Below are 144,179 nucleotides of genomic sequence, written 5' to 3' on the forward strand. Positions count from 1 at the left end.
TACAGTCAACATAAAAGTGTTTCTTAATCGCAAATTGGTTTGAGGATGACGAGATGTAACTCAGAAGGTAAATAAAGCTGATGTAGTCTATCGTGTTGTTATTTCTTAATGTAAAATGTTAATGTGACATGACATAGCAGTCTTTCTGATATATTGATTAATCTTTGAAATTAAAACATTAACCACTGTATTTTCTTTTACATTTTGTTGACTGCTTTATTGAAAGGAACAATTGACATCTTACTACAATTTATTCACACACAAAATACTACATTTATTAGTCAAATGCAACTGTAATAAACACAGACCTTCTTATTCTAGTAATGAATGACACTCAAATGTATAGTGGAAAATAACCATAATGGGTCCAGACAAGCTTGCAGTGTTAAATCCACTGGATATACACCAAGAACATTTCATATTATTTCTCTAACATGATTTTAAGTGAAGGTGTGATTATGGGAACCAGTTAATAAGCATTATGAGGGTACCACTGTAAAGGAAGTATTAGTTAGACCCTCTCTCTACTGACCCACCCTCAGTGGTGCCCCCCTCTTCACTTCCCACCCAACCAAACGTCTTTGGTGCAATTCCTCAACACAAATACAAAAAGACAACTCGTTTTGGCAGTCGCTGAGTCTGGACACCAGAGGCCCTCAGGCAGAGACACACACGTTGCGCAAAGGATTTATTACCTAGCACAACTTGGAGCAGGCACTCAAATATCAGAGTAGCCACAGTGTTGCTTGAAAGGAGCACAGCTGAGAGCGCTGAGGACTGTGAGCAGGTAGGTCGTTCTTCCCTCTCTCTGGCAGAATGCGGGGGTCGGACGAGATGGACCAGCATGGAGGAAAAAAACAAACCGGGCTTGTACCTTTTTAAAATTGTGCCAGTAATGTTATTCTATTATGTGACTTGAGGAAAGGTCAACATTCCATAATGTACAGAAAGTAGTATTAATAGTGTTTAGGTGTTCTGGGAAATATAGTGATAATGCTATTCTGCAAATTAGTATGTAAGCAGGTGCTTGTATGACCACATGGATTTTCAGTTGATATTGAAAGATTAGGGTGTAAAATAACTTCAGCAGGGCTGAATACCTTTAAAAAGGTACATAAAAGACAAAGGTGGAAGGGTACTAAATGTCGCAACTGTTTACTTTGTGGTCTTTAAGTTTTTAATGCCCTCTAATTTCAGTTACTCAAGTTACTGAATACCTCATTAAGTTTGTTATGGACTTGCACTTACTTATGTGTCTGACATACTCTACTGTACATTTGAATGGGATTCCATATGAAGAGGCACATCTGACTTGGTGGTGGTGCATAATATCTTTTTAGTTGGGCATGTGTGTTCTGCAGTTTGAATTTCACAGTTGTGGAATTTGTGGAGCTGGATCATAGCCGTGAGGTCATAGCCGTGAGGTCATAGCCGTTAGGTCATAGCCGTGAGGTTGCCGGGTGACGGCTAACTATAGGCGGAGGTGTCAAATAAAAATGCAGTCCAATATATATATATATATATATATATATATATATATATATATATATATATGAGACGCCATAGCTAGAGTGGGCTGGTTTTAAAGTCAAACGGCAAAAGGTATTCTGAAATCAGTGCAATTTAGACAATACATATACTGTATATATATATTTATATATATATATATATATATATATATATATATATATATATATATATATATATATATATATATATAGGCTATATAGGCTATAGCCTATTTATTGCCTTATTGCCTTACCTCCATAACTTGCTACATTTGCATACACTGTATATAAATTTTCTGTTGTATTTTTTGACTTTATGTTTTGTTTTACCCCATATGTAACTCTGTGTTGTTGTTTTTATCGCACTGCTTTGCTTTATCTTGGCCAGGTCGCAGTTGTAAATGAGAACTTGTTCTCAACTGGCTTACCTGGTTAAATAAAGGTGAAATAAAAAAAATAAAAAACTATTAAAAAACTATAATGTATATATATATATATATATATATATATATATATATATATATATATATATATATACACACACACACACACTGAGTATACGAAACATTAGGAACACCTTCCTAATATTGATTTGCACCCCCTTTTGCCCTCAGAACAGCCTCAATTCGCCGGGGCATGGACTCTACAAGGTGTCGAAAGTGTTCCACAGGGATGCTGGCCCATGTTGACTCCAGTGCTTCCCACAGTTGTGTCAAGTTGGCTGGATGTCCTTTGGGTGGTGGACCACTCTTGTTATAAACGGGAAACTGTTGAGCGTGAAAAACCCAGCAGCGTTGCAGTTCTTAACACACTCAAACCGGTATGCCTGGCACCTACTACCATACCCTGTTCAAAGGCACTTAAATATTTTGGCTTGCCCGTTCACCCTCTGAATGGCACACATACACAATCCATATCTCAATTGTCTCAGGGCTTAAAAAATCCTTCTTTAACCTGTCTCTTCCCCTTCATCTACACTGATTGAAGTGGATTTAACAAGTGACATCAATAAGGCATCACAGCTTTCACCTGGATTCACCTGGTCAGTCTATGTCATGGAAAGAGCAGGTGTTCCTAATGTTTTATACACTCAGTGTGTACCTTGTGTGTGTGTGCAGACATTTAGACTAACGGTTAAGAAAATACGAATGACTTGTATCTACATTAACTTTTGTTGTGTCATTTAACAGAAACAGAAAGAAATTAGAAGATACATGATTGTATTTGGAAACAATGCAGTTGAACAAAAGGAACATAACATTAGCTAAATGCCCTGTGCGTTACAATGGTGAAGCATGTGCCAAACATACCTTGCAGTCTCTATTGTGTCATTTATGCATGAACTTGGCAGCTCCCTTAATTGAAAATAATTGAGAAAACCATTTGCCAATTCAAAAAAATGCTACTCTTCAGATACAGCACTCGTTTGTCGCCAAAACCCCCTTGTCATCAAGGAACAGTTTTGTGTGAGTTATACAGCTGAAGTCAGAATCTGGGTTAGACACTCTCAGCTGTGGTCAGGGTATGTGTGAAAAATCGCCGGGAGAGACACTTGAGAACCTCTCAGATGCCAGTTCAAGTGCGCGGTCAACAGTGCAGTCAATGGTGGAAGACAGAGTTACTCAGACTTGTCTCGCACCATTTTAGTAATAGGTACGCGGGTCATTCCACGAAATGGGTGCCTTTTGCGTCCCATTGTTTTTTAAAGTACAAATGTTCCACCAATATTGAATTTTAAAAGTCCATCTTAATATAGACCACATGGATAATTCAATAAATCAGTTTTTTTTAAATCTGAATAAAGGCTTGTTACTGTGTCAAAATTCAGCATTCCCTCCGTCAACACTCTGTCACTTCTAGGAAGATTTCAACCCACTTAATCCAAACATTTCTCCAATTTTCACCATCATTGTAAAGGCCTAGTTATTTAGCAGCTTTAACAAAGTCAGTTCTGAAGATTATTATTTATATGCATGTGATTAGTGATGCATTTACATCTGTCTCTAATTTTAAAGTTAAACCCTGTTATGCAAACAATTTGCCCCTTTAAAATAATGTACCATTCCACCAAGTTAAATGATTCACAGCCGTTGACATCCTTTGGGTCTTCTGAACAGCATGGTAGAAAGGGAAATGTCTTCTATCTCTTTTCGTGGTTCGTAGATTTACATATTGACCGTTCATTGGTCCTTTTATTTCGTTAGTTGTAAGAATAGGCGGGGATTAAAAGCTGAAGTTGCCCCTGGGTGTTGATCTAAGGTCAGTTTGGAATTTTCGTGAAGATTTGGGGATGGTAACCTCAACAAGATTCTTAATTCTAGATCAGTTTCTACTTACATATTCGCAGAGCCAGAGAGTATACATTTACATTTTAGTCATTTAGCAGATGCTCTTATCCAGAGTGACTTACAGTTAGTGAGTGCATACATTTTTTCATACTGGCCCCCCGTGGGAAACGAACCCACGCGTTGCAAGCGCCATGCTCTACCAACTGAGCTACACGGGGCTGTGTGTATAGGCACAGAGGGTTACTTAAAAGTATCTTTGGTATAGGCAGTGGGGAAAAAAGTACCCAATTGTCATACTTGAGTAAAAGTAAAGATATCTATATAGAACATGACTCAAGTAAAAGTGAAAGTCAACCAGTAAAATACTACTTGAGTAAAAGTCTAAAAGTATTTGTTTTTAAATATACTTAAGTACCAAAAGTAAATGTAATTGCTAAAATATACTTAAGTATCAAAAGTGTTCTTTATATTAAGCACAATTTTATTGTTTTTAATTTATTTACGGATAGCCAGGGGCACACTCCAACACTCACACATAATTTACAAACTAAGCATTTGTGTTTAGTGAGTCAACCAGATCACAGGCAGTAGGGATGGCCAGGGATGTTCTCTTTATAAGTGCTTGAATTTGACAATTTTCCTGTCCTGCTAAGCATTAAAAATGTAACGAGTACTTTTGGGTGTCAGGGAAAATGTATGGAGTAAAAACTACATATTTTCTTTAGGAATGCAGTGAAGTAAAAGTAAAAGTTGTCAAAAATAACAAAGTACTGAACCCCCCCCCCCCCCTCAAAAAATAAATAAATAACGATTTAAGTAGTACTTTAAAGTATTTTTACTTCAGTACTTTACACCACTGTTGTTGGTCTATTTATAATTGTTTAATCATGAGATGGTCTAGCTCAACACATCAACCCTGTTAGCTCAGTTAATCTTAAGGAAACTTGAATTTGATTAAACTTTCATAATCTGTGGAACATACTGTATGTATAATTTCAAATTTCATGAACACCATGTGGTACCATGCTCTTCACCACATGAGGAGTATGGCTGATCGTCACCTAAAACCTCAACCCTGTTAGAGGCCCAACGGTAACTTTATCAGTTTGATATTATATGAGAACATGTTGGATTTATCTCCAACATGCTTTTAAATAATAGTTAGGAAGTTACATAAGTGTCTTTAACAGGGTTGACACATAGTGTGTTAAAAGCGCTGATAAAATGCTCTTTTTTTTATCTTTAGGATGTTAATGCTTGAGATGGGAAAAGTGTTTTTCCATAGGCTAAACATATCCTCTATGCAATTGAACATTGAAAGAAGAGATATTTTAAAGTTCATTTCTTAAAAGTTTGCATGTCCAAAAGGCACCCATTTCGTGGAATGACCAACATGTGTTTGTTTGCTGTTCAGCCCCTGATGAGATCATTCTCACGGCTCACTGTAGGTTCAGCACACTGTCAAGCTGGTTGATTCATAATGTAGCTATATCCTGCCCCTAAATTAATGGCCTTGGTGCTGTAGTGTTACATAGCAAGAACCCACAGGTCTTTGTCAATCTTCCCTCAGAGGTGAAATTGACACAGGTTTACATGCACACTATTACAATACTTTCTTGTGTTAGGACAGTGTGTGAATGTTTGCTACCAAGTGGATAAAGTTAAACATTAAATCACAAAAAAACAAGGTGTAGTTTATATTAACACATTTACCAGTGAACAGGACATGTTAAATGGAGTCACGAAGGTCATGAGGTTGAAGGTGCTCCATCAAACCTGGACACTTTATTTAGAGTGTTGCGAGTGGCGCAGTGGTCTAAGGCACTGCATCGCAGTGCTAGCTGTGCCACTAGAGATCCTGGTTCGAATCCAGGCTCTGCTGTAGCCGGCCGCAACCGGGAGACCAATGGGGCGGCGCACAATTGGCCCAGCGTCGTCCAGGGTAGGGGAGGGAATGGCCGGCAGGAAGGTAGCTCAGTTGGTAGAGCATGGCGTTTGCAACGCCAGGGTTGTGGGTTCGTTTCCCACGGGGGGCCAGTATGAAAAAAAAAAAAAAGAATAATGTAAGTCGCTCTGGATAAGAGCGTCTGCTAAATGACGTAAATGTAATGTAAATGTAATGTAAATGTAATGTAAATGTTTATTAATTCAGTTTCATGACTGCACGTTGGAAGTCACGGCAGGGCTGCATCTGTGTTGTCTATCACTCTGTAATACAACACCTTTATGAGTTCATGTGAAACACCATGTGGAATATTTGCAAGATGAAGGAGCTACAAGACAAAACTGCATCACTGATCCAATATCAACACTTTTTCATATAATTTAGTTATGAAGTAGTCTAAGTAAGCACTTGTGTGATAATTACATAACAAAGTACAAAACTAGTAACAAACATATGCCACAACATGAATAATACGTCACGTAAACATATACATACAAATAGACATACATTATCAATAAAGAGGACTCTTCTTTCCATCAACAGTAGCAGCACATTTCAAGACAGCCTACCTCCAGTGTGGTGAATTACTTATGCTGCCAGTCGTGGCATATGGCCCACATACTCATGGCATGTAATTATGTTATAAAGCATGGCTCCTATTTCTCACTGCACAGCCACTTATCAGAGAAACAGGTGAAGATCAGCGTGATAGCACACGGGCACGGCGTAGCCTGGATCTATTGACAGTTAATTTACTCTGCAGGAGGTTGCATATACTGTCTAATACAGATAGAAATGGTAGAAAACATCAAACTGAATGTGATGTAACACTTGATGAAGCGGCCTAATAACTTAGCCATCTAAAGTGTATTAGGAGGATGAGAAGGGTAGCAGGTTTCCTGTAACCTGAAGGACCTTTTGCTCCTGCCCAGATATCTCCTAGGGCAGGTTGCTTTGCTCTTTGGTGTTCATTTTCAAGCCCCCGGCAAGAGTCAAGACCACTGCTGGAGTCCAGCTCTGCTTTGGACAGACACTTGGGAGTGTGTAATGAACTAAAAATAAAGCTCTCAATTTGAGTAATGGCACAGCTCGTGTGTTTATTAAGATAGCCTGAGGTTCAGGGATGGAATTTAATCTAGCCCGCTAGCCTGAAGTGATACTTTTCAGACCGGCCTAATAGAAAATGTGCCCAAGTATCCCACCGGCAAGAGAAACTTTGTATTTTCAAATATCACATGACACAGATTTTGGTCTACTAGCCTGGCTGTCCAGTGGCGAAAATCCTTAAATTCCATCCCTGTGGAGGCTGCTCGAAGACTTAAGGACAGATTCTATCAAACCTGTTCAGCGCTTTTATTATTCAGATAGAATGCTTGAGATAACAAAATCTGCTCTAGCTTATTTTTTACAACTAGAATCAACCTGGTTATTTACTATTAGGTGGTAAGTAACTAGTAGCTTGTAACAATGGATACCAACTGGAACTTAATTAGTTAATAATTTGTACCAAATGGTACACATCGTTGCATGCATCAATGGAATTCCAAAACAATCAAATGTATATATTAAGTAATTATTAGGTAACCAGAACGCTAAGACCAGTTAAAGATAACACGAGTTAAATACAAACAGTAAAATAAGTAGTTAATACTAGGTAAATACAAACAGTAAAATAAGTAATAATATATAATAATATAATATGCCATTTAGCAGACGCTTTTATCCAAAGCGACTTACAGTCATGTGTGCATACATTTTTACATATGGGTGGTCCCGGGGATCGAACCCACTACCCTGGCGTTACAAGCGCCGTGCTCTACCAGCTGAGCTACAGCTGGTAGAGCAAGTAGGTAATACCAGGTAAATACAAACAGTAAAATAAGTAGTTAACACCAGGTAAATACAAACAGTAAAATAAGTAGTTAACACCAGGTAAATACAAACAGTAAAATAAGTAGTTAACACCAGGTAAACACAAACAGTAAAATAAGTAGTTAACACCAGGTAAACACAAACAGTAAAATAAGTAGTTAACACCAGGTAAACACAAACAGTAAAATAAGTAGTTAACACCAGGTAAATACAAACAGTAAAATAAGTAGTTAATACCAGGTAAATACAAACAGTAAAATAAGTAGTGAACACCAGGTAAACACAAACAGTAAAATAAGTAGTGAACACCAGGTAAACACAAACAGTAAAATAAGTAGTTAACACCAGGTAAACACAAACAGTAAAATAAGTAGTTAACACCAGGTAAACACAAACAGTAAAATAAGTAGTTAATACCAGGTAAATACAAACAGTAAAATAAGTAGTTAATACCAGGTAAACACAAACAGTAAAATAAGTAGTTAATACCAGGTAAATACAAACAGTAAAATAAGTAGTTAATACCAGGTAAACACAAACAGTAAAATAAGGTATAAACTCTCATGTGATATTCACTCGTTATCAGTGGATGTCGAGTCAGGCAGGTTTGGTGGCATTGAGTTCTCAAGCATCCCCAATGTTAGTAAATACCACTTTAGCCTACTTGTATATCACATAATGAGAGAGATTTCTCATGATGCATGTTTGTAGCTTATTGTACACTACAATATCTGTTTTCACAATTAATTAATTATACCCATCTGGTCCTTATAGGGTACTATATATGTGAAGACACATACTGTGTGTTGCTATGTCGCTAATATGTTGCTGTGACGCTAATAAGTTGCTACGTCGCTAATAAGTTGCTACGACGCTAATATGTTGTTGATGCATTTAAAACATCCAACAGATGGGTGGGGTTATGGCACCATGCAAATCATGTGAACACATAATGTTCACGGTTTCAAATGCAAAGCTGAGTCATCTGCACCACGTGCTAAATCAAAGTACAGGCAAGTGCTGGTAAGATGCTAATCCAAAGTACAGGCAAGTGCTGGTAAGATGCTAATCCAAAGTACAGATATAATAGTAGAATATAAGGTAAAACAATGCATGCAACCATACAGTCCTAGTTTAGAAACAAAATGTAGTTATTACATGATTTCAAGGTAATTCAGCTTTAATGCTGTATACCTAAGTTCTTATCATAAATAACTTATCTTCTCATACGTTAACTCAAGTTATCCTTAAGTATCACTTCAATGATACGGAAATACGAAACCTAAATATTAATAATTAGATAAGACCTGAAGCGGTAGAACTCACCTTACTGTTTTCTTCCTTAACTGTATTTTCTAAGAATCTATGGCGAGATGTAAAAATATGAGTTAACTTACCCTTCATAACTCCCCCCTCTTCAACCCCTAACCAATGAGCATTTTAAGGCTTGATGAGCAGAACATCCATTAGGTCAAATTTTACTACTACAACAAAAAAAGGAACGATAGAGACCTATCACGTGTAGACCAATGATACTGATACGTCTCCAAAAGTGCTGTCAGTCTGTATCTTGAGATCCCTAGCATTTCAGGTCTTTACAATCTGTGTCTGAGGACACCTGATGTACATTATAAATCAAAATCCTAATTTATCTTGGACATGTGAAAAGCCAAACAACATATGCTATAAGACCAGGCAGGCAAGGATAGTATTGCTTTAAGAAAAATTGTGTGATTCAGGTATTGTGTGACCACAATTCAATATTAAATCGTCAACATAAAACTGTTAGAAGGAATTCTCTAAATGTAGGATCAACTCTTAATCCTGTAGATTCATATTGACAAGTCATCTGTAATCAGCAGAGAGCAGAGATCTTCGTTAGCTATGTTCCCCATTTACCATCTACAAATACCTTGATATGTATAGTGCCCTCAGTGCCTCTGTTGCTACCCCACTGCCTCGGAATATCCTCCCATTGGTTTGGTTTAGTAGAGATCTCAACAAGTGCAGGGCTCAATCAAAACATGTCAGCATCACATTCCTAGGATAGACATACATCCAGTGGTTGGACACAAGGCCAATAGACAGACATGTTGCATGCTGCCTCTTACTGATTGGGTAGAATAACGACACCATTTAATCAAGATTTATCCTCCTGTTTCTAGCAGCTGCTTCTTACTGTATCATCTGGGAGGAGTTGGAATGTACAACTACCCTGATGAAGCAATTTTAGGGTTTCTTAGATACGCAACCCTTTAATGAGATTAGAAATGGTGCAAACTAACACTAAACCCAAGTTCCAAGTGGCACCTGCTGGTAATTAGCTGAAGAGGAGAGAATGTCACTCATGTAAATGATCTCTTCTGAAACCCCTTTTTTTTCTCCTTGTGTCTTTTTATTTTGTCTCGTACCTAGTGGGCATCTCAACGACTGTAAATCAGTGGTAGTGACGTTCCATTCAACTTAACAGTTTTAACTTACATTCCTTTTCTCTGTGTGAGTGTCTGTTACAGAGACTTCTGAGTTAAGAGAGCTCCAAAAGATACCAAGATGAAGTTAATGAAGGCGAAAGTGACAGATCAATCTGCCGAAGGGCAGAAGGGTAAGTGCAATATGATGGATTTCTCCTCAGATCAGTCGAATCAAGACAGACAACCACCCAATGCAGTCACACACATGCAAGGGGTAAATAACACAAATGGCAGGAATCATAGCCCATTATTGATTGCCAAGATACAGTTGCAGGCACTAAAATGTTAGGTTGTGCTGTATTGGCAGAACAATTGTTAAACATGGTGCAACATGGTCCTCCAGCGTCTTCTACCGATGGTTTGCCAGTAAATCGATGTATGTAAAGTGTTTCAATTAGACCTTCCAATAAACAACAGAGTGAAGAGAAGATAGAAGAAGATATATATTTTCAAGTACAGATGACATTTAGGTAAATGCCAAGCTTCGTCAAGAACATCACCTAACAATGTCTTCTGCTCTTGTGCCATCGAGAGGATGTTGAAGAGATCCTTCACTCCAAATATTTGTGCACAATCATCTGAGCTTCTAGAATCATGCAGGAGCACTCTGATTAAATATGAACAACACCTACTACAGTGTCAATTATACTTGGAATGAAGATATTGCAGAAAAGGACCATTCTCCAGACCAGCACACAAAGAAATACAAGCTGCTTCAGTCAATTTACAAGGTGAGGTAGCAGTCAAATCACCATGTCAACACTTCTAGTGAACCAATCATGTCAAACACTTCTCTGTCAACGCCATCATAAGGCAATGTCACCAGCCAGTCAGTGGGTGATATTGGAAAGGGAATGGGCATGAAGATATTGCTATGATTCAGCAGAAGAAAGAAAAATAAGAAGTTTACTTTGATTATGAAGAGTGAAGAATGAAAGGTGCTGTGAATTGTTTTATTTACGTGTAGTTTACAAAAAAATCATCACAAACCTGTAAGACAACACACTTATGCTGGAAAAACTCAACTGAAGAACTGATTTGACATCAAGAGAAATCGGTCAAACCTGTGCTGACTACTGGACAACATATCTACTCAGTCATCAAATCTAAACAGAAGATTACGTTTGAGATCATATTTGACCAGTAAACTGAAGCGTTTTAAGAGTTTTCACTGTGGGGAAGATTGAAATGGGAAGACTGGACTCAAAAGATGGATGTCTGACAAGAAACTGTTTGGTAGCAGATATAATCTGATATCTCATCTTCCTCAGCTGTTTTCCAAATCAATTTACAGCCAACTATTAATATGCACTGTAACTGGCACAGAAAAGGATTCCCAACAGCCCAACCCTATGGACAACCACAACACATTCAATGGGACCTTATTGGATGCCAATGAGGACTGGCATATCTGAAATCTGATACACCAAAGTTGGTCAGCAGATTTAGTATAATTTAACACCATTAGTTCTTAGTTAGTATTAATAGGCCGTCGTCATAGAGAAAACATAACCTTGTATGCTAAAAACAGGATATTTTTTAAGAATAAAAAAATATATAACTAAGACTAAGACAAGCAGCATGAGGACTTAGGAAACAATATAATTGCTGTTAAAGCCATGATTTGATATACTCAGAAATGTGTAATGGTTACTCATTTATATATACAATTAATCTTCCATACTCTTTCTTTCAAACATTTGTTCCAACAAATAATCTTCTGAAACCTTAGGAGGTTTGTTCTCTCCAAGTTGTGTTTGTTGGATATTTCCCCTGTCCTTGTGTTTAATGTTAATTGTATGTATCTATGTACTGTATGTGTGGATTCATAATCCTGTCAAAGTTCCCAAGCCTCTCTCTGGTGCTTTTGTCAGGATTAATGTTTCCTGTCCTATTTCCTTTCTCTTGCTGTCATGTTGCTTGTAAAGTGGAAGGCGCTGAGGGTGCTGCGGAAAAGCCCCACCACAAAAAAGGTATGCAAGAGAAAAAGGAAACTTCAACAACTTGAGTTACCATTAATGTGTCTTTCTCTTTGTACAATCTTAGAAAAAGGTTTCCACTGTGGAAAGGGTTCTACATTGAACCCAAAAGGGTTCTACATTGAACCCAAAAGGGCTCTACATGGAAACAAAAAGCTTATTCTAATGGTTCTCCTATGGGGAAAGCTGAAGGACGCTTTAAGGTTTTAGATAGCACCTTTTTTTCTAAGAGAGTATACCTTATATATTTTTTTCTGGGTGTTTTACTGTACCAAAGCATGGTGGATGAAAGTAATGACTGTGTTGCATGTAGGCTACTCTATACATCATCATATGAAAGGTGTAATTCGTATACATGTGTGACTCAAACGTTCAGCGTCACAACAGATGCACTTAGTTTTCTAAACAAATGACAATCCATTAATACTGACACACTGTCCCTGAAGGGCATTGTGGTTGATTGCTATGAGGTCCTTATATTGTCTTGCAACCTAACTGTAGCTTGAGCAAGAGAATACAAGTCGAGTATGTGGGAGAACAGATTGGGCCCTTCATGACCTAGGTTTTATGTTATGGGCTTCCAGAAAATGTTCTTACAGACAATTAACATCTGCATCAAACTATTTTTTGCTCATGATTACTCATCAGTGTTGTGGAATTATATTTATGTTCAGTTACAGTAGTCAAGTAAAACATAGAAATATGGATGGAAATAGTATGGATGACCAAACATAATTTTAAAAAGTTGGGGTCAGATTGACTAAGAGTCTACAGCAGTGCTAAGTTTGCAGCTGTTATAATAAAGAAGAGATAACACATTAAAGCTGAAATCCATAAAAGGGGAAACAGCGCCAATGTTCGCCCCAGCACCTTTGTTATTGTTTTGTTGATGAAACGGACGGGAGGAGCGTCCAGCATTGTGCCATTGTCTGAAGTAACTTATTTGTTGTTGCAATATCTCAAACAGGACATGGTAGTTTCACCAACTACAGATTTCAGCTTTAAAGGAAGAACTTACAGTACCATCAATATTTACAGAACAATGAGGCATTGATCTAAAGTGAAAATAATGATAATATCATGTTTTTTGCTTAGTTGGCTTCATTTTGGTATGAAAATAACACATGCAAACTTTGCATATAGGTGCATTCTCTTGGTAGATGTGGCATGTGGTCCTCTGTAGCTCAGCTGGTAGAGCACGGCGCTTGTAAGCCAAGATAGTGGGTTCGATCCCCGGGACCACCCATACACAAAAATTTATGCACGCATGACTGTAAGTCGCTTTGGATAAAAGTGTCTGCTAAATGGCATATTATTATTATTATTATTATTATTATTATTATGTGATTTAGGGCAGTATTCCGACCTGATACTACTACTTGGTTCCATGTTTTGGTGTATCAGCCATTGCTTTAAAAAGACTGTCTTGGGATTATTAGTTGTACTACAACTACTTCTACAGTAATATTGAGTCCGAATATGGCCCTCAATCACTTGCATAGAAAAAGTCAAATATTACATGATATTGATGCGTGTAATAATACAGTGATTATAATTGCATTAGATATAATGTATGTTACATTTGGTCATCCATTAAAATGTAAATCTCAAGTGTTTTAAGCAGTAAGTGCTAACAATGTTATCATAATTTTGCCATTTTCTAATGATGTATTTTTTGTATGTGATCAGGCAAGAAATTCAGATCGAAAGTCCCTGGAGTTATGATCACGCAGTATGTGGAGGAAATACCAGAGGGAAAAAGCCACCCTGACTTCACCCGCAAGCCCATCGCATTGACTATCCAGGAGGGTAAGGAACAGCTAATCATCTAATATTCTGCATTAACAAACATTCCTATTATACTAGAATGAATGTTGTGTGTTCTGCTATTGCCTTTTAAACAATATATATATATATATATATATATATATATATATATATATATATATATATATATATATATATATATATATATATATATATATTTATTCCAAGCTGCAGCACATAGGAATTGGGTCAACCAAAATGGGAACAGTGACCAACTGCAGCAGGGGTACTGATGGGATTAACACGTGGTCCTCCGTAGCTCAGTTAGTAGAGCATGGCACTTGCATTGCCAGGAGAGTGGGTTTGATTCCCAGGACCACCCATAAGTCAAACATATATAAAATGCACATATGACTGTGAGGCGCTTTGGATAAAAAGTGTCTTCTAAATGGCATATAGGAATTGGGTCAACCAAAACAGACCTTACAGTGAAATGCTTACTTAAAACTGCATTGTTGGTTAAGGGATTGTAAGTAAGCATTTCACTGTAAGGTCTACACCTGTTGTATTCAGCGCATTTGACAAATAACATTAGATTGTATATATTATATTATGTCCTGACTAAGACAAGAAGCATAAGGACATGTACGGACAGGGACAGGCCAGATTGCCTTATTTTACATCAAGTTGAGTGATTTATATCATTTGGAGCATGTTCCACAGGCTTCAGAGCATGACATGTGACAGTGGTCATAAGGCATGTGATGTATGGTGGAGCCCACAAAATGCTATCCTTACAGATGGCTCGTATCAACTTCATTTGACACAGAAATGAAATGTAGACTCTACGTTATTTATGATTATGATGACCTTCTACGCCCTACCCACTCACATACCAAATCCTTATTTAACCTGAGGAAGAAAAAAAAAACGTACACACTTAGATTGGTGACACACCCTTTACTAGAGGCAGTCTGTTAAGCTCCTTATTAAAACATATGCCATAATCAATGCCTAGCTCTTTCATCACTGGGGGAAGTTGTATAACAAATGTTACACATCATATTTGGTGAAAATGCAATGTATTCAGTAACATATCAAACAAATACAGTCCTACCTATCGCACTAATCGTTGCTTATGTAAAATTGTATCACCAAAAGGATGGACTAATTAGACACCCAAATATGGACATATACTGAACATCAGAAGAAAAAAACAATGGTACAAAATGCTACTATTTATGTGTTCTATGACTCTAAACCCAAATCAGGCAAGTTCGGGGTGTTCAAAGCCATTGTGATTGGTGAACCTACACCCAAAGTGACATGGAACCGAGCAAATGGAAACATAGACGACCCGGAGAAGTTCCAGAGCAAGTATGACGAGGCGACTGGTGAACACACCCTAGAGGTAAGGATATTTATCACCATTCAGCACCAACTGGTGAACACACCCTAGAGGTAAGGATATTTATCACCATTCAGCACCAACTGGTGAACACACCCTAGAGGTAAGGATATTTATCACCATTCAGCACCAACTGGTGAACACACCCTAGAGGTAAGGATATTTATCACCATTCAGCACCAACTGGTGAACACACCCTAGAGGTAAGGATATTTATCACCATTCAGCACCAACTGGTGAACACACCCTAGAGGTAAGGATATTTATCACCATTCAGCACCAACTGGTGAACACACCCTAGAGGTAAGGATATTTATCACCATTCAGCACCAACTGGTGAACACACCCTAGAGGTAAGGATATTTATCACCATTCAGCACCAACTGGTGAACACACCCTAGAGGTAAGGATATTTATCACCATTCAGCACCAACTGGTGAACACACCCTAGAGGTAAGGATATTTATCACCATTCAGCACCAACTGGTGAATACACCCTAGAGGTAAGGATATTTATCACCATTCAGCACCAACTGGTGAACACACCCTAGAGGTAAGGATATTTATCACCATTCAGCACCAACTGGTAAACACACCCTAGAGGTAAGGATATTTATCACCATTCAGCACCAACTGGTGCTTATACTCAACAATAAAGGGGACATATTGTCAATTTCAGTTCCATCAAAGGCTGCTCAATCTCTTGACATCTACACGTCCCCTCCTTTTTACTCCAACCTTTATATTTCAACCCTTTAACATTAGGAAAAAATGTATTATAATAATGATTGGTTAAATTCCTGAAATAAAAAAATATATGTAAACAAAAAATTTACAATTACCCTTGAAGTATATTCCAATTGATTTGTTTTATTGATCTTAATAGCAGTTGATGGGAAGTACACAGTAAATACATGATCAATGTGCTTACAGATCCCCAAAGTATGTACAGAAGATGCTGACACCTACAAATGCTTTGCAACAAATGAGTTTGGAAAGGCTGTTTGCACTATCCAGCTGAATGTCATTGAAGGTATGACACATAAAAAATAGACTTCTAACACATCTAATCCAAATCTCTCTTAAGCAATATTTATCTTGTCAAACGAGCAAGTGCATTCTAATGATTTAAAAAGAATGATCAACACTTCAAGACATAAACATTAGGAAACTTTTCTTTCCAGTTGGATTCAAAAAGACGAAGGAAATAGCCAAGTCAAAAGAAGAACTAGAAGCATCCAAACCTGCGTCTTTTAGAACAATGTTGAAGAAGCGGTAAGATAATGTATTACATACTACTCTATATACAGGTTGCGTAAATAGGTCTTGAATTGGTATTTTTTGTGGCTAAAATTCAGGTTTCCTATCTCTTAAACCTTTCAAACAGACAACCTAAACCTCTAAAAATAAGGTAACAATCAGTTAAAGCTCTCTGTTTGAAAGGGGTTCGGGTCTGGAAAACAGGCCCTAATTGACCAAGGGAAACACTGCTGAAAAGACTTCTATAATAGGGGACAATGAATTAATAAAGCAGACTAAATACAAGCAGCAGCTCTGCAATAGCAATTCAAATGAATGCATGCATGGTAAATGATCATCTTGTGTGATCTGCAGTGGAGAAATCCGTGAGCAAAAGCCACTCGAATCTGAAGAGAAAGTTTGGGAGATCCTGATGAGTGCCAACAAGAAAGATTATGAGCGCATCTGCGCTGAGTATGGCATCACTAATTTCCGTGGGATGCTGACAAAACTGGCTGAAATGAAAAGGGAGAGAGAGGAGGAGCAAGCACAGGTATAGTACTACGGAATATATTTTTGCTGGTGTTATTTTTAAGAAAATATCAATAAAATAAAAGGTAAAATGTGTCCGTTACCTGTTTGATTTTTAAAAGATCTTCTGGTTCCTCAGTCATTGTACTATACCTTTATATTTGTCTGTTTCAGTTTATTAAACAAATCAGTTCGCTCAAACACATCGAAGTCAATGCTGATGAAAATGCAACATTTGAAATTGACATGGATCTTAAGGATCCCAGCAGCAGGATTTTCCTCTACAAGGTATGAAAGCTCATACAAAACTGTTCAATACCTCTCCTGTTTATTTAAGTTTCTCCTCCAGGTGCCAACTATCAGGTGATTGGCCACAAAGGTGCATTGTTAAAACAAGTGTTATCTTTAACACTTTGATCTTAGTTGAAGCATGATTCCACACTACGAATGTTGCTTGTTTAAAGGAATAGTTTGGGATGTTTACATTCAGAAAGTATTCAGACCCCTTGACATTTTCCAAATTTTGTTACGTTACAGCCTTATTCTAAAATGGATTCAATAGTTTATTCCTCCCTCATCAATCTACACACAATACCCCATAATGACAAAGCAAAAACAGGTTTTTAGAAATTATTGCACATTTATTAAAAATAAAAAACTGAAATATCACATTTACATAAGTATTCAGACCCTTTACTCAGTACTTTCTTGAAGCTCCTTTGGCAGCAATTACAGCCTCAAGTTTTCTTGGGTATGACACTACAAGCTTGGTACACCTGTATTTGGGGAGTTTCTCCCATTCTTCTCTGCAGATCCTCTCAAGCTCTGTCAGGTTGGATGGGGAGCGTAGCTGCACAGCTATTTTCAGGTCTCTCCAGAGATCGGGTTCAAGTCCGGCCTCTGGCTGGGTCACTCAAGGACATTCAGAGACTTGTCCCGAAGCCACTCCTGCATTGTCTTGGCTGTTTGCCTAGGGCCGTTGTCCTGTTGGAAGGTGAACCTTTCGCCCCAGTAAGGGGTCCTGAGCTCTCTGGAGCAGCTCTGTTCATCTTTCACTCGATCCTGACTAGTCTCCCAGTCCCTGCCGCTGAAAAACATCCCCACAGCAAGATGCTGCCACCACCATGTTTCACCGTAGGGATGATGCCAGGTTTCCTCCAGACGTGACGCTTGGCATTCAGGCCAAAGAGTTCAATCTTGGTTTGAGAGTCCTTTAGGTGCCTTTTGGCAAACAAAGCAGGCTGTCATGTGTCTTTTACTGAGGAGTGGCTTCCGTCTGGCCACTCTACCATAAAGGCCTGATTGGTGGAGTGCTGCAGAGATGGTTGTCCTTTTGGAAGGTTCTCCCATCTCCACAGAGGAACTCTGGAGCTCTGTCAGAGTGACCATCGGGTTCTTGGTCACCTCCCTGACCAAGGCCCTTCTCCCCCGATTGCTCAGTATGGCCGGGCAGCCAGCTCAAGGAAGAGTCTTCTTGGTGGTTCCAAACTTCTTCCATTCAAGAATGATGGAGGCCACCGTGTTCTTGGGGACCTTCAATGCTGCAGATCTGTGCCTCGACACAATCCTATCTCAGAGCTCTACGGACAATTCCTTTGACCTCATGGCTTGGTTTTTGCTCTGACATGCACTGTCAAATTTGGGACCTTATATAGACAGGTGTGTGCCATTCCAAATCATGTCCAATCAATTGAATTTACCACAGGTGGACTCCAATCAAGTTGTTAAAACATCTCAAGGATGATCAGTGGAAACAGGATGCACCGAGACTCAATTTGGAGTCTCATAGCAAAGGGTCTGATTATTTTTTATTTATACATTTGCAAAAATGTCTAAAAACCAGTTTTTGCTTTGGCGTTATGGGGTATTGTGTGTAGATTGATGAGAAGAAAAAATCTATTTAATCCATTTTAGAATATGGCTGTAACGTAACAAAATGTGGAAAAAGTCAAGGGGTCTGAATACTTTCCGAATGCACTATATCTACATCCCCAAAGTCAGATGAACTTGTGGATACTATTTTTATGTGTCTCTTTGCAGTTTAAAGGAAGTTGCCAACAAAAGTCTGCGCAAATGCTAAGTAGAGTTAGCGCAATGACAGGAAGTCTATGGGAACAGCTGTAGACTTCCTGTCATTGTGCTAATGCTAGTTAGCATTGGCTCACAAAACTACCTCCAACTTCCTTCATACTGGACGCAGAGACATAAAACCGGTATCTACGAGTTCATCTGACTCTCGGGAAGTAGATCAAAACGATTTAAATGTTTACAAAAACAATACTCTGCAGGATGGTGTTATGGTTCCTTACACTGTTGAGATGGAAGAAGAAATGAAGCACCAACTGAAACGAGTTGGCAAAAAGTTTGTTTTCACGATCAAAAATCTAGACCCGGCAGATGCTGGTCTCTACTCAGTGGATGTAGAGGGAGTTAATGTCTTCTCCACTGATTTCAAAAGTGAGTATAAATATAAAAATGGCAGTCTAAATAGAGACTAGAAAGAATGCTATAATAATATGATTATTACAAAATAGTTGATAATACTATGTGGAATTAAAGTAAAACAAGAGCAAATACATCATAATATTAATTTTTGGGGAATTACAGCATTCAAGGACTATAACTGCAGTATTTGTAAAAAGTGTGTGTTTGAGAACCATGACAATTTTATCGTGTGAACTGGATGGGCTTGTTATGCATTATCCCCTATTATTCTCTATCCATCCACCAGTTCCACCTGTGAATTTCGCCGTCAAAATTCAGGAGGTGAAGGCAGAAGAACGAGAAGATGCCCTCTTCCAGTGTGTCTTAACGGCTCCTATGGCTGAGATTAACTGGATGGGCAAGAGTGCCCCGATAGAAAATAATGAAAAATTTGAAATCACAGTGTCTGAAGACAAGCTCATCCACAAGTTGTTAGTGAAGGATTGTCAGCCTTTGGACGCTGGTATCTACGCAGCTGTGGCAGGTATCCATTCCTGTAATGCCTGGCTTGTGGTGGAAGGTGAGGTTATTCCATTTTCTCATGGAATGTTTTTGAACAATATTTCAGCCTATCAATTGTATTCATAAACCATATAAATGAACGGTGAATCACACACACACCCATCACTGGCTACCATTGTCTTACCACTATATTAAATAGCTCTCAAATTCTCTGATTTAGTTGACAAGAACCCTGCGAATAAAGGCAAGAAGATAGCTCGCAAAACAACCCAGGCTGGAGGAAGTGATTTGGATCTGGAGAAAATAGCAAAGGAGCAGGCGGAAAAACACAAGAAAGACATGGAAGAGAGGATGGCGGAAGCAAAGATAAAGGCTGCTGAGAGAGGTGTCACTGACGAAGACGCCCGGGTTGCGAAAGAGGCCGCTGATGCAGCCGCCAAAGCCGCCAGAGAGGCTGCTAGGGCTGCGGAAGCTAAGGCTAAGGCTAAGGCAGAGAAAAAAGCTGCTAAATTGAAAGCTGCTAAGGAGAAGGCAAAGGCAAACAGGAAAGCCTCAGGGAAAGCCTCAGGTGATGGGGCTGCAGGTGATGGGGCTGCAGGTGGTGGGGCTGCAGCTGGTGGGGCTGCAGCTGGTGGGGCTGCAGCTGGTGGCGCTGCAGCTGGTGGGGCTGAGGGAGACGCTGCAGACGGATCGGCAGATGAAGACATAGTAGTAAGCACAGATGAGTCTGATGAGGAAGATGAGGCCACAAAAACAAAGCGTGTGAGAAGCAATCAACTTGTTCCAGACACGGTCATAGGTAAGAAACTATTTCTTCCATTGATAAGATTTAGAAATAGTTTAAATGGAAGACATCGGGGCCGGTTTCCCGGACACAGATTAAGACTAAAAAGCACTTTCAATGGAGATTCTCCATTGAGCATGATTTTTAGTTCTGGGAAACTGGCCCATAGAGTATATCCACTATACTAAGTATAGTTCACCTAAATGTCATATTTCTATGACTGGGATGACTGTCTGAAGGTCATTAACACCTGATTGTAATTGAAGTCACACTAGAGGATGAATTTTGGTAAGGTATCTTTTAAAAACACTACTTAAAGGAATACTTTGGGATGTTGGCTATTATGCCCTTCATCTACTTTACCAGAGTCAGATGAATTGTGGATACCATTTCATGTCTCTGTGCCCAGTATGAAGGAAGTTAGAGGTAGTTTTGCGAGCCTGTGCTAACTAGCGTTAGCACAATGACTTCCAGTCATTATGCTAATGCTAGTTATCAATTGCGCTAGCACTAGTTAGCAACTTCCTTCAAACTGCATGCAGAGACATAAAAATGGTATCTAAGAGTTCATCTAACTCTGGGGAAGTAGATATTGCCAAAATCCCAAAGTATCCCTTTAAGAAGTACTTACATTAACATACACAAATAAGTACAGGACACACACCCCTGACAAGTCAACTAACGTACAAATCAACTGAGATACTTGTTTTTGTGTGTGTCCATTATATCATTATGTTTTTTCGTTATCGCTTTGGCACCCCAGCTTTATTTTCAGATTTTCGTCCCATACTGTTATTGTTAATGTAATTGTTCATTGTTACTTTCATAATCATGCTATTGCTATTTTTGTTACCATAATTGTGGTTGCAATTGTATTTGTTATTATACTGCTTATAAAACATTATAAAACCTTATCAGCCAAGACAATAGCATCCAATTACAGTAAGAAACTACATCCATGTATGTAACAACTGACATATATTATTGTCAAAGGAGATGCTAAATCTAATTAGGTGATTAGCTTGCACATTTTGGCATATTGTAGTTGAAATTATTATTAATCAACATCAGTTCATGGAAAATGGTCTGATTGTATCATATTAATGTATTAGCCAACCAACTTCATTAAAAATGATTTTGCCTTTAAAGCAAATACAAAAATTCACAAGGTCAATACATACAATTGAAATTGTTTGACTTCATCTTGAAATTGATGATCACCAATAGATGATGATGAGGAAGCTTCAAGTGAGCAACCGGGGAAACGTGGTAAACGCACAAGGCAAGGCCCACTGCTCAAGGAAGAGATTGTTGGTAAGATTTTGTGAAGGTTGCATTTGATGAACATGCATGGAAACAGGTTGGTTCAATATCAGTCATTTGTCGGAAATGACTTTGGCACGCCGGCCTGATAAATAAAGGACATCTTTGTTTACGCAAAGAAAGCAAAGAAAGCTTAATACTTACACTGAAATTCAGGATTAATATTAACCATCAAATGTATGATGTGTTTGTTATTGAAGTTGATATACAGTACATACAGTGAGGAAAAAAAATATTTGATCCCCTGCTGATTTTGTACGTTTGCCCACTGACAAAGACATGATCAGTCTATAATTTTAATGGTAGGTTTATTTGAACAGTGAGAGACAGAATAACAACGAAAAAATCCAGAAAAACGCATGTCAAAAATGTTATAAATTGATTTGCATTTTAATGAGGGAAATAAGTATTTGACCCCTCTGCAAAACAGGACTTAGTACTTGGTGGCAAAACCCTCTGACAGAGGTCAGACGTTTCTTGTAGTTGGCTACCAGGGTTGCACACATCTCAGGAGGGATTTTGTCCCACTCCTCTTTGCAGATCTTCTCCAAGTCATTAAGGTTTCAAGGCTGACGTTTGCCAACTCGAACCTTCAGCTCCCTCCACAGATTTTCTATGGGATTAAGGTCTGGAGACTGGCTAGGCCACTCCAGGACCTTAATGTGCTTCTTCTTGAGCCACTCCTTTGTTGCCTTGGCCGTGTGTTTTGGGTCATTGTCATGCTGGAATACCCATCCATGACCCATTTTCAATGCCCTGGCTGAGGGAAGGAGGTTCTCACCCAAGATTTGACGGTACATGGCCCCGTCCATCGTCCCTTTGATGCGGTGAAGTCCCCTTAGCAGAAAAATACCCCCAAAGCATAATGTTTCCACCTCCATGTTTGACGATGGGGATGGTGTTCTTGGGGTCATAGGCAGCATTCCTCCTCCTCCAAACACGGCGAGTTGAGTTGATGCCAAAGAGCTCGATTTGACCATAACACTTTCACCCAGTTCTCCTCTGAATCATTCCAATGTTCATTGCCAAACTTCAGACGGGCCTGTATATGTGCTTTCTTGAACAGGGGGACCTTGCGGGCGCTGCAGGATTTCAGTCCTTCACGGCGTAGTGTGTTACCAATTGTTTTCTTGGTGACTATGGTCCCAGCTGCCTTGAGATCATTGACAAGATCCTCCCGTGTAGTTCTGGGCTGATTCCGAGGGAGATTGATAGTTCTTTTGTGTTTCTTCAATTTGCGAATAATCGCATCAAACTGTTGTCACCTTCTCACCAAGCTGCTTGGCGATGGTCTTGTAGCCCATTCCAGCCTTGTGTAGGTCTACAATCTTGTCCCTGACATCCTTGGAGTGCTCTTTGGTCTTGGCCATGGTGGAGAGTTTGGAATCTGATTGATTGATTGATTGCTTCTGTGGACAGGTGTCTTTTATACAGGTAACAAGCTGAGATTAGGAGCACTCCCTTTAAGAGTGTGCTCCTAATCTCAGCTCGTTACCTGTATAAAAGACACCTGGGAGCCAGAAATCTTTCTGATTGAGAGGGGGTCAAATACGTATTTCCCTCATTAAAATGCAAATTAATTTATAACATTTTTAACATGCGTTTTTCTGGTTTTTTTGTTGTTATTCTGTCTCTCACTGTTCAAATAAACCTACCATTAAAATTATAGACTAATCATTTATTTGTCAGTGGGCAAACGTACAAAATCAGCAGGGGATCAAATACTTTTTTCCCTCACTGTACATTATATATAAAATGTCATTCAAAATAGGTCCCATATGATTTCATATGTAGTCAGAAATAATTGACCAAAACTGTGGCACTGTAGTTAAACATAACATCTGCCACATTATGATGTACTAATAGTCATAATTTGAAATACATAAATTCATAGGCCTATTTGTTTGGACAGTTCTACACAATATAGCGATAAACTTGATGAAGCAGTTTGTAAAATGCATACACATTGCAGGTCACCACCATGTCTAAATAATGTCCAAACAAACAATTAGTGTCCCTAGCAGAAGCACCCTTCACTTCGTGTCTGAACCGCAGATAAATACTTAATGAGGAAAGATTGAATTCCGAACCAAGTTGAGCTCAAGCAGTACCTTTCTCTGAAAGTCCTTAACTGGTGGTGTTATATTTTTTTCTTTTGAGTATTAACATCCTTCTAAATTTAACAAATAATAACATGCACAGTTTAACATACCTCTTATTAATCTTTATATAAAATGCTAAATGTACATAGCATGTACATAATTACTGTTCACTCTTTGAAAGACAAATATGACATAATATTTGTGTTTTATATGCCACGTGTGTGTGCTTCCATGTTTCATCTGTATGTTATTTGTGCCTTGTGTTGACCCATTTGTGAATGTTTGCTTTTGAAAAAGGGGCTCTCTTGTCATTACAGAGATTGGTGAAGGAATTTGCCAGGTTACTTATTCAAGTACAACAAAAACAAGTTTTACGTAAAAGGATATTGTCTTCATATTTCATCAATGTTTTTTCTTTTGAGGAAAATGTTAATTACATCCAGCTACTAACCAGAGTAGTTATGGATACAAAAGGCTTGTCAGTTTCTTGAACTCCTTCATATCACATCACAATGTATTGGGTAAGTAATTGGAACCAAATTCTTCACCACCCCTTCCTTGTTAAAGTTATTGTTGTTGTGCAATTGTTATTGTTATTATTGTTGCTTTTGTTATCGTGGATGTTGTTGTTGTTATTACTGTTACCATTGCTGTTCTCTACAACGCCTTACCCAACGATAATCGACAAATAATCAGAGTGATTGACAGTGACTATGATAATCATCAATAGGAAAGACAAATAGTAAAGGCACAGCCACAGATGCAAAAGGCAAAAAAAGAAAGTCAAAGAGCGGAGGTGGTGCTGGTGGCGCCGGGCTAGCAAGCAGCGGTGCATCTGCCGACAATGGTGAGGCTGCAAGTGGCGATGAGGCTTCAAGTGGCGATGAGGCCGACGAGCCAGCAGAAGCTGCTAAGTGTGGCAAGCGCACAGGCCGCACAAGGCCAAGCCCAATACTTCAGGAGACGGTCATTGGTAAGATCATGGAAACTGCATTGACTACTGCATGGGAGGCACCGTTGAAGGATCAAAGTCATTTGATAAAACAAATGACTTTTCCTGTTTGAGGCTGGGCTTACAGAACACACGTGTGATCATTCAGAATAATGCTGGGTTTTAATCCTTAGTTATTAGTTCCCTGACCCTTTGGGATGATGGTGTTCTTGAATAAGGGTGGCTTTAACAATGGTTAACAATCCATACTTCACATAGACTATCATACAGCACATTTACATGTATTCTAGATGTTTTATAATTGATAGGTTTGGGAGGAACTTTTTAATTTTATTAAACCATGTAGTTTACAAGTCATTTCTAGCAGGGCATATCAATAATGGATGACAAAATTGCATCCATGTCGCCGCCTTAGTGTTTGCAAATTGTGTTTTGTGTGTGCTACAGTGTGTTTAAAAAGCATCGGTGTTCGTAGTTTGTTTGTCTTAACAAACATTCTTGCCTGTGTAACCTAGTACTAAATGAACTGTTGCGAAGTCCAAAATGTGGGTTCATTACTAAAACATAACCACGTCAGAAGAACACAGAAGACTCAAACCATATTTCAGGAAGAAGAAAAAACATGAAATGTCAGCAACTCATGAAACCATACGAAGATTGAAGTGTGATACATAAGAATGGATGTGATGGTTTGGAAGGTGATGTGAAAATATAAGAAGAAAATATGTCAATCATTATTTGAATATGTTGGTAACCCGTTGTATTAAAGCGATAATGCCCTCGACTTCATCTCAGGCCTAAAAACACCCGCGCCAATATATCCTCCAAACACCGGCTTCACGGGCATTATCATTTAAATAAGAAGAGCTCAAGCTTTAGAAAGAGAAATAAGGATATATGAAGACTTCTTGCCTGGAAGATAAAACCTCATGTTTTAGAAAGTGACATAAAAAAACTGCACCTCTTACATCTTACACACAACCATTGGCATAGCCAAGAATGAATGGCTACATTTATTCACACAGTACTCTGAAGATATGAATATCTCTTGTCAATGATCACCTTGACCGAAGAGCTATGGCAAACCAGAATGAAGGCGAAGAGTGAAGAATAACACCATGAACTCATGCCATACCCAGGCTAACAGAAAGAGAATATAACAGAAAAAAAAAAAAAAACATATCAACAAATTCCTGAAATAACATGGAAAAATGAAATCTTCAATAATTTGCTTAAACAATCAAAATTGAAGAAATGACATTTCGCGATCTTCATCCACACTGGAGTTCAACGCCATCTGTTTTTAATCCATCACACCTCTTAAATAATTTAGGATTCTGAGGACTCGGAGCTTAGGTAAGTCAGTACACTAAGATGACATTATATTGTATGCCATGCATACATAAATGCATGAACTGTATAACAAAGAAAGATTGCAATTATTTTACTTAATACGAATTCCAACACTCACCCTAACAGGTACATTGGCTTGCGAAAGTATTCACCCCCCTTGGCATATTTCCTATTTTGTTGCCTTACAACCTGGAATTAAAATTGATTTTTGGGGGGTTTGTATCATTTGATTTACACAACCACTTTGAAGATGCAAAATATTTTGAATATATAAGAAATAAGACAAAAAAACTGAAAACTTGAGCGTGCATAACTATTCACCCCCCCAAAGTCAATAGTTTGCAGAGCCACCTTTTGCAGCAATTACAGCTGCAAGTCTCTTAGAGTATGTCTCTATAAGCTTGGCACATCTAGCCACTGGGATTTTTGCCCATTCTTCAAGGCAAAACAGCTCCAGCTCCTTCAAGTTGGATGGGTTCCGCTGGTGTACAGCAATCTTTAAGTCATACCACAGATTCTCAATTGGATTGAGGTCTGGGCTTTGACTAGGCCATTCCAAGACTTTTAAATGTTTCCCCTTAAACCACTCAAGTGTTGTTTTAGCAGTATGCTTAGGGTCATTGTCCTGCTGGAAGGTGAACCTCTGTCCCGGTCTCAAATCTCTGGAATACTGAAACAGGTTTCCCTCAAGAATTTACATGTAGTTAGCGCCATCCATCATTCCTTCAATTCTGACCAATTTCCCAGTCCCTGCCGATGAAAAACATCCCCACAGCATGATGCTGCCACCACTATGCTTCACTGTGGGGATGGTGTTCTCGGGGTGATGAGAGGTGTTGGGTTTGCGCCAGACATAGCATTTTCCTTGTTGGCCAAAAAGCTCCATTTTAGTCTCATCTGACCAGAGCACCTTCTTCCATATGTTTGGGCAGTCTCGCACATGCCTTTTGGCGAACACCAAACATGTTTGCTTATTTATTTCTTTAAGCAATGGCTTTTTTTCTGGCCACTCTTCCGTAAAGCCCAGCTCTGTGGAGTGTACGGCTTAAAGTGGTCCTATGGACAGATACTCCAATCTCTGCTGTGGAGATTTGCAGCTCATTCAGGGTTATCTGAAGGCGCTGCTCTTGGCTGGTTTGTTGGGGTGCCAAATTCTTTCAATTTTTTTATAATGGATTTAATGATGCTCCGTGGGATGTTCAAAGTTTCTGATATTTTTTTATAACCCAACCCTGATCTGTACTTCTCCACAACTTTGTCCCTGACCTGTTTGGAGAGCTCCTTGGTCTTCATGGTGCCGCTTGCTTAGTGGTGTTGCAGACTCTGGGGCCTTTCAGAACAGGTGTATATATACTGAGATCATGTGACACTTAGATTGCACACAGGTGGACTTTATTTAACTAATTATGTGACTTCTGAAGGTAATTGGTTGCACCAGATCTTATTTAGGGACTTTGTAGCAAAGTGGGTGAATACATATGCACGCACCACTTTTCTGTTATTTATTTTTTAGAATTTTTTGTAACCCATTTCACTTCACCAATTTGGACTATTTTGTGTATGTCCATTATATGAAATCCAAATAAAAATCCATTTAAATTACAGGTTATAATGCCACAAAATAAGAAAAACGCCAAAGGGGATGAATACTTTTGCAAGGCACTGTAATTACATAAGGGTGAGCTGCAATTGAAGCACTGACACTAACTGTAAATCTGGTAAATCCTCCAGACCCTGGCGTTCACTTCACCCTTGGGCTTTCCGACGTCACCGCCATTGTGGGAGACCAAGCTGAACTTTTCTGTAAGCTGAGCAAAGAAAATGTTGATGGGGTATGGTACCTGGATGGAGAGCAGGTGAGCATCTACATTGCAGTATAATTTAGCCAATCAACACTTCAATACATATTATTATGATGGCCATAGAAAAACACGAATATGTTATTATTATTAGTATTATTATTATTATTATTATAGTTTAGTCCTTATTTTGCGTTTAGTGTTGATGTGTTTTGAGCTAAAATGTAGTTGTTTTAATGGCTATTGAAGATGCAGACAAGACTGAAGAGATATATCAGCCTAAACATTGTGTTTTCCTGTTCAGATTGAACCCGATGATGTTCTTACCATGTCTAAAGATGGATTCTTCCAATTCCTGAAAATCAGCAAAATCTCAGAGGACTATGCTGGAAAATACAAATTTGAGGCAGATGGGCGTAAAACAGAGGCCATGATTGTTGTTGAAGGTCTAAATCTATTTAACATTTTTATCTTGCATCTAATCTCAGCACCACATTAATTATATTTTATAGCATTCTTAAATTCACTCATTATATTATTGTACCTTTCTTTGTAGATCCACCTAGATTCGACCCAGAGGAATTGAAAAAGTTTGCTGTTCCAATCGTTATTAAAAAAGGTCAAAGAGTCAGTTTCAAGATACCATTTGTGGGTCGGGATCCAATGAAGATCCAATGGTACCATGAGGGGGAGGAGCTCTCAGATGACACAAACATCAAGATAGAGCATGCAGAGGGTTCTAGTCAACTGACTCTTAACAAGTTACAACGCAAAGACACCGGGGAAATCAAGTTCAAACTCAAAAATGAGTTTGGAACTGTTGAGGCCTTTGCGAAGATCATTGTAACTGGTATGTTTATTCTCTCTGGGTCCAAACAATAACTCATTTTGTATTTGGTGTGAATACCTGGATGTTACAAGTCACTTGGGCTAATTCTATTTATCAAGCTATGTATTTAGAATACAGTGCAATATATTATATAATACAATCGAATAAGAAATAAAATAATTACACTATTTAAGTGATTAATGAAAGGGATAGTGTGAGATTAAGCCCTTTATCTACTTCCCCAGACTTAGAAGAGCTCATGTATACTATTTGTATTTCTCTTCGACCAGTAGGAAGGAAGTTGGCGGTACCATGTTAGCTGTTCCCGTAGACTTCCAGTCATTGCGTTAAAGCTAGTTAGCATTGGCTCGCAAAATCTAACTCTAACTTCATACTGCATGCAGAGACATACAAATGGTATGCATGAGTTCATCTGACTCTGGGTTAGTAGTTAAAGGGCTTAATTACCCAAATATTGCACTGTCTAATTAACTTCAGGAAGACATTGTATGATGCTAAGAGAAATACAACAGAGAGTAAAAGCTGCATCTGTTTCTTGACAGACAAGCCCACCCCTCCCATGGGACCTCTGGAGATTGTTGAAGCCTCTCAAAATGCCATCGAGGTCAAGTGGAGGCCCCCGAAGGATGATGGTGGCTGTAAGATACAAAACTACATCCTGGAACGTCAACAGATAGGCCGCAACACCTGGAAGAAGCTGGGTCCAATTGGTTCAGAGGCCCACTACAAGGACACTGATGTGGACCATGGCAGGAGGTACTGTTACAAAATCAGGGCCGACACTGAGATGGGAACCAGTGAGTTGATGGAGACAGAGGATGTCCAGGCTGGCACAAAAGGTGAGGGCATAAATCAGTGAGGTCAATTTAGCGTGATTCAGGATACTATTTGTTATGTTGGAAATCTCAATGTGCATTGTCTAGTATGGAATACCAATACCACATTTTCAAATGCTGAAATGAAGTGATTTATTTTGTGTATATATATATTAATACAGAACCAGAAGACAGTTGTCGCTAAACCATATTTCTGTACTTAGCATACCCTGGACCCCCTTCTGCACCCAAAGTGATCAGTGCCTTCAAAGACTGCATCAACCTGGCTTGGTCTCCCCCTTCCAACACTGGAGGAACCAACATTCTGGGATATAACATGGAGAAACGCAAGAAGGGAAGCAACCTATGGAGCCCTGTCAATCCTGCAGATGATAAGATAAATGGTTTCACCATTACAACTTCTGTTTTAATTTAATGTTATTTTCTTGTTCATCTCCAAATACTATGAAACACGGTTATTCCATACATGAAGTATAGCGGTTTAACCCATAACTTGCGCTATTGTTTTATATGTTTGCTTGTACCACAGAGAAGGTGTTTGGTGTGAAAGATGTGATAGAGGGCGTGGAATACGAGTTCCGTGTGGCAGCTATCAACAACTCTGGAGCTGGTGAATTTGGCACTCCTTCTGAGTTTGTGTTTGCCAGGGATCCCAAAAGTAGGTCATACTCAATGGTAATTTGTGTACATAGAAATTCTTTCAAATTAATCCATAGCTTTAAGAGACCTATTAATATGTCACTGATGTGTATCATTTCAGAGCCCCCCGGTAAAGTCCTTGACCTGAAGGTGACGGACTCCACCTACACCACCTTGTCCCTGGGTTGGACTAAACCAAGGGAGGAAGAGGGGGTTGAGGATGAAGCCAAGGGATACTTTGTGGAGATCAGACCAGCAGAAAGCCCAGAGTGGGACCGCTGTAACAATAACCCCATCACCATGACCTCCTTCACAGTGAAAGGCATGAAGTCAATGGCCATGTACTGGGTGAGAGTGATCGCCACCAATGACGGGGGAGAAGGCAAGCCGCAAGAGCTGGACAACTACATCCTGGCAATGCCCCCTCCTGGTAAGACCTTGAATTTCAAACATCCCTATTGGCATCAACATATTGAGATGACATAGTTTGATTGCAAGCACCCCCCACCCCACCCCACCCCAACTTTGACTGTATAGACACAAAAAATATGAATGTTGTTCTTATGCTTTTGCGTCATCCAGTCAGGCCAAGATTCACTGATCAAAAAGTCAAGAGTTTCATGGTGGTGCAAGCAGGGAATTCTGCACGATTCAACATGAACTTTGAGGTAAAAAGTGTGTTTTATTTCCAAGTCTAAAAAAATATCCACTTTCATACACATGGAAAGAACCCAAATGAATTCTTCACACTACCGGTTGGATAACACTCTTATGTAGATGTAGTGATTGTATTCTGATATTCTTCACAGGCCTCCCCTTGGCCAGATGTCACTTGGCTGAAGGACGGCATGCCTGTGTCCAAACGGGTTACCATCAGTAATGCTGAAGGGGCATCCCAACTTTTGATTCCTTCTTCAGAGCGCTCAGATACAGGAATCTACACCATTATGGTCAAGAATATCGTTGGCCAGGAGACATTCAGCATTGAGATCAGAGTTACAGGTGAGATGCTGATAGCATGGCTGACTGCGGTTCTGTAAATAACCAAGTTAAAAGCAGTTGAGGTCCAGTGTCAATCATTCATCACACAATTATTTGTGGTCCGATCTAGACGAGCCCAAACCTCCAGGTCCTGTGGAGGTAGATGAGAACGTACCGGGAACCGTGACTGTCTCCTGGACGCCATCTCCTGATGAGAAGAGGGACGACAGGCTGCACTACATGGTGTCTAAACGCGATTCGAGCAAGAGAACGTGGCACACAGTGGCAGACCACATCTTTAACAACAAGTTCACAGCCTGTAACATCATGCCTGGCCGAGAGTACCAGTTTCGTGTCTATGCCAAGAATGACATGGGCTCTTCTCAACCCTCTGAATCACCAAAGTGGGAAATCACAGGCAAAAGAGGTTTGTAAAAGCTGTTTGGGTCACTCTTCATTGTGGATTTTGGGCCAGTCTTTGCAGTCCACGTGCTTTGAAATGCATCAGAGTGGTGTAAATGCATAAGATACAAAAAGGCTAGCAATTTTATGGGTCACTTGTTGGCAATTCCAAAAACTGAGAGCTTGGGCACTGACTGGTCCAAAGTCTCCCCGGCTAGTCATTAGATGAAGGGAAGTGTCCATTCATGGTTTGCTGCTCCCAGAAGGGATCTTTAATAACGCTTTGAACTTTATTGTATCATGCTAAAGCTTTATCAAATATACATATTTTTTTTTATCAGCAAACGGTGAGCGGACATTTATACTTTCTACAGCTATCCTTTCATTTCTGTCCACCCCATTTGCCAAATTTGGATGTGTGTAATAACTACTGTAATCTTTAACAAGGTATGTGTTGCCTCTGTGTTTGTGTTTTCAGAAAGGTTTGTGCTGGACATGCCGGAGTCTAAGACCTGCAACCTAGAGCGTCCTCCCAAGTTCCTTGTCCCGTTGAAAATGCACAACGCTCCACAAGGTTATGAGTGCTACATGAGCTGCGCTGTCAGAGGGGACCCAACGCCCCATGTCACATGGTACCGCAATAATATCAGCCTCAACACTAACACCAACTACCTAATCTCCAACACCTGTGGGGTCTGCTCCATGCTCATACTGAGGGTTGGACCCAAGGACACTGGAGAGTACAAAATCATTGCAGAGAACCCCCTGGGCAGGGCAGAGTGCTCCACTAAGCTCACTGTCTCAGGTATAAACAACTGTTTTGCTGTACTACATTGAAATGTAAATCTCAGAGACAAAACTAATTTATTCTAGTGTTTTGAGAGCCAATAATGAATTTGAAATGGAAACCAATACATTTCAAAACAGTGTGATTTACTTATAATCCCATTTTGTGTTCTTGTTTTTCAGATTAGATTGGCATTAAAAAGAAGACAATCACGCCCTTATTTTTTTTCTCAAATAGCTTAAAGGAAAACTCCACCCAAAAACTATATTTTGGTGTTTGTTTCATTAGTTCATTGTTGACATAGTCCCAAAATGTTTTGCTTGTCAGCAATCACGTTTTCAAGATATGTCACTTTCAAAATACAGAAATCATCCCCGTATGATGCATTTAGCATCATGCAAAATGCATCATATGGAGGATGATTTCTGTATTTTGAAAGTTGTGTATCTTGAAAACCATTGTATCAACAATGGACTAATGAAACAAATAACAAAATATCGTTTTTGAGTGGAATTTTCCTTTCACAGAGGTCCTCTGTTTTGTTTTCTAGTTCTGTGTAGAAATGACATTGTGTATATTTTTTAGTTAAGCGTTCCCTGTATCACATTTAATGTAATACTATTCTACATTCTGGGTGCTGCATATGTTTGGAGGCTCAGGTTGAGTACAATACAATGCATCACTCTTTGAATTAAGGAGAGACAATTATGTAACGTAATAAAATTGTGTTCAATAATCAAAAGCAGCCTAAAAGCAAGTCATGAATAGTGTTGTGTTTGTGTTTTATTCCTCAAAGTGCAACATTGGTATAGGAAAGATGATTGGAAATTGAAATGATGCATGTTGCTATTGTTTTCAGTGACTTTTTAGTACATTTGATCTAGAAAATTAACAGTAAAAACAAGCAGAGAGCGAGAGATCACAATGTAATCCTTTGCATGGTTTACTGGCGTAAACATTCAAATGAGAACTGCAAATGTGTGGCTGTGGTTCATTAACTTCAAAGGTACTTAGTAATTTGTGAAATGTGTTTGCCTGCTGTTTATGCTTCTCATGGAGTAATGCTGATTTGCCTATTTATTCTTTGAAAACAAGAATCAAAATGAGTTGTCTATCGGTGATGTCTGTAGTGATTGTTTTCCTCTTTCATTTCCTTTAGGCTATCTTTATTTATTTTTTAAAAAGGTTACCATTTTAATATAATAGAACTTAATCAATCTACTATCTTCAACTAAATACAATGCAGAAATTAAACAAATAATGGATCTGAATGGTGTGTTGTAAAGGAGATGTTTTTATGTTGGTTACGCTATATACAAGAGCTTGGTGTAAATACATATTTCAAGCTCATACGATGTTGGAATTTTGAATTCTAAATGTTTGAACAGGAGAGTCAATAAAAATCAGTGATTATTAGTTTAATTTATGTACATTTTTGTGATGCTTTTTAGACATACAGGAATGCTTAGGTGATCCGTGTCTAACTTTGAGTGGTTTTAGTCAGCTACATAGCTTTCTTGATGGCTTTGAAATGTGTAGGAATAATTTATACCTACTGAATATTACAGTATATAACATAACAACCTGTTATTTTTATAGAGCACTCATTTAACATTTTGCTGATACTACTTGAAAAATATTTGTGACATACTGTACACACCTATTATGTGAGGAATGTATGTCCTGTCTCCTTGTATTACTCAGGGCATAGTTGTTTTGTGGGGTCAGAACAGTTGTCCAAGTTTGGTGTCATTGAAGAAGAGAGGGTTATCTATAAACTCAGAGCTAAAACTCCATCCAAGGTTTACTAATGGTACCAAGTCCGTTTTCAATTTCAGTTAGGAATGTCGATTTCAACACAATATAAAATCTAACTTTAATGCTGCAAGATGTTTTGACAGGATAAAGCTCTCTTTTTCCACATTGACATGATCATTCTCTATAGCTGAAATACCCTGCTCATAGAAGACAGTACTTTAAGTAGATTTTGATTAGTCATACCCAATAAATGACCAACTCCAACGGAGTGAAACTACGTGCTCAAATAAGTGAAACATTGCTAATTTGCAACCGGATTAAAGATAATTGGTCATCATTATACGCATACTATTTCCTGTGGCATGCAGTCTAACATCCATAGTCACCTTACGTAGCATACTAACCAGTCTAGGTCCATCGACAGAAGTGGAAACGTACCTTTAAAATGCAGGATGTAGAGATGCCCGGACAGTGTTCAATGTGTGTTGTTGCTCTCATTATGACACTTCTAGAACCTCTTTTTAAAAAACGTACTCTATAAGAATGAATTCGGTCCAATGTCAAGCGGGTACCTTCATTTTGAGGGAGGAGTTAGCTATCCGTCAACTCTTGGTTGACTTTGGTACCTCCTTTTCAAGACCTGCAGCACTTGGGCCAAATAATGTATATGTCAGTAAGCCTATCCAGCAGTCACGGTGGAAGGACACGGCCAAGGCTTGCACTGAGCATCTCAAAAAGGGTTTATTGCCTCTCAAAACGAAGACACCACACTCAAGTATCAGAAGAACTGTGGCTAGAAGGAGCAGAGAGAAGAGCACCATCCACTGAGCGAGAACAAGTAAGTCCATTCCCTGGGCACAGGGCAAGGGACTAAATGTCAACATGTGGGCGTGATAATAATTCATGACATATTGATATCATTATTGATAAAAATCTGTCCTGTGTACCTATACTCAAATACACTATATGTACAGTGGGTCTCTCTGCACACCTTTTTGATCATAAACCAATTGTAAAATGATCCTAAGCTGTTTTAAAGGCTAATGGTATATGACGTCATTATGTCCTGTAAATAATCCAAATTAATGTAAGGTTGTTATGATGCAAGGAAGGGCATAAGTACATCTAATTGAATGCTGATGGAGATGGAGGCACAGCATCCAATTCCCAAATAAAACATCCATTACTTAGTGATGACAAACAATGATTAAGATGTCTATTGAACTGAAAAACACAATTAAAAACCAAAATATTTAATAGTGAAATTAAGTAGATTTCAAGTTGTTGCTCAATTTACAGTCCAATACTGATTACATAGGAAAATGGCATTCATCATGTTTATATTATCTGGAACCAATTGGCAGATGATGATGGTCTATTTTCAGGGATACACAGCTATCTAGTAATGTAACTAAAAGATGAGATGCCTTTTGAGCTGGAGATGAAATGAGCTTGAGCATTAGATGCCTTATGAGCTTAGCTTTGTAGTGGATGTACGATGGGTGCTCAATGTTGATACAGTATAATGATAACTAACCAAAAGTAAATGTGGGCAATACTGATATGTTCCCAAACTTTAATGGTTTGATACATCTTGTGACGCCCTCCTTTCAAACGATGGGAGCAGCTAAAAGAGGCATCTTCTAACTGTCAAGATGATGCTGTGTAGACACAAACCCCCACTGGAACTGCCCAGGCAGTAAAAAGAGACTGATTGCCACTAGACGGAGCTCGGCGTCCTGGGACATAGACCTGCCACATACCCATCTTATTTATAAATCAATCCCACAGCGCAGTTGCTAGACAGGGCTATTTTTCATCCCATACAAATATGGAAGTACAGCACAGCGTAGACGACGACGTTCAAACTTGCACGGAATCCTGACGAAAATCCGCCTCCTGGCTGGATTACATTACTTTGGTTGTCTCATTAACAATCCAAAAGCATGCAAAAGTTGTTAATGGAATTCCTAAAATAAGTGCATTTGAAGTCTTACAACTGTGAACTGTACAGCTAGTGAAAAAAGAATCATGGATTGTCTCCTAGCAACAATTTGTTTTTTTATGTGAAAAACATTTCATTCCTTGGCTAACCTCGTAGCAAAAAGCAGAGGTGCCAGAGTAAAAAGGTGAAGAAGTCAGGATGAAGATGGTGAACAAGGAGAAGCTTCTAGCAATGTAACACTGTCAGGAGAATGGGATATATAATCATTTCCAAATATTCAATTCATATTTATATTCATTTCACATAAGCAATAGCATTAAAATGAGCATATATTCAAGCTCCAATGCATTCTGTCAAAGTGGACAAACACAATACATATATTGGCTCATGACCTGATCCTTCTGAGAATGACCTTTTGCTCCTATTGATTTTAAAATTGCATTAAAATTAAATGGACATGAGGGAGGTAGTCTACAGTAGCCTGTTCCATTTTCAGCGAGTGACTTGCGTCACATGTTGCTCCATGATGGATAGTTTTATGATCTATTTGACCTATTGCATGCAAAATGAGGCAGGTCACTTGCCACAGCCTACTTTGGGCATGCTAAGTATTCTGTGATCACAGGAATTCTTTAATTTACTGTCCATCTTGAGTTACCACCTCTTGGAGCATATCATGATCCAACCACCTGCACTAATACGTGCTGAAGTAAAAGTAGCGATTTAAAAAAGAAATGTACACTGACTGCACTGTCAAGTGACTGCACTGTCAAGTGTTTTTATGCAAAAGTCAGATCGTTAACATTTCTGTGCACAATTTACAAACTGTGCAAGTTGCTTCATACCAACAAATGTATTAAACATATTATAGTGTTTAAATAGAGGAAAAAAATCTGAATTTTGATCAAATATAGCATAGTGTGGGTATGGGTATTAGTTAAGAGTTTCATTGGATTTTGAAATGTAAACGTTTGTACTAGGCATTCGAGTAGACAATCGAGGATGCCGGTATGACTGCACTCAACTCACCAAAAATATAAATAATCCACTTGCAAGAGTTTCCCATGACTTTTTTTCCAAGTGTCCTGCTTGTCCAAATGTTAAAGACAGCGACAAGAATGCTGTATCCTACAATCCGTCACACGCTCTCCCTCCCATTCCCCCTTTTAATAGAGACCTCACCAAGAGCAAGGTTTACTCAAAATGTGTCAGCATCAGATTCCTACGACAGAAATATTGCCTTAATCCAGCGGTTAAAGAAATGGGTACATGGCACCTGGTGGAACCATCTGTGGAAGATTAACTGTGTGGGAGACAGATGGGGTTTCATACTCTTACGAATAGCTGTCTTGTCCTGTGCCGCCTGCCATCCCACATGCTTAGCTCATATACTGCTGACATGCGCAGCAGTCTTCCTTCGTGGCCCTCAGTGAGGTCTCATCTCCTTTGTAAGCCACTCACAGAAAGTGATTCCAATTAACACTGTGGAGTGCCATGACCCACAGACAACAGTCATGTCAACCAAGCAATCATGTACTGTAGGGTCTAGTTATGATACACATTATGTCGATCACACTAAATCAAAAAATTATCTTTGGTAATCTTACATTTTCCCATTAGAAAGGTCTTCACCAGTTTATCTCAGGGTACCATTGTGCATTTATAATGGTATTCATGCAAAATGTATACAAAATCAACAGAGTTGATCTCTGTAGGTTAACCAGTTAGCCAACCATAGTACATTAGCCGTTTAAGCTTGTTGGTTAAATGGTTAATTTGTATAATGTAGCAATGTTTGCTTCCCGTAAATGTCATTAATAAACAGTGTTGGAAAATGTGTGAAAAAAAAAAAGGAAAACAAACTAGAGTGCAACAAGTAGCCTAATAGAGCTATTTTAGCTTAGCTAGATAGCTTGCTACTTTGTATGTCGTATGTCATTCCGGGAGCACACCAAGTCATGATTTTATATTAGAACAGGTTGATGGTGCTGGTTAAGCGATAAAAAAAATACCTTATTGACATCCCTACTTGGTTCACAACTTGATGCCAAACAAAAAAAGTGGATCTTGTTAACTTGATTTGAAATACATGTTCTCTATTTCAGTAGCAGAGAACCATCTGAAAAGCTGGTAAACTGCTATCCATAGCGAGATGAAATTCTTCAAGAAAACTAAAGATGAGGAGCCAACTGCTCCAGGGCAGGGTAAGTAATGCATTTTTTTCTAAACTGATGTTTTTAAATGTTTAGTTTAAGCTTTATTTAACTAGGCAAGTGAATTAAGAAAAAAATGTAAATTCGTATTTACAATAACAGCCTACCAAGAGGCAAAAGGGACAGGGGCAGGGATAAAAAATTAAAATGTTGGACAAAACACACATCATCACGACAAGAGACACAACAACACTACATGAAAAGAGACCTAAGACAACACAACATGGCAGCAACACAACATGGTGGCAGCACAAACATGGTATAAACATTACATGTTTTCTAAACATAACATACTTTTTTATCGAAGCGTAACTAATCAATATAAATGTTCATATAACAATCAATAAATCTGGTTTCTTTCGGGTTTCGTACTTAACTATATTCCTATAAGACGATTGTGGTGTACTGTATGTGTGTACGTCTAATCCTGCTCTTTGTCTTACATCCCACTAGTGGCAATCAAAAAGAGATCCAGAGTCCCTGGGGTCATGATTACACAGTTTGTGGAGGAGCTTCCTGAGGGCATGACCACTCCTGATTTCACCCGCAAACCCATCGCTTTGACTATTCAGGAAGGTATGGGTCATATATCAAACCACAATGACAATCTGAGATAGTACTAAAGTCTTTAAATGGCAAATATGTTCTTGATCCTTGCTTGAAATTGACATTATACTGAGTTGACATGAACTGTGTTTTATTGCATTCTTGTATACAGGGAAATGTGCTGTTTTCAAAGCAATTGTGTCTGGTAATCCGACACCAACTGTTCATTGGACAAGAAGTAACGGAGAAGTAAATGACCCAGAAAGATACAAAATGGTGTCTGATCCAGCCACGCCTAATGAACACTGTATAGAGGTGAGTCAACACACTGGTATTGGACAGGAGCAGCATTTTACAATCACATCTTTTTGGTCTTTCTAAACAACAAAATGAATCTGAAACAACCTGATTTCCACCTGATGTAATACCAACCAGAGGACGAAATAATCTAGAAGTATGTTGGCTGCAATCAAGACTAATAGATAACCTCGACATCCATGTTAGCGAGCGGTAAAATCACTGGCCGAGGTTGATTGCAATTGAGATCAGCTGTGTTATTTTAGCGCATATTGATGGTTTAACGAGAGATCAGCTGGTTACAATTAGCCCAATTAGCTCTTTTACAAATATATTTTTTTCACATAATGCCTTATCACTGTGGCTGTTACTTCTCTTCTTTGCTTTTGGCCCAAAAACAAACCCTTCGTCCCCAATCTGGGGTGACGTAACTTGTATTCCAAATGGTAATACTCATGGTCAATTTCTGTACACAGATGCCGGAAGTATCAACAGAACAAGCTGATACCTACAAATGCTTTGCCACCAATGAGTATGGAAAAGCTGTGGTCACCGCTAACCTCAATGTAATTGAAAGTGAGGACACCATTACTCCTGGGTTGATATACAGCGTTAAACCTGGTTACATCTCATAACTGATTCTTGAACAAGAGAAACATCATGTTACGTTGAATAGATCCTTAACAAACACATATCTTCAGGATCTAAGCCAGACAAACTATAATTGATCCAATTGATCTTAATTAACCAATCTAATGAAACGTCTCTTGCCTTTCAGTGGGATATAAGAAGAGCAAGGCTATGAAAGATGCACGAGCAGGTCAGTCACTGAATTTGAATCACAAAACAGAGTTTAAGTGATGTTAACTGTAAAAAAAAATAACCTAAAAGTTTAATCTCAATTTAGCTGCTGTGAAGCCACCTGAAGATTTCAAAAGTCTCCTAACAAAAGCGTAAGACAATACTAGAAAAACAATCAAACATAGCTAGGTTCTAGATCCTAATTCTACCATAACAGTTTTGACGCATTAATGAGATGAAATTGTATTCTTCTTGTTTAAGGGTTGTAGGACCAGACAAAGTTGAGAAAAAAGATGGAGAAATCGATCCAAGGTTTTGGGATGTGTTGATGAGTGCCGACAAGAAAGACTATGAGAAAATCTGTCATGAGTTTGGAGTCACTAACTTTCGCTGGATGCTGAAGACACTGAATGCGAAGAAGGTTGAGAGGGAGGAGGAACAAGCAAAGGTTTGCCTAAATCAGAGATAATCAAACATAGTAAAAATAGGGAACGCCTGTATATAGATTGTTTTTTTACATCATTTTTTAGTCATTTACAGTAGCAGACGCTCTTATCCAGAGTGACTTACAGGAGCAATTAGTGTTAGGTGCTTTGCTCAAGGGCACACCGACAGATTTTTCACCTAGTCAGCTCGGGGATTCAAACCAGCAACCTTTCGGTTACTGGCCCAAACTCTGAACCGCTAGGCTACCTGCCGCCCAGCATTTCCCAGTATATGAAAAGTGGGATATTTATTCCTCTTACATACACTGTTGTATTCCAAAATGAACAGTAACTGAATATCACTAACATCATTGCGAGTGAATGTGTTTTTTGCTCCTACAGTATGTCGAAAACCTCAGCAATCTGAAACACATTGAAGTCAAACCTGGTGGAGGTGCAGAGTTTGAATTTGAGATGTCGCTTAAAGACCCCAACGTTAAGATCTTCCTGTTCAAGGTGAGAATTGTGTGAAATACACACTGTTATATGCATTGTAAACAACAACTGAGCAGAACATGTTTGATTCTATTTTAGAATAACTAATGTGTCTTTACATGAAATGTGTTTTTTTTCATGCATTCATTAAGACTGAAAATGTGTTGTTGTACAGAATGGAGTAATGGTTCCTTTCAGTGTCGACACAGAAGAGAAGCATTTTCTGAAGAAAACAGGCAGAAAATTTACATTTGGCATTAAGGATCTTGCAGGAGATGATGAAGGATTGTACCAAGTGATGGTGGAGGGAGTACTTATCTTCTCAACTGACTTCAAAGGTGAGATGTCTGCAATTTATTCTCTGTTTAATCATTTCCCGTTTCATATAGGCTAACAATCTCTAAGGTCAACAAAATTCCCTCAGGTTAGCCGGTACCCAAAAAAAAATGTCTGTTCATTATCCATCAAAACAAAAAGGGAAAATAACACATACAGTGGGGGAGAACAAGTATTTGATACACTGCCGATTTTGCAGGTTTTCCTACTTACAAAGCATGTAGAGGTCTGTAATTTTTATCATAGGTACACTTCAACTGTGAGAGACGGACTCTAAAACAAAAATCCAGAAAATCACATTGTATGATTTTTAAGTAATTAATTTGCATTTTATTGCATGACATAAGTATTTGATCACCTACCAACCAGTAAGAATTCCAGCTCTCACAGACCTGTTAGTTTTTCTTTAAGAAGCCCTCCTGTTCTCCACTCATTACCTGTATTAACTGCACCTGTTTGAACTCATTACTTGTATAAAAGACACCTGTCCACACTCAATCAAACAGACTCCAACCTCTCCACAATGGCCAAGACCAGAGAGCTGTGTAAGGACATCAGGGATAAAATTGTAGACCTGCACGAGGCTGGGATGGGCTACAGGACAATAGGCAAGAAGCTTGGTGAGAAGGCAACAACTGTTGGCGCAATCATTAGAAAATGGAAGAAGTTCAAGATGACGGTCAATCACCCTCGGTCTGGGGCTCCATGCAAGATCTCACCTCGTGGGGCATCAATGATCATGAGGAAGGTGAGGGATCAGCCCAGAACTACACGACAGGACCTGGTCAATGACCTGAAGAGAGCTGGGACCACAGTCTCAAAGAAAACCATTAGTAACACACTACGCCGTCATGGATTAAAATCCTGCAGCGCACGCAAGGTCCCCCTGCTCAAGCCAGCGCATGTCCAGGCCCGTCTGAAGTTTGCCAATGACCATCTGGATGATCCAGAGGAGGAATGGGAGAAGGTCATGTGGTCTGATGAGACAAAAATAGAGCTTTTTGGTCTGAACTCCACTCGCCGTGTTTGGAGGAAGAAGGATGAGTACAACCCAAGAACACCATCCCAACCGTGAAGCATGGAGGTGGAAACATCATTCTTTGGAAATGCTTTTCTGCAAAGGGGACAGGACGACTGCACCGTATTGAGGGGAGGATGGATGGGGCCATGTATCGCGAGATCTTGGCCAACAACCTCCTTCCCTCAGTAAGAGCATTGAAGATGGGTCGTGGCTGGGTCTTCCAGCATGACAACAACCCGAAACACACAGCCAGGGCAACTAAGGAATGGCTCTGTAAGAAGCATCTCAAGGTCCTGGAGTGGCCTAGCCAGTCTCCAGACCTGAACCCAATAGAAAATCTTTGGAGGGAGCTGAAAGTCCGTATTGCCCAGCGACAGCCCCGAAACCTGAAGGATCTGGAGAAGGTCTGTATGGAGGAGTGGGCCAAAATCCCTGCTGCAGTGTGTGCAAACCTGGTCAAGACCTACAGGAAACGTATGATCTCTGTAATTGCAAACAAAGGTTTCTGTACCAAATATTAAGTTCTGCTTTTCTGATGTATCAAATACTTATGTCATGCAATAAAATGAAAATTAATTACTTAAAAATCATACAATGTGATTTTCTGGATTTTTGTTTTAGATTCTGTCTCTCACAGTTGAAGTGTACCTATGATAACAATTACAGACCTCTACATGCTTTGTAAGTAGGAAAACCTGCAAAATTGGCAGTGTATCAAATACTTGTTCTCCCCACTGTAAGTGTCATTATGTTCCAGATAAAGTCTTCCTTTCAAATCTGTCTTTTATTCAGTTCCCATGGTGGACTTCCTGGTCAAGATTCAGGAAGTGAAGGCCATGGAGAGAGAGGATGCCGTGTTTGAGTGTGTCCTGTCATCCCCCATGTCAAAGATTCAATGGACGGGAAGGAATCAACCATGTGAACAAGGGGAGAAGTTTGACATCGAAGTGTCAGAGGACATGCTCATCCATAGATTGGTTGTGAAGGACTGTGCGAAACTGGATGGTGGCATCTATTCAGTATCTGCAGGGATCAAGTCTTGTAATGCCTTTCTTGTTGTGGAGGGTAAGGAGATGACATTTCAAACACAAAAAGTGTTGCTAAGTCATGTGACTCTTACTTGTGTAACGGCATATAATGTCAAATGTCACTTGTTAAAGAAATTGATCAATATCAATCAATCATTTTCAATATCAGACAGTAAAATGCAAAACATTGACAATCAATTTTCCCCACAGATTTATTAACCTATAACTCTACCTATGTTCTTATTTGCACCCCAAGCTGATAACGATCCAGCCAGCAAGGGGAAAAAGAAAGTACGCAAAACAACTCGAGCAGGTGGGGGAGACGTAGACTTGGCTAAAATAGCTGCAGAGCAGCAAGCTAAGCTGGCGAAAGAGAGAGATGAGAGAATGGAGTTGGCGAAACAGATTAAGGCAGACATGGACGCTAAGGCAGCAGCAGAACCCGAACCAGAGCCTGAGAACAAGGAAGAGAAGAAGAGAGAGCTTGGAGACGGAGAGATGCCAGTTGAAGAGAAGAGAGAGCTTGGAGACGGAGAGATGCCAGTTGAAGAGAAGAAGAGAGAGCTTGGAGATGAAGAGATACCAGTGGAAGAGAAGAAGAAAAGGGTGAGAACAGGTCCACTGATCCCAGACACCATCATAGGTAAGAGGTTCCAAGGTGTCCAATGATTTGTAATGTCCAGGCATTACATTCACACTACATCACCTTCCTAACCAATTGACAACCACTTGATGTATCCTCTAGACCCAGGAGTGCACTTCACCAGTGGATTGTCAGACGTCAGTGTTAATATGGGAAACAGAGGGGAACTGGAATGTAAACTGAGCAGTGACAACTGTGAAGGAATCTGGTACAAAGATGGAGAAGAGGTGAGATAGAAAAAGGGTAGTAACTTTGAACATCATTTAAACCGAGTCCTTAGATTTGGAAATGCAATACTCTTCAAAAATGGAATGTCTCAAATCAAACTTGTTTTTTGCCATCTTGTTTTGCCAACTACTACAGCAGGTCAGTTCTGTTCAGCATCAAACTGTGAAATACACTAATGGAATTGCAGAGGCTAAATGCAGAAAAACTAATAATTGAGCTTCAACAGCGCATGCATTTGTTTGTAGGTTTAAACAGTAATTTGTGTGTTTCCTTCCAGATAGAAGCATCAGATGATATTGAGATGACACATGATGGGGCCTTTCACAGGCTTATACTGAAGAACTGCAAGGAGGAAGATTCTGGCAAATACCGATTTGAGGCTGATGGACGTAAAACAGAGGCCATGCTCATTGTAGAGGGTAAAGGAATCCATCCATCCAACTTTTGAAATAATGAATGTAAACATTGAGGCGGATGAACTGAAGCTCAGGATCCGTATTGCGCGAATGCAGCATACTCTGAAGTAGAATATGCAATGCCAAGTCAACTAACATACAGTGGCTTGCAAAAGTATTCACCCACATTGGCATTTTTCCTATTTTGTTGCCTTACAATCTGGAATTAAAATATATTTTTGGGGGGGTATGGATCATTCGATTTACACAACATGCCTACCACTTTGAAGATGCAAAATATTTTTTATTGTGAAACAAACAAGAAATAACACAAAAAAAACTAACTTGAGCATGCATAACTATTCACCCCAGTCTCAATTCTCTGGAAGACTGAAACAGGTTTCAATCAAGAATTCCCTGTATTTAGCGCCATCCATCATTCCTTCAATTCTGAACAGTTTCCCAGTCCCTGCCGATGGAAAAACATCCCCACAGCATGATGATGCTGCCACCACCATGCTTTACTGTGGGGATGGTGTTCTCGGGGTGATGAGAGGTGTTGGCTTTGCGCCAGACATAGCGTTTTCCTTGATGGCCAAAAAGCTCAATTTTAGTCTCATCTGACCAGAGTACCTTCTTCCATATGTTTGGGGAGTCTCCCACATGCCTTTTGGCGAACACTAAACGTGTTTGCTTATTTTTTCCTTTAAGCAATGGCTTTTTTCTGGCCACTCTTCCGTAAAGCCCAGCTCTGTGGAGTGTATGGCTTAAAGTGGTCCGATGGACAGATACTTCCATCTCCGCTGTGGAGCTTTGCAGCTCCTTCAGGGTTATCTTTGGTCTCTTTGTTGCATCTCTGATTAATGCCCTCCTTGCCTGGTCCGTGAGTTTTGGTGGGCGGCCCTCTCTTGGCTGGTTTGTTGTGGTGCCATATTCTTTCCATTTAAAAAATTATGGATTTAATGGTGTTCCGTGGGATGTTCAAAGTTTCTGATATTTTTTTATAAACCGACCCTGATCTGTACTTCTCCACAACTTTGTCCCTGACCTGTTTGGAGAGCTCCTTGGTTTTCATGGTGCCGCTTGCTTGGTGGTGCCCCTTGCTTAGTGGTGTTGCAGACTCTGGGGCCTTTCAGAACAGGTGTGAATATATACTGAGATCATGTGACAGATCATGTGATACTTAGATTGCACACAGGTGGACTTTATTTAACTAATGATGTGACTTCTTAAGGTAATTGGTTGCACCAGATCTTATTTAGGGGCTTCATAGCAAAGGGGGTGAATACATATGCACGCACCACTTTTCCATTATTTATATTTTTGAATTTTTTGTAACAAGTAATTTTTTCCCCGAGTGGCGCAGTAGTCTAAGGCACTGCATCGCAGTGCTAGCTGTGCCTCTAGAGATCCTGGTTCGAGTCCAGGCTCTGTCGCAGCTGGTTGCGACCGGGAGACCCACGGGGCGGCGCACAATTGGCCCAGCGTCATATCGGGTAAGGGAGGGTTTGGCAGGCAGGGATGTCCTTGTCTCATTGTGCACTAACGACCCCTGTGGCGGGCCGGGCGCAGTGCATGCCATCTCGGTCGCCAGGTGTACGGTGTTTCCTCCGACACATTGGTGCGGCAGGCTTACGGGTTAAGTGGGCACTGTGTCAAGAAGCAGTGCGGCTCGGTTGGATTGTGTTTCGGAGGACGCACGATTCTCGACCTTCACCTCTCCCGTGTCCATACGGGGGTTGCAGCGATGGGACAAAGACTGAGTACCAATTTGGATACCACGAAATTGGGGAGAAAAAGGGTAAAATAACACTTCACCAATTTGGACTATTTTATGTATGTCCATTACATGAAATCCAAATAGAAAATCAATTTAAATTACAGGTTGTAATGCAACAAAATATGTAATGCAACAAAATAGGAAAAATGCCAAGGGGGATGAATACTTTTGCAAGGCACTGTATTGTAGCTACTATATGTACTGTACTTGCGCTACTAAATGTATGTGATATCTGCGTTCCAGATCCACCCAGAGTAAACCCAGATGACTTGGCTGACTTCTCAAAGCCCGTCATAATAAAGGTTGGCCAGAGCGCTACCTTCAAGCTGTCTTTTATGGGTCGTGACCCAATTAAGATCTATTGGTACAACGAAGGTGAGGAGTTGGCAGAGGACAAACACATCAACATTGAGAAGTCGCTCACACACAGCCGCCTCCTCCTCAGCAAGTGCCAGCGGAAAGCCACAGGAGAAATCAAGATCAAGATAAAAAATGAATGTGGAACCATTGAGGGCATATCCAGGTTGATTGTACTGGGTCAGTGGGATGATTTGAATCTATTTACAATGTTGCTGTGATAATCCTTTGTGCTTGCCTGAATGACACGAGGGTGTCTCCACCTTTTTAAACAATATTGGCAATACAGCTTCTAGCTTCATACACAGCATTATCTAGGATAACATAGGCCTAACTACAGTATAATTAGGATCCCCTACATCTATTCACAGACAAACCAAGCCCTCCCCTAGGACCTGTGGAGATCATTGAAGCTTCTTCGGCTGTCCTTGACTTTAAATGGAGGCCTCCCAAAGACGATGGTGGCTCTCCTGTGATCAACTACATCCTGGAACGCCAGCAGCTGGGCCGTAACTCCTGGATGAAGCTGGGTCAGATCCCTGGAGAGCCCAAATACAGGGACACCAATGTAGACCATGGCAGGAAGTATTGCTACCATGTCAGGGCTGTGACTGAGCAGGGCATAAGTGAAATGATGGAGACAGATGACATCCAGGCTGGTACAAGAGGTAAGACATAATCTGTCACCAGAATGCAGCATTTAGCTGTTGAATTGGGGTTCTCTGTCTCCCAGTGGAGGATGCCCTCAGACCTCCAAAATTCACTTTTTTTCTTGTTCTCTAGCATATCCCGGACAACCTTCCTCACCCAAAGTGGTCAGTGCCTTTGCAAACTGCATCAATCTGGAATGGGTTCCCCCTTCCAACACTGGAGGAACTAATATTCTAGGATACCACCTGGAGAAACGCAAGAAGGGCAGCAATCTATGGGGTTCAATCAACCATATGAAAGAGCCTATCAAAGGTGTGGCCTTTTCAATACTTGGGTCATCATCCAAGTGACTTTCTGTATTTTTAAAAATTCTAATTGCATATCCATTCTATACCAGTACACTAAATGAATTGTATTTAACACATTGCTATAAATACAACCATACTGCCATAGTGCTGAAACAATACAGATATTTTGATACCTTCATAAGCTATTTTTGTCACACCCACACCTTCAGGTCAAGGGTTTGCTGTCAAAGACGTTATTGAGGGAATGGAGTATGAGTTCCGTGTTGCAGCCATCAACATATCTGGTGCTGGAGAGCCAAGTACCCCCTCTGAATCTGTTATTGCAAGAGACCCAAAGAGTAAGTATTATGATCTGTTTCATTCTGAGATGGCGATGATGAACTGAAGAACAAGTAATACTCTGAAAAGCAGCCATCATTTGATAATATAACACGTCGCATGACTGGTAAAAAAGGCATGACGTTACAGTTAAAATATGAAGTATGTTTATGAGCAGCTGTTGCACACAGTATATTATATTCCCCCCTGAAATCAGTTGTGTTCTTTCAGAGCCCCCCGGTAAAGTCCTTGACCTGAAGGTGACGGGCTCCACCTACACCACCTTGTCCCTGGGTTGGACTAAACCAAGGGAGGAAGAGGGGGTTGAGGATGAAGCCAAGGGATACTTTGTGGAGATCAGACCAGCAGCAAACCCAGAGTGGGACCGCTGTAACAATAACCCCATCATCATGACCTCCTATAACATTTTGGGTCTTAAGTCAATGGCCATGTACTGGGTGAGAGTGATCGCCACCAATGACGGGGGAGAAGGGGAGCCCAAAGGCTTGGAAAGCTACATCATTGCAATGCCCCCCCCAGGCGAGTGACATCAAATCAGCAACATTGTTTTTGTCAAGTTTGTGTTCACAGTATCGTGATAGTAGTTCTTAGACTGAAAAACAGAATGAAAACCTAGACTTATTATATTCAGTATCTTATTTCAAGCTATATAATTTCAAAGTTTTTTTGACAATTTTCTCATTTCTCATAGTGAGACCACAATTCACTGATCGCAACATGAAGAGCTTCATGGTTGTGAGAGCCGGGAATTCTGCTCGAATCAACATCAACTTTGTGGTCAGCAAAATCTTATGCATGTAAACAATGCCATATCCTGTCTTACATCAGAATGACAAGTTTCAAAGACAAATTACAAAACTCAGTCTGCTATTGCGTCTAAGTGTGATACTCTGCGACCTAGAATGTGTTGCGATGGTGTAGAAATACAATATCAGAGCAACAAATTCCGTACTGAAATGTGATGGATGTTAACAGAGATACTTAGATAAGTGGATTGCTCATTGTAGAAACATTCACTTAACCTTTTATTGCCATGGGCTAAATCAGGGTCACACAGAGTGATTCTTGGCAGCCTTAAACAAATCTACTTTGAAACAAAAGTATACACCTCACACATGGTTATGGGCTTAAAAAAAGAAGACACCTGTACCATGTCAGATATATAGTATGTATTAAGTTTTAAGTTTGTATCCCAATATTACACTTTATATACATCAGAAGACTGAAATATAACAAAACAGTTGACATAGAAACACAGGATTTCGTCAGTTAAAAAAAGTAATAATATATTCCACCCATGAGGCCAAAGAGGGCACTTTTGATCATTGACTGCAGGAAAGGGCTACAACCCCAAACAAACTAATCTGTCTATTTCTACTTTGTCTTTTGGCAGGCTTCTCCTATGCCAAACATAACATGGCTAAAGGATGGGATGCCAGTGTCAAAACGTGTAACCATTAGCAACTCTGATAATACATCCCAGCTCCTAATCCCCACCTCTGAGCGTCCCGACACAGGAATCTACACCATCATAGTCAAGAACATGGTTGGTCAGGAGACCTTCAGTGTTGAGATCAGAGTCACAGGTATGGTCATATAAGATTCCACTACATATTGACAGTGAGTGGTATTGACAGTGAGTGGTGGAAAGTGAGTGGTCTTGACAGTCAGTGGTGGAAATCTGTAAGAGATCGCTACTGTGTTTACTATCTGTCGTCTGTGGCGTGAGGAGGGGGTGTGAGGGAGTGGTGCTGTGGGATTATTTGAGATATTACTTGAAGAAGTAGGGTTTTAGATGTTTTCGGAGGTTGGGCAGAGACTCTGCTGTCCTAGCTTCAGGGGGAAGCTGGTTTCACCATTGGTGTGCCAGGACAGAGGAGGGCTGAGCAGGAGCACCAAAAGACCAGAGGTGGCAGAACGGAGTGCTCGGGTTGGGGTGTAGGGTTTGAACATAGCCTGAAGGTAGGAAGGGGCAGTTCCTTGCTGCTCCGTAGGCAAGTACCATGGTCTTGTAGTGGATATGAGCTTCGACTGGAAGCCAGTGGAGTGTGTGGAGGAGAGGGGTGACATGGGAGAACTTGGGAAGGTTGAACACCAAGTGGGCTGCAGTATTCTAGATAAGTTGCAGGGGTTTGATGGCACAAGTGGGGAGCTCAGCTAACAGAGTCCAGACGGGAGATGACAAGTGCCTGGATTAGGATCTGCGCCGCTTCCTGTGTGATGTAGGGTCGTACTCTACGGGATGTTGTAGAGCATGAACCTTCAGAAGCGAATCACTGCTTTGAAGTTTGCAGAGAACGACAGGGTGTTGTCAAGGGTCACGCCAAAGTTATTTGCACTCTGGGAGGAGGACACCGTGGCGTTGTCAACCATAATGGAGAGCTCTTGGACTGGGCAGGCCTTCCCCGGGAGGAAGAGAAGCTCCGTCTTGTCGAGGTTGCGCTTGAGGTGGTGGGCCGACATCCAAGCGGAGATATCTGCCAGAGACGAGTGTCGCCACCTGGGTGTCAAAAGGGGGGAAGGAGAAAAGTAGTTGCGTGTCATCCGCATAGCAATGATAGGAGAGACCATGTGAGGATATGACACATGCCGAAGAATCGTGTGTTCTGTAGTCTACTTTACAACAAAAAAAATGTTTTATCACACTGTATGTGTTCTTATATGTACTGTACATTTAAATTAATGGTTGACGACCATTTCTCTCTTACCTGGTTCCAGATGATCCCAAGCCTCCCGGCCCAGTGGAGTTGGAGCAGAATGTTCCTGAAACAGTGACTGTGACCTGGACTCCCTCCCCAGACGAGAAGCGGGACGACAGGCTGTATTACATAGTGTCCAGACGCGACTCCATCAAGCGCATGTGGCAAACTGTAGCCGACCGCCTCTTCAACAACAAGTTCACAGCCCTCAACATCATGGCTGGACGAGAGTACTACTTCCGTGTCTACGCCAAAAATGACATGGGGATCTCTGAGCCTTCTGAGTCGCCAACCTGGGGAGTGACCAAGAAAAAAGGCACGTTAAGATTGTCATGTGTCATTGTTGATTGTCTAGAGAGAGAGAATCATAAGTCACCCTCAAGAGGAAACCAAAAACAGACGTTTGTTGATTGGTAGTTGGTTAACACATTTGTCATTTCAAGGGGAGAAGCTCCAGCACACTGTGGTCTGTAACAGTTTTTTGAAAAAGGTGTCATACCAAAACCTTGTGGTCACAGAAATATGACACTGTACTTTGAACATCAGTTCAATGAGTTAACAGTTTCACATCTCATGAATAGGCCTAAACAAAACAAAACTAAGTCATAAAAGCAATTTGACTAGGAATTTGACTAGACTTTCCCCTATTTGTGTTTCATGTAGATAAGTTCTCCATGGCTTTCCGGTCATCCAAGAGCCTCAACTTTGAGTCAGCGCCATCGTTCTTAGTTCCACTGAAAGCGCACAGCACCCCGGAGAGCTATGAGTGCTACATGAGCTGCGCCGTGAGAGGGGACCCAACGCCCCATGTCACATGGTACCGCAATAATATCAGCCTCAACACCAACACCAACTACCTAATCTCCAACACCTGTGGGGTCTGCTCCATGCTCATACTGAGGGTTGGACCCAAGGACACTGGAGAGTACAAAATCATTGCAGAGAACCCCCTGGGCAGGGCAGAGTGCTCCACCAAACTCACAGTCAACGGTATAAAAAAGAAATAAATTGCTGTACTATATTGAAATATAGCATGTTCACATGATGTGTAATATAATGTTTTTAAACTACAATCGCTCTTCTTCATTATCTTTCAGAGTGAAGTGGTTCCACAGTCCTCCAGTTCTGCTTAGCAATGACTAATAGATTGCCCAGAGCAACCAGAAACACTGCAGAAAGCTGAAATGGATGGATGCGTGTTGATTATATCCTCAGAGAGTGGGCATGTTCTTTAGTCTTCTGGAAAAAGAAGATAATCGGTAGTGGTTTGAGATACAGAAGTGTGTGTTGAAAGAGATTATATAATGACTTTATCATACTGTAAATAGGCCTGCAATGAGTTTATCCTACTTTTGTTTGACAGAAACTTGAGAATACAATCCTAGATGTTTTCTCTTGTTGACTCTCAAGACTAAAGAGAGACAGAGACAACAGAAGAGATTCCCATCATTTAAGACACATGCAATTTGAAATCAATATTCCATAGGCCACTCACATGGTGTCCATTGCATAGGCTGTCCACTGTACCCCCATACAGTATTCAATGGGCACACACCCTGGTATTGTTTTGCCAACTGTTACACAGCTTCACATATCTCTTTTACTGCTAGCATGCAGTCGTGTTCTTTCAGAGGATATTGAGAGTTTATAATGGAAGGTAATAAATTAGAAGAATTCATAGGCATGACTGAGTTTGACCTTATGTACATTTGGTCCGGGACTGGTTTCAAGTTTCAGAAAGCGTAAACTTTCTGCATGACCGTGCATGGTTCTGTAATGATTATTGACTTAAGAGGCCAATAATTATTTCATAGCATAACAATGTATCAGGCATTGACATTTACAGGCATATAAACTGGTGGACAAGACTAACTTAACTGTATTTACACTGTATTTTACGCTTGTTTTTAGACTCTGTATAAATACAGTAATACAACATTATTTAAAATTTGATTCATGGAAATTTAAGTCAAATTCCTAATAGTGAAAGCAAGTTATCCTAATTGTCGGCTACTTGAGATTCAGTGTACTGTCAATCTGATTTTGAACCTAATAACTTGTTTATATTGGCCCAAAAAAAATAAAGTGGCAACAAGTGGTTATAGGCTTCCCTTTATTTGTTTGGTAAAAATCTATAAACAACTGGATGTTAAAAGCAATGGACAGGAAACGTGGGGTGTGAGTTGATGCAGAATTGTTTCGTGAAGTAATACTTATAGCTCTTGACCCTGTGTGGCCCCTGCAGTAAATGCCTTCTGGAACATCAAGCATCTCAGCTCAGCTTCCCATGCCTGTGTCCGGTCAACCTTCCTGTGTCAAGTACCAACTATTATTTTGTCGCCTGAAATATCCACAACACACAGGCAATCGTGCTTGGACCCAGCATAACTGTGTCATTGCTAAGAATACAATAAAGATAAAGTTTCTGTGTTCTAAGTTCCAACCAGTTCCTGTGTTCTAAGTTCCAACCAGTTTCTGTGTTCTAAGTTCAAATCACATCAAATTTTATTGGTCGCATACTTAGCAGATGTTATTGAGGGTGTAGCAACATGATTGTGTTCCTAGCGCCAACAGCACAGTAGTATCTAACAATTCACAACAATACACACAAATCTAAAAGTAAAAGAATGGAATTAAGAAAAATATAAATATTAGGACACGCAATGTCGGAGTGGCATTGACCAGAATACAGTAGAATACAGTATATACATATGAAATGAGTAAAACCGTATGTAAACATTATTAAAGTGACCAGTGTTCCATTATTAAAATGACCAGTGATTCCATGTCTATGTACACAGGGCTGCAGCCTCTAAGGTGCAGGGTTGAGTAACCGGGTTGTAGCCGGCTAGTGACAGTGACTAAGTTCAGAGCAGGGTACTGGGTGGAGGCCGGCTAGTGATGGCTATTTAGCTTTCTGAAGGCCTTGAGATTGAAAAACAGCTTCTGTCTCTCGGTCCCAGCTTTGACGCACCTGTACTGACCTCTCCTTCTGGATGGTAGCGGGGTGAACAGGCCGTGGCTCGGGTGGTTGATGTCCTTGATGATCTTTTTGGCCTTCCTGTGATATCGGGAGATGTAGGTGTCCTGGAGGGCAGGCAGTGTGCCCCCGGTGATGCGTTGGGCAAACCGCACCACTCTCTGGAGAGCCCTGCGGTTGCGGACAGTGCAGTTGCAATACCAGGCGGTGATACAGCCTGGCAGGATGCGCTCAATGGTGCATCTGTAAATGTTTGTGAGGGTCTTAGAAGCTAAAAAATAATTTATTCAGCCTCCTGAGGTTGAAGAGCTGCTGTTGCGCCTTCACCACACTGTCTGTGTGGGTGGACCATTTCAGATTGTCAGTGATGTGTACGCTGAGGAACTTAAAGCTTTTCACTTTCTCCACTGTGGCCCCGTCGATGTGGATGGGGGCGTGCTCCCTCTGCTGTCTCCTGAAGTCCACGATCAGCTCCTTTGTTGGTAATCAGGCCTACTACTGTTGTGTCATCTACAAACTTGATAATGGAGGACTCCCGAGTGGCACAGTGGTCTAAGGCACTGCATCGCAGTGCTAGCTGTGCCACTAGAGATCCTGGTTCGAGTCCAGGCTCTGTCGCAGCCGGCCGCGACCGGGAGACCAATGGGCGGCGCACAATTGGTCCAGCGTCGTCCAAGGTAGGGGAGGGTTTAGCCGGCAGGGATGTGGGTTCGTTTCCCACGGGGGGCCAGTATGAAAAAAATAAAAAAAATAATAATAATATATGCATTCACTAACTGTAAGTCGCTCTGGATAAGAGCGTCTGCTAAATGACTAAAATGTAAATGAGTTGGAGGCGTGCGTTGCCATGCAGTCATGGGTGAACAGGGAGTACAGGAGGGGGCTGTGCATGCACCCCTGTGGGCCCCTTGTGTTGAGGATCAGCGTAGTGGAGGTGTTGTTTCCTACCTTCACCATCTGGGGGTGGCCCGTCAGGAAGTCCAGGACCAAGTTGCACAGGGTGCGGTTCAGACAGGAAGTCCAGGACCAAGTTGCACAGGGTGCGGTTCAGACAGGAAGTCCAGGACCAAGTTGCACAGGATGCGGTTCAGACCCAGGTCCCCGAGCTTAATTATGAGCTTGGAGGGTACTATGGTGTTGAAGGCTGAGCTGCAGTCAATGAACAGCATTCTTACATAGGCATTCCTCTTGTCCAGATGGGCTAGGCCAGTGTACAGTGCGATGGCATCGTCTGTGGATCTATTGGGTATGCAAATTGAAGTGGGTCTAGGGTGTGATATGATCCTTAACTAGCCTCTCAAAGCACTTCATGATGACATGACATGATGACAAAAGTGAGTCATTTAGTTCAGTTACCTTTCTTGGGTACAGGAACAATGTTGGACATCTTGAAGCAAGTGGGGACAGCAGACTGGGATAGGGAGAGATTTAATATGTCCATAAACACTTCAGTCAGCTAGTCTGTGCATGCTCTGATGACGCGGCTAGGGACGCCATCTGGGCTGGCAGCCTTGCGAGGGTTAACACGCTTAAATGTCATACTCTCGTTGGCTATTAAGTACGAAAGCCCACAGTCCTCTGGAGCGGGCTGCGTTGGTGGCACTGTGTTATCCTCAAAGGAGGCGAAAAATATGTTTAGCTTGTCTGGGAGTTAGACGGTGTCCGCATCGTGGCTGGTTGTCCCTTTGTATTCCGTGATTGTCTGGAGTCCCGTCTCATGTCTGAGCCGTTGAATTGCGACTACACTGTCTCTGTACGGAGGTTTTACCTGTTTGATTGTCTTACAGAGGGCATAACTGCACTGTTTGTATTCAACCATATTCCCAGTCACCTTGCCGTGGTTAAATGCGGTGGTTCACGCTTTCAGTTTTGCGCAAATGCTGCCATCTATCTATGGTTTTTGGTTTGGGTAGGTTTTAATAGTGACAGTGGGAACAACATCCCCTCTACACTTCCTGATGAACTCAGTCACTGTGTCAGTGTATAGACCTGGAACATATCCCAGTCCGAATGATCAAAACAATCTTGAAGCATGGATTCTGATTGGTCAGACTAGCGTTGAATAGACCTTAGCACGGGTACTTCCTGTTTGAGTTTCTGCCTATAGGAAGGGAGGAGTAGAATGGAGTCATGATCTGATTTGCCAAAGGGAGGGCATGGGGAGATCTCTTGTAGCCATCCCGGAAGGGAGTAACAATGGTCGAGAGTTTTTGAAGTGCGAGTACTACAGGCAACGTGTTGATAGAACTTCGGTAGCGTTTTCCTCAAATCTGCTTTGTTAAAGTCCCCAGCTGCAATAAATGCGGCCTCAGGATATGTGGTTTCCAATTTGCACAAAGTCCAGTGTAGCTACAGTGTAGCTACTGGCCTCCTGGAGCTCAGTTGGTAGAGCATGGTGCTTGCAACGCCAGGGTTGTGGGTTTGATTCCCACGGGGGGCCAGTATGAAAAATGTATGCACTCACTAACTGTAGTTTTTTATTCCTGTCTGCGCGATGTACTGAGAACCCAGCTGGCTGTATTGACTGAGACAGTATATCCGGAGAGATCCATGATTCCGTGAAACAGAGTATGTTAGAGTCCCTGATGTCTCTCTGGAAGGAGATCGTCGCCCTGAGCTCGTCTACTTTATTGTCCAGGGACTGAACATTAGCGAGTAATATACTCGGAAGTGGTGGATGCTGTGCACGCCTCCTGAGTCGGACTAGAACTCCACTCCGAATACCTCTTCTCCGACCAGTTCTTGCGTTCTATGTTCCTGATTGCAGGATTGTGATTGTGTCAAGCACATTTTAGATGTTGAAAGTTGCTTGCAATCCATGTTGTGTCATCTACAAGGAAATAAAGCCGTTTCCCCTACAGATACTATACAGAACTGCACTAAAAAAATATATATAACGCTGTAGATAAAGTTCTGAATGACAGAATTTCATGTGTACAACATCTAAAGACCTACATCACTATACTGAGGGTGTGTCTGTTTCTAAAAGGACATATTTGGGTGTTTTTGGGAGCTTTTGTAAATGTTTTATTTTAGCACCCATACTGCAGAACGAGGATAAGGAAGTCAATCGCTGCTTGGGGTAAGCAAATCGAAAAAAAAAATGTCTGGACAAGTTCTATAACATGCCATTTACATCCAATAATATCCAGATGAAGTTGTACAAAAAGTAAATGTATCCTTTAAGGTAGTTTTCTTGAGTCTGAAGAGGTTCTAGCTCCGTCTGTCTATATTTTCCAATGATGGCTCCTCTTTCACCTGACTTCATCTGTCTTGCCTATGAGCTTGTGCAGCAGTGTGGACCTGTGTTCATCCCATATCTTAAGGTGAACATGGTGCAACATACTCTCAGGCTTTAGGGTAACCTTTGGGTAGATTACTACCTCATAACACAAGCCCAGAAAATACATGACTGCTCTGTTAACAGCATGTTACGCCAGGTCCTCTCCTGACAGTGTGCCCATTTTATAAGACTAGAATTATGATTAGCACGTCCATTGAACTTTCCTCTTTATATAGCGATACTGAAGACCATGCCCAGTCACGTGTCAATAAATAGCACAATAGATTGTAATGTGGTTGTTAAATCCCAAATTAAATTCCAACTCACTGGCAACCTTGAGTTTTACTACATTAACCTCTCTGGCACCTGCAGATAATCACCTCACAAACCCTACTCTGTAAGGGCACCACAGAGGCAAAGAGCTGACTCTCACAACTTGTTAAAAGGCACAATTGCTAAGATCCACTTCTCGTAAGACGTGTTCCCCCTGGTACGTTTTGTTTTTGTTTTGGAGGACCAAGGGGGCTGGCCTTCACAAGTGCCAAATCAAAGAAGAGGAGCAGGCATCATGATTGACTTGCATCTAATTACAATAGCGTACACCATCTTATCCAAACCAGATTTATTAGTACATCATCAAGTCAACGCTGTGTTTCGTCTGTCACAGACACCATTCCTTTCACTCCAAGACATCAGCACCACATGAGCTAAATATGAAACCTGATACAAAATGATTCATTTAAGAAGCATAAGCATGATATCTTTGCAGACCAAAGTAGCCCCAACTGTTTCCTTACCCACCTTTTTATCAATACTCCCATGTTTGCATCGGCACTATCCAAGACGTCAACCAGATCAGCTAAGAGATGGGAAAATACACTCACTGGTTTCAGTCTGATGCATAGTTTCCTGAAGGAACTATACTTTAGGGGAACATTAAATAACAAGCATCTGCAAACATACATGTATTATTTTTTATAATAATAATAATAAATAATAAATGCCATTTTGCAGATGCTTTTATCCAAAGCGACTTCCTGTCATACATCTTACATACGGGTGGTCCCCGGAAATCAAACCCACTATCCTGGTATTGCAAGTGCCATTCTCTACCATCTTAGCTACAGAGGACCACAAGTTGGCTGTCATAAGTAATTAAGCTGCAATACTGTATATCCCTATGAGAGGGATGAATCTCCCCTCCCCTCGCAGGGGTTGCCGTTTCAGCCAAAAACAAAAAGGCAATCCCTTGCTTGGCAGGCACTCTGTTGCAGAATCACTGGCATTCCTAAAAGGATTTATTAGCTTGTAGACCTGTGAGGCTGCACTCGAAAATCAGACTGGGAAGAAGCACGGCTGGAGAGGAACACAACTGAGCTTACTGAGAGGTAAGTCCATCGTCCATCTCATCCTTAGCAGCAGGGCTTAAGTAAAGGTGTTAATTGTGGCGACTTGGCCATAGTCTATCACAACAGCTCCCTGTGTTGTGGCTAAAAAGGGACTTTTTCTGTCCTTCAATAGGGCCTGTAATGTATTGTGGCATATCAAGGAACTTGTCCTACTCTGAAAGTCTGCTCATTCATATTGCATTCTATTTGACATTATTTAAAAAGAGCCCTGTAGAATAAAACGTAAACGTTTTATGTTAATAGTGAATTTTATTTAAAGAGCCCTGTAGAATAAAACGTGCAAGTATTATGTTAATATAAAAAATGTTGTGCAATTGTTGTTCAATTTAAACATCTTAGACAGTATAACATTTTTTAAATATATATTTCATAGCTTCCTGAGTTGTATAAATGCTCACAAAGACAAAAAAACATGTTAATAATTAATTCATAGTAGGGAATTGCACTGCAGGGTTTAATTGTCATGTCATGAGATTTTGCGGTCACAAGGAGTGGAGTCACACTCAATTTATTTTAAGAGTATGATCATACAGTTTAGTTTACATAGTTGACCACACTATATAAATTAGCATGCTTAGACAATGGATATTCTAATGCTTATGAATATTCATACGAGAGCATACAGGGACCTACAAGGTAATTACTATCCAATACAGGATACATTTATTCATTTAGCTATTTGAGTGAGCAGTATTACTTGTTGCTATTGGCAAACATTTGATTGTCAATTGGCAAAACATGATTAACTTTACATTCCTCAACCCCCAGACCCAATCATACTGAATGTCTACAGTATGCTGCCCTCGAGGCTTATACATCCTTTATAACAGAAATCGTCAAAGACTGGCATTAGAAAAATGGAACACTATTCACTGGTGCCCGCACATGGGGTCTAATTTTGATCATTTAAAATTTCATCTATATCAGTCACTAAAATGTGCCAAGATTTGAGCTACACTGGGCTTTTTCTGCCATTGAAATCCTTGGGCAGGCCGCCAAATAGTTTTTTCCACTCCGTCTTAAGGCTGTCACATGCTTCGTACTCAAAACGTGATGCGCCAGTTCGCGCATATATTATGAGAGATTGTTTGTTTTGGTGCTCGGCAGGTTTTTTTTTCTTGAGGCAAGTAAGATCAGTAGCCGAAGTCTACGCCCATTCGTTGTTGATTGGTCAACAGTACTACTCCTATGGACGGGATTCTTCAATTAAGCGTTTGTTGTCATTCAATGAGAGATGGCTAGTTTTCATGCACATTTAATACACTTGAGAGATACTGCACCAAACATTTAAGTTAGCTGTAAAATTTCACGACAAAGACCTCCTCGGCAAAAATGCCACAATTACAGATTTTGATTTAAATATATGTATTTATTTTTAGCAAAGGTTTTTGAGCTAAATAACACATAATTATCCATGGCAAAATGCATAGAATTGCAGGAAATTAGTTTAAAAACTGCATAAATATATCTCAGCTCCATGGCAGAAAATGTACAATCGCAGGAAATTAGCTTTAAAACAGCAACATTTTCTCTCAGCTGCATGGCAACATATGTAGAATTGGAGGAAAATTGTTTAAAAAACTGCAAAAATGTATCTCAGCTCCATGGAGAAATGTGTAGAATTGCAGTAAATTGGCTTAAAAATGCAAAATTCTCTCTACACCGCCAAGATGGGGGTCTTTAAAACGTGGCCTAAAATTCAGCCGCGCTAACGGGCCGACCGTGCCCATTGCCACGCCTCCCTGCCACTCCCACCACCTAAGTCCCTTTTTGATCCAGAAACCCCCTGAAGTCTTTCCCTAGCCAGGCTTTTCGAACCTGACCTTAACCCACCTCAAATTATTTCAATAATGGCTAGGTCATTAAACACTGCACCACCGTAAAACCACGGGCATTAAGAACAGTATTCCAGCCCTGGTCACATAAGCAGGTGGCTGCGTTAACATTAACGTGCAGTGTGAGCCACATGGTCCCATAAAAACCGACCCCTGCTGTGGCGTGGAGGCCGGCACTAAGTGTCCTGTCAGTCACTGGCCAAGTGGCTCATTTTCAACTGCCTGAGTGCCAAGAGAGAGGCAGCTTCGAAAGACTGCTACTTCACACTATGCACCTTCGATGTTCCCAAGATTAACACTTTATTTAGACGACATCAACCAACTGGTAACGGGATTATTATTTTTGTCAACTCTGTTAAGTGATTTTGGGACCCATGCATGGTTCTTTTAGTAGTGTCAGAATGATGGGAGTGAAATGTGGGGTAAACCAAATCCTAAAACTATATCATGGACAGTATCTTGACATCACAATATTGCTTTACTTTTAAAGATGGCCTTGGAATTTAACTGATCATTTTTAACTAATTTAAAAATATAAAATTGTTTACATTTTAATTACGATCTTACAGAAAGAAATGACTGAATATTCTATTTTGAGCAGGTTTTAGTTGGGCTTACTCATCACACACGTCAAGTGTGATTTATGGCATATCATGACATTTGTGATAGGATGATCATAGTTTTACATGGCATGTGACCTATCATATGACGATGTAACATGCTCTTCTTCGAAAGGCCTCGACTAGGGAACCCTAGAATATCATACATATGTATAACAAGCCGTGTTGAATTTCCCCAGATATTAAATCAAAATCTTAATATATCTGTATTAGTGTCAAATATCACTCACCGGTCAAACAGTTCACTGTCCAGTTTTTTAATGAGTCAGTTTTGAACTAAGTTTTCCTGACTCCTTGTAACAGACCAACCATACAACCAAGTTTTACATTACCTACAATGTTATGCAGTAAAAGTAACACTAATAGTCCGAAATCCCAAACCATTTTCAATATTCAAATTGCTGGCCATGAAAATAAACCACAAGTTGACTGTACAACAAACTAACAATTAGGCTTACGTGATTAAAATGTTGTTTCTTGTTTCAATCCATCCACCAATCCTTTATCTCTAATATTTCAACTTTGACTTGTATCCTTTTCCATGGTTGTTTATAAACTAGTGGTTCCCTACCAACACATTTGCTACATTTAACTATTTCAAAGGCTTCTGTTTATGACACATTTCCAGCATGGCCCAAGCGCTTCCTTTTTTCCAACCCAATATTTAGTTGAGACCTCTACAAGTTCAGGGACACCTCAAACCATGTCAACATTGCATTCCTTGATAAGACATATTGCCCCTCAATCCAGAGGTTGCCAGCCAAAGGAAGAATGAGAGGACACCTTTGGGGAACACTAAGGATGTGAGGGACAAACTGTTAGATAGAGTTTCCTACAGAAAGCCACCAGGACCAGGGGTTCCCAACCCTTTCTCCACAGGGCCCCCTTTTTCACATTTGAAAAATGTCACGGTTTTATTATTGTTTATTGAAATAGCCTATATTAAATACAATCAATCAAATGTATTTATAAAGCCCTTTTTACATCAGCAGATCACAAAGTGCTACACAGAAACCCAGCCTAAAAACCCAAACAGCAAGCAATGCAGATGTCGAAGCACGGTGGCTAAGAAGAACTCCCTAGAAAAGACAGGAACCTAGGAAGAAACCTAGAGAGGAACCAGTCTCTTCTGGCTGTGCCAGGTGGAGATTACAGTGGGGGGAAAAAAGTATTTAGTCAGCCACCAATTGTGCAAGTTCTCCCACTTAAAAAGATGAGAGAGGCCTGTAATTTTCATCATAGGTACACGTCAACTATGACAGACAAATTGAGGAAAAAAAATTCCATAAAATCACATTGTAGGATTTTTAATGAATTTATTTGCAAATTATGGTGGAAAATAAGTATTTGGTCACCTACAAACAAGCAAGATTTCTGGCTCTCACAGACCTGTAACTTCTTCTTTAAGAGGCTCCTCTATCCTCCTCTCGTTACCTGTATTAATGGCACCTGTTTGAACTTGTTATCAGTATAAAAGACACCTGTCCACAACCTCAAACAGTCACACTCCAAACTCCACTATGGCCAAGACCAAAGAGCTGTCAAAGGACACCAGAAACTAAATTGTAGACCTGCACCAGGCTGGGAAGACTGAATCTGCAATAGGTAAGCAGCTTGGTTTGAAGAAATCAACTGTGGGAGCAATTATTAGGAAATGGAAGACATACAAGACCACTGATAATCTCCCTCGATATGGGGCTCCACGCAAGATCTTACCCCGTGGGGTCAAAATGATCACAAGAACGGTGAGCAAAAATCCCAGAACCACACGGGGGGACCTAGTGAATGACCTGCAGAGAGCTGGGACCAAAGTAACAAAGCCTACCATCAGTAACACACTACGCCGCCAGGGACTCAAATCCTGCAGTGCAGACGTGTCCCCCTGCTTAAGCCAGTACATGTCCAGGCCCGTCTGAAGTTTGCTAGAGTGCATTTGGATGATCCAGAAGAGGATTGGGAGAATGTCATATGGTCAGATGAAACCAAAATATAACTTTTTGGTAAAAACTCAACTCGTCGTGTTTGGAGGACAAAGAATGCTGAGTTGCATCCAAAGAACACCATACCTACTGTGAAGCATGGGGGTGGAAACATCATGCTTTGGGGCTGTTTTTCTGCAAAGGGACCAGGACGACTCATCCGTGTAAAGGAAAGAATGAATGGGGCCATGTATCGTGAGATTTTGAGTGAAAACCTCCTTCCATCAGCAAGGGCATTGAAGATGAAACGTGGCTGGGTCTTTCAGCATGACAATTATCCCAAACACCCCGCCCGGGCAACGAAGGAGTGACTTCGTAAGAAGCATTTCAAGGTCCTGGAGTGGCCTAGCCAGTCTCCAGATGTCAACCCCATAGAAAATCTTTGGAGGGAGTTGAAAGTCCGTGTTGCCCAGCGACAGCCCCAAAACATCACTGCTCTAGAAGAGATCTGCATGGAGGAATGGGCCAAAATACCAGCAACAGTGTGTGAAAACCTTGTGAAGACTTACAGAAAACGTTTGACCTGTGTCATTGCCAACAAAGGGTATATAACAAAGTATTGAGAAACTTTTGTTATTGACCAAATACTTATTTTCCACCATAATTTGCAAATAAATTCATTAAAAATCCTACAATGTGATTTTCTGGATTTTTTTTCTTCTCATTTTGTCTGTCATAGTTGACGTGTACCTATGATGAAAATTACAGGCCTCTCTCATCTTTTTAAGTGGGAGAACTTGCACAATTGGTGGCTGACTAAATACTTTTTTCTCCCCACTGTATATGAGTGCATGGCCAATAACAACACCAGCTTGATATTAAACACAGCCTCAAATAGCCGCCTGTCCCGTTTAATAGCTGGGGATTGACACACATTTCAGCAAGTAAACGCCTGTTTCAAATAAACACTGGGTCTAAATGAATTGTTTATCGGCACACGCTCTCCATGGTGCTGAAGTGTGAAATCGGTGGTGTATGATAGGCAGCCTTTGCAAGTCTGATCTGTGATAGATTTTTTATTATACATTTTATACTGTTAATATTGGTCACAATAAACAGTGTGGTAGTCTTTTCAACATTTTATTGTGCAAAAGCTGTGTGCATCAAGGAAATAGAGGCCTGGCTCAAATAGAAGCCTGTTTCTAATAAGCGCTGGTTGTGTTCAGCGATTGAAGCAAATAAACAGCAGGGCTAATAATTTAGGTTTTACTGCACAACCACTTTTTGAGAACGCCTTTATATCCATTAGACATCAGGGCCATTATATGCAGCCTGCAGTCTATCTATTTTGGTATAGCAACACATTCAGCTGTCTTAGAGTAGCAAACCATCTGGGTAATAAAAGTGTCCTGGAGGGTGCTCTTAGTGACATCTACTGCACATATAACCAATGACATTTTTATATTCTCACTGTAGGAAAATAACTCTCAATATGAGGAAATCAGACCATTTCTAAAATGGACAATCCTATACTGTAACAGTACATTATATCTTTACAAGTCCTGAACTGTGTACACAAGCATTACACATTGTAGATGGTCCATTTGGAAAACTATTCGCACAATGAATACTCTATGGTTCTCCTACAGTTTGTCTTTAAATATCCTGCACTGGGTACACAAGCATTATACATTACCCTTCAATTGAGTCACCACACTCAATTAATACCTTGGTTCAGTGTTTCCCAACCCTGGTCCTCGAGTACACCCAACAGTACACATTTTTATTGTAACCCTGGACAAGCACACCTGATTCAACTTGTCAACTAATCATCAAGCCCTCAATGAGTTGAAGGAGGTGTGTTTGTCAAGGGCTACAACGAAACTGTGTACTGTTGGGGGTACTGGAGGACCAGGGTTGGGAAGCAGTGCCTTGGTTGATCGGCAGAAAAAGGAAGACTTTTAGCAAGCAGCAAAGATTTACCGCAGCCTGACAAACAGTCCCAGATGGTCATGTTTCATGTCCTCACCACACATGCAACTTAAAAAACCTTAGATGTTAAATCAATGTCAATGGCAAGTCATGACCTGTAAACCAATGCTCGTTCTGATGAAGCAAAATAAAATAGAACATGTAGAGAGAATAAAACAAAATACCATTCTTAATGGTCTACCACGGGATCATGGGACAGAAATAACATAGAAACCAAGAGAGAAGGATCCTATGTACTGTACTCATTAACTCCCTTAGGTCTTGTGATACCATATTGCTTTCAATGCTCAATCCAAAAATAGGATAACCTGTTTCTCTATCTATTAAAGCTGAAGACATTCTGCTGAGTCTACCCAGCAACCAAAACTTCCAAGATGTGGAAAAATAAATCAAAGGTCACGGACCAGACAGCCACTGGCCAAGGTATGTAGATAATGTTATCCCCCCCACTTCCTCTGTAGGTGAAGGCCAAGAATACCAGAATAATGGACGCTGAAAACACCATCAACCAACATCTTCGATCAAGAGCATATAGTGTCTGTTGCTTTACTTGTAGACATTAGCTTTCATAATAACATCATCATATACCCACCATCATCCTCATCATCTTACTACATTTGTGTACCAGTCAATTACTTCAGTTCTCTGTCTGCAGTAGAAAGTGAATCTGATTCCCAAGAAGGGATGAAGTAGACTACCCACAACAGAATGACAGCCTCAAAGGAAGACTGAAGGTCAAAGATAATGAAATGACAACAAGACTACCAAACACGGATCACTGCACAATGCAGCACAGTAACTTTCATCCATTGAAGAAAAACATCAGACCAAAAAGCATAAATCACATCACGTAGCTCCTGTCGGCCATTAAGCCTCTCAGCGACAACAGTGAAGCATGTTATAGTACAAGACTGACTGAAATTGTTTGTCAATTGTGGGACGAAATAAACAAGGGAACACATCAATGCAAGGGAACAACACGATTATCTGACACCGGAAATATGGAGCAGAAGCCCTTTCAGAAACCGAGAAACCCTTCAGTCAAATGTGACATCAGAGAAGACATAATCTAGCCCTGAATGTATGGAATGGGGCCCGAACTGTAGAGAGAAACCTCCAAATGAATTACAGCGATGGGCACAAATCAATATCAAGCAAGAAAGATGGCATCCAATGCCTAGAACGTGCATTTATTATGTAGACTATGTTAACGTGCTCTTTAATGAACCTTCATGAAGTATAATCTATTGTTCATTGTCATTGACTGTATTCCAGTTTGATGCAGTCTTTTTTGGGTTGAATTTCCTGTTTTTTTGTTATAGTGTGTATTGCAAAGATACAATGCAGTTTGATTGTCTTAATTTACTAATACGGAGCGTTAGTCCAGTCCAATTTGCTATTTTAACAACACTCTACTGATATCTGGATCTATGTGCTCTATGTATCTATGTGCTTCACAATAGCAGGTCCAGTCTCAGACGAGTTTGACAAAGGTAGGCAGGGGGAAATATGACCCAAGTCATAAATGCTTCTGTTCCCTCTCACTTTCGAGGCATGGAGGATGAAAATGCAATGGGTTTGTTATGTACGACAACGTACAGTTTTACGTACGGGGATATGTTCTACTGCATATCTGATCTGATCTATACTGTCAATTACACAATGTGTAAGCATGGACGCTCGAGGAGAAGAAATGAACAGTTAAATATGATTCAATAAATGTTAACAAGAAACATTCTAACATCTCATATGTTAGAATGTACATACTGTGTTAAGCATAGAGAATTAAATGAAAGATTGCAGATATGACAGTTGCATTGCAGAATGCATCAATGCAAGAACAAAAAGCAACAACTACCTGACACAGCGCAACAGACATTATGGAGAAAGACTTCGAAACCCTTCACTCAAGGGAGATAATATAGAGGACATAACACCGCCTGGTCAATGATACATTCTCACATAGAGGACATAACACCGCCTGGTCAATGATATATTCTCACATAGAGGACATAACACCGCCTGGTCAATGATATATTCTCACATAGAGGACATAACACCGCCTGGACAATGATACATTCTCACATAGAGGACATAACACCGCCTGGACAATGATACATTCTCACATAGAGGACATAACACCGCCTGGACAATGATATATTCTCAGTAGTAGAAAACGTGTATGGAACATGGTCCAATAGAGTGGAGATATATCTTCAAATCAGTTACAGTTACGGGTAAAAGACAAAACCAACATCAACACAACAAACATCACGATATGCCCACGATGATCAGCATATCTGTGTATGTTTGCAAGTCATCTGTGTTCAATCTCAAACGGATTACTGAACTTTGGATGTTTGTTATGCATTTCCTGTTTTGTTTTCTGTGTGTGTACATCACAATATCAATGTCTCTCTTAACTCAAGTCTTAAGCCTCAGTCCAGTCGGCATTTTTAACGATACCCTGCTCACCTGTCCTGTATGTGCTTTCCCAACTTTACATGAGCAGGTCCTGTCTCAGACGTCTTCGAAAAAGAAGGAGGTAGGCAAGGGGGAACTCTAAAGGCTTGTTCCCCTCACAGTCACTTCTGAGGCATGAAGAATGAACCTAAAATATGCACTGGGTTTGTTCTGTTCGATGGCGTACGGTTTTACGTACGTGGATATGCTTTATCGCATATCTGTTGTCACAAATGTATGTACAAGCATGGATGCTCGAGGAGAAGGAATTATGTAAATATGATTCAATACATTATAACAGGAAAAATTGTAATGGTCTCATATGTTTCGTTCGACGACGTACGGTTTTATACACGTGGATATGTTCTATTGCACATCTGTTGTCACTTGCACAATGTGTAAGCATTGATCATCGAAACATGATTCAATTAGTGATAACGTGGAATATTCTAATATATATGTTAGAATGTTCATATTGTTTTATAAAGCATGTTTGTTTTGATTGAATACATAAATAAAACCACATGACAGATGTAAAGGCAGTGGGATTAATGTGAAATGAGCATATCATTGTAATGATGATAATGGTCATGTCAAATGAGAATTGCTTCTCAGTTAACTCACCTGGTTAAATAGAGATTGCGTAAATAAACTAATTAATATAAATATTGATTACTGGTTCAGTTGCTAATAATCAATCATTTCATGTTACCAGTTGGGATCAAGAAGAAATCAAAAGTCCCTGGAGTTATGATCACGCAGTATGTGGAGGAAATACCAGAGGGAAAAAGTCACCCTGACTTCACCCGCAAGCCCATCGCATTGACTATCCAGGAGGGTAAGTATAACATAGGTCCAACCTGCTCACCATCACTTGCACAGACATTCAATGTACTAAGAGAGCCATGTGGAACTGGTCACAAAATATGTTACTGCATGATAACTGATAGTGGCTGTGAAGCGCAACTAGGGCTGACCACGACTTATTTAGTTACCTAGGCTACGTGGTCAAGAATGAGAAGTACTGTAGGTAGGAGTGAAAAAGCTAGAATACTTAATTGAAACAATAACAAAGCCCCTCATTAGTTTTGGTAAAAAGATGAGGGATTGGCCGGGAGAAATGTAACCACTCAAATTCCTAGAGGATTGGCTGGGAGAAACGTAACCACTCAAATTCCTAGAGGATTGGCCGGTAGAAATGTAACCACTCAAATTCCTAGAGGATTGGCAGGGATAAATGTAACCACTCAAATTCCTAGAGGATTGGCCGGTAGAAATGTAACCACTCAAATTCCTAGAGGATTGGCAGGGATAAATGTAACCACTCAAATTCCTAGAGGATTGGCCGGGATAAATGTAACCACTCAAATTCCTACAGGATTGGCCGGGAGAAATGTAACCACTCAAATTCCTAGAGGATTGGCCGGGAGAAATGTAACCACTCAAATTCCTAGAGGATTGGCTGGGAGAAATGTAACCACTCAAATTCCTAGAGGATTGGCTGGGAGAAATGTGACCACTCAAATTCCTAGAGGATTGGGCGGGAAAAATCTAACCACACATTCCTAGAGGATTGGCTGGGAGAAATGTAACCACTCAAATTCTTAGACAGAGTCATGATTGCAAGGACTGACTATCCATGATATCAAAATTAGTTTTGACCATGTTTTTAGGCTATACGATGTTTTTTTACGAGTAAAACAAGCTTATATTTTTGCTGTGATGAGATATGACAGTTGAACTAAGCTCATGAGGCATTTAAGTGTCCTTTCAACCTCTCCAAAGTGTCCGAATGTGGTAATTGCACTGTTTTTGCACACTGGATGTTAAAAGGTTCTACGCCTTGCTTTGTCCCACCCAGGTCAACTGCTTATCCCTGGAAAGTTTATCTCATTGGCTACAAGACTGTCATGGTGCCATACTAGCCAATCCCTGTGTAATGGATGCCTACAGTGTGTAAGCAGGCAACATCATATTTTTGATGCGCAAAGATATAGTCACTCGGTTGACATTCAATGTTGCAATTAAGTCATATGTCATCAGATAACATTAGCAATAGGCTAGATTTGTTCCTACCAACATAAGGATTAATTTGATACCACCCATGTAGCTATAGCTCAAACACAGACCAAATCGAAGCTTACCTTGTAAGATGTTTGCTGTTTGGTGAAAACGTTGTGTAAAATAAACATTATGACTCTTGGGGCTGGTGATCAATAACGGTTGGTCACAGGCAGACAAATAAGATATCCTTATGATCTGTGGCATCTCGGCATTTGGTGTGTATCAACATATTCCGTGTTTACTTCGTTTATGCTTCACAATGCTAACTGGAATGTAGGTAGCAGCCATTTTGAAATGAGGTAATCGGCTCGGCCTGCCCTTATAAATTCGTAAGCCCATATATGGTAGTAAGTAACACCAAAGATTTGAAGGCACCTATGAATAGCCAAGGTACTCAGCTTTCCGCAGACACCCTGCTTTTGCAGATAGGGGCTACCGTTCTCATACCAGACTGAATTGAATAAAACAAATCAAATAGGGTCCCCAAATATGGGGACTTTACATTTAAGAGTCAAACCACAGAACTTGGAGTGGCGAGTTTGACAATGCCTGTCAGGGAGGCCTAGCTCCCTCCAATTCTTAATTTCCCTACATTTCTCAGACTAAATGTTTGTTACAGTCAAAAATCGCTTAAAAACCTGCCTATGATAGCCTATTGCTTGTCCCATCAAACATTATGCTCTAGAACATGTTAAGAACAAACGCCAGTCTGGTCATCGTTGTACAATTCATTTCGAAATGTGTGTTTGGTATCGCCAACCTGTTCCACTCACCGTCGCTCTCACTCCCAGACTTCTACCTCTTTGGGTTTTATGGTGAACTACACTCAAAAGGTGTATTGTCGCCACCAACTGGACCGGGATAAAAAATTAACAAAAGAAAAGTACATTCCATACAGGAAGGGAAAATTAACATGAATCCCCATACACTACAAAAAAATATGAATAGAAATATATACATTCCCACTCCTTCAGTCCTTCAAAAACTAAAATACGAGACAGTACTCCATGAAGCTCTTCAGATGTCAAACCTTTTAATCCCAGAAAGAGTTCAGCTGCAGAAGCAATGATGTCAATCTTTTTTGACTTCCCTTCAACTTGTGCAGTTCCATTTTCCTCACATGAACAATTTCTGGATCCTGCTGTTGATACTCCATTGTAGGCCTACCGGTCTTCACTACCACCGGACCTTCAAAGCTACTCGATCCTCCTACCCTTTAGAGAGCCTCTGCATATCTCAACTGCCCTGATTTAAGCAACCTCATTCTCTTTTCCACTAATTGGGCACTCCAAGGATTGTGCTTCATGCTCTCCACTACAGTTACAACATTTTGCTCCTCTCTTCTACTAAACATGTGAAATCCCCTTCCTAGTGGTCTTTCCCACACATCGGCTTCTCACGTCTACAGACACTTCTTATTTGTCAAAACATTTTACACCAAGAACAGGATAGTACACGTATCCCAGTTACACTCCAGTAGGGAGCGACTCCACATTAAAAAACACTAGGACATACAAACTCTTCTCCTTCCTGCCAATAACCATACGATTCATCCTCTGTGCATCGACCACTCCTGGAATTTTCCTTAATAGAGCAATGTCAACATCCTCCAAGACAGAAATGACTCCCATGACAGGTGCCTCAAAGCATGATACATTAATCCAACAGATGTTTTTTGTGATCCGCAGAAACACAAGAAATCAGAACTAGCCCACGTCTCATAACATTCACTGATTTAACTCAAAGCTTTCTCCATCATTTGGGATGTTTCGAACTGGTTCCACAAGTAAGGCATATTCATCTCTTTCAAAAAGTGCACTCCTACCATATACAATGGTGGTATTGTCAAAACTATAAGTATTATTTCCCACACCAATTTTGCTTATTTTTCCATTCTTCTGGACCAAAATCCATTCCTCCTTATTTCCACCGCCATGAGGTTCAAGCTCCACATCCTCCATATTTCTCTATTGCCACCTGCTGTGCAGGAATAATATTAAATCAATGCCTACTCTAACCCCACGACGATAAACGGTGGAGCGTGTGCCCGTGAAGTTCGCGGCTTTTTAAGCAAAAGTTGCGCACCTCTCATTATTTGGTTTCTGCCTTTTTAAACGTTTTTGTTAACGTTAATGTTGATTCAAATTAGGTCTTTATAATGTGTAATGAGGGAATTATTGGCCATTGTGATCACTTTCTATTGAAAATATAGGCTACCTGTTTTAGGTGATAAGGGTTTTTGCCAGGTTAGGGCAGGCATTTTGAAGATGCCTATGTCCGTCATTCTAGGACAGCTGATGGGAGTGAACATGTTTGTTGCTACAGAGCTCTGCCAGTAATAACAAAGTATGTGTGCGTTTGCCTTTGTAGTGTAGTGTATTAAGATTATGACTTTGTTAATGGTTTTAAGTGGAACCTGAGAGGATGTTTATTTAGTGTCAGAGGGAATGGTTTTAGTGTGACACCCCACATAGGACAGAGAAGTCTGTGTGTTGTAGATAGGGGATTGGACAGTAGAGGGAGCCACCCATATTTTGGGGAAGATTATATATACTGGGTTTAAACGAAGAAGAGGTTAGAGCAGACATTGTAATTTGGGAACCACTGCTCTCCGGGTGATCTGGACACCTGTACACTTATGCTGAAATCTTGTGATATGAATAAAACTTATGATCAAAGTTCAGTATAAGCGTACTCCTTTGTTTAACAGCAATAATTAGCAACATTGACTTGACACTACAGTAGCCTACTCATGTCGAGTTATTATAGTATCGTCCAAGTAAGATGATTGTTTTTCCACCAAGTATTTTTGTCAAAATATGTAGGTTATATGTATACAGTTAATAGCCAACATTTCCAGTTGCACCTCTATTTGTACCATGGCCCCTCTCAAGACGTCCTGAATAGTCTAAATGAATTAACTTGAATAAACTACCCTGCCTTTGTACTAAATTGCTTCCTCTTTTCACACAACTTTTTTGTTTTCAGGTAAATTCGCCTTCTTCAAAGCCCTGGTTGTTGGAGATCCAGAACCAACCGTGACATGGGGCAGAAATAATGGAGATGTGTCAGATACATCGAAATATGTAACAAAATATGACCCTGCTACTCGTGAGCACTTATTTGAGGCAAGTAAGAACAGTAACCACATTATATGGATGCACAATAATGTGAAAAATACATTGTACAAATATTTATGAAAAATGAAATCAATCACCCATTTTGTTCAAATAATGATTGCATGCAGGCTGGAGCTCTTTAAATGACTTCACATCAAGAACTGTGTTTGTTTTTTCAACAGATGGCCAATGTACAACCAGAACAAGCAGACACCTACAAATGCTTTGCAGCTAATGAGTTTGGAAGAGCAGTGGTCACAGTGGTCCTCAATGTTATTGAAGGTAAGAGGCCAGATGAAAATGTTTGCTATGGAAAGAGGGGTAGTGTTAACTTGAGGTTTGCACTTTTTTTCACATAAATTGCTAATTAAATAAGAATAAATGCATTGATTAAACAAAGTCTGGAAAAAATATGCCAATGTACTGTACAGTGGGGGGAAAAAGTATTTAGTCAGCCACCAATTGTGCATGTTCTCCCACTTAAAAAGATGAGAGAGGCCTGTAATTTTCATCATAGGTACACGTCAACTATGACAGACAAAATTAGATTTTTTTTCTCCAGAAAATCACATTGTAGGATTTTTTATGAATTTATTTGCAAATTATGGTGGAAAATAAGTATTTGGTCACCTACAAACAAGCAAGATTTCTGGCTCTCACAGACCTGTAACTTCTTCTTTAAGAGGCTCCTCTGTCCTCCACTCGTTACCTGTATTAATGGCACCTGTTTGAACTTGTTATCAGTATAAAAGACACCTGTCCACAACCTCAAACAGTCACACTCCAAACTCCACTATGGCGAAGACCAAAGAGCTGTCAAAGGACACCAGAAACAACATTGTAGACCTGCACCAGGCTGGGGAGACTGAATCTGCAATAGGTAAGCAGCATGGTTTGAAGAAATCAACTGTGGGAGCAATTATTAGGAAATGGAAGACATACAAGACCACTGATAATCTCCCTCGATCTGGGGCTCCACGCAAGATCTCACCCCGTGGGGTCAAAATGATCACAAGAACGGTGAGCAAAAATCCCAGAACCACACGGGGGGACCTAGTGAATGACCTGCAGAGAGCTGGGACCAAAGTAACAAAGCCTACCATCAGTAACACACTACGCCGCCAGGGACTCAAATCCTGCAGTGCCAGACGTGTCCCCCTGCTTAAGCCAGTACATGTCCATGCCCATCTGAAGTTTGCTAGAGTGCATTTGGATGATCCAGAAGAGGATTGGGAGAATGTCATATGGTCAGATGAAACCAAAATAGAACATTTTGGTAAAAACTCAACTCGTCGTGTTTGGAGGACAAAGAATGCTGAGTTGCATCCAAAGAACACCATACCTACTGTGAAGCATGGGGATGGAAACATCATGCTTTGTGGCTGTTTTTCTGCAAAGGGACCAGGACAACTGATCCGTGTAATGGAAAGAATGAATGGGGCCATGTATCGTGAGATTTTGAGTGAAAACCTCCTTCCATCAGCAAGGGCATTGAAGATGAAACGTGGCTGGGTCTTTCAGCATGACAATTATCCCAAACACACCGCCCGGGCAACGAAGGAGTGGCTTCGTAAGAAGCATTTCAAGGTCCTGGAGTGGCCTAGCCAGTCTCCAGATGTCAACCCCATAGAAAATCTTTGGAGGGAGTTGAAAGTCTGTGTTGCCCAGCGACAGCCCCAAAACATCACTGCTCTAGAGGAGATCTGCATGGAGGAATAGGCCAAAATACCAGCAACAGTGTGTGAAAACCTTGTGAAGACTTACAGAAAACGTTTGACCTGTGTCATTGCCAACAAAGGGTATATAACAAAGTATTGAGAAACTTTTGTTATTGACCAAATACTTATTTTCCACCATAATTTGCAAATAAATTCATTAAAAATCCTACAATGTGATTTTCTGGAAAAAAAATCTCATTTTGTCTGTCATAGTTGACGTGTACCTATGATGAAAATTACAGGCCTCTCTCATCTTTTTAAGTGGGAGAACTTGCACAATTGGTGGCTGACAAAATACTTTTTTCCCCACTGTATGTCCTTGTTCAAGTCTTTATAATAGTAGCTCAAAATATAATCTTTCTATCTTTTAGTTGGGTTCAAGAAAGCACAAGCGGACTTACAGGTGCAAGCTGTTGGAGATTTTAAATCTGTACTGAAGAGAAAAAGGTATTTTTTTAAACTGACATTGCCATGGTTTTATTTATATTTCAGTAACAACTGCGTATGGTTTATTTAAACTTTTATTAACCATAAACATAATCATTGAGGACCATTATTTTTTTGGGGTCATACTAGTAAAATTCGTCCCAAAATGGAAAAGAAAGAAGATGGAGAAATAGATCCAAAGTTTTGGGAACTCTTGTTAAGTGCTGACAAGAAAGACTATGAGAGCCTGATGTTGGAGTTTGGAGTCACTGACTTCCGCTTTATGCTGAAGACACTGAATGAGATGAAGAAGGAGAGGGAGGAAGAGCAAGCTCAGGTATAATGTTATAATGTTATTTACAATATCACAAGCTTATATTCCTGAGATCATAGAGAGTTCAGGGGGCTGAGTAAATCTTGATATTAAAGTAGTGGTCAATGTCGTTTCTCTTTTTAATTCATATTTTTGTTTATTCAGTTCATTCAAAACCTATCTAACCTGAAACATATTGAAGTTGGACCCGATGGCTCTGCAACCTTTACAATAGACATGGATCTCATTGAACAAAGCAGCAGAATCTTCCTCTACAAGGTTAGACTAATGGAAGAAGGTTGAACATACAGATGTAGGATCTTAATTTGAGCCAGTTTGCTACAGCAGAAATATAATCCTGCAGCAACAGGAAATGTGAATTATTATGTGGATTATATTGAACGAACATTTTTGTAGGGATTAACAGATTTTTTGTTAAGGCAAATCAAGTCTGAATTTTCAAAGTGAAAATGACAAACTTTAGAAGCCTTTTTCAAACTGAAAATATATTCAAAGTTTGCATTTCCTGCCGAGCAGGAAAATTCTCAGCAACGAAATTAAGATCCTACATCTGTTTGCACATAAGTCAATAACTAGTCAATCTATCTACAGTGGGGAGAACAAGTATTTGATACACTGCCGATTTTGCAGGTTTTCCTACTTACAAAGCATGTAGAGGTTTGTAATTTTTTATCATAGGTACACTTCAATTGTGAGAGACGGAATCTAACAAAAATCCAGAAAATCACATTGTATGATTTTTAAGTAATTCATTTACATTTTATTGCATGACATAAGTATTTGATACATCAGAAAAGCAGAACATAATATTTGGTACAGAAACCTTTGTTTGCAATTACAGAGATCATATGTTTCCTGTAGGTCTTGACCAGGTTTGCACACACGGCAGCAGGGATTTTGGCCCACTCCTCCATACAGACCTTCTCCAGATCCTTCAGGTTTCGGGCCTGTCGCTGGGCAATACGGACTTTCAGCTCCCTCCAAAGATTTTCTATTGGGTTCAGGTCTGGAGACTGGCTAGGCCACTCCAGGACCTTGAGATGCTTCTTACAGAGCCACTCCTTAGTTGCCCTGGCTGTGTGTTTCGGGTCATTGTAATGCTGGAAGACCCAGACACGACCCATCTTCAATGCTCTTACTGAGGGAAGGAGGTTGTTGGCCAAGATCTCGCGATACATGGCCCCATCCATCCTCCCCTCAATATGGTGCAGTCGTCCTGTCCCCTTTGCAGAAAAGCATCCCCAAATAATGATGTTTCCACCTCCATGCTCCACGGTTGGGATGGCGTTCTTGGGGTTGTACTCATCCTTCTTCTTCCTCCAAACACGGCGAGTGGAGTTTAGACCAAAAAGCTCTATTTTTGTCTCATCAGACCACATTACCTTCTCCTATTCCACCTCTGGATCATCCAGATGGTCATTGGCTAACTTCAGACGGGCCTGGACGTGCGCTGGCTTGAGCAGGGGGACCTTGCGTGCACTGCAGGATTTTAATCCATGACGGCGTAGTGTGTTACTAATGGTTTTCTTTAAGACTATGGTCCCAGCTCTCTTCAGGTCATTGACCAGGTCCTGCCGTGTAGTTCTGGGCTGATCCCTCACCTTCCTCATGATCATTGATGCCCCACGAGGTGAGATCTTGCATGGAGCCCCAGGCCGAGGGTGATTGACCGTCATCTTGAACTTCTTCCATTTTCTAATGATTGCGCCAACAGTTGTTGCCTTCTCACCAAGCTGCTTGCCTATTGTCCTGTAGCCCATTCCAGCCTTGTGCAGGTCTATAATTGTATCCCTGATGTCCTTACACAGCTCTCTGGTCTTGGCCGTTTGATTGAGTGTGTTGACAGGTGTCTTTTATACAGGTAACGAGTTCAAACAGGTGCAGTTAATACAGATAATGAGTGGAGAATAGGAGGGCTTCTTAAAGAAAAACGAACAGGTCTTTGAGAGCCGGAATTTTTTATCAAATACTTATGTCATGCAATAAAATGCAAATTAATTACTTAAAAATCATACAATGTGATTTTCTGGATTTTTGTTTTAGATTCCGTCTCTCACAGTTGAAGTGTACCTATGATAAAAATGACAGACCTCTACATTCTTTGTAAGTAGGAAAACCTGCAAAATCGGCAGTGTATCAAATACTTGTTCTCCCCACTGTATGTACCTTGTGTCACTCTATCACAATGTAAATTGCTACCATCGTTCATTTTATACCAGTAATCTGTTGGTGAATGAATGAATGCTACCAATGACACAGTATGTACCTTGAGTTTCTACCGTTTATGTGAACAGACTTAAAGTTGCAGTAAAATCCACAGTAAAAGACTTGACAAAGACAGTACAGTTCTGTTGCTGATGACAGTTGTTCATTCCACTGTGTTTTCCCAAGAGAAAAAGTATTTTACAATTCTCCCCACAGGATGGAGTGATGATTCCATACACCAAGGAATTGGGAGATTCAATGAAACACAGCCTTAAGATAGTGGGCCGAAAATATCAGTTCAGCGTAAGGGATCTGTTTCCTGATGACGCTGGGCTCTACCAGGTGGATGTTGAGGACGTAAATGTATTCTCCACCGATTTTAAGAGTAAGTTCAGGAATACACTCTTAGAAAAAAAGGGTTCCAAAAGGGTTCTTCAGCGGTCCCCATGGGAGAACCCTTTTTGGTTCCAGGTAGAACCCTTTTTGGTTCCATGTAGAACCCTCTGTAGAAAGGGTTCTACATGGAACCCTAAATGGTTCTACCTGGAACCAAAAGGGTTCTACCAGCAACCAAACATGATTCTTCAAAGGGTTACCCTATTGCGACAGTCGAAGAACCCTTTATGGTTCTAGATAACACCTTTTTTTCTAAGAGTGTATCCATCCACACACCTTAGGTCAATATTCCCAGTGTTATGTAGAGCAATAACAATGGATGACTATTTTGCAAGCAACGTATGTGCAATAATTGAATAATTTAATACAGACATTGTATCCAGTCTGAATGAGAATGGGTTTAAGTGTATCTAAAATATTATATACAGTACATATATAAATAAAAATAGGAAGGAAAAATGTCTGCCATGCATGTTTAGTTATTAATAAACTGGGTACCAGATTGCTCGCTTATCAATGACGTGTCTTTTTCAGTTCCCATGGTGGACTTCCTGGTCAAGATTCAGGAGTGTAAGGCCATGGAGAGAGAGGATGCTGTGTTTGAGTGTGTCCTGTCACAACCCTTCAGCAAGATCATGTGGGTTGGCAAGAACTTACCATTGGAGGCAGGGGACAAATATGATATTGAGGTTTCAGAAGACAAGCTCATCCACAGACTAATCATTAAAGACGTTGCAATGGTGGACAAAGGCATCTATGCAGCTGTGGCAGGAATCAAATCTTGCAATGCCTTTCTTGTTGTTGAAGGTAAGATGATGTACTGCACCAGTACCATTTCGCTGTCATTCCACTCCATGTTGACTCCATGTTGACTCCATGTTGACTCCATGTTGACTCCATGTTGACTCCATGTTGACTCCAAGTTGACTCCATGTTGACTCCATGTTGACTCCAAGTTGACTCCATGTTGACTCCATGTTGACTCCATGTTGACTCCGTGTTTGACTCACTCAATCTCTCCGGTCATGTCTTTGGTCCAGCCGACAAGAGTGAACCCGGCAAAAAGAAACAACGTAAAACCACAAGGGCCGGAGGAGCTGGAGTTGACCTGATGGCAATTGCCCAAGAGCAGGCCGTTAAAAACACAGCAGACAGAGAGGTGCTGATGGAGAAGGTGAAAGCAATCAAGGAAGAGAGAGCTGCTAATGACCCTGCAGCACCTGAGACTGGAGCTAAAGCTAAAGCTAAAGCTAAAGCTAAGGTGGTAGAGGCTTCCCAAACAGGTAAGGACACTGATTGCAAGTGTGACAGAGATCCAACTGAATCTTATTCCAAGTCATTTTGTAGAACAAACTCTTAAATTCTCTTTTCAGTCTTTTCTATTATCCATGTACAACACATGGACGTGTACGATAGAGTACATGCTTCTGTCTGTACTGTATCCTGATCATTAATATTATCTCATTCCAGGTCATTTTGTAGTTCATTGATATTTACGTTGAAGTATCATATAGCAGATATTTGGCATGGAATATATCATTTAAAATGCATTCCTGACCGTCATTGACTAGTTGTGATGGTGGTTAATACTGTAGGAGCACCAAAACAGGCACCGGCAGTTAAAGGGTCTGACCATAAATCTGTGGATAATAAGGGTAAGATACCATGAGGGATGTGTTTACCTCTGCATGGATACCATGTCAAATATGGAAGCCATTTGAGACATAATGGCTTTGACAGTTTGTGTGTTTTCCTCATGATTGAGTATCTTGTTTGTCTAATTCACAGCACTTCAAAACAACTGATACCTTATACAGTGCATTCGGAAAGTATTCAGACCCCTTGACTTTTTCCCTATTTGTTACGTTACAGCATTATTCTAAAATTGATTAAATTGTTTTTTTCCCTCATTAATCTACACACAATTCCCCATAATGGCAAAGCAAAAACAGGTTATAAGAATAAAATAAATGGAAATATCACATTTACATACGTATTCAGACCCTTTACTCAGTGCTTTGTTGAAGCACCTATGGCAGCAATTACAGTCTCAAGTCTTCTTGGGTATGACGCTACAAGCCTGGCACACCTGTATTTGGGGAGTTTCTCACATTCTTCTCTGCAGATCCTCTCAAGCTCTGGCAGGTTGGATGGGGAGCGTCGCTGCACAGCTATTTTCAGGTCTCTCCAGAGATGTTAGATCGGGTTCAAGTCCGGGATCTGGCTGGGCCACTCAAGGACAGTCAGAGACTTGTCCCGAAGCCATTCCTGCATTGTCTTGGCTGTGTGCTTGGGGTCGTAGTCCTGTTGGAAGGTGAACCTTCACCCCAGTCTGAGGTCCTGAGAGCTCTGGAGCAGGTTTTCATCAAGGATCTCTCTGTACTTTGCTCTGTTCATCTTTCCCTCTATCCTGACTAGTCTCCCAGTCACTGCCGCTGAAAAAAATCCCCACAGCATGATGCTGCCACCACCATGCTTCACCGTTGGGATGGTGCCAGGTTTCCTCCAGACATGACGCTTGGCATTCAGGCCAAAGAGTTCAATCTTGGTTTCATCTGACCAGATAATCTTGTTTCTCATGGTCCGAGAGTCTTTAGGTGCCTTTTGGCAAACTCCAAGCAACCTGTCATGCACCTTTTACTGAGGAGTGGCTTCCGTTTGGCCACGCTACAATAAAGGCCTGATTAGTGGAGTGCTGCAGGTATGGTTGTCCTTCTGGATGATTCTCCCATCTTCACAGAAGAACTCTGGAGCCATGTCAGAGTGCCCATCGGGTTCTTGGTCACCTCCCTGACCAAGGCCCTTCTCCCCTGATTGCTCAGTTTGGCCGGGCGGCCAGCTCTAGGAAGAGTCTTCTTGGTGGTTCTAAACTTCTTCTATTTAAGAATGATGGAGGCCACTGTGTTTTTGGGGACCTTCAATGCTGCAGAATGTTTACGGTACCCTTCCCCTCTATGGACAATTCCTTCGACCTCATGGCTTGGTTTTTGCTCTGACATGCACTGTCAACTGTGGGACCTTATATAGACAGGTGTGTGCCTTTCCAAATCATGTCCAATCAATTTAATTTACAACAGGTGGACTCCAATCAAGTTGTAGAAACATCTCAAGGATGATCAATGGAAACAGGATGCACCTGAGCTCAATTTCGAGTCTCATAGCAAAGGCTCTGAATACTTATGTAAATAAGGTATTTCAGTTTTTTTGTTTTTATAAATTAGCAAAAATTCTAAAAACCTGTTTTCGCTTTCTCATTATGGAGTATTGTGTGTAGATTAATGAGGACAATTTTTTATTTAATCAATTTTAGAACAAGGCTGTAATGTAATACAATTTTGAAAAAGTCTAACTACTTTCCGAATGCACTGTAGTGGTTTATAGACTAGACCAGTGTCTCTCCACCTCCAACCTCCAATCGGTGGACTGGCACATTGCTGACCGGTCCCTAGGATGGTTCACTAAGACTGATTCCATCAGCTCTAAAGTGCTAGTTTGAACAAAGTGGTCTTCTAAGGAGGAAGGACCACAGCTTACTGGGTTAAGAGGTTGAGAAACACTGCACTTGATTTTGGGTTTACCTTCATGATCAGCTAAGGTCAAGTCAACGTCTTTGGTTTGTTGTATTACACCATGATTCATAGTGTAATACATTCAGTGTCGTTGCTTGACTTTATTCTTTTGTTTTGTTCTGTTTGTTTACTAGACCGTTTCTGCTGCTTGGTTCTTATCCTTTATTGCAGAATGAACACAGACACTGTGCTTTCTAAAATGTGTTTTTTTTTCTGAAAGGCCCCGGAGTCTGCAACACCACTAAGCAAGGGGCACCACTAAGCAAGCGGCACCATGAAGACCAAGGTCCTCTCCAAATAGGTCAGGGACAAAAGTTATGTAGAAGTACAGATCAGGGTTGGGTTATAAAAAAATATCAGAAACTTTGAACATCCCACGGAGCACCATTAAATCCATTATTAAAAAATGGAAAGAATATAGCACCACATCAAACTTGCCAAGAGAGGGCTGCCCACCAAAACTCACGGACCAGGCAAGGAGAGCATTAATCAGAGAGGCAACAAAGAGACCAAAGATAACCCTAAAGGAGCTTTAAAGCTCCACAGCGGAGATTGGAGTATCTGTCCATAGGACCACTTTAAGCCATACACTCCACAGAGCTGGGCTTTACGGAAGAGTGGCCAGAAAAAAGCCATTACTTAAAGAAAAAAATAAGCAAACACATTTGGTGTTCGCCAAATGGCATGTGGGAGACTCCCCAAACGAATTGAAGAAGGTACTCTGGTCAGATGAGTCTAAAATACCTAAAAAACCTGCTTTGTCATTATGGGGTATTGTGTGTAGATTGATGAGGAAAAACATTAATTGTATGAGTTTCAGAATAAGGCTGTAACTTAACAAAATGTGGGAAAAGGGAAGGGGTCTGAACACTTTCCAAATGCACTGTATAGTATAACTGAATTGTAAAGTAGAGACTGAAGTGAAATATTTAAAACTGAGAGTTGTCTGGTTGTAATCATTAATAGGCCAGTCAAATAGTGAAGGCCCACCGGCGCCCACTGTGCCTGGCCAGCCAGTCGGAGACAGTACTGGTAAGACTTTGCGAGATTCAATTGAATATTGAATGGATGCAATAACATATATGAATAACATTATGCTATTCATATGAAATCACCTGTATCTGATTACTCAGGAATGTTTCTAATAAGTGGTAAGCGAGATATTGAGTATTGAATGGTTGCAATAACATATATGAATAACATTAAGTTATTCATATGAAATCATTTAAATTTTAATCTGAATTACTGAGGCTTTTTAGAGTGTTTCTACAATCAATTAATATATTACTGGCTCGTCAAAATGATTGCATTTAACTTTTTTTTGCATATGATCTCATACTCTTTTGGATGTGAATATATGAACTGAAACGCTTGCAGTGGTGTTTGTATATACAACAAAGGAAGAGGATGCCACAATAACCTGTACGTGAAAGCATACTTTAATCCTCAAACAACATTGACTTAGACTCTGAATTGCAGTTACCTTTTCTTCTGCGTTCTTCCCTCCTTGTCCTGGAGAGGCTTTTGTCCCATCCCAGCATAAACACGTCCTTGATGACTAGTTGATAGTCCAGGTGTGCCCTACTTAGATGTGTGGCGGGATGTGTAATGACATTGTGACTTTGATATATTCTCTGACCCCACATTGTGTGCATTTTGTCCGTTTACGGCTTGTTACTAAGAACCATATGTGGCCCTACTGAGAAACTGTTGATTATTAAACACTTCCTAATCCAGATCACACTAACATGATATTTAACTATGATAATGATATTTAACTATGTCTATGATAATGATATTTAACTATGATGATGATATTTAACTATGTCTATGATCATAATATTTAACCATGATAATGATATTTAACCATGACAATGATATTTAACCATGTCTCCATTAAGCAAGTGGAAACAGGTAATTGGGAAATGTTTGTCCAGCCAGAGTCTTAATACATGGCTCCAGTCCAGACTAGTAGTCTGTAGAAATTGTGATTCAATCATCAATTTCAAAGTAGCTTGTCTTATTTTTGTAAGGTAAGTGCATATACATGCATTAATATGCTGCTCAACGTGTTTTTAACACACATAGACCGAATGTATAAAAGCATTCACAGAACCAAATAAAAAACACTATTACATATAACATTATAAACAGGGTGGTTCAAGCCCTGAATGCTGATTGACTGACAGCCATGGTATATCAGACCGTATACTATTCATGTGAGAAAACATTTCTTTTTACTGCTCTAATTACGTTGGTAACCAGTTTACCTCGGGTTTTGTGATATATGGCCAATATACCATGGCTAAGGGCTGTGTCCAGGCACTCCACGTTGTGTCCGGCTTAAGAACAGCCCTTAGCCGTAGTATATTGGCCATATACCACACCTCCTCAGGCCTTATTGCTTCATTAGAAAATAGCAACAACAGAACGGTATCTTTACTTCATTATTTTCTTCTCAGTAGATTACTCCACTAGTAATAGCTGTGAATACAAACCAATGCATAGATGCTAATTGTTTTGTATATTGTGCTGTCTAGGATACAGCATTAAGAGTGGACTCTCGGATCTCTTCGCTCTCCGTGGCAAGAAAGGGGAACTGGTTTGTGAGATGAGCCATAAAGTTGATGGGGCCTGGTTCAAGGATGGAGAGAAGGTAATGGCTTTATAGTAGAAATTACTACAACAGTGTTCACGCGATTCAATTCCTTTGAATAGGTCGTCAAGTTGGTCCTGACACTGACCTGACCAGGAAAAAACTCCATAAGTGGACAAAACATTTCAATTGAGCTCTTTTTTTATCACAAACAATTTGACCTTACTTTGGCTTTGCCTTTTCAGTTATCCACCACAGATGGGCTAGCCATAGTGAAAGACGGAAAGAGACACACGCTGACCATTCATAACAGCAGTGAAGACGACGCTGGAGTCTATCACTTTGAAGCAGAAGGATTTAAATCAGAGGCAAAAGTCACTGTGGGAGGTATGACGGCTGTACATTGAACTCTACCTCACATTTTAGTTTGGTAGACTATGGAGCATTAAGCAGTCTTGTGTTTCTTTCTTTTACATCCTAGATGTGCCCGGCTTTGATGCTGATGACCTCCACAAGTTTTCTAAGCCTGTGACAGTAAAAGTGGGCCAGAATGCGTCCTGGAAGATGCCTTATACACCACAGGACAACTTGGAGGTGAAATGGTTTAAGGATGGCAAACAGCTGAAGGATGGTGGTGGGGTGAAGTTGGTGAAGGAGGTCAACCACAGCCGGCTGATGCTCCGGGAATGTTTGCGTTCTGACGCTGGGGAGATCAAGATTCAACTCAAAAACCCATTTGGCACTATAGAGGCCAAATCTCGACTGATTGTTCTTGGTGAGAAGACCAAATTGTTGTTGATTTTTCTATTGGCTATGTATGCAGTGACAATTCCACATCCAGAAATACTTCTGCAACACGATTGAGGTCATACTTTACCACAATGTGTCCCCGACAGGCAAGCCCGGCCCACCAGAAGGCCCAGTGGAAATCTTGGAGACCAACTCCACTGTGATTGAGCTGCAGTGGGGCACTCCTAAGGACAACGGTGGCTCCCCGCTGACTAACTACATCATTGAGCGCCAGCAGCTGGGACAGACAATGTGGAAGAAGATGGGGGATGTCGCAGCTGACAAAACCACCTACAGGGACAGGAATGTGGTTCATGGGAAACTGTACATCTACAAGATCTACGCAGTGAACCCAGAGGGGACCAGTGATGCACTGCAGACAGAGGAAACAATGGCTGGCGTACTGAGTGAGTAGAATCTGAAGAGAAACACCCTTATGCCAAATCATTGGTCTACATGCCGAAACATTGGTCCGCATGCCGAAACATTGGTCCGCATGTCCAAACATTGGTCCGCATGTCCAAACATTGGTCCGCATGTCCAAACATTGGTCCGCATGTCCAAACATTGGTCCGCATGTCCAAACATTGGTCCGCATGCCGAAACATTGGTCCGCATGTCCAAACATTGGTCCGCATGTCCAAACATTGGTCCACATGTCCAAACATTGGTCCGCATGCCGAAACATTGGTCCGCATGCCGAAACATTGGTCCTCATGTCCAAACATTGGTCCACATGTCCAAACATTGGTCCACATGTCCAAACATTGGTCCACATGTCCAAACATTGGTCCACTCACTCTATCAGTACCTGAGAGTGTAATAAAATGTGTTACTTGGGTGAGCCAATGGTGAGCCTCATTCCTCCATCTCTACCGTACTTGTTCATTGTTTTCATTATTATTTTATCTTATCTCCATGTATTAGTATTTGCTGGCCGACCAGGAGCACCCAAAGTGGTCAGCGCGTCAAAGACCTGCATCAACCTGAAATGGGAGCCCCCGGAAGATGACGGAGGAATTAAGATTGATGGCTATCAACTGGAGAAACGCAAGAAGGACACAGCTCAGTGGATCGCTTTGAACCCAGTCACTGAGCCTATTGAAGGTCTGGATTTCAGATTACAAATTGTTGGTCTTTTTTTAAATAGAGAATTTGACACATCACGCCCATCATCAGGTTGGCATTTATTGAGATGCCTCATGCTCTGCGGGGTAGTCACTAGCTGGCACAGTCACAAAGTCATACAATCTGATTTTAAACAAAACCTTAACCACACTGCTAACCCTAATGCCTAACCCTAACCTTAAATTAAGAACGTCAATCAAATAGATGTCAATCAGAATACTTTGTTCTGGAAGCTGGATGAAATAAGGATGCAGATGTTACCTTTCAAATGCATTTTCTTGTATATACTTCAACCATAGTGCTGGAGTACGCGGTGAAAGATGTTGTTGAGGGGGCGGAGTATGAGTTCAGGGTATCGGCCATCAATGTTTCTGGGGCGGGAGAGTTCAGTCTCCCCTCTGTGATGGTGACTGCAAAGAATCCCAACAGTAAGTCTCCTCAATTATCCATCTGCATGCAGTCTGTAGAAGTAAGAGATGACAATTTATTTGTCCACCAGCAATAAACTTAAAATGTTGTTAGCCTCAGTCCAGAGGAAGAAAATGACCTGGTAGAGCCAATGTGTGGCCAGTGTCGAACACTTCCTAAAAATACACTTCCTGTTTGTTTGTTTTTCAGTGAAGCCTACATTCAAAGATCCAGAGGACTTCATGGTGATCAGGGCGGGAAATTCTGTGAGAATCAAAGTTCTGTATGAGGTAATCAACAAAATAAAATAAAATGTATTGATCGTGCACACAGATGTGCAGATGCTATCGCTTGTGTTTCTAGCTACAACAGTGTCGGAATCCCTAGCAATAAAACATTAAAATAAAAAAACACACACATAATCCCCAAAAAATCAAAAATAAATTAGTAATTAAGAAAGCAATGTCAGAGACCGGAATATAAATGCACACTCATCAGCCAGTTTATTAGGTACACCACCATGTTCATGAAAAGGGTTCACTCCTACAGACAGTGAGTCACGTTTCCGTGGCTTGCTATATAAAGCAGGCAGACAGGCATCGAAGCATTCAGTTACTGTTTGATTGAACGTCAGAATGGGCAAAACGAGCGACTTTGAGCGTGGTATGTATGATCGTCGGTGCCAGACAGGCCGTTCCAGTATCTCAGAAACGGCTGGCCTACTGGGCTTTTCACAAGACAGTGTGTAGGGTTTACTGAGAATGGTATGACAAACAAAAAACATCCAGTCAGTGGCAGTCCTGTGGGCGAAAACAGCTCGTTGACGAGAGGTCGAAGGAGAATGGCAAGAATTGTGCAAACTAACAGGTGGGCCACAAACAGGCAAATAACGGTGCAGTACAACAGTTGTGTCTAAAACGGCATCTTGGAACGGATGGGCTATAGTAGCAGACGACCACACCGGGTTCCACTCCTATCAGCTAAAAACAAGAAGAAGCAGCTCCAGTGGGCACGAGATCACCATCACTGGACAATTGAGGAGTGGAAAAACATTGCCTTGTAATGGTCTGCTGATGGCAGTCAGGATTTAGAGTATGGGCCGCATCCTGACTGGTGTCAACGGTACAGGCTGGTGGAGGTGGTGTAATGGTGTGGAGAATGTTTTCCTGCCACACGTTAGGTCCCTTCATACCAAGTGAGCAACGTTTCCATGCCCGAAGAATTCAGGCTGTTCTTGCAGGAAAGGGGGGTCCGACCGCTACTAGATGAGTGTACCTAGTGGTGTGTAAAGATAGCATGGATATTATATGAATAGAAAAGGTGTGTACGGGCCTCCCAAGTGGCGCAGCGGTCTAAGGCACTGCATCGCAGTGCTAGAGGTGTTACTACAGACCCAGGTTCATTCCTGGGCTGTGCCACAACCGGCCGTGGCCGGGAGTCCCATAGGACGGTGCAAAATTAGCCCAGTGTCGTCCGGGTTAGGGGAGGGTTTGGCCAGGGGGGCTTTACTTGGCACATCGCACACTAGCGACTACTTGTGGCGAGCCGGGTGCCTGCAGGCTGACTCAAGTTGAACAGTGTTTCCTCCGACACATTGGATCTGGCGGGTGTTAACGAGCGCGGTTATGCGGGTCATGTTTCGGAGGACACATGACTCTCCCGAGCCTGTTGGGGAGTTGAAGCGATGAGACAAGATCAATAAAGGGGTGTAAAAAAACAAATAATGTACAACAGCAAAACATGTGGCAAATCCAACCAACAGTTGTTCTCTCTAATCTAATGCTGTTGAAATTGTCTTTAGGCTGAGCCTCCACCAGAGATCACTTGGATGAAGGACGATGAGCCTGTATCCGGTTTTATACAGATCATCAACACAGAGGGCTGTTCCCAGCTTGTGATCCCCTCATCAACACGCTCTGATTCAGGAAACTTCACCATTGTGGCTAAGAATAAAGTTGGAGAGGCCAGCTTTGACATTGAGGTCCTGGTCACAGGTAATTCCAAATACCCCTTTGTTATTATGTTCTACTGGCAAAAGAAGATATCCTTGTGTGACCTGGTTAGATTGTCCTACAAAACTTTGTTTGAACAAGACATGACTGTTGAAGTCTTCTACTGTTGAAATCTTCTACTGCTGAGGTCTTATACCGTTGAAGTCTTATGCTGTTGAGGTCTTCTACTGTTGAAGTCTTCTACTGTTGAATTCTTATACTTTGAAGTCTTATACTGTTGAAGTCTTCTACTGTTAAAATATTATACTGTTAAATTATTCTACTGTTGAAGTCTTCTACTGTTGAAGTATTCTACTGTTGAAGTATTCTACTGTTGAAATCTTCTACTGTTGAAGTATTCTACTGTTGAAGTATTCTACTGTTGAAGTCTTATACCGTTGAAGTCTTATACCGTTGAAGTCTTATACCGTTGAAGTCTTATACTGTTGAAGCCTTCTACTGTTGAATTCTTCTACTGTTGAAGTCTTGTACTGTTGAAGTCTTGTACTGTTGAAGTCTTGTACTGTTGAAGTCTTCTACTGTTGAAGTCTTATACTGTTGAAATATTCTACTGTTGAAATCTTATACTGTTGAAGTCTTCTACTGTTGAAGTCTTCTACTGTTGAAGTATTCTACTGTTGAAGTCTTCTACTGTTGAAGTATTCTACTGTTGAAATCTTATACTGTTGAAGTCTTCTACTGTTGAAGTCTTCTACTGTTGAAATATTCTACTGTTGAAATCTTATACTGTTGAAGTCTTCTACTGTTGAAGTCTTCTACTGTTGAAATATTCTACTGTTGAAGTATTCTACTGTTTAAGTCTTATACTGTTGTGGTCTTCTACTTTTGTGGTCTTCTCACTGGGACAAATTCTAAGTAATCTTGCACTTATCATATCAATCAGAGATTTAAAAAATGAATTACACAAGCACATCTTCATATAGGATTCAGTCTTGTCATATACTGCAAAACCTCTGTTAGCCTATGTAACTGATATTCTCCTCTCTTGTGTGGTGCCAGATGAGCCAAAGCCTCCCGGTGCAGTGGAGCTGGAGCAGATTGTCCATGGCAAAGTAATTGTGTCCTGGGAGGCCTCTCCAGACCAGGAGCTGGACAACAGGCTGTATTACATGGTGGCCGAGCACGACTCCAGCACACGCATGTGGCACACTGTGGCAGACCGCATCTTTGACAACTCATATACGGCCAATAACATCATGCCTGGAAGGGAGTACCACTTCAAAATCTATGCCAAGAACGACATGGGCATGTCAGACCCCTCCACGTCACCCACCTGGGGCATCAACAGCAACAGAAGTGAGTTCAGCTGTCAGTTTAGGTTTGGCTTAAAGTCTCTTTTAACCAAGTTTAATCAGACAATGGATTAGCATTGTTGGAAACAAGTGGCCTTTACTGGAATCCATAAATATAATGTGACATTAGTCTCCTGACTTGACTGAGATGAAATGGAATGTTTTCCAAATCCACAATTATGCTTTACCGTTTAAATGTCCTTTGTTATTTTTTTCTATCTAGTTCCTATAAACACAAACACGCCAGTGGCAGTCAGCTTTGAGAAAGCACCGTCTGTCCTGGTCCCCCTGAAGGTGCACTCACCACCAAAAGGATACCAGATGTACATGACCTGCGCCATCCGGGGATGCCCCACACCAAGCGTTACATGGCACCTGAACAACGTCTGCATCAATGGTGACAGCAACTACTACATCACCAACTCGTACGGCGTGTGCTCCATGTACATCCTTAGGGTCAGGCCCAAGGACGCCGGAGAATACAAAGTTGTGGCAGTTAACTCCTTCGGCAAGGCAGAGTGCTCCACTAAACTTGTTGTTAAAGGTAAGCCTCTGAAAATACGTATTTCTATTATAGAAGTGATGTCTGTGTTGATTTGGATACAATTTTTGTGATTATTTCATTACTAATTTTCTTAATTTTCTCTCTTTGTTTTTTTTCTTCACAGACTAAATCACATTGATGAATTACCTTGGATGTTTTCTTCTGCTCTCCTTGATTCTATGTAGAAAAATATATTCATTTAAGGAATATTTGAATATGTTAAGTAATATTTGAATATGTTAGAGTTTTGGTACATGTATGCTGGATACATGACTACATGTTGTGTATTACTCATTAGTTATGTTACTGGCCAACTTATCTTCAGTTGTCAGACAGACTTAGCTAATATTTGGTTTTTTGTTCCATTTACTATATTGACTGAATTATTTATCTCAAATTATAAGGAAATTAAATTGAAGCATTAAGTCATTATCAAGAATAGCACAATCTTTTTGTTTCTTTGAGAAATTCTAAAATGTACTTTGGAAAACTACAATAAATACAGCAATTGGCATTCTGGTCTGATGACTTTTCCTTCAGGTGAATACATAATGTATAAGTAATATAAGTAATATCTCTTTAGTCTTAATTTGATCACCCTGTTGCAGGAAATGTAAAACTTGTATTGTATTTGAGGTTTAAAAAGGCTTCTGAAGTTCGTAATTTCCACTTTGATATTTCAGACCTGATTTTCCCTAATGAAAAATGTATCAACCCCTACAGAAATGTATATTAATTATAATCCACATAATAATTCACATTCGCTGTTGTTGCAAACTGGCTCAAATTAGGATCCTACATCTGTAGTTATTTCATTGATAGGCCTATACAGTAAGTTATTCCTGAAACATTCTGAAATGACACAATGAACCTAATGGCCAGCACAGAGGCGCCAGATCCCGACATTTGAGATATTGATGTCATTACTGTGACCAGCAGCACAGCATTGTTTTCATATTGCAGTATGAATAGCGCTTGACTCAGCATGGTTCCAGTCATCCCAGGATTCCAATAACATCAAGCATCCTAGACCACGTCATCTATGAACGACCCAGCAGTTCAACATTCAGGCATTACGTGTCAAGTGTACATTTTCATTGCATTTCCAAAAATATCCACTTAAGCCCCTCAATAAATCATCTCTGAAAGGACCATAATTGTGCAGATATAGAATTAGTCGTTATTATGTCTCCAGCCAAATGACCATGAAAGGTTTGCTGGGAAGCCATTGAGGTTGTCATATCATGACTCACTCATAACCCATATCATGAATCACACACGGCTACAGTTACAGGTCACAACATATTTGTCATAACAAATAAGCCATTGTATCATACTAAAGTTATACGATCAGATTCCATCAAGTTCAGGACTTGCCCACTATGTCTTTGAGACTTCTATTTAATCGATGTGTTTCTGTTCAATGCAAGAGATGTGTTTGCAATCACAAATTGTGCTTCGATGCTATGCACTTTGGTGAATCCACCTCACCGGTATGGGTACCTTCCATTTAGTCAGTAGGGTCTAATGTCCAATTGCATTATTGAAAATCAGCAATGTTGTCAAGAACAATAAAACTCAATTTCCCTCTCCCAGTGTATTCTATTTGTATAGACAACCCCCTGAAGTTCAAACACATTTTTGTAATTATATTTAATGCTGTTGCTATATGAATCACATCTGGTGAGCTTGACTACCCGCATCCACCTGCAACCAGTTCTTCACCTCATTAGATCAACACAATACATCTTACAGTAATAACATGTTCATATTTCTTCTATGGTTTAATGAGGGATTGAGGAGGAAGGGTGATACTATTCTTATAATGATGTATGAACAAACAGGTGTTTTTGTTTTGTCCCGAGGCAAGGTGCTATGGTGGTAGACTGTCGCCATGTTGTCTGTCAGGTCACAGGTGTTTTATATTGTCTATGGGTGTGTGGCGGTTGACTGTCGCCATGTTTTCTGTCAGGTCACAGGTGTTTTATATTGTCTATGGGTGTGTGGCGGTTGACTGTCGCCATGTTGTCTGTCAGGTCACAGGTGTTTTATATTGTCTATGGGTGTGTGGCGGTTAACTGTCGCCATGTTGTCTGTCAGGTCACAGGTGTTTTATATTGTCTATGGGTGTGTGGCGGTTGACTGTCGCCATGTTGTCTGTCAGGTCAGAGAGTGATGTTTATGTTTGTCCTCCTGTCGTGCCTCTGAGTTTTCCCTGCTGTTAGGTCACAGCCTCTCCTTTCATGAGGCCAGTCTGAGTTGTCCCTGCTGTTAGGTCACAGCCTCTCCTTTCATGAGGCCAGTCTGAGTTGTCCCTGCTGTTAGGTCACAGCCTCTCCTATTCAAGCTGTCTGAGCATGTCAAGTCTGGTGAAACCTGTCAATTTGAAACCAATCCCCCCAGAGCCATGTACACGCACCACCTTGCCAAGACGCGGATGTATTTTTATTAGGTCTTGATCAGGATCAGTATGAGTCATTGAACTTGATCTAAACCCACTCACTGGATATTGATATTGGTATTTTTGTTATTGCTAAGTGGGAGAACCATATGCCACTTCATAATTAGACTAACTAGAATCACATGTTTTTTCCCTTCCAAATAAAAAGTCTCACATTCACATTTACAGGCCAATAAACTACATAGTTGAGCGATCGTGTTTCTGGAGACCTTGTGAAACAGCAAGTCTAAATCCTTTACGTAAATTATTAGCCCGTCACCGGGTTTGGCCGGGGTAGGCCATCATTGTAAATAAGAATTTGTTCTTAACTAACTTGCCTTGTTAAAAAAAGGTTAAATAAAAACATAAAAAATAGCAGGTCATTACATGGCCATTGTGGAGCCATAAATCCTCAGTGATGGAAAAAGTACCCAATTTTCATACTTGAGTAAAAGTAAAGATATCTTAATAGAAAATGACTCAAGCAAAAGTGAAAGTCACAGTAAAATACTACTTGAGTAAAAGTCTAACAGTATTTGGTTTTAAATATACATATGTATCAAAAGTAAATGTAATTGCTAAAATATACTTAAGTAACAAAAGTAAAAGTACAAATAATTTCAAATTCCTTATATTAAGCAAACCAGACGGCACCATTTTCTTGTTTTTTATTGAATTATGGATAGCCAGGGGCACACTCTAACATTCAGACATTATTTACAAATGAAGTATGTGTTTAGTGAGTCCGCCAGATCAGAGGCAGTAGGGATGACCAGGGATATTCTCTTGATAGGTGCGTGAATTTGACCATTTTCCTGTCCTGCTAAGCACTCAATGAGTACTTTTGTGTGTCAGGGAAACTGTATGGAGTAAAAAGTACATTATTTTGTTTAGGAATGTAGTGAAGTAAAAGTAGTCAAAAATATAAATAGTAAAGTACAGATACCCTAAAAAAACTACTTAAGTAGTACTTTAAAGTATTTTTACTTAAGTACTTTACAGACTTAGCAGTAAGGTGATGTGTATTACCTGTCATGAACTTACATGGAATGTCCGGATGAAATTTGGCATGCTTTTACTGATCTGGTGAAATGTCTAAGCTATGACAATGATGTCAGCATCCTGTCTACCTGGTATGTGTTGAGTACCATTTTACAGCTTTCAACTTGATCCCACAGTGATTGGGGGGTATTGAAGATGTTCTCCCACTTGCAGCATTCTCTAGGGGTTACAACTGCAGGGGTTACAACCCCACACCGGATCCCATCTCGTCAATATAATTATATTTACTAAATGACTACCCATGTGACTGCAGATGGGTCTACTGTAAGTATATGGAGCATTTCTACGTGTTCCACTTTATCACCTAACAAAAGGGGGGCGGCAGTGCTGAAATATCGGAGACAGCCAAGACAGGGCTAAAGGAGAGGAGCTGTGCTTAGAGGACTTACCACTGGGAGGTGAGTAATTTCTAGACTGCTGCTTGGTCTATTTGATCAGGGATGAACCTGGGAGGGCTTCCCACACACTCACCAGGGAAGAGTTTGTGCCATTCACTTAATCCTGTGGCTTGATATTTATTCAGTGGTTTAACTCTTAACACTGTATATCTCCACTGAGAGTTTTATATGAAAGACGAAGTAAACTTAGGTCTGGTGCATTTGAAATGGCAGAAATGTAAATACCCACTGGGCACAAACTGGTTGAATCAACATTGTTTCCATTGTAATTTCAACCAAAAAATGATGTTGAATCAACGTGGAAAACTAATTGGATTTGAAAAAAGTTATCAACATCAGGGCATTTCATTATTTTTTCAATCCAATGACATTAGTTGACAACTGTAAATCAAAACTAGACGTTGAACTGACATGTGTGTATGGTCTCATATTGTGCAACCCTCCAGATCAGGGCTCTCCAAACCTGTTCCTGAAGTGCTACCGTCCGTTTTCCTAATCTAGCACACCTGATTCTAATAATAACTGGTTGATAAACGGAATCAGGTTAGATACTACTGAGGTTGGAGGGAAAACCTCTCCAGGAACAGGGTTGGAGAGCCCTGCTCTAGATGTTCTACAGGTGTTGTTGACAGATGTGATTGAATGATACTCTTAGCTAACTGGTGTAGCCTCAGGTACTGTTCTGGCGTGGTCTGCACCGTTTGAATATCAATTTATTTAAAATGTAGAATTGAATAATTGGGTGTGGAGAGTGAAGAATATTTAGCTAGACAAAACTTTAAAACTGAACTTTCAAGAGAAGATGAATGTTTATTAGGATTTGTTTGTAAATCTCTGTAAGTGTGAAGAATATCACGATCGATATTACAACCAATTGAAGACAATGACTTTTTTTTCAGGAATATCAGTATTTATGCTTTTAGATGATTCTTCTTTGTCTTTTTTTTTTGTTTAACTTTACGATTTAATCATTCCCTGAGCTGGAAAGGTTGCTAACAGGTCTTACATAATAATATTGGATATAATTGTAACCACAGTTTACAGAATTGTATATAATTCTATTGCATGGATAGGACGAACTAATAATAATAACTAGAGAATCTGTGGATTGTTAATATCCTTGGAGATTTAAAAATTATGTCCTAGGATGATTTGAAGTTCCTAGGTGCTGTTAGTTATTTTGAAAACATACATAGAGTTCTAGGGAACAACAATGGGAATACAATACATGGAAATAAGTCAACACAGGGCACTACATTCTTAGAAAAAAAAGGTGCTATCTAGAACCTAAAAAGGTTATTCGGCTGTCCCCATAGGATAACCCTTTGAATAACCTTTTTTGGTTCCTGGTAGAACCCTTTTGAGTTCCATGTAGAACCCTTTCCACAGAGGGTTCTGCATGGAACCCAAAAGAGTTCTACCTGAAACCAAAAAGGGTTCTACCTGGAACCAAAAATGGTTATCCTATGGGGACAGCCAAATAACCCTTTTGGATAATGGAAAGCATTACCACCATTTTTAAATTCTCTTTACTGAAACATTACTTTTTTTATTATTCAAGATTATGTTGCTATGATTGACATTATTACGTTCTGATAGACAGCGTGCCTATTGTTTAATGAGGTATGTGACCTATGAGCTAGCCACCCGAGGGTCACAAATGGATTGAGTAGGATCACTTGAAATAGAGAATCCCATAAATGTGTTTACCACTGGTTTAGGGTTACGCCTGACGCAAAACATATCAAATCAATCTTAATATAACTTTATTGGTCAGAGTGATCATTTTTGAAGGTCAAATATAATGGGGAACTGAGAGAGCAAAACCACACATTTCCCTAGGCCTTCAGTCCATACTTCAGATAACGTCCCATGTATCCTATTTTGTAAGACTGCTGGACAAGGACTTCACAACCCTATAATGAAAGACTTAGTAACAGACCATATTTTATTGATTCCCAAAATATTGCCAAAATCAGATTCTTGAGGCCCAAATATTGCCTCAATACCAAATTTGGTATTGGGGTGATTAAACTATTGGCACAGACATTTGGCTCTAGAGGTAGACAGACTGAGTCAGTCAGTCGTCCGTCGTCATGTGAAGTTTCATATTCCCCATTTATAGTGCCAGCATCTCTTGGCTGACTGTCAAGGCTGTCTCGAGGCATGGTGATACCTCATGACAACCAGGACATGACATGATAAGAGGGATTCCGGTCTGCATGGATATGTGAAACTGAATGACCTCAGAATAAATAGCATTGAGTGACTGTCTAATGTCTTCCTAATATCCTGAGTATGTTCATGCACTAATCAAATCTCTAATTCATGTATAAATCAGTTTGTAAAATGTACCACAGTGGTAAGGTGTTATGAAAATGTATGAATCATTTTCTGAATTACAAAAGTATAACTTTTTGCAATGTTCTTTCAGCCATAAACAGCTTTCTAACTCTCTGAATTGGCCTACAACAAGTCCAGATATCAGTATGAAGATACCAGGGGCAACTGCACCCCCACCAGGGCAGGGTAAGTATCATACATAACCCTTGACCTTCTCTACCCTTTTGGCCAAAACATTGGTTACATTTGGTTGATCCAAATCACCCAATATCAAATATTACTTTTAGTTTAAAGGAGTACAGCAACATGGAAATTAAAGTTCTACTGCAGGGCTACACATAGAAATAAGAAGACAAGAGAAGTAAAAACAAATTTGATCAAACTTATCTCTATATGACCCCATAAGACCATCCTCTATCCATCTTCAAGTTCCCCCTGACTTTGTGCAATCTTTCAAGCTAATATGAGTGGGTTATTGCAGGCTAAGCCCTTTATATGATTGGTTAATTCAAGTGCCACAACCATTGGAAAAGGAATTGAATGAGAATAAAATGAAAAATGAATATATTGTACACTCTGGCCAAGTATTTGAAACAGACATCAACCGTTCGCTCCTCTGAGCATCTTGGTCACATCTTGCACATCCATCTTTGCATCTGTAAATCTCAAATCTCTTGGACATTATTTGAAGAACAAAAAACATCCTTGTACATTTCTAAACCAGATCTTGTGGGCATGTTGGTAGACATCAAACTGGCCCCTTTCTCATCTTGTCCAATGGTCCCAAGAACTTCCCTTCAAACAAGCAATACAAAGGTGCAGGAAAAAAAATATATATATATCTGGAAAAGCAGTCATCCAGAAACATTACTTCATTTCATTCCATTTTAGTAGACGGTCTTATCCAGAGCGACATACAGTAGTGAGTGCATATATTTTTGTACTGGCCCCTGTTGGAATCGAACCCACAACAAGCGCCATGCTCTACCAGCTGGGCCACACAGGACAAGGTACTTGAAGGAAGAGATGGTAAAACTATCTCCAAACAATGCACCCCTGATAAGGATGACACAAGAGTGCGAATGTATGGACACTAGAGATACTCTAAATGAAATCAATCACTCTAAATAAAATCAACCGTCTCCGTCTCTCTCCTCTGGCAATCCATCTTTTATTTATTGGGACCACTGACTCCAGGCAGAAAACATATGGTAGCACTGGAAGATACCTCAAGATGAAGGCAACGTGTTTTGTAGGAACAGTCATTAGTATTGTGCTGTAAAATAGGCTTGAACTGGGGAATAGTTTAAGAGATTTCAGTAATACAACATGGGTGGTATTGAAGAACATTTACCCAACCAGCACCCTCTACCACATGTCCTGTGTCTGTCTTTTAGAATAAAGAATTCATTAAAAAACTTCAATTAATGCTTCAACTAAATTACAATTTGGATTAATTCAAGTAGTGCTACCTGTCCCTTTTTTTTTTTTTATATGTTGTAGCTATTCTTGTATTTTGTACACATTGCGTAGCCCACTGTGATATATTTTATTATATGTCTGCCAGTGTGCCTTCTCTGTCAGTGTTAAGCCAAAGCAGTGCCAGTTTGTCAGTATCTTAGTTCTATTGTCTGTCTCCATTCATGTGCTTAATACGCTTTTACTACCAGGAGATGACTGGGCGCCCCAGGGTCAAGGTAGGAAGGTTGATGTTGGGAAACTGCTGAAATGCACTTCAACTCAATGCATGCCATGTTTACAGTGATCATATTTTAAAGAACCACTCTGATTTTTAAAAAATCACTTCAGGGTGTGGCAGAAAATAGTCAAGTATGCTGAAGGAAATCAGTGCACGCATTATTGATGCTCCCGTACATGATACCCCATCCTCCAGATTAATGTGATTTTATGATGATCAATGTAATTGATAATGTAATTGATCATCCTGATTGTTACCGTAAACCCTGTCCTGGAGGGATGAGTTTTCTGATGTTGCTGTTTTTCAATTGATGTCACTAAGTAATATAGTATGGTAAATCAGCAAGGCCATTCAAACTTGATTACCAGTTTAACTGATTTCATAATTTTTTTAAAGTGATGTGTGCGAGCAAATAAAATAAAAAATAAAAAAGTCTAGCAACCTTGTCAATAGATTCTAGCTTCTTGATGTAATGGCTAAGGTTTTTAATGGCAGTCACAGGGATCCGGGTTTGAGTCCCAGTATGGGATACCCCCATTCACCATTGGTGTCAAAAGTGGGATAACATCACTGAAAGCATGTCCTGGCCGAGTCTGAGGCACACTTAGCTATTCATAATCTGATAGGAAGTTGTGTATCTCTTTACTGGAAGCTTGAGGACATTATTTTTGCTATAATCTTGCAATTTTTCAGTACAACATATTTTATTTTCAAGAAATGTGAAGTGGGACATCCGTTAAACTGATAACTACATTTGTATGGCCTAAGATTAAGTGACAGGAAAATATTCATTTCATGGGCCAGGGTTCATTTGAAATAAAGGATATGATTTGAATGACTAATGATACAACTATTTACTCCTTATTCTTCCAATATTATTCACTGGGGTTATGTATTCAATTGGTTTCCATGTGAAGCAATACATTTAATTAGAATTACATCCATTTTTCTATTTTCACTTTTGCTGCGGAAATGAAATGTTGACCTCTTGTGGAGGATTGGCTAAAATGCACCTTCAAAATCAGCCAACCAAAGTATTACAGCCCCATGTATAATATTGATGTGTAAGAGTGTACGCATTTTAAACTGGTGTGAAAATATACTGACCTACACAAAAAATGTATAATGGCGATGTCATCCAGGAGCATTACTTGATGGAACAGATGATAGATGGTAAATACAACACAAGAGATTGAATGAATGGACACTAAAGATACTCTTAAAGAAATCAATAAAGTCTTATGAAATTTGATGTATGGAAATATTTTACAACCATCTCTGCCTCTCTGGCAAATCCATCTTTTATCTATTGGGACCAACACTGACTCGAAGCAGATTTCTTATTTTTTTAAAAATACAAATATGGTAGCAATGTGCTGGGCAGTGATAGTCATTACTATTGTGCTGTAAAATAAAAATAAAATGTAGGCTTGAACAGGGAAATTGTTTTGGAGATTTTAGTACTACAACATGGGTGCATTGAAGACCTTTTACCCAAAGAGCACCCTCTACCACATGTCCTGTGTCTGTCTTTTAGCGATTTTGAGAAATGCCTGCTTCTACAATTAAATTACAATTAGGATTAATCCAAGTAGTGCTACCTGTCCCTATTTTTACCTTGTATGTTATATGTTGTAGCTATTCTTGTATTTTGTACGCTCTGTGTAGACCACTGAGATATATGTTAGCATACTGTATGTTAACACTGCCTTTTCTGTCAGTGTTAACCCACTGGGCACACACTGGTTGAATCAACGTTGTTTCAATTAAATGGAATAGACGTGTCATAAAGGAATAGACGTTGAGTTGACATCTGTGCCTAGTGGGAAGAACAAGCAGTGCCAGTTTGTCAGTATTTTAGTTCCATTGTCTGTCTCCATTCATGTGCTTCATTCGCTTTTACTACCAGGAGATGACTGGGCGCCCCATGGTCAAGGTAGGAAGGTTGACATTGGGAAACTGCTGAAATGCACTTCAACTCAATGCATGCCATGTTTACTGTGATCACATTTTTAAAATAATAACTCTGATTAAAAAATCACTTCAAGATGGTGGAAAACCAAATTGGTGCAGGCATAATTAATGCTCCATACATCCGCCAGTGAAGATTTATGTTATTTGATTATTATCCTGATTGTTACTGAAAACCCTGTCCTGGATGGCTGAACTTTCTGATGTTGTTGTTTTTCAAATGATTAAACAAATTAACGTTAAAGACATCCGACTGTAAATTAGTAAGTGACGATACAACGTTCCTTTCCAGGACCAGGTTTCATCTAAAATATTAAAAATAAAGGATATGATTTGAATGAGCTACTAATGATCAAAATATTTACTGACGTTTTTTAAACAAAAGATTTTTCCAATATTATTCACTGGGGTTATGTCATCTATTTGTTTCCATGTGAAGCAATACATTTAATTACAATTACTTAAATCTTTTCATTTTCATTTTTTATTTTTGCTGCGGAAATGAAATCTTGACCTCTTGTGGAGGATTGGCAAAAATGCACCTTCAAAATCAGCCAACCAAAGTATTACAGCCCCATGTATAATATTGACGTGTAAGAGTGTACGCATTTTAAACTGGTGTGAAAATATACTGACCTACACAAAACATTCATGATGTAATATTTCTCTAATTGAGGAATGTTTCTTATTTGTTGGTTGCTGTTTGGTCTTGTTTCTTCACAACAACTTTGAGCTGAGAGTATTTGTTTTCGGACTTCAACAGTGGCTATTAAAAGAAGATCCAGAGTCCCTGGAGTTATGATAACGCAGTTTGTGGAGGAAATACCGGAGGGCATGACCACCCCCGACTTCACCCGCAAGCCCATCGCTTTGACGATCCAAGAGGGTAGGGTCCCTTTTATTGAATAAACTGACGTGCACGAGCTTGATTTCTGGGCAGGGGGGCACACTAACATTAGGTGACTTTCATTTATAGTGCATTATACATATCTATGCTTTCAGGTAAATTAGCCTTTTTCAAAAGTAAGGTAAGCGGAGTGCCTACACCAAACATCACTTGGGCCAGGAACAAAGGCCCGCTGGAGGATCCAGTGAAGTATATCAGTAGATATGATGAGATTATGGATGAATACTTTCTTGAGGTAAGTAGGAGCAGCAAGCTAATGGCACGCACAACCAATTTCAACCCTTTAAATTGTCATTATCTAATAATTGTTTCACTGGGAAAAACAAGTGATAGTGCAAGTATGCCAATGCAGGAGAAAGCCATGCTATTACATTTTTCTCTAAAATCACTACGCCTATGTCTGGTGTGGTATCGATCGAGTGTAGGGTTAAATCTCACTGCAATGTTGTCATTTCATCAGATGCCCAATGTAACAGCGGAACAAGCTGACACCTACAAATGTTTTGCTGCCAATGAATATGGAAGAGCAGTTTGCACTGCCACCTTGAATGTTATTGAGGGTGAGAAATTAATTGATTTAGGTCATTAGGATGATTAATTGAAATGGCAGTGTTCACTTGCTAAAACAAATTTGCTATTACCAGTACTCATGAGAAAAATATATTGTTTTCTATTTTCAGTTGGATTCAAGAAGAAAGCGACAACAGGTGTGAAGATGATTGTATATCGTAATATTACCCAATTCCTTAGTTCATGAAGATTCAAGAACAAATATTTATCCAGCTAGTTATTTTAATTCTTAATCTCTTCTAGGACCAAAAAGAGCGGCACCAGAGGATTTCAGAAAAATGCTTAAGAGGAAGTAAATGACTGTTCAAATGCAAATATCCGAAACAATTATTTAATGTCCCGTTTTGGGAACATACATGTCCATTTTTGGAAACCATTAATTGATTTCCAGAAAATTTTTTGTTGACTATACTTCAGACAGATATATCAAGAATAGTGTTGTGACAAATAGATAAGGTTGGCCAACCACTAGTTTCCCCAGAGTTTTAACTCTTCCCATTCCCATTAAAGTGTTGTACGAACTAAACCACAACTAAAGAAGAAGGAGGGAGAGATTGATCCAAAGTTCTGGGAGGTGTTGCTGAGCTCACCTAAGAAGGACTACGAGAAGGTCTGTATGGAGTATGGAATCACTGACTTCCGCTGGATGCTGAAGCAGCTGAACCTAAAGAAGAAAGAGAGAGAGGAGGAGCAGGCAAAGGTATCAGCGATGATGCAATAAGGCAATCAGTGTACAGATGACTATACCTTGTGGGTAATAATTGACCCTCTCCAGCTTTAGCCTCTCCTGATCTCCTCTCCTTCAATTTGATAGGTTGTTGAAAAACTTGAAAATCTGAAACACATTGAGGTGAAAACAGATGGCTCAGCACAGTTTGAACTGGACATGGAACTGAAGAATCCCAACAGTCAGATTTTCCTATTCAAGGTGGGTCCTCCCCCCCACCATGGAAGACAGTGATAAGCTAATTGATGAACAAACATGTTATGAAGTGCATGATGTGTTTGACTTTTTCTGCCCAAAAGGACGGGGTCATGCTTCCCTATTCTGACGACGGCACCGGGAAGCACAACCTAAACAAAATAGGCAGGAAGTACATCTTTAGCATCAACGACCTGATGCCAGACGACGCTGGGTTGTACCAGGTGGACGTTGAGGATGCCAATTGTTTCTCAACTGACTTTAAGAGTAAGAATGCGTCTTCTTTTACCTTTCTGTATTACCTATTTACCAACTGTAATAAAGTATATATATATTCTAATTTGATAATTCTTGAGGAATGTTTGAGAGAAATGTTTCTCACCAATATCGTACTGTCTTTCCCTCTATAGTTATACCAGTGGAGTTTGTTGTCAAGATTCAGGAGGTGAAGGCTAAGGAGAGAGAGGATGCCGTGTTTGAGTGTGTCTTGTCCCAACCCTTCCCAAAGATTGTGTGGATTGGAAAGAACATCCCTCTCGAACAAGGGGACAAGTTTGACATCATTGTGTCAGAAGACCACCTCATTCACAGCTTAAGGGTGAAAGATTGTGCCCAAGTCGACAAGGGAGTCTACACTGCCATGGCTGGCATTGCCTCCTGCAACGCTTGGCTTATTGTGGAAGGTGGGACAACTGTGATACAATATTTTATAAGCAAAAACTAACACAAACATGAAGCCTTATACTTGAACTTAAACCCCTCTTTCCATGTCCGTGTTAACTCAGCCGATAATGACCCAAACATGCGTGGGAAAAAGACGGCCCGCAAAACCACCACGGCTGGTGGTGGAGGAGAGGACCTGGCTAAGATCGCCGCAGAGCAATCGGCTATGCTGCAGAAGGAGAAGGATGCTGCGGATGCAGCCAGACGGGCCCAAGCAGAGAAGGATGCTGCGGATGCAGCCAGACGGGCCCAAGCAGAGAAGGATGCTGCGGATGCAGCCAGACGGGCCCAAGCAGAGAAGGACGCTGCGGATGCAGCCAGACAGGCCCAAGCAGAGAAGGACGCTGCGAATGCAGCAGGAGCCGGAGCCGGAGCCGGTGCCGGAGAGGGGGATGGAGATGGACATGGGGGAAAAGGTAAATTCTTATTCTATCCCAGTGCATTAGGCTACCTAATGTTGGCATGATTACTTTTATTGTTTATCATCATGATTTGCCTACATTTATGGACATTGTGCTGGCGGTTAGTGTTTTGTTGCTCTTGTTGTGTTGCTGCTATTGTAAATGTTGTAAGCAGACTGACTTGATGACGCTTGTCAACTTTTGAGTTGCTGCCAAAATATATAAGGAGGTAAGATTAATGATATGAGCATTGGTTATGATAATCAACTTGGAAAAGGAGTCGAAATACCAGACTGACCGATTCTGCCTGAGGGAATCGCATCAAAAAGTAGGGAGCTTGTTGGATTTTAAACCCTGACTTTAATTTACAGTCATTTTTATATGGTAGCTTAATTAGTACTTGACAAATAAGTTTACCTTGAATTAAATATTTTTGTCAATTCTTTGTTGTGGTACCGTTTATTGAAGATTGACTTTGGCCTTTCGATTCATAAGCAAAGCCTTTTTTTGGTGTGTAGACTTCATCAGCAGGCTTCGTTAACAGACCAGCACTTGCAGTACTTCCTAGATAGCACTAGAGAGAGACATATACCAGTTAGCTGATAAGTACTGGTGGGTTGACACACTCTCATCATATCCAGGCGCCACATTCAGTTGCCAAACGTTGTTGAAACTTGCAGATAGAAATGCCATAAATAGAGCCTATGTGAGTACTTATTTCAATTTTTTATCCTGAAAAACTCCCCTGTTCTTAACAATTACAAGCATACCCATAACATGATGCAGCCACCACTATGCTTGAAAATATGGAGTGTGGTACTCAACAATGTGTTGTATTGGATTTGCCCCAAACATAACACTTTGTATCCAGGACAAAAAGTGAATTGCTTTGCCACATGTTTTGTAGTATTAATTTAGTGCCTTGTTGCAAACAGGATGCATGTTTAGGAATATTTGTATTCTCTACAGACTTCCTTCTTTTCACTCTGTCAATTAGGTTAGTATTGTGGAGTAGCTATAATGTTGTTGATCCATGCTCAGTTTTCCCCTATCACAGCCACTAAACTCTATAAATGTTATAAAGTAACTATTGGCTTAATGGTGAAATCCTTGAGGGACCTTACACATAATTGTATGTGCGGGGTACAAAGATGAGGTAGTCATTCAAAACTCATGTTAAACACTATTATTGCACACAGTGAGTGCATGCAACTTATTATGCACAGTTTTACTCCTGAACTTATTTAGGAAAGGGGGGATACCTAGTTAGTTGTACAACTGAAAGCATCTTCCACATATAACCCAATACCTCTGAATCAGAGAGGTGTGGAGGGCTGCCTTAATTGACATCCACGGAACAGTGGATTAACTGCCTTGCTCAGGGGCAGAACAACCGATTTTTACCTTGTCAACTCTGGGATTTGATCCAGAAACCTTTTGATTACTGGCCCAACGCTCCTACCCGCTAGGCTACCTGCCGCCCAGGCTTGCCATAACAAAGGGGTTTATTACTTACTGACTCAAGACGTTTCAGCTTTAATTTTTAATTAATTTGTAAAAATTAAATAAAACATAATTCCACTTTGACATTATGGGGTATAAACAATAATGTCAAAGTGGAATTATGTTTTAGGCCAGTGAAAAAACATTTCAATATAATCCATTTTAAATTCAGGCTGTAACAACAAAATGTTGAAAAAGTCAAGGGGTGTGAATACTTTCTGAAGGCACTGTATTTATACCAGCCTCTTTCACACACTTTTATGATACTAACAAAACACTCTCAAAAAGTAAACTTGGACCATAGTTTATTCCAAGTTCTATATTATTCAGTGAATTAATGTGAACTAAAATACATTGACAGTAAAGTATTGTAGAACGAGTAAGACGTGAAGTACGCAAAGTTTCACAATAAGTGGACCATTTAATTTAATTTTTACTACAAAAACTATATATTTGGGGTACATTTGAAACACTTAGGGAAAAGTGTACTGCTTTTGTTTTTAAGTATACAAAAAAAGGGTATTTTTACTAACTTAATTTTGGTACTTTGATTCTCTTGTATCAAACAATATATTAAGAGACTTCCTGCACTATAAATAATAGGTAAGCTGGTATGCTTTCAGTGTGTCCTTGCATCAATGTTTGTCTCAACCCACTGGGCAAAAACTGGTTGAATCCACATTGTTTCCATGTCATTTCAACCCCCAAAATATCTATGTGATGACATTGTATCAATGTGGAAAACTGATTGGATTTGCAAAAAGTAATCAACGTAAGGGCATTTTGTCTTTTTTTCAATAAACTTTTAACCTAAATCCAATGACATGATGAAATGTTTTGTTGATTTCATATTTAATTCACATTAGTTGACAACTCAACCAAATGTAAATCAAAACTTGACGTTGAACTGAAGTCTGTGCCCATTGGGAGTTGTTTCTTTGCATGTTTATCATTTGCATTCTTCTTCTTCTGGCTATATCAGTTCATGTCATATTCATTTATAAGACACAGTAAACATAACTCAATAACTTGTTTGTCTATATTATTGATGTCAATGTGGTACAACCAAAACCGCCAGTATGTGCACTGCCTAACCAATCTACATGTCTAGTTCACATCATTATCTTTTCAATGGTCATATTTAACCTTGCTTATTTTGTTAAATTTCTATTGAATATATACACTACCTGACCAAAAGTATGTGGACACCTGCTTGTCAAACATCTCATTCCAAAACCATGGGCATTAATATGGAGATGGTCCCCCCTTTTGCTGCTATAACAGCCTCCACTCTTCTGGGAAGGCTTTCCACTAGATGTTGGAAGATTGCTGCGGGGACTTGGTTCCATTCAGCCACGAGCATTAGTGAGGTCGGGCACTGATGTTGGGCGATTAGGCCTGGCTCGGCGTTCCAATTCATCCGAAAGGTGTTCGATGGGGTTGAGGTCAGGGTTCTTTGCAGGCCAGTCAAGTTCTTCCACACCGATCTCGACAAACCATTTCTGTATGGACCTTGCTTTGTGCGCGCGGGCATTGTCATGCTGAAACAGGAAAGGGCCTTCCCCAAACTGTTGCCACAAAGTTGGAAGCACAGAATCGTCTCGGTAGTAAGTGTTGCAAACAAGGACAGACAATTTTTAGGGGCTACGCGCTTCAGCACTCAACGGTCCCGCTTTGTGAGCTTGTATGGCCTACCACTTGTTGGCTGAGCCGTTGTTGCTCCTAGACGTTTCCACTTCACAATAACAGCACTTACAGTTGACCGGAGCAGCTCTAGCAGGGCACAAATTTGACAAACTGACTTGTTGGAAATGTGGAATCCTATGAGGGTGCCAAGTTGAAAGTCACTGAGCTCTTCAGTACGGGCCATTCTACTGCCAATGTTTGTCTATGGAGATTGCATGGCTGTGTGCTCGATTTTATAGACCTGTCAACAACGGGTGTGGCTGAAATAGCCGAATCCACTAATTTGAAGGGGTGTCCACATACGTCTGTGTGTATATATAGTGTATTTATGAAAATGTCAATTCACAGATGAGACAATGAGGAAAGATGTGATGCATTACCTGCCGAGATTATCCTGGACTACTGTATGATGTCATTACCTAATGTTACATCCAGGTGTTCAATTCCTTAGTGGACTGACTGATACTAACGGCAGCCTCTGGGAAACAGCAGAACTGTCCTGCAAACTGAGCCATGAGAACTGTGAGGGAGTCTGGCTTAAAGATGGGAAACCAGTGAGTGCAGTATTCTTCAATCACACAAACATAGCGTTCTTCAACCTTGTTCCAGGAGACCCACATGGTGTGCAGGCTTTTGCTCCAGACCAACACTAACACATTTGATTAAACTAAACAACAGCTTGATGATTTGTTTATTGTCATAGTTAAATAACTGGAAATAATACCCATTAGCAAAATATGCTTTGACAGTTGAATGAAAATCAAGATGCTATTTTCAGACCCCTAATGGATTGAATCCATTCTCTATTTCTGTCATCAGCTAACTGACGAGGATGGGGTGAAAATCATCAAAGATGGAGCCTGTCACAAGCTGGTAATCGACAGCTGTAAAAAAGACGATGCAGGAGTCTATTCATTTGAGGTGGATGGTCATAAATCGGAGGCAAAGCTCACTGTTTCAGGTAAGAATGGACGGTTACAGTGGATTACATCCAAGATTAGGAAATTATTCTGTAAGGCTATTGTTCCCTTGATTAGAGCACTTTAAGATACAAGGAATGTGTCCTATATAAAATTATTATACATCATTCTATAAATATTTTTATTCACCTGTTGTACACGTGATAATAGTTTTTTGCCAACCCAATAACAATTAATTAAAAAGGTAGGCCTATGTAACATTGAAGGAACAAGTTTTGTTATTCTGTAATTTATAAGTCACAGTAAATATATATTTAACTTGTCAACATGTGAAAATTATATTTTCCCATCATTATCTTGTCATTAGTCATACTAAACCTTGTTTATCTTGTTTCATTGCATAAGACCATATATATTTGCATATACCAATTTACAGCTAAGATTATAAGGAAAGTAGCGATGCATTACCCATTTGGAGATTATACTAAACTATTTCTGTTGTCTTTACTTATTTATAGATTCAGGTGCTCAATTTGTTGGATGTGGACTCTCTGATGTTGAAGTTAATCTCGACGAAACAGCAGAGCTATCCTTGACACTAATAAGTGCAAACATTGAGGGAGTCTGGTATAAAGACGGCAAACAAGTGAGTACAGTATTTTTTCTATACCACAGTACAGTGTGATGGGATAAACAACTATTGAAGTCATCAAAGTAAAAAGTACCCATTAACAAATAATCTATGACAATTGAAAGACCAACAAGATTACATTTGCTGACCCCTATTGTATTTAATCCATTCTCTCTTTCTGTGATCAGGTAACAACTACGGGCCGGATGAGGATCATCAAAGAAGGAGCCTGTCACAAGCTGGTTATTGATTGCTGTCGAAAAGATGATGGGGCAGTCTATCGCTTTGAGGTGGATGGTCAAAAATCAGAGGCAAAGCTCATTGTTCAAGGTCAGTTACAGTATGTGGATTACACCCAGTGGTATGACATGCTTCTGTAAAACTATCGTTTCCTTGATTAAAGCACTTTATGATACATGAAAATGATATGATGATACATGAAAATGATATGATTATACATGAAAATTATATGATGATACATAGTCAACTGTTATACATTTGTGTTCATTCCACATTTTTCCCCATTGCCAACCCGGTGACAATTGTTGTTATGGACATCGGTCACAATGCATCCCCTAACTTGGTATGTAACATTGAAGTAAAAAGATGTCCTGTAATTTATTACACAGTCAATGTTTATTTAATAACTTGTTCATCTATATTCATTGTGACAATGTGGTACAACATGGAAAATCCTTCTAATCAATCTATAGTTCCCCTTATAATTTAGTCATTGGTAATTTTGTAAGGGATTGCACACCCTGTCAGTCTATGGACAAGGAAAGAAGGCACTCCATGCTTTGGTTTTGTTGACCTGGCCACTGTTTCCAAATGCTAACTTTTTAGCATTTATGTATTAGAATGTTTTGCATGTCATGTCCAAATCAGCTTCAGATTGATTGTTTAGCTCAATAAAGTTACTTTGAGATGATTTGGACATGGAACACAAAACATGCTTAATTGGAGATACTGTATTGACTTGCGTTGGTTTTTGGACAAAAAATGCAAAAACGTTTGGAGACAGTGACCAGGTAAACAAAACCAAAGCATGGTTGCTGTCTTCCTTGGTCCACAGACGGCTTACAGGGTAAAAACCAACATGTCATTTTGTAATTTTTGGGAGAACTATCCCTTTAACTTTGTATCTTGTTCAATTGAGTAAGAACATAAACGTTTGCAATTTACAGCAGAGATTTGTGATGCATTACCTGCTTTGAGATTATACTAAACTATTACGATTTCTGTTGTCTTTACTTAATTTTAGATCCAGGTGCTCAGTTTGTTGGATGCGGACTCTCTGATATCGAAGTTAAATTTGACGAAACAGCAGAGCTGTCCTTGACACTAAGCAGTCCGAATGTTGAGGGGGTCTGGTATAAAGACGGGAAAGAGGTGAGTGCAGTATTCTTCAATCCCCAAAATACAGTCTGTGTTCTTCAACCTTGGTCCAGGAGACCCACAGGGTGTGCAGGCTTTTGCTACAGCCCAATACCAACACATGTGATTCAACTAAACAATATCTTGATGATGAAGATAAATAATATAAAGTGAAAAGTAACCATTTGCAACGATTATATGACAGCTACATGACCAACTGGGTTATATTTTCTCCTATTGGATTGAATGTGTTCTCTCTTTCTGTAATCAGATACTTCCTGATGACAGGGTGAAAATCATCAAAGAAGGAGCCTGTCACAAGCTGGTCATTGATAACTGTAAAAAAGACGATGCAGGAGTCTATTGCTTTGAGGTGGATGGTCATAAATCAGAGGGATCACTCACTGTGCAGGGTAAGTGGACAGTTAAATTATGTGGATTACATCCAGGATTAGGAAATGCTTCTCTAAGGCTGAAGTTCCCATGATTAGAGCACTTTAAGATACATGAAAGTTGGCCTATTAAAGAAGGATACATCATACATGATTCACCTGTTGTATATCTCTGTTCATCCCACTTTATTTTCTCTCCTGCCAACTCTGCCAATTGCTGTTATGAACATGGATAACAATTCATCACCTCACTTGGTATGTAACATTAAGTTGTTGCTGTTCTCTGTCATTTATAAGACACAGTAATTATATATTTAATAACTTGCTGATCTATATTCATTATGAGAAATGACAATGTGGTATAACATGTGAAACCACCATTCTGTGAACTTCCTAAACAATCTATGGTCCCCATTATTGTCTTGTCAGTAGTCATACGTAACCTTGTGTATTTTTGTTTAATTGCTATGGCGTATGGCTTGTGCATACAAATGTAGGATCTTAATTTGGTCACTTTTGTTGCTGAGAATAGCAAATTTGTATTGCATTCGGAGGTTTAAAAAGGCTTCTAAAGTTTGTACTTTAAGTTTCCACTTTAAAATGTCAGACTAGCAAAACATGTATCAAATCCTACAAAACAATTCCATTAATTATAATCCACATACTTATTGACATTTCCTGTTGCTGCAGGAATATTTTCCTGCTGTAGCAAACTGGCTCAAATTAAGATCCTACATCTGTATTACAATTTACGGCTAAGATTATAAGTAATGTTGTAATGCATTACCAACTTTGAGATTATATTAAACTATGATGGTTTCTGTTTTATTTTAAAACTTATTTTTAGATCCAGGTGCTCAATTCAGTATTGGACTGTCTGATGTCGACGTTAAGCTTGACACAAAAGCAGAGCTGCTCTGCGAAGTGAACTGTCCGAACATTGAGGGGGTCTGGTATAAAGAAGGAAAACAGGTCAGTACAGTATTCTTCAATCAAACAAATACAGTGTTCTTCATCCTTGGTCCAGGCTTTTGCCCCACACCAGGATTGAAGAACTCTGCATTAAAGAGGGCTGATTTTGCATCAGTTTTCCTCCTCCTCATTAACAAATGCTTAGAAGACTAGATTTGTGTCTTGGAGGTGTAGTTTGATGTGGGTGTTTCTTGCATGTGTCGGGGGGTGAGTTTGTAAATTCACTCTGGCAATCTACTCCAATATTAACACTCTGGTTTGAGAGTCCAAAACGGCCTACCCTACACCCGGTTGTTATGACAGGTTTCAGTAAACATTGGCAAAAAAGCTAAATTAAATTGCTGTGTTCTCTCAGTTATGTGTGGAAGCAAGCTAGCTAACTTTAGCCAATTAGCTTTGGTGCTTGACTGATGTTGTGAGATCCGAACACTACCCTTCAGCAGGAGCAGCCGGTGTGCGCTCCTAGAGAGAATTAACGAACAAACACCGTCTTAGTGGGCATTACATAAAATCAAAACCCAAGCTTCAAATATAACAAGTAAAGCAGATTATGCAGGTACTCATAATCTCAGACTTTAAGAAAATACTGACTTATCAGTTTTAAGGTTGTTAGTGGATTTCGGGACTATAAATGATGTATATGACTACTACCGATGCCACACGTTTTCAACCGGAAAATTAGTTTTTTCGTGACAGTTTCTCTTTAAGCGTACAGTGCCTTCGGAAAGTATTCAGAACCCTTGACTTTTTCCACATTTTGTTACGTTACAGCCTTATTCTAAAATTGATTAAATTATTTTTTTCCCCTCATCAATCTAATTTTAATGTTTTGCTAATTTATAAAAAATAAAAAAACTGATATCACATTTACATAAGTATTCAGACCCTTTACTCTGTACTTTGTTAAAGCACCTTTGGCAGCGATTACAGCCTCAAATCTTCTTGGGTATGATGCTACAAGCTTGGTACACCTGTATTTGGGGTGTTTCTCCCATTTCTCTCTCCTCTCAAGCTCTGTCAGGTTGGATGGGGAGCGTTGCTGCACAGCTATTTTCAGGTCTCTCCAGAGATGTTCAAGTCCATGCTCTGGCTGGGGCACTCAAGGACATTCAGAGACTTGTCCCGAAGTCACTCCTGTGTTGTCTTGGCTGTGTGCTTAGGGTCGTTGTCCTGTTGGAAGGTGAACCTTCGGCCCAGTCTGAGGTCCTGAGTGCTCCGGAGCAGGTTTTCATCAAGGATCTCTCTGTACTTTGCTCCGTTCATCTTTGCCTCAATCCTGACTAGTCTCCCAGTCCCTGCCGCTGAAAAACATCCACACAGCATGATGCTGCCACCACCATGCTTCACCATAGGGATGGTGCCAGGTTTCCTCCAGACGTGACGCTTGGCATTGCAGCCAAATATTTCAATCTTGGTTTCATCAGACCAGAGAATCTTGTTTCTCATGGTCTAAGAGTTTTTAGGTGCCTTTTGGCAAACTCCAAGCTGGCTGTCATGTGCCTTTTACTGAGGAGTGGCTTCCGTCTGGCCACTCTACCATAAAGGTCTGATTGGTAGAGTGCTGCAGAGATGGTTGTCCTTCTGGAAGGTTCTCCCATCTGCACAGAGGAAGTCTAGAGCTCTGTCAGAGTGACCATCGGGTTGTTGGTCACCTCCTTGACCAAGTCCATTCTCCCCCGATTGCTCAGTTTAGTCGGGCGGCCAGCTCTAGGAAGAGTCTTGGTGGTTCCAAACTTCTTCAATTTAAGAATGATGGAGGCCACTGTGTTCTTGGGGACTTTCAATGCTGCAGAATTGTTTTGTACCATTCCCCAGAACTGTGCCTTGACACAATTCTGTCTCTGAGCTCTACGGACAATTCCTTCGACCTCATGGCTTGGTTTTTGCTCTGACATGCACTGTCAACTGTGGGACATTATATAGGCTGGTGTGTGCCTTTCCAAATCATGTCCAATCAATTGAATTTACCACAGGTGGACTCCAATCAAGTTGTAGAAAGATCTCAAGGATGATCAATGGAAACAGCATGCACCTGAGCTCAATTTCGAGACTCATAGCAAAGGGTCTGAATGCTTATGTAAATAAGTATTAGTTTTTTATATTTTATAAATTTGCAACAATTTCTAAAAACAGGTTTATGCTTTGTCATTATGGGGTATTGTGTGTAGATTGCTGGGTTTTTTATTTATTTAATACATTTTTGAATAAGGCTGTAACGTAACAAAATATGGAAAAAGTAAAGGGTTCTGAATACTTCCCGAAGGCTCTGTATATAGACAATGGTTTTTGCCAGATGGCGGGGTGATCAACATTCAATGAGTTTAAGTGAAATCATGATAGGATAAACACAATTACACTGAACAAATATATAAACGCAACATGTAAAGTGTTGGTCCCATGTTTCATGAGATGAAATAAAAGATCACAGGAATGTTCCATATGCACAAAGAGCTTATTTCTCTCAAATGTTGTGCACACAAATTAGTTTACATCCCTGTTAGTGAGCATTTCTCCTTTGCCAAGATAATACATCCACCTGACAGGTCTAGAATATCAAGAAGCAGATTAAACAGCATGATCATTAAACAGGTGCTCCTTGTGCTGGGGAAAATAAAAGGCCACTCTAAAATGTGTCGTTTTGTCACACAACACAATGCCACAGATGTCTCAAGTTTTGAGGGAGCGTGCAATTGGCATGCTGACTGCAGGAATGTCCACCAGAGCCATTGCCAGAGAATTGAATGTTAATTTTTCTACCATAAGCCGCCTCCAATGTCATTTTAGAGAATTTGGTTTACGTCCAACCGGCCTCACAATCGCAGACCACATTTAACCACGCCAGCCCAGGACCTCCACATCCGGCTTCTTCACCTGCGGGATCATCTGAGACCGGCCACCCGGTCAACAGGTTTGCACAACCGAAGAATTCCTGCACAAACTGTCAGAAATCGTCTCAGGGAAGCTCATCTGCGTGCTCGTCATCCTCACCAGGGTCTTGCGCTGACTGCAGTTTGGCGTCGTACCCGTCTTCAGTGGGCAAATGCTAACCTTCGATGGCCACTGTCATGCTGGAGAAGTGTGCTCTTCACTGATGAATCTCGGTTTCAAATGTACCGGGCAGATGACAGTTTGCTGATGTCAACATTTTGAACAGAGTGCCCCATGGTGGCAGTGGGGTTATTGTATGGGCAGGCATAAGCTACAGACAATGGATACAATTGCATTTTGTCAGTGGCAATTTGAATGCACAGAGATACCATGACGAGATCCTGAGGCCCATTGTTGTGCCATTCATCCGTCGCCATCAGCTCATGTTTCAGCATGATAATGCACGGCCCCATGTCGCAAGGATCTGTACACAATTCCTGGAAACTGAAAATGTCCCAGTTCATCCATGGCCTGCATACTCACCAGACATGTCACCCATTGAGAATGTTTGGGATGCTCTGGATCGACGTGTATGACAGAATGTTCCAGTTCCCGACAATATCCAGCAATTTAGCACAGCCATTGAAGAGGAGTGAGACAACATTCCACAGGCCACAATCAACAGCCTGATCAGCTCTATGTAAAGGAGATGTGTCGCGCTGCATGAGGCAAATGGTGGTCACCAGATATTGACTGGTTTTCTGATCCACTCCCCTACCTTTTTTTCTTCCAAGTTATCTGAGGGCAACAGATGCATATCTGTTTTCCCAGTCATGTGAAATCCATAGATTAGGGCCTAATTTATTTATTTCAGTTGACTGATTTTCGTTATATGAACTGTAACTCATTAAAATCTTTGAAATTGTTGCGTTTTATATTTTTCTTCAGTGTAATTCAGTCATGGAAGTGAAAAGTAACCATTAGGAAAGATTGTATGACAGATGAATGACAAACAAGATTCTCTTTTCAGTCTGCTATTTCAATCTCTCTTTCTGTGATCAGATAACTCCTGATGACAGTGTGAAAATCATCACAGATGGAGCCTGTCACAAGCTGGTCATTGATTGCTGTCGAAAAGATCACGCAGGAGTCTATCGCTTTGAGGTGGATGGTCGTATATCAGAGGCTACGCTCACTGTTCAGCGTAAGTGACATAGACTGTTATATCAACCTGTCTGTTTCCAATAGGTGGAAAATGACACTGCCTTGTCATTACCTCTTATGACATTTGTTATGTCTGTTTTATGACGCTGTTATGTTTCTGTCCATTTCATAGCAAAATTCACTTATAATTCACTTATCCCCCCACGCCAACCCTGTGACAATTGCTGTTATGGATAACAATTCATCACCTAACTTGGTATGTAACATTTGAAGTAAAATATTGTTGTTCTGTCATTTATAAGACACAGTAAATATATATTCTATAACTTTCTCATCCATAGTCATTATGATAATGTTGTACAACATTTAAAAAACATCCGTTTGTGCACTGTCTAACTGTAAAAGGAATTTCCAGGTGAACAACAGAGAAGAGCAGATATAGCCCATCATAAATCCATCTGGTCTAATAGAAGTTACAACAGGGAGACACCTCCAGCACAGAAGCAGAGAAAGTGTCTAACTAGCCTTCTCTGAGAAGGCCCTTACATCCTAAATCAGCAGACAACTGCTCTGTAAACACCAGCCCGAGAGGCTTGTCAGGAAGTCCAAACAAAAGGCAGTGACTATATATACACACACAGTATTTGTGCGTCACAATTTTGGCTGTCTTTACTTATTTATAGATCCAGCTGTTCAATTCATTTTGGGAGTGGCTGATGTCCAAGTTAAAATCTGTGAACCAGCAGAGCTGTCCTGCAAACTGAGCAGTCCAAACTGTGAGGGGGTGTGGTATAAAGACGGATTTCAGGTGAGTGCAGTATTCTTCAATCCAGGAGACCCACGGGCTGTGAAGGCTTTTGCTCCAGCCCGATGATACTTGATTCAGAACAATAGCTTGATGATTAGTTAATTAATTGAATCAGGTGTATTAATGTTGGACTAGGAAATCCTCCACCTCATGATGGGATCAATAAAACCTTTTACAGTCATCAAAGTGAAAAAGTACCCATTAGCAAATATTCTGTTATAGCTGATTGAGAAACAAGATTCTATTTTCCCCTATTAGATTTAATCTATTCTCTTTCTGTAATCAGGTACTTCCTGATGACAAGGTGAAAATCATCAAAGAAGGAGCCTGTCACAAGCTGGTCATTGATAACTGTAAAAAAGACGATGCAGGAGTCTATTGCTTTGAGGTGGATGGTCGTATATCAGAGGGATCACTCATTGTGCAGAGTAAGAATGGACAGTTACATTATGTGGATTACATCCAGGGTTATGAAAAGCTTCAGTAAGGCTGTTGTTCCTTTGATTAGAGCACTTTATTTTCTTTCATATTTAAGACCCACCAACATTCAACGTGGATTCCCTGAGAGAATTCTCTAAGCCGGTCATTGTGAGAGCAGGTGAAACGGCTGAGTGGAAATTGGCCTTTTCGGGTGGTGACCCAATGAAGATCACGTGGATCAAGGAGGATGAGGAACTCCTGGAAGGCCTCAATGTCAAGATAGAACAGACTGACATAAAAGCTGGCTTGTGTCTTACCAATTGTCAAAGGAAGAACTGTGGAGAGGTCAAAATAAAAATAAAAAATGACTATGGTACATTGGAAGCCACATCCAGACTGATTGTTCTTGGTGAGTTAGGAAGCAGGAAATGAAATTAGATTCCTGGCAAGTCTCTGGCAAGTCCGATGCGGAAAGATGTAACAAAATGCCTCAAAGATAATGATCACATACTTTTTGTTGAAGTGTTTTGTGGAATATCACTAACATCTCATTCTGTTGTTAGGCCACGTTTTCATTTTCATAGTTTCTCCCAACAGACAAACCCAGTCCGCCACAAAGACCTGTGGAAATTGTGGAAAGTTCTCTAACCGCCATTGAATTCAAATGGAAACCCCCAAAGGATGATGGTGGTTGTCCAGTCACACGCTACATTTTGGAGCGCCAGCAAGTGGGGGGAAGCAAAACATGGACAAATGTAGGGGAGCTTCCAAATGACCCCCTTAAATACAGGGATACGAATGTAAAGCCAGGGAAAAGATACTGTTACCACATCAGAGCCAAGAATGAGGAGGGAGTCAGTGATATGTTGGAGACAGAGGACATCCAGGCTGGCATATTGTGTAAGTATTGTTAACAATCCATATATTTTTTAGGACAGATCTCTCAATCATTTAAGTTATCAAGAGAGACAGGGATGCCCTTAGTCTACAGTAGTTATTTATTTTCTTTAGCCACAGAACCCCTAGCATCAATAATTACAACTCATGGCTCAATCCAGGGCACAGACATTGGTGGAGATCAAAATGTGATATCATTGTATGCAGGTTACATTTTACTTTATTTATCTGAACCAGAACATTTTCTGTCAATTATTTTACTATTGTTGGACACATATAATGCTGTATCGGGATTCAAAGTGAATTGTGAATCATGATTTCTCAAGCTTAGAAGGTACATTTAAGTGGAAATGGACAAAGACACATATGAAATACCTGGGTGTACTGATACCATGCAATCTGAAGGAGGCCTATAAACTCAATTACTCTCCTTTAATAGATAGGATTTGAATCTGATGTTCAGAGATGGAGATCTCTCCCTATATCTGTGTTAGGTAGGGTCAACATAATCAAAATGAATATATTACCAACTTTGATGTATTTATTCCAGGCCCTACCAGTTTCAATTCCATCCAACTAAAATAAATGGCCTGCTTTCCAACTTTATTTGGAATGGAAATACCTCACTGTTTTCCACTTCCCCTATAAAGCTGGAGGTCTGGGACAACCTCATATGAAGACGTATTACTGGGCTGCACAACTGTGTTCACTTAAACAAATGGACAGCAGACTATCCTTGTGCATGGAGGAGTATCAAAGCCATAAATATTATACCTTATCATCTAAAATATATTTACTACTTCGGGTCCAAGGCGTTGAAGAAAAAACAGACAATCCAATGATTCTCAATTCCATTCGTGTTTGGGAAAATGTACATAAATTCATAAAATAGGGAAAATAACTATATCACCAGGCACCCCTATTTGGAATAACCTCACCTTACCTCCAGTGTTTAATGACAACACATTTAAGTCCTGGTTCCAAAGTGGCATAATTAATTTTGAACATGTGTACTATGACGGATCTCTACTGTCATTCAATCTATTACAAGAAAGATTTGGATTATCCAAGGCCGATTATCCAAAGTTCTTACAACTCAGAAATCATATTCAATCGCTTCAACAGAATCTGGATGAACTTAAGGAATTTAGCATAGACAAAAATAATGAAAGAAGCTGCTACGCCAAATAAGTTGATTGCCAAGTTATATCAAGGTTTGATTGAAACCCTACCTGATGGTTCAGAACCTAAAAGGAAAAAATGTGAATCAGATCTTTAGGAAGAAATTGAGGAGAACCATTGGTCACAGATATGTGAAAATGTTCATACCTGCTCCTACAACCTAAGACATAAACTACTGCAATTAAAGATAATCATAGGACTTACTACACTCCTGCCAGAATGCATGTATTGTACCCAGAAATGTCACATCTCTGTTGGAGATGCAAAACACACAAAGAAACCCTATTACATATGCTGTGGTCCTGTGATAAACTGACACCATTTTGGGATACTGCATGTGCTATCATTTCATTATGTCTAGGAATTTATATCCATCCATCTGCGATTATGTCTGTTGGGAAATGTAAATATTGGTGATCAATATCAGAGAAAGTTGTGTAATCCATGTCTAATTGCTGCAAAAAAATGTATAGAGCGAAATCACACAGTTATTCGGAAAAAGACTTTCACACAAGGCAAAATATTACATTCCTCGAAGCGAGCATAAAAGGCATTTTAACTCATTCGTGAGTTCTACATCGCTGGGCAGGTCATGGCTGGGTTTCCATTATCGTCTGCAAGCCCTGCCACATACGACACGTATTGTAGCTAGTGTAATGGGATTCCACCTTACTCCTATATTGTCCTTTTGCATGTTTGATGTCACATCGGAGGTCGTAGAGGGATTTCTTGTATGTGTGCAAGTCTGTGTCCCGTTCATTGTAAGTGGTAACTCTACCCAGCACGGATGTTGCCTGTAATCCATGGATAATGGATATGTTCTTATAGTCACTGTGGGGACTGTTGTGATAAACTCTTTAATGGTATCGGATGAATCCCAGAATATATCCCAGTCTGTACTAGCAAAACAGTCTTGTAACCTTGCGTCTGCTTCGTCCGACCACTTCCGTATTGAGTGCATCACTGGTACTTCCTGTTTGAGCTTTTGTTTGTAAACAGGAAGCAGGAAAATTGAGTCATGATCAGATTTGCCGAAGGGAGGACCTTATATGAGTTTATATGGGTAGAATAAAAGTGGTCTAGAGTTTTATCACCCCTAGTGGCGCAGGAGATGTGTTGGTAGAAGTGAGGAAGGGCGGTTTTACATCTCCCCGCGTTAAAGTCTCCACCCACCAGAAATTGTGCCTCTGGGTGAGCGGTTTCTTGTTTGTCTATTGCCCCATACAGTTTGTTGAGTGTCAGAGTGGTGTTAGCCTGTGAAGGAATGTAGATAGACGTGATAATTACGGATGAGAATTCTCTTGGTAGATAAAAGGGTCTGCAGCTTACCATGAGGTATTCTATATCAGGTGAGCAACAGTTTGAGATTTCCTTCACACTTGAAGCAGCACACCAGTTGTTACTTATGAAAATACACACACCGCCTCCTTTCATTTTCCCTGAAGCCGCCGTCCAATCCTGCCGCTGCGTGGGGAATCCACCGAGTACTACGTACATATCGTCATCTTCCGTTTCAGTATAATATTGCAGGTTTTCAAGTCTCTATGATAGGAAACTCTTGAACGAAGCCCATTCATCTTATTCTCGAGTGACTGGACATTTGCCAATAGGACGGAAGGGAGCACCGTTCGGTTTACTCTTCGCCTCAATTTCACCAGGACTCCACCTCGTCTCCCGCGTTGAAGTCGTATTTGAAGTCGAAATCAAAGTTAGTAACTGTCGATTTGATGTCCAGAAGTGCTTGGTGGTCACGTGATAATAGTATGAACTTTCTGTTAATAAAATAAATTAAAAAGAGAAACACGATAAAAGTCACTAAATAGCAAAGTTGGGTTGGAACTCGTAAGATGTTGCCCTTCTCCATCGATGCCATCTCGATACCATACCCCGTTCAAAGGCACTTCAATATTTTGTCTTGCCCATTCACCCTCTGACACAATCCATGTGTCAATTGTGTCAATGCTTACAAATCCTTCTTTAACCTGTCTCATTCCCTTCATCTACACTGACTGAAGTAGATTTAACAAGTGACATCAATAAAGGATCATAGTTTTCACCTGGATTCACCTGGTCAGTCTATGTCATGGAAAGAGCAGGTGTTCCTAATGAAAATTCAAGTGTCATTTCTAGGAAGAATTCTCCACTGTGATTAGATTTGGCACTATATGCATGGCAATGGACAGTAGAATAACAAGTTGTTCTCTCAGGTTACCCAGGACCCCCTTCTGCACCCAAAGTAGTCAGTGCCTTCAAGGACTGCATCAACCTGGCTTGGTCTCCCCCCGTCAACACTGGAGGAACTGAAATTTGGGGTTACAATGTTGAGAGACGCAAGAAGGGAAGCAACTTTTGGAGCCCTGTGAACCTAGACGGGCCTATCAAAGGTGTGGCCTCCTCATAGGCACAATGAAATATATCTGCAAATGTGTTCATTTACCTCAAAGTGTACAACAAGTACACAAAAATATACCTTGCGAACCGAGACTCATCACACTTTAGTTTTAAGTGCAAAACTTTGTAAGTATGCTCTGGCATAATGATACTCTGAACTGTTTTTATTTTCTCTCAGACACAACTTTTGCAGTGAAAGATGTTATTGAAGGAGCAGCTTATGAATTTCGAGTGTCAGCTATGAACATCTCTGGTGTCGGCGAGCCCAGTCCTCCCTCTGTTATAGTCATTGCCAGAGATCCCAAGAGTAAGTCATGGTCATCAAAACCATTTATGTTTTTGAAATATTAGAACTATTAGTTCCACCGATAGCCTGGCGGAACCAGCCTGATCATGAGTTCACCCTGAATAGAATAGTGAACGCAATGATCAGGCTGGTTCCAACGTATGTTTATTTCCCACCAATATACCATGTCAACTCAAATAATAACTACTGTATCACATTGCTGTAATTCCAGAACCCCCTGGTAAGGTCATAGACCTAAAGCTAACAGACTCCAGTTACGTCACGTTTTCTCTGGCTTGGACTAAGCCAAAAGAGGTGGAAGGGGTGGAGGATGAGGCCAAAGGCTACTTTGTAGAGATCAGACCAAATGAGAGCCCAGAGTGGGCTCGCTGTAACATCAACCCGATCATTCCCACCTCCTTCAATGTGATTGGCCTGAAGGCAATGGGAATGTACTGGGTGAGAGTGATCGCTACAAATGATGGAGGCGAGGGCGAGCCCCAAGGCTTTGATAATTACATCATTGCCATGCCTCCTCCTGGTAAGGAATAGCAACTAATTTAAATCACTATTGTGATGTTCAACAGTGAATATCGTATATGCATCGATTGTATCCCTGAAATGTAATTTGATAATCAATAAAAAAAATTATCTGACCGATACTTGAATTTTCTTTACCCTGCAAGTGAGGCCACGATTTACAGGAAAAACAAAGAGCTTCATGGTTGTGAGAAAGGGGAATACTATACGTTTCAACATCAACTTTGAGGTAAAGTGACGCAAATGCAGCTTTCGGCCAACAAAATAGACTGTAAAAAGATGAAAACTTTCATTGTAATGACTACTGTAGTATCCTGCTTGTGTCACCAAGTGTTCTGTGTTTACATGGTTTCACATTGTCCACAGGCCTCTCCTTTGCCAGATATCTATTGGTTGAAGGACAGCGTCCCTGTGTCCAAACGTGTCACCATCACCAACTCTGACAGAGGTTCACAGCTTCTGATCCCCACGTCAGAGCGCTCTGATACGGGCATCTTTACCATCATTGTCAAGAACATGGTCGGTCAGGAGACCTTTAGTGTCGAGATCAGAGTCACAGGTAAATGTTAATCACTATGCCTATGAGGTTTTTAAAATAATTTCAACAATAATTTTATGGCATCGGTAGATGAGAAATAGAATCGTAAGTGAAGTTTTTAATGCCAGTATTAATGCAGTTACTGGAGGTAAGTTCAGCTTTCAATCAGATGACCATGTCTTTCTGACCTGGTTCCAGATGATCCCAAGCCTCCCGGCCCAGTGGAGTTGGAACAGAATGTTCCTGGAACAGTGACTGTGACCTGGACTCCCTCCCCAGATGAGAAGAAGGATGACAGGCTGCACTACATTGTGTCCAAACGTGACTCTGTCAAGCGCACCTGGAGGATGGTCGCTGACCGCCTCTTCAACCATAAGTTCACAGTTATCAACATTCTACCCGGCAGAGAGTATAACTTCAGGGTGTTTGCTAAGAATGACATGGGCCTCTCAGAGCCTGCTGTGTCCCCTACATGGGGAACCACAAGGAGAAAAGGTTTGTGGCGACAGCAACTAGCCTCACATTTGTTGAATGAAAGATCATTGAACCGTAAACATTTTTGCACAGAACACATCACAGAGAATACTGAAAGTTTGAAATGTTGCCTGTATACAAAACATTATTAGTTGCGAGCTAATCTTTCTCTCTTTTCTCCTGTAACTCAGATAAGTTCATACTGGACATGCCAGACATAAAGGGCTTGGACCTCCAGTGTCCACCATCGTTTTTACTCCCATTGAAAATCCGCACCGCTCCACCAGGCTACGAGTGTTACATGAGCTGTGCTGTAAGAGGGGATCCAAAACCTCATATCACATGGTACCACAACAATGTCAGCCTCAACACCAACACCAACTACCTTATCACCAACGTGTGTGGGGTCTGCACAATGCTCATATTGAAGATCGGACCCAAAGACAGTGGCGAGTACAGTGTCATCGCAGACAGTCCCTTGGGCAGGGCAGCGTGTTCCACCAAGCTTACAGTCAGAGGTAGCATCTCACAGTCACATCATAATAAAATGAATTTTTTCATTACATGAACAATCTGTAATTATTTTTAAACAGCAGGTCTGAGGTGGAGGGTCTTTGTAACTATATTGTGAATTAATTGGCTCATAGACAAAGTTGTTTTTTTAAGGCTTGTTTTCATTTTGATTGTTTAGTGAATTTTGTCCTGTGGCCACAGGACATAATGAAGTAACATATCTTGACCTTTGAGGGGGTCTTTGATCTAAGTACCTCAGTTCTACAGTGCCTTCGGAAAGTATTCAGACCCCTAGACTTTTTCCACATTTTGTTACGTTACAGGCTTATTCTAAAATTGATTACATCATTTCCCTCCCCCCCTCATCAATCTTCACACAATACCACATAATGAAAAAGCAAAAATAGATTTTTAGAAATGTTTGCAAATGTATTACAAATAAAAAACTGAAAGATCACATTTTTCAAGTATTCAGACCCTTTACTCAGTACTTTGTTGAAGCATCTTTGGCAGTGATTACAGCATCGAGTCTTCTTGGGTATGACGCTACAAGCTTGGCACACCTGTATTTGGGGAGTTTCTCCCATTCTTCTCTGCAGATCCTCTCAAGCTCTGTCAGGTTGGATGGGGAGCATCACTGCACAGCTATTTTCAGGTCTCTCCAGAGATGTTTGATCGGGTTCAAGTCCGGGCTCTGGCTGGTTCACTCAAGGACATTCAGAGACTTGTCCCGAAGCCACTCCTGCATTGTCTTGGCTGTGTGATTAGTGTTGTTGTCGTGTTGGAAGGTGAACCGTCGCCCCAGTCCTGAGTGATCTGGAGCAGGTTTTCTTCAAGGATCTCTCTGTACTTTGCTCCATTCATCTTTGCTTCGATCCTGACTAGTCTCCCAGTCCCTGTCGCTGAGAAACATCCCCACAGCTTGATGCTGCCAACCCCATGCTTCACCGTAGGGATGGTGCCAGGTTTCCTCCAGACGTGACGTTTGGCATTCAGGCCAGAGAATCTTGTTACTCATGGTCTGAGAGTCTTTAGGTGCCTTTTGGCAAACTCCAAGCGGGCTGTCATGTGCCTTTTACTAAGGAGTGGCTTCCGTCTGGCCACTCTACCATAAAGGCCTGATTGGTGTAGTGCTGCAGAGATGGTTGTCCTTCTGGAAGTTTCTCCCATCTCCATAGAGGAACTCTAGAGCTCTGTCAGAGTGACCATCTGGCCCTTCTACCGCGATTGCTCAGTTTGGCCGGGCGGCCAGCTCTAGGGAGAGTCTTGGTGGTTCCAAACTTCTTCCATTTAAGAATGATGGAGGCCCCTGTGTTCTTGGGGACCTTCAATGCTGCAGAATTTTTGGTACCCTTCCACAGATCTGTGCCTCGACACAATGCTGTCTCGGAGTTCTACGGACAATTCCTTCGACCTCATGGATTGGCTTCTTGCTCTGACATGCACTGTCAACTGTGGGACCTTATATAGACAGGTGTGTGCCTTTCCAAATCATGTCCAATTAATTGAATGTACCACAGGTGGACTCCAATCAAGTTGTAGAAACATCTCAAGGATGATCAATGTAAACAGGATGCACCTGAGCTCAATTTCGTGTCTCATAACAAAGGGTCTGAACACTTATGTAAATAAGGTATTTTTGCTAAAATTTCTAAAAAACTGTTTTCGCTTCGTCATTATCTGGTATTGTGTGTAGACCGCGTTAGGAAGAGGGTGGAAAAAGTAGATCCTATGTAATTAAAGTCTGGGCACCCCTGCTGTAACGCAACAAAATGTGGAAAAAGTCAAGGGGTCTGAATACTTTCCGAAGGCACTGTATATCATGGTAGTGATACTGTGTGATACTTTCACATTCTGTGTAGTAGTATATTAATACTGTACCATTGGTTTGTTTTCCAGAGTGAAGAGTTCAGCCAGATGATTGATTGGCAGCTGCTGGCAACAGAAACTTATGTATTGACTTATCATATATTCTTCAAATAGGCTAGGTGTTGCATGTGTGGAGGCCCATATGGCCCTTTTCTTTAGTCAAAATGTTACACACTATTGGTTTTCTATGTGCTTACATGCAATGTGTCCTTCTATTTATTCCAGTTGTTAAAATATTGCAAAGCATTAAATGCACATGACAAGACAAACACATATCACTAACTTTTGTGAAAGCACCTATATAAATAAGTAAAGTGAAGAGACAAATCTACATAGGCGACATATCTTGCATTTGGAAATGAGTTTAGCCTATTCATTGCATGAATATGGGGATTCCATATAATATTGGTAAATAAGAGTGATATGTGTAATTGTGTCTTTCATTTCACTAAACAGATGTATCAATGTGTTCATATTTGAATCAAATGATATTTAAGTAAGTTACATTTGTCATTTAGCAGATCCTCTTACCCAGAGTGACTTACAGGATAAATTAAGGTAAAGTGCCTTGCTCAAGGGCACCTCAACAGTTTATTCACCTAGTCAGCTCGGGGATTCAAACCAGCGACCTTTTGCTTACTGGCCCAACACTCCTAACTGCTAGGCTACCTGCTGCCTTTTAGGCCCCTTTTCAGTATACGACACACTGACGTGCGCAAATCTTGGAGGCAGTAAGAAAGCTATCGCCATCTGCGCCCAATCAACATAGCCTAGATTTAAGTTTTTATTACTTTTAAACAAAATTACTTTTTGGGTTCTGTTAATTATGTTTTGATTATTTCTTGAACAGTCACTAAGATTATATTTGGTTGTGATCTTTGCAAAATAACTATTTTGGATTCAGCAGTTGTTAACTAGAATGCTAACGCTCATTGACAAAGGCTGTAGAAAAAGCTAGCCAAAGAGATATTTTACTGGTTGAAGTTGAAGTGTTTTTTAAGTATAATGCAGTTGATTTGCAATGATGACGCAAACATTATATTAAGCAAGGCATTCATACGAGCCTTAAAATCCTATTATTATCCAAAAGTGGTGTGAAATGCACTCATAAGCAGCATGTAAATGGAGGCTTTTTGTGCTGGCGTTCTGAGAACTCTGCCGTGTTCTGCCACCAACTTGCGCGCATCGCCCTCGTGTGGCAATGTTTGTAAACACAGAAAGGGGTCTATAAATGTAAGGCTTATTGTCACATGCACATCCACCACCATTCATCCACCAGTGTCGGTTAACTACCAGACAGATGTTGTGCCAATGCGCCAGAATCTTGCCAGCTGCGCGAATTGAACCTTTGCAATCGGTTTATCATAATACAATATAGCACAATATAACACATTTACATAACCCCATCGCTACTGACATGGTGTCTTCCAATACGCCCATTCACATGAATGCGCAATTCGGAACAGGCACTGCAAAGCCAGCCCGATTGCCGTAGCTCTGTCCTTACTCCAGTACACCCGGAAGCTACAGAGGCAGAGAGCAGAACAGAAACAAACAAACAGAGCGCTCATCCAAAACATTGATAAGCACAATAAACGTCACTTAAATTAAACATGAAAGCTTGTCTATGTATTCCTTATACCATACCAAACTTTTACTGAAGGGAGGTAAGAATAATGTGTGTAATGTATGAACTGAGATCACTAAATTAACAGTGGCAACCCGTCATTCAGGGCAGGTGCACCTGTTTTGAGACCCAATTGTTTAGGCTAAAACTATCTTGGCCTGTTTTGCATGTTTTTTTTGCATGAATACGTGTCACATATCAGTTTGCAAACAATGTAAAAAATATATATATATTAATTGAGTTAATAAAGCCCCATACAAACATGGTCTCTTTTTTTCTTTTTTTCTTTCTTGAGTAAGGCAGCTCCAAAATGCAGGTGTTTCAGCCTAGCTCAGTGCTTTCTGTGGTGGTCGGGCAGAAAATACGGAGTGTAGGGGTTGGTAATGTTCTCCAGTTGCGCCTTGATTGGCTCAGTGTTCTGTCACTCACGGGGACACTACATCACCGCAAAATCTACAGGGATAACTTGAAGATTCAAGTCCCTTGGGTGCTGTCATGGTGCCCATCCAAGACGGCTCAAGGTCATTGGCCACAGATAAAATGACGTCAAATCACGTTATATCTACCGTAGCTTTGATTGGACTGATCATGTCAACATCATACTTTCAATATCTTAGCTAGAAAGCTAGCAGTCATTTTTTAAAAAACATTTTTTAGTCATTTAGCAGACACTCTTATCCAGAGCGACTTACATGAGCAATTAGGGTTAAGTGCCTTGCTTAAGGGCACATCGACAGATTTTTCACCTAGTCGGCTCGGGGATTAGAACCTGCGACCTTTTGGTTACTGGCACAACACTCTTACCCACTAAGCTACCTGCCGGCCCTCATAATGAGTCAAGTCGACAATCTACTGTTGTCATATGAAGAGAAATTATAGATAAAACGTATCGGTGCTCAAAAGGCCATTGGACATAAACATTACACAACAAGTTGGAAATCGCAAATTCAACAATGAGTGGTTTGGAAGGAATCGGTGGCTAACTGCAAGCATTGCAAAGCAATCACTAGCCTGCCATTCAGTGGAGTGGGTGTGTGTGTGGTCCAAGTCTGGGTTTAAGGGTCTCTTTTCCAAGCTTAAAAGGAGAAACATTCAACATTGGCCATGCTGCCAGCATAATTTCTGCCGCATTCAAAACAACTGGAAACTCGGAACTGGGAAATCTCAGACTTCAGTGAGTTCAAGACAACTGGGAACTTGTAAAAAAAATGAGCACTGACTGGGAAAATATGTTTTCAATGGTCATCCAAGTCAGGAACTCGGGCCTCTTTCTAGAGCTCCGACCTGAAGATCACTGACGTCCTGATTCAACCTTGTTTGTTTTTTTTCAAGTACCCAGTTGTCTTGATAGCGCCATAAATCCAGAGAATGCCAGACTTTGATGACAAAATTTGCCCATGAAGGACCGCTGAACCACCTTCCTGTTCAAGTGAGCACAACAAGGTAAGTCCAGAAATGTATTGTCTGCTGCTGCATAAATTATGTAATATGCCAGGGAGGTATGTATACTGTAGCTAAGAAAGTAATACTAAGTGTATGTTGTGTAGTAAGCTGTTAGTAGCCCATGTGCCTCACCCTAATAATTTGGTCCCTTTTCCCCTTATAATTTAGCCTACTGTTCTGACTTGCACTGTTTTAGAGAAATGTCATCGTTGAATATTGTAAGAGCTTTTCATTCTGTTTACATGCCCCCTTTATTTATCCTACGGTTCTGACTTGGTGTACTGGGAGAATACTGTAAGAACGGCCCATGTTCTGAATTCTGCCGCAAGAGTGTGCAAAGCTGCCATCAAGGCAAAAGGTGGCTATTTGAGGAATCTCAAATATAAAATATATTTTGATTTGTTTAACACTTTTTTGGTTACTACATGATTCCATATGTGTTATTTAATAGTTTTGATGTCTTCACTATTATTCTACAATGTAAAAATAAAGAAAAACACTTGAATGAGTAGGTGTGTCCAAACCTTTGACTGGTAGTGTATATGTTTGCCCCACCAAGATTTACACGCTCAATTCGCCACTGGTGTAATGTATGAACTGAGATCACTAAGTTAACTTGCGTGTCGACCCACATTGCTAACGTAGTTGAAAACGTGGGAGATGAGTGTGTGTGTGTGTGGGGGTGTGGGGGTGTGTTAGCTTACCAAATGCTGCCCGTCACACAGTGATTGGACTACAATTGGTTTGAAGTGTGTGCACCCAGGTGGAATTGGCATCCAAAACGACTTGTCAAAGCTAAAAAGTGATATCATTACTGTTAGTAGCCAAATTCCTTTAGACATATATTTTAAGATTCCTTATTGGAATAATGAAAAATCATTGCAGTATTCTGTGGTAACTCAAAGCCATGCTTCCTCAGTGACTATTTGAGAGATCTAGTTAGTGAGTTGCAAAGGGGTTTGTCATTAAATGGAAACTGTTCTCCATAATTGTCACCTCAGTTACCTGTGATGCTCCAGTCCGACATTGTGTCTTGCCCCGAATGACTACCTACAGCCTACTAGTATCATTTGTGGAGCACGTTAGTCACTTGTATGGTCCCCAGTATGTGGTTTACAACATTCATGGCCTAACCCATGTTTGTGAGGATGTCAAGTTACATGGAAACCTGGACTTAAAAGCATTGAACGTAATGAAAATGTACAGAAGTATGTCAAGTTACCATGTGAAGGCAAAGTTGTTACTGTTCTTCTCCTTCACACGAGCAGGTGAAATAGATAGACGTCACACAAGGTAGAGCATTGTAGCATTAAGATGATCTTTAACACATAATTGTTTTTATTTATTCCTCAAAGCTATTTACAAAGTTATTGAATTTATGAAGCGAAGTGAAAATGGATATGTGGAGTCGGCGCCTGGAGTGTTGGTGATGGATGGTGTCTGCACGTGTGTCACACCCTGGCTCTGGGACTCATTATGTTGAGCCAGGGTGTGTTCATTTCTATGTGTGTATTTCTATGTTATTGTTCATTCTAGTTTGTTGTATTCTATGTTTGCCTGAGTGACTCCCAATCAGAGGCAACGAGTGTCAGCTGTTGGCTGGTTGTCTCTGATTGGGAGCCATATTTAAACTGTATGTTTTCCCTTTGTGGTTGTGGGTTTTTGTTCCGTGTTCGGTCATTGATACCGTGGACGTCACGAGTCGTTTCTTGTTTTGTTTCGTGCTTTAACTAATTAAAGTCATGTTTGTTCATCACGCTGCGCCTTGGTCTACTCCTTACCCTGACGATCGTGACAGAAAAACCCACCAAAACTGGACCAAGCAGCGTGTCCAGGAGCCATCGCCAGGGGAATCGCTTGCAGATCTCCGTGGCAACCTCGACTGGGTCCAGCCTTGTAAAGAGCAGAGTGGATGGACTTGGGAACAGTGGAGGAGGAGTCTCGACTGGGTCAAGCCTAATGAAGAGCAGAATGGCTGGAATTGGGGGCAGAAGAGCGAGAGTTGGGCGAGAACGATAGAGGCCTGGCCCACGGGGAGGAGAGACCCCCAGAATTTTTTTAGGGGGGGGCTCACGACGTCGGGGCAGCAGGAGGCCGCGATAGAGCGGTCCAGCGGGTTGGCAGAGGAGGCCGCCAGGTTACGGGGGCCACTGGTCGAAGAGGGGATGGAAGGTGGAGAGGCACGGCGAGAGGTACTGGGGTGTGTTACCAGTCCGGTCCGGCCCGTTCCAGATCCCGGTGTAGGGCCAGTGGTGTGTGTCCCCAGTACGGTCCGGGTCTGTTCCTGCTCCCCGCACCAAGTCAGTGGTGCGCTTCGTCAGCCCGGCTCGGCCCGTTCCTGCTCCCCGCACCAAGTCAGTGGTGCGCCCGTCAGCCCGGCTCGGCCCGTTTCCTGCTCCCCGCACCAAGTCAGTGGTGCGCCCGTCAGCCCGGCTCGGCCCGTTCCTGCTCCCCGCACCAAGTCAGTGGTGTGCTTCGTCAGCCCAGTCCGGCCTGTCCCTGCTCCACGCACCAAGCCTACGGTGTGCGTCGTCAGCCTGGTAAGGCCCGTTCCTCCTCCACGCACCAAGCCAGTGGTGTGCTTCGTCAGCCCAGTCCGGCCTGTCCCTGCTCCACGCACCAAGCCTACGGTGTGCGTCGTCAGCCTGGTAAGGCCCGTTCCTCCTCCACGCACCAAGCCAGGGGTGCGCGTCGTCAGCCTGGTAAGGCCCGTTCCTCCTCCACGCACCAAGCCAGGGGTGCGCGTCGTCAGTCCAGCACAACCCGTGCCTGGGTCACCGGTGCCTGGTAAGGTCCCGGTCAACTGCTCCACTACGGCGCTGAAGCTATCCGCTCCACCAGTGTGCAGTCCAGCTCCGGTCAGCAGGGCCAGACCGGACCAGGGGTACTTTGGGGGTGTAGAGAAGGAGTGGGGGTCAAGGCCGGAGCCAGAACCGCCGCCGAGGAGGTATGCCCGCCCAGCCCTCCCCTGGTTTGTTTAGTTGAGGCGCGGTCGCAGTCCGCGCCTTTAGGGGGGGGTACTGTCACACCCTGGCTCTGGGACTCATTATGTTGAGCCAGGGTGTGTTCATTTCTATGTGTGTATTTCTATGTTGGTGTTCATTCTAGTTTGTTGTATTCTATGTTTGCCTGAGTGACTCCCAATCAGAGGCAACGAGTGTCAGCTGTTGGCTGGTTGTCTCTGATTGGGAGCCATATTTAAACTGTATGTTTTCCCTTTGTGGTTGTGGGTTTTTGTTCCGTGTTCGGTCATTGATACCGTGGACGTCACGAGTCGTTTCTTGTTTTGTTTCGTGCTTTAACTAATTAAAGTCATGTTTGTTCATCACGCTGCGCCTTGGTCTACTCCTTACCCTGACGATCGTGACAACGTGGCCAACCGTTAAAGGGAAGACGCTGGAATCAGCTCTGCAACTTTGAGTCACACCTGGCCAAGACTGGGTTCCATTTTAAGCTTATTGAGGTAGACCACTGTGTTAAGATTAGTGACTGCATTACTTTGGTAATGAACATCTTTCTGTCTCAGGACAAGGCTTATGTTGTCTATTGGGAGTATGAGCAGAGATCATCTTTATTTGACTACCCTATAAAGTCTTGTGAGCTTGGAATTTATGTGGTAACCAACCTCTCTCCGAATCTAAAAAGCATTGAACTTAATACAAATGTACAGAAGTATGCCAAGTGAGGGAGACAACTGAGAGGGGTGGAGAATGGTACAGTATGGAGTGAGCTACAGTGAGGGAAAAAAGTATTTGATCCCCTCAGTGGCGGCTCCTGAAAAAATTATCAGGGGGGGCAATTTTTCTGATGATTTAGGTGACCTACACACATTTTAAAAAAGATATGTCCAGCAACAACATGAAGACAGGGGCAGCATATAAGTCAATACCAGAAGCATTTATTGACTGATCTCAAAAGTGTTGGCTTACCAGGGTTGGTGGAGCCCTCAGTTTCATCTTTGCCTCGCAAAGCTAACTCAAACACTCCGCAAAACTTCACACACTGGATTAGCCGGCTGAGGATGTGGCGGTTCTTGCTAATGTCGTAGTAAATATATTTGTTATAGTGAATATGGAATATGATATGTTGAGTAAAATGTTGTGCTAAGATCTATTTAGGTCAGGAGCTGGTTATAAATTCTGTTCCTATCCAATAACAATGGACAAAAGGGTCCTATCTTGTCAGCCTTGTCAGTTTCAGTTCTCCAGTAAACTTGTGATTATCAACACTAACCTCATCGTTGTGGCGGCGGACAGCTAGCCTGTATCCCTCATCCAGTTGAGTGGGAATGTTCACTCTCCCCAAAGCAGACAATCTCAAACAGCTATCCATGTGGGTCTTTGACAGCTCATGTTTCTTAATCTTTCCTGAAAGATGGTGCATGTCCGTTACACACCAGTCGCTGTCCAAGCGATGCTGTCTGCCGTGCCGCCTTCAGGGTGAAAGAGTAAGCAGGGGGTAGCAGAAGACTGCATTAGCTACATCGCAGCCTGCTAGCCAGGTTTTTCGTTCGTACCAATTTTTGGAAAATCCTCGGGTGTAGGACTTCCCCCCTTTAGTAGAAACCTGTTGAATTATTAAATTTGGTCTGGGAGGTCCTAATTGTTTCGTTGACAATTTATCTTCATTTGTTCGCCGACAAAAAGGAACTTCTTTCAAAGACACAATCGAGTTGCACTGAAGCCTAGCCATTTTGATAGTAGTAGTGAATTGATTGATGAGGCTACCCGCTCTTTTCTTAGTTACGTTCATGGTTATGTTACGTATGACGAAAGCGCGTAAGTGCAAGCCCTCAGAAACCCATAGAGATTGTATTGAAAGCTCTGATATTTGAAAAAATAGATTTTACATGGGAGTCTATGACAGACTTCTGGGCGATTTTCAACCTGACTGAAATCGCCCCAAAAGGGGGGCATTTGAAGCACGACTTTAGCCTGATTGGACATTTAGTGGCACTGTGGCAGATCAGACGTCTAGATTACAACACTGATAACTACTGTTGCCGTGATATAATTGATTAGAAAAAAAATCCCTTCCTTTTCCCGTTTGGCAGTGCGTCGCCCATATCGCCCTATTGAACACACCGCCCCTGGATCCCCTGCTGATTTTGTACGTTTGCCCACTGACAAAGACATGATCAGTCTATAATTTTAAGGGTAGGTTTATTTGAACAGTGAGAGACAGAATAACAACAAAATAATCCAGAAAAAATGCATATCAAAAATTTTATAAATTGATTTGCATTTTAATGAGGGAAATAAGTATTTGACCCCTCTGCAAAACATGACTTAGTACTTGGTGGCAAAACCCTTGTTGGCAATCACAGAGGTCAGACGTTTCTTGTAGTTGCCCAAAAGGTTTGCACACATCTCAGGAGGGATTTTGTCCCACTCCTCTTTGCAGATCTTCTACAAGTCATTCAGGTTTCGAGCCTGATGTTTGGCAACTCAAACCTTCAGCTCCCTCCACAGATTTTCTATGGGATTAAGGTCTGGAGACTGGCTAGGCCACTTCAGGACCTTAATGTGCTTCTTCTTGAGCCACTCCTTTGTTGCCTTGGCCGTGTGTTTTGGGTCATTGTCATGCTGGAATACCCATCCATGACCCACTTCAATGGCCTGGCTGAGGGAAGGAGGTTCTCACCCAAGATTTGACGGTACATGGCCCCGTCCATTGTCCCTTTGATGCGGTGAAGTTGTCCTGTCCCCGTAGAAGAAAAACACCCCCAAAGCATAATGTTTCCACCTCCATGTTTGACAGTGGGGATGGTGTTCTTGGGGTCATAGGCAGCATTCCTTCTCCTCCAAACACGGCGAGTTGAGTTGATGGCGTAGAGCTTGATTTTGGTCTCATCTGACCACAACACTTTCACCCAGTTCTCCTCTGAATCATTCAGATGTTCATTGGCAAACTTCAGACGGGCCTGTATATGTGCTTTCTTGAGCAGGGGGACATTGCGGGCGCTGCAGGATTTCAGTTCTTCACGGCGTAGTGTGTTACCAATAGTTTTCTTGGTGACTATGGTCCCAGCTGCCTTGAGATCATTGACAAGATCTTCCTGTGTAGTTCTGGGCTGATTCCTCATGATCATTGCAACTCCACGATGTGAGATCTTGCATGGAGCCCCAGGCCGAGGGACATTGACAGGTCTTTTGTGTTTCTTCCATTTGCGAATAATCGCACCAACTGTTGTCACCTTCTCACCAAGCTGCTTGGCGATGGTCTTGTAGCCCATTCCAGCCTTGTGTAGGTCTACAATCTTGTCCCTGACATCCTTGTAGAGCTCTTTGGTCTTGGCCATGATGGAGAGTTTGGAATCTGATTGATTGATTGCTTCTGTGGACAGGTGTCTTTTATACAGGTAACAAGCAGAGATTAGGAGCACTCCCTTTAAGAGTGTGCTCCTAATCTCAGCTCGTTACCTGTATAAAAGACACCTGGGAGCCAGAAATCTTTCTGATTGAGAGGGGGTCAAATACTTATTTCCCTCATTAAAATGCAAATCAATTTATAACATTTTTGACATGCGTTTTTCTTGATTTTTTTGTTGTTATTCTGTCTCTCACTGTTCAAATAAACCTACCATTAAAATTATAGACTGACCATGTCTTTGTCAGTGGGCAAACGTCCAAAATCAGCAGGGGATCAAATACTTTTTTCCCTCACTGTATGTGCCAGCTGGTGGAGGGGGAGATGGGGAAGATGTGTTCTTCTGACGCTGAGGGTAGACACATCTTCCCTGTCTCTCCTTCCAGCAGCTCGGGAAATATACACTTACCCTGTCAACACCAGGTAGAATTGGAATTGTTCCTAGAATTGTTATTACAGTTTTTCCCAATGAACACACGTTTGCTTAAACTACATCCCAGGTACTCAAAACTCTACATCTACATTTTGCATTTAAGTCATTTAGCAGACGCTCTTATCCAGAGCGACTTACAGGAGCAATTAGGGTTAAGTGCCTTGCTCAAGAGCACATCGACAGATTTTTCACTTAGTCGGCTCGGGGATTAAAACCAGCGACCTTTCGGTTACTAGCACAACGCTCTTAACCACTAAACTACCTGCCGCCTAACTTGTACTACTTTACTGTATGTTAGATCAATTACGGAATAGATCAATCAACTGTCAAAATACAGTAAAATCATAAGTCAAGAAACAAATACTCCATTGCGAAAACATAATCAGTCATGTCTGTTGTTTTGGTCCGGCCACAGATTTTCATCAACATCACAGGCGATATTCTCCTTGGCCAGACAGTTGGGGATATATCTTCTGGCATGTCGCATCCACCCTTGACAGGACTCTGCTGGAATGTCACCACAGGCCTCCTCCATTGCCTGGAGAAGGGCCACACGTTCATAGGGTTTGCGATCATACAACTTCCATTGCCATGCCTGAAACTCCTCAATGGGTTGAGAAATGGGGAATATGGTGGGAGGTAGAGAATTGTAAACCTGGGATGGTCATGGAACCCGTTGCGGACCTGAGCAGCCTGATGGAAACTCACATTGTCCCAAATTAGAACATACATTTGCTGCTCAGGATCACCTGGCCCTCTCTGCTCTGGCTGAAAAAGGTTGTCATGTAAGGTGTTCAGGAAATGAAGGAGATGGGCAGTGTTGTATGGTCCAAGGGTGGCATGGTGGTGGAGGACCCCATTGTGCCTCATAGCTGCGCATGTGGTGACATTTCCCCCGTACCTCAATGACGGCGCGTTGACCAATGACGTTCCTTCCTCTCTTCCTCGTCTTCACTAAATTGAATCCAGCCTCCTCTATGGATATCAGTTCCTGGGGGGTGGGACTTACATCCAACTCCATGATTCTCTGAAATGACAGTAAATACTTTAATTGCTGTATAGTAAAGTTCAGTGGCAACATCAATGAGTCTCTGTTTCAAGAGTATAATACTAGTACATTACTCACTTGCACATATTCGTATTTTTTTTTTTCTTTCACTCTTTGGGAATTCCTTTCAAGTGGAACTGTAGATTTGCTTCATCCGGAGATTATGTTTCTTATGGATGCGGGCTATGGTTGATAAGCTCACTCTGATGTTATGGAAGAATTGCAGGGTTTTCAATAATCTGTTTTTGGATTTCCCGCAGTCTTATGGCATTATTTTCAACTACTATTTGCACAATGACAGCCTCCTGTTCGTCTGTAAATAGGCGCGTTCTACCACCACGTGGTGGTCGTCTTTCAGTTCTACAAAAACCAAATAGCATTCAGTACAGTAAACATTACAGTATTACAGTATACAAGATAAACATGTTACAAAGTAGTAGCTCCTAATTTCATTCATACAGTAATACATGAAACATTGACTTTGTTTCCCCTTACAGTATGTATTGGAATCTACAGTCTTTACTGTGCTTTATGTAGTACTACTGTCAAGTAGTAAAAGTAGTATATAGGTCCAATGTCTGCAGTACATACTGTACGTATTCTCATTTTGGAACATCCGGATGATGGATGCTACGGTGAAGCTGCTCAGATTGGGCTGCACTCTCTGCCCAGCCTCTCTCAAGGTCAAACCATGGTTGACCACATGGTCCACCACAGTCGCCCGAATTTCATCAGAGCTTACTCTCCTTGTTCTTGGTCTTCCTCCACCTCCAGCTCTAACTTTACCCCTCCCACTACCCCCTCCTTTACCTCTACCTTTACCTCCACCTCCACCCCCACCGCTACCTTTACCTCCACCTCCACACCCACCTCCACCCCCACCGCTACCTTTACCTCCACCTCCACCCCCACCGCTACCTTTACCTCCACCTCCACCCCCACCTCCACCCCCACCGCTACCTCTACCTCTACCTCCACCCCCCACCGCTACCTTTACCTCCACCCCCCACCTCCACCCCACCTTTACCTCCACCTCCACCCCCCACCGCTACCTTTACCTCCACCTCCACCCCCACCGCTACCTTTACCTCCACCTCCACCCCCACCGCTACCTTTACCTCCACCTCTACCCCAACCTCTACCTCTCTCTGCCAAGTTTGCTTCCATTGTTCTCCAAACACAGGAGTACTCACCTGTGGCCTTTTTATCCAAACCAAAGGTCTGATTGCAAAGTGAACATTTACGCAATTAGTGTTTGCACATGTGAATAGTGAAAGTGATGAATTGGTAATTGAGCTTAGCTTGTTGAACAGTGTTGCTTTTGATTTGCACACAATATATTTTAGTTGTGAAGGTTGTGCCAAAGGTAGAGAATGGTGTGTTGTGTTTTGCCAAATGTTTGTTATAGAGTTACAATCTGAGTGTAAAGCAAAACATGTGCCAGTAGTATTGCAGATTTGGTGTCTGGTTCTGCTAAATGAGTTACAGGTTTGGGTCAGATTTGGTGTATGGTTCTGCTAAATGAGTTACAGGTTTGGGTCAGATTTGGTGTATGGTTCTGCTAAATGAGTTACAGATTTGGGTCATTATGCCTCATGAGACAGTTTTAGTGTGTAAACAATTGGGAAAAACTGTAATAATGAATTGTTATTAGTTTAACTGATGGTGTGCTCTGTTAGAATGTGGAAATAGAATGTTCAGAATAACAGACACAGTTCAAAGTCAATGGATTAGAATTTAGAATTCTCTTCTATAATGTTTGGCTTTGAAGCCCACTGGTGTCTCCCCGCTCCTACTTACACTGGGCACACAAATAGTTTATACAATAGAACAGTGCAAAAATCTGAAATGAAATACAGAAAACAATGAATCCCATCAACACCAGTGGGCTTCCCATGGGAAGGGGAATCTGTAATTAAATGGATAGTTCACCCAAATGTCCTTACCCTGTAAGCTGTCTATGGACAAGGTATGACAGCAGTCCATGCTTTGTTTTTGTTTACCTGGCCAATGTCTTCAAATGCTCACGTTTTAGCAGTTGTGGCACAAATCCAATTCAAGTCCATGGTACTTATTTTAGAATTTTTCATGTTCCCTGTTGCAACTTGTAATAAACCAGATTTTTTGATTGACTTTATCTGCAACTGTTCTTCTCTTTTTATGTTCTCTTTCGTTTAAATACAGCATTTAATAGCAGAGTATCAATGCAATTTGGGGAGTATTTCTGGTTTAATGTAGCCCCATTTAAGGTCTGTGTGGCAGCCTGCATCTATTCCACCTCTGGACCTGGGTCCTAGGCAGGAACTCAGTCGTACGTTTGTGCATGACCTTTTTAATCTGATGGTGATGCAGTATGTATGCCAGTTTTGGGCTAGACCCTGGCGTATACTGGGCCAGAAAACACAAAGTATGTGGTCCACAGCTGCGCTGGAATAATTTCGCTATTTGGATTGGAGGGGGGCTCAGGAAACATGGCTATATCAATATTTTTGAAATAGATGTATGTTCTATGTTCACATGTGCAAGAAAATCATTTATATATTTCTTACATATATTTTCTAAAGGCCTAAATATGTTCAACTGTCAAAATATGCCCATAGGCCTACCTGAGTTTTCTGTATTTGTCATAAACAAAGTGTTCAAATGCGTACATTGTCTATATAATATAAAATCAAACTGTTTGCAAAAAACAGGCGAATAACACATGACAGTCGCCTATAAACATTGTATGCAAGTTACATTCGATTACAAAACACATTGAGCCCTAGGATACTACAGCAAAACCCGACCCCAACGACGAACCGGGGGACGCCACGCCCCCTGATACTAACATTAGAACACTTGCCTGACTTCAGTCGAGGTCCAATGAATGAACGGGGTGTTGTATGTAGAGAGAGCACAGTAGCCTAACCTAATAAATCGAAGCACCACTTTATCTCGAGCAAGACTGAGTGTCATCATTCTCACTGTCTCACCGTCTCCTGTGTACGTGCGTATATCTCCAGGGAACAAAGGTTTCCAAAATGACTAAGCGCAAATCAAAGACTGCCGCCAACTTAAATCCGGAGCACGAGGACAACTCTTTCTTAATAGAATCCCATCCAGTGTCCAAGTCGCGAGGAAGAGTAAATCAAGTTGCGCTGCCATGCATGTTGTTCCTTATTGTCGGGATTGGAGGGGCCGCCTGGGGCTGGTTTTGCCTGCAACAGCAACAATCCATTGATCAGCTATCAGAAACGTTTAGTGCCATGCAAATAAGAATCACCAAGTTCCAGCAGCAGATGGGGTTGAGAGATACACAGGTAATGGACTGATCTGATTCTGAAATTGTCACATGATCATGAGTAGGCTATATACTTGGTCTTTGCAATAATGTCAATCAAATTAGTCAGCTGAGAAGGAGAAGGGCTTTGGAGCTGTTATTAAAGCATTGACGGTAAGGGAAGGAAAATATTGTTATTATCAATACTTCCCTTCACAGAATATACACTGAACAAAAATATAAACTCAACATGTAAAGTGTTGGTGGTCCCATGTTTCATGAGCTGAAATAAAAGATCCCAGAAATGTTCCATATGCACAAAAAGCATATTTTTCTCAAATGTTGTGCACAAATGTGTTTACATCCCTGTTAGTGAACATTTCTGCTTTGCCAAGATAATCCATCCACCTGACAGGTGTGGCATATCAAGAAGCTGATTAAACAGCATAATCATTACACAGGTGCACTTTGTGCTGGGGACAATAAAAGGCCACTCTAAAATATGCAGTTTTGTCACACAACACAATGTCACAGATCTCTCAAGTTTTGAGGCAGCGTGCAATTGGCATGCTGACTGCAGGAATGTCCACCAAAGCTGTTGCCAGATAATTTAATGTTCATTTCTCTACCACAAGCCACCTCCAACGTCGTTTTTGAGAATTTGGCAGCACGTCCAACCGGCCTCACAACCACAGACCACGAGTATGGTGTTGTGTGGGAGAGCGGTTTGCTGATGTCAGCGTTGTGAACAGAGTGCCCCATGGGGGCGGTGGGGTTATGGTATGGGCAGGCATAAGCTACGGACAACGAACACAATTGCATTTTATCGATGGCAATTTGAATGCAGAGATATCGTGACGAGTACCTGAGGCACATTGTGAGGCCCATTTTTTTTAAAGGTATCAATGACCAACAGATGCATATCTGTATTCCCAGTCATGTGAAATCCATAGATTAGGGCCTAATTTATTTATTTCAATTGACTGATTTCCTGATATGAAATGTTACTTTGGAATTGTTGCATGTTGCGTTTATTTTTTTTAAAGTATTAAATATGAGAATGAGAATGTGGATATATTTATATTTGATCATCATCAGCTTATGTTGATGTTGTGATCCTGATTGAATACCACAGCCAGCTGAGTACAGTGGCCAGCATGCGCCATGTGCATAGGATGTCTACAGCACATTAGTGATGGGTCTTCGTGAACGAACTGCTCTTTTTGAACAGATCTTTTTGGTGAACATCGGTGAAAGAGCTGTTCATTTGGCTCCCTGATTTGCATACTGCTACTACTGCTTTTTAATCTCAAATCAATGTTTTTCTGCGTTACATAATAATTCTCTAAAGAGGGTGAATCTTCACTTCAGAAACAATAATTAGTGGGGAGAGCATGTCAATCCGGTCCCTGCTGATTTTGTTCAGTGCGTAAAAAATTAGTAGGCCATCTAATAATTTGGCCAGGTAAAAATGTACTTGTATGCGCATTTCACGATCTGACATAATGGTAGCCTACCCTTTGTGCTTTACATTGGAGATGTGCAATTTGTCATGGATCTAGATCGATTTTTAAGCATTTTGAACTAAGAGCTGTTTGGGAGCCAAATGAGTCGGCTCACCGAAAATATTCGGAATGCCCATCGATACAGCAGATAGTCCTACAGTAGGCCCTATAACAGGGTTCCACAATAGGCGGCTATTTGGCCCCACACGTTTACTGAGCAAATCATTTTCGTTTATGGACATAAATGACTATAAAATCACCAGGAAATCAGCTCAAAGTGATTTTAATTTCAGAAATCTGTTCCCAAGTATTCCCACACATAATAGAGAGGCATATGTGGTCATATCCCAATCTAAACAAGGTCAGAAATTATTTTGTTTTTGTCAAATACTATATCTGTTTCGGATTCTTGTGGTCAATTTGCAGTGTACAAATTATTTATAACTATGTTGCGGCCCTCCGACCATCCGCTCATGGAAAAATTGGCCCAAGGCTGAATGTAATTGGGGTCTCCTGGCCTATACTGTACACATTCATACAGCAAAGACACAGGATAGTAAAGCTCTCTATATATAGTAGGCTACCAGTCTGCACGTTCATGCTCATGTTTCCTGACCACCCATGTTGAAATGAATGGAAATGACATTTGTTAAACAACGTCACAAACAGCAGCAGCTGTTTAAAGATCAGTCAGGGCCTCCCTCTACCCTTTAACACTATTGAGCTATTTTCACAGCCCTGTATGCCAGCAACTTGCCTGGCTACCCAGACTCCTTGCTCTGGCTGAACGCTACGCCATGCCCACGGACGTTAGTTTCTTCTCCGCAATGGATCTGAGTACATCCCCGACCCTTCACCGAATGCAAACACATTCCGGGCTGTCTGATTGGTCCAGAAACCGATGGGTTGGGCCAGAGCCAGAAAAAAATTGGGTAAAGCGTAAAGCGGCAGTTTGAAAATGTGTCATTGGCTTGGATACTCTGATTGGTTAGAGACGACCCAATCGCTGATGACTTTGTTTTGTACAACACCCCTCGTGCCCCTCGTCAGCACAAACAACTTAAATTATGGCAGTCTCAGACCAAAGTATGTAGCGGAATCATTTAGTGTGTGTAGTCAGGCTAGCCAGCAACAGCTATATGAATGAATGTCCATGTAGGTCATAGATATTAAACCTGAGTGAAAAAAATATTTGCTTATGAACATAATTAAAAAGCCTTCACCCAACAGCATATATTCTTCTTCACTGTAACTAGAACCACAATAGAGTTTGTTGTTGGTCCAGCAGCGATGTGGAGAATATTATCCTATTCCTTTGGTATTACTGAAATAGGAATTTCTAGGTGAATAAAAGGGAAGAGCACTTGCCGATAAGGTCAATCAAAATCTATTAGATTTTTTACAAGTTACAACAGGGAGACACCTCCAGCACAGAAGCAGAGAAAGTGTCTAACTAGCCTTCTCTGAGAAGGCCCTTACATCCTAAATCAGCAGACAATTGTTCTGTAAACACCAGCCCGAGAGGCTTGTCAGGAAGTCCAAACTAAAGGCAGTGACTTTGTCAGCTGCTACAGAATCACACATTGTTTCACAGAATACAATAATAATCAGTGTGTCATCGGTCCTTACACCTCCAGTCTGGCATCAATCACTATCAACAGATATTGTATAAATATTTTATCTCTGACATACAGCATCGATTCTAGTGACCATCAACACTCACAAACAGAACACTGGAAATCATGTGTATTTCAGAAAGGTAAAATACAGAAATATGCTAAAGATTGTGTTAATCACTCTAAACTGAATGAACTTTATTCATCTTAAATATTGCCATTACAACTACTCAACACCACAACTTGTTTTCCTCAGAATTTCAGTGTAACTACACCGATATAACAATGTAACTGCAACACAAGGTTTTTGAGCTTAAAAAAATATTTATATATATATTTTTCTTCCCTAATTGTAGTAAATTAACGGACAACAATATATTTTACTGCTACTTACAGTTGTTTTGCTCACATCTACGGTACCTGTAGTTAAGTAATTATACATACAGTGAGGGAAAAAAGTATTTGATCCCCTGCTGATTTTGTACGTTTGCCCACTGACAAAGAAATGATCAATCTATAATTTTAATGGTCGTTTTTTTTTAACAGTGAGAGACAGAATAACAACAAAAAAATCCAGAAAAACGCATGTCAAAAATGTTATAAATTTATTTGCATTTTAATGAGGGAAATAAGTATTTGACCCCCTCTCAATCAGAAAGATTTCTGGCTCCCAGGTGTCTTTTATGCAGGTAACGAGCTGAGATTAGGAGCACACTGTTAAAGGGAGTGCTCCTAATCTCAGCTGGTTAACTGTATAAAAGACACCTGTCCACAGAAGCAATCAATCAATCAGATTCCAAACTCTCCACCATGGCCAAGACCAAAGAGCTCTCCAAGGATGTCAGGGACAAGATTGTAGACCTACACAAGGCTGGAATGGGCTACAAGACCATCGCCAAGCAGCTTGGTGAGAAGGTGACAACAGTTGGTGCGATTATTCGCAAATGGAAGAAACACAAAATAACTGTAAATCTCCCTCGGCCTGGGGCTCCATGCAAGATCGCACCTCGTGGAGTTGCAATGATCAAGAGAATGGTGAGGAATCACCCCAGAACTACACGGGAGGATCTTGTCAATGATCTCAAGGCAGCTGGGACCATAGTCACCAAGAAAACAATTGGTAACACACTACGCCGTGAAGGACTGAAATCCTGCAGCACCCGCAAGGTCCCCCTGCTCAAGAAAGCACATATACAGGCCCGTCTGAAGTTTGCCAATGAACATCTGAATGATTCAGAGGAGAACTGGGTGAAAGTGTTGTGGTCAGATGAGACCAAAATCGAGCTCTTTGGCATCAACTCAACTCGCCGTGTTTGGAGGAGGAGGAATGCTGCCTATGACCCCAAGAACACCATCCCCACCGTCAAACATGGAGGTGGAAACATTATGCTTTAGGGGTGTTTTTCTGCTAAGGGGACAGGACAACTTCACCGCATCAAAGGGACGATGGACGGGGCCATGTACCGTCAAATCTTGCGTGAGAACCTCCTTCCCTCAGCCAGGACATTGAAAATGGGTGGTGGATGGGTATTCCAGCATGACAATGACCCAAAACACACGGCCAAGGCAACAAAGAAGTGGCTCAAGAAGAAGCACATTAAGGTCCTGGAGTGGCCTGTGGAGAAAATCTGTAGAGGGAGCTGAAGGTTTGAGTTGCCAAACGTCAGCCTCGAAACCTTAATGACTTGGAGAAGATCTGCAAAGAAGAGTGGAACAAAATCCCTCCTGATATGTGTGCAAACCTGGTGGCCAACTATAAGAAACGTCTGACCTCTGTGATTGCCAACAAGGGTTTTGCCACCAAGTACTAAGTCATGTTTTGCAGTGGGGTCAAATACTTATTTCCCTCATTAAAATGCAAATCAATTTATAACATTTTTG

The 144,179-nt window shown here is 40.8% G+C and overlaps 5 protein-coding genes across 15 annotated transcripts in view; all 5 read left to right on the plus strand.

Moving 5' to 3' along the window:
* Positions 1–622: 622 nt before the first annotated feature.
* On the plus strand, positions 623–33,060 carry LOC121574921 (immunoglobulin-like and fibronectin type III domain-containing protein 1). 5 transcript variants are annotated; one of them, XM_045222839.1, is made up of 26 exons: positions 623–787; positions 10,127–10,215; positions 12,013–12,057; positions 13,753–13,872; positions 15,102–15,241; positions 16,172–16,271; positions 16,423–16,513; positions 16,853–17,030; positions 17,183–17,296; positions 19,297–19,465; positions 19,740–20,012; positions 20,175–20,753; positions 21,966–22,052; positions 24,894–25,136; positions 28,200–28,324; positions 28,572–28,713; positions 28,824–29,117; positions 29,660–29,956; positions 30,157–30,336; positions 30,483–30,611; positions 30,714–31,022; positions 31,175–31,260; positions 31,402–31,594; positions 31,704–32,000; positions 32,454–32,780; positions 32,945–33,060. In XM_045222839.1, exons 2-26 carry the CDS (start codon positions 10,164–10,166, stop codon positions 32,947–32,949), a joined length of 4,575 nt encoding a protein of 1,524 aa, XP_045078774.1. In that variant the 5' UTR covers positions 623–787; positions 10,127–10,163; the 3' UTR covers positions 32,950–33,060. The 5 variants fall into 5 exon arrangements, with proteins under 5 accessions (XP_045078774.1, XP_045078775.1, XP_045078777.1 ...); XM_045222840.1 differs by lacking the exon at positions 12,013–12,057; XM_045222841.1 differs by lacking the exon at positions 24,894–25,136 and having other exon boundaries at positions 625–787.
* A 120-nt stretch (positions 33,061–33,180) lies between these two features.
* On the plus strand, positions 33,181–48,855 carry LOC121574922 (immunoglobulin-like and fibronectin type III domain-containing protein 1). Its single transcript, XM_041887614.1, has 20 exons — positions 33,181–35,358; positions 38,571–38,669; positions 39,132–39,254; positions 39,397–39,539; positions 39,998–40,097; positions 40,300–40,341; positions 40,429–40,474; positions 40,584–40,770; positions 41,150–41,263; positions 41,418–41,580; positions 43,392–43,664; positions 43,884–44,023; positions 44,222–44,270; positions 44,346–44,497; positions 44,776–44,917; positions 46,917–47,210; positions 47,402–47,698; positions 47,814–47,993; positions 48,199–48,327; positions 48,539–48,855. The coding sequence occupies exons 2-20, from the start codon at positions 38,618–38,620 to the stop codon at positions 48,853–48,855; spliced, it is 2,943 nt and encodes a 980-aa protein (XP_041743548.1). The 5' UTR covers positions 33,181–35,358; positions 38,571–38,617.
* Positions 48,856–58,566: 9,711 nt separating this feature from the next.
* LOC121574920 (immunoglobulin-like and fibronectin type III domain-containing protein 1) lies at positions 58,567–90,642 on the plus strand. 7 transcript variants are annotated; one of them, XM_045222843.1, is made up of 26 exons: positions 58,567–58,678; positions 65,395–65,488; positions 66,529–66,558; positions 67,578–67,610; positions 68,244–68,366; positions 72,581–72,720; positions 72,894–72,993; positions 74,801–74,876; positions 75,006–75,192; positions 75,334–75,447; positions 77,611–77,779; positions 78,325–78,597; positions 78,831–79,073; positions 79,386–79,445; positions 82,326–82,391; positions 83,900–84,015; positions 84,201–84,342; positions 84,437–84,730; positions 84,852–85,151; positions 85,672–85,851; positions 86,172–86,300; positions 86,491–86,570; positions 88,082–88,274; positions 89,292–89,588; positions 89,808–90,128; positions 90,253–90,642. In XM_045222843.1, exons 2-26 carry the CDS (start codon positions 65,440–65,442, stop codon positions 90,255–90,257), a joined length of 3,720 nt encoding a protein of 1,239 aa, XP_045078778.1. In that variant the 5' UTR covers positions 58,567–58,678; positions 65,395–65,439; the 3' UTR covers positions 90,258–90,642. The 7 variants fall into 7 exon arrangements, with proteins under 7 accessions (XP_045078778.1, XP_045078782.1, XP_045078780.1 ...); XM_045222844.1 differs by lacking the exon at positions 58,567–58,678 and adding an exon at positions 62,157–62,296; XM_045222847.1 differs by lacking the exon at positions 82,326–82,391 and having other exon boundaries at positions 58,568–58,678.
* Positions 90,643–93,966: 3,324 nt separating this feature from the next.
* Positions 93,967–125,551, plus strand: LOC121574919 (immunoglobulin-like and fibronectin type III domain-containing protein 1). The gene is made up of 31 exons (XM_041887607.1): positions 93,967–94,028; positions 96,463–96,557; positions 100,805–100,927; positions 101,044–101,183; positions 101,409–101,508; positions 101,629–101,655; positions 101,762–101,810; positions 102,029–102,218; positions 102,333–102,446; positions 102,545–102,707; positions 102,851–103,123; positions 107,189–107,307; positions 107,573–107,714; positions 108,192–108,319; positions 108,493–108,634; positions 109,575–109,696; positions 109,953–110,094; positions 110,927–111,045; positions 114,976–115,117; positions 115,767–115,885; positions 116,172–116,313; positions 116,421–116,714; positions 116,903–117,205; positions 120,592–120,768; positions 120,954–121,082; positions 121,294–121,602; positions 121,748–121,830; positions 121,968–122,160; positions 122,338–122,634; positions 122,805–123,131; positions 125,026–125,551. Exons 2-31 carry the CDS (start codon positions 96,518–96,520, stop codon positions 125,028–125,030), a joined length of 4,653 nt encoding a protein of 1,550 aa, XP_041743541.1. The 5' UTR covers positions 93,967–94,028; positions 96,463–96,517; the 3' UTR covers positions 125,031–125,551.
* A 13,214-nt stretch (positions 125,552–138,765) lies between these two features.
* The window catches only part of zgc:66479 (uncharacterized protein LOC327541 homolog), a 20,221-nt gene continuing 14,807 nt past the window's right edge, over positions 138,766–144,179 (plus strand). The window contains exon 1 of the mRNA XM_041887606.2: positions 138,766–139,217. Coding sequence (XP_041743540.2) covers positions 138,939–139,217 — 279 coding nt within the window. The 5' untranslated portion in view covers positions 138,766–138,938. The remainder of the gene's footprint in view (positions 139,218–144,179) is intronic.

Source organism: Coregonus clupeaformis, chromosome 10 (genome assembly GCF_020615455.1).
Source record: "Coregonus clupeaformis isolate EN_2021a chromosome 10, ASM2061545v1, whole genome shotgun sequence".
Lineage (NCBI taxonomy): Eukaryota > Metazoa > Chordata > Actinopteri > Salmoniformes > Salmonidae > Coregonus > Coregonus clupeaformis.

Excerpts from the sequence above, each read along its gene's own strand:
- LOC121574919 (XM_041887607.1), top strand. The coding sequence starts at position 96,518 with ATGAAGATACCAGGGGCAACTGCACCCCCACCAGGGCAGG. Across the intron at positions 115,118-115,766 it reads GGCTACGCTCACTGTTCAGC|CTGTTCAATTCATTTTGGGA; the intron begins GTAAGTGACATA and ends TTATAGATCCAG. Across the intron at positions 116,715-116,902 it reads ATCCAGACTGATTGTTCTTG|ACAAACCCAGTCCGCCACAA; the intron begins GTGAGTTAGGAA and ends TTCTCCCAACAG.
- LOC121574921 (XM_045222839.1), top strand. The coding sequence starts at position 10,164 with ATGAAGTTAATGAAGGCGAAAGTGACAGATCAATCTGCCGAAGGGCAG. Across the intron at positions 17,297-19,296 it reads GCAGGATTTTCCTCTACAAG|GATGGTGTTATGGTTCCTTA; the intron begins GTATGAAAGCTC and ends AATACTCTGCAG. Across the intron at positions 25,137-28,199 it reads ACTTCAGGAGACGGTCATTG|ACCCTGGCGTTCACTTCACC; the intron begins GTAAGATCATGG and ends TAAATCCTCCAG.
- LOC121574920 (XM_045222843.1), top strand. The coding sequence starts at position 65,440 with ATGTGGAAAAATAAATCAAAGGTCACGGACCAGACAGCCACTGGCCAA. Across the intron at positions 79,074-79,385 it reads GGTAGAGGCTTCCCAAACAG|GAGCACCAAAACAGGCACCG; the intron begins GTAAGGACACTG and ends TTAATACTGTAG. Across the intron at positions 79,446-82,325 it reads TAAATCTGTGGATAATAAGG|GCCAGTCAAATAGTGAAGGC; the intron begins GTAAGATACCAT and ends AATCATTAATAG.
- LOC121574922 (XM_041887614.1), top strand. The coding sequence starts at position 38,618 with ATGAAATTCTTCAAGAAAACTAAAGATGAGGAGCCAACTGCTCCAGGG. Across the intron at positions 38,670-39,131 it reads GCCAACTGCTCCAGGGCAGG|TGGCAATCAAAAAGAGATCC; the intron begins GTAAGTAATGCA and ends ACATCCCACTAG. Across the intron at positions 47,994-48,198 it reads TATGAAAGAGCCTATCAAAG|GTCAAGGGTTTGCTGTCAAA; the intron begins GTGTGGCCTTTT and ends CCACACCTTCAG.